Source organism: Phoxinus phoxinus (assembly GCF_949152265.1).
Source record: "Phoxinus phoxinus genome assembly, chromosome: 4".
Classification (NCBI taxonomy): Eukaryota; Metazoa; Chordata; class Actinopteri; order Cypriniformes; family Leuciscidae; genus Phoxinus; species Phoxinus phoxinus.
In genome coordinates this window covers 25,073,092-25,217,270 of record NC_136879.1, presented here as the reverse complement: position 1 = coordinate 25,217,270, position 144,179 = coordinate 25,073,092, and the positions used below count along the sequence as shown (strand labels likewise).

At 37.7% G+C, this 144,179-nt stretch overlaps 4 protein-coding genes across 6 annotated transcripts; 3 read left to right on the top strand and 1 right to left on the bottom strand.

The window, feature by feature from the left end:
- Positions 1-33,515: 33,515 nt before the first annotated feature.
- Positions 33,516-34,429, bottom strand: LOC306996930 (uncharacterized protein; the record flags this gene model as incomplete). Its single annotated transcript, XM_079609883.1, has 1 exon — positions 33,516-34,429. Exon 1 carries the CDS (start codon positions 34,296-34,298, stop codon positions 33,516-33,518), a length of 783 nt encoding a protein of 260 aa, XP_079466009.1. The 5' UTR covers positions 34,299-34,429.
- Positions 34,430-48,118: 13,689 nt separating this feature from the next.
- nufip2 (nuclear FMR1 interacting protein 2) lies at positions 48,119-57,380 on the top strand. The gene is made up of 4 exons (XM_079610608.1): positions 48,119-48,500; positions 51,564-53,252; positions 55,430-55,462; positions 55,600-57,380. The coding sequence occupies exons 1-4, from the start codon at positions 48,356-48,358 to the stop codon at positions 55,650-55,652; spliced, it is 1,920 nt and encodes a 639-aa protein (XP_079466734.1). The 5' UTR covers positions 48,119-48,355; the 3' UTR covers positions 55,653-57,380.
- Positions 57,381-67,284: 9,904 nt separating this feature from the next.
- Positions 67,285-139,938, top strand: nlk2 (nemo-like kinase, type 2). Its single transcript, XM_079610865.1, has 11 exons — positions 67,285-69,013; positions 98,045-98,174; positions 98,407-98,462; positions 116,172-116,278; positions 116,801-116,886; positions 118,917-119,126; positions 121,431-121,532; positions 133,108-133,194; positions 133,776-133,974; positions 135,675-135,768; positions 137,010-139,938. Exons 1-11 carry the CDS (start codon positions 68,547-68,549, stop codon positions 137,062-137,064), a joined length of 1,593 nt encoding a protein of 530 aa, XP_079466991.1. The 5' UTR covers positions 67,285-68,546; the 3' UTR covers positions 137,065-139,938.
- Positions 139,939-142,871: 2,933 nt separating this feature from the next.
- Positions 142,872-143,932, top strand: lyrm9 (LYR motif containing 9). Of its 3 annotated transcripts, none has more exons than XM_079610864.1 (4): positions 142,872-142,920; positions 143,028-143,157; positions 143,302-143,394; positions 143,478-143,932. In XM_079610864.1, exons 2-4 carry the CDS (start codon positions 143,047-143,049, stop codon positions 143,493-143,495), a joined length of 222 nt encoding a protein of 73 aa, XP_079466990.1. In that variant the 5' UTR covers positions 142,872-142,920; positions 143,028-143,046; the 3' UTR covers positions 143,496-143,932. The 3 variants fall into 3 exon arrangements, with proteins under 3 accessions (XP_079466990.1, XP_079466989.1, XP_079466988.1); XM_079610863.1 differs by having other exon boundaries at positions 142,881-142,914; XM_079610862.1 differs by lacking the exon at positions 142,872-142,920 and having other exon boundaries at positions 142,921-143,157.
- The last annotated feature ends 247 nt before the right edge of the window (positions 143,933-144,179 follow it).

The following is a 144,179-nucleotide window of genomic DNA, read 5'->3' as shown; positions in this document are numbered from 1 at the left end:
AGGTGGTTGCGGTCCCAAAAATGTAACCCAACGGCTGGGTTTGTCCATATTTTACCCAAATTTAACAACCTAGCATTTGTTAGAGTGCAAGAATGCCTGTTTTCCCATTCATTTTTTTTGTAAAAATGGTATAAGGTCACTAACGACCCGAGATAGTGACACAGTCAGAGTGTAAGTATATTTTTTCTGCACAACAATAATACAATTTTTGATGACTTTGTTACTCTAATATCAGGAGAGTTGTATGTCATTGCGACAGGTAGAGATCCATCCGTGTTAGATCGTATTTATGATTGCATTAAATTCAAAACACTCAAAACAAATTGGTCATGAGACGCACGTAAGAAAAAATGTGTTTCCTTAAATGTACACTATGTAACCTTTGACCATCTAGCTGTTAAAAAACTGCATTCATTCATCGGAAGAACATTGTTTTGGTTGCGCTTCGGCTCTGCGTGACACTCATTATGAAGTCATTTTGTGGTATAAGCTCCATATGCCTCCATAGCTCTAGGATGTGATGTGTCTAGCAATACAATATTGAAGATGATAACACAGCAGACAGAAGAAAGAAAAGAGAAAATTCAATGGTGATATTGTAGACTACATTACAGAAAGTAATAACTGTTTCTCTGGGCTTAACACCCTAGCAAACATTCCTCAGACTGTAAATTGGATCAAGGAATGAAATCTTTCACAGTTCCTGGGTAGCTTTGGTTTTAAAGAAATCATTTGCTGCTGTTTTCCTGTTTCTCATTTGTATGTCACAAAAGATTGACATCATTTTTAAGAATCTGACTCTGTATTTTGTTTTAACTGCCAGGCAAAACATTACTGCAAAAATAAAAAGCTTTTCTTAGTAATTTGTGGATTTTAAGGATCACCATTCTCAGTTTAATGAGGCAAGAGAAAGGAGCGCGTGCAGACAGAGGCAGACTCCAATTATAAGTGAAGGACTAGGACAGAAGAGGTTTATCTCCACGTTAAGGTAGGTAGAAAACAAATGGACTATAACAAATGTCCATTGATTATGACAATTTAGTGAGAGCAAATTAATTCAGTGTGAGAATCGCCTGGCTTTCAGGTGTTGCATTGAAAAGAGCAAGGTGTTCTCATGCTGTAAGAAATATTTCACACTGAATTTATGATGTTGGGAACAAAATCAAAAGGCCACACAAAGCCATTATTCAGGAAAACAAAAATTGCCTGACACATTGGGAAATTGTGCTGCATATTAAACTCTCTTGCAGCAATGTCTGCAAGAATGAACATGAATGAATTCTGTCATTTTTGTAATACACCTCCAATATTTACAAAATGTAATTTCCATTACATCTCAAATTATGTATTGTGTTTAATAGCTTTCTGAGGTGGAAATGTGATGGATATGACATTTTAAACATCTTGATATCAATGTTGAAATATATATATATATAGGATCTGGCTATACAGCAGTGCATATTTTTATTAAATATTAATAAAAATATGCACTGCTGTATAGCCAGATCCTATATATATATATCAACATTGATAATAAGAATAGATGTTTCTTGAGCATCAAATCAGCATATTATGATAAAAGATCATGTGACACCCGGTGCACAACGTTTTTTGCTAGTTTCAGCCTGACGCAATTATCATTTTAATGATGCATTTGCACCCAGTTGTGCGCCCATGAGCATGTTGGTCTGAAAACGCATTGTTAGCGCATTGCTATTTTGAGGCAACTGAAATAGACTGCACCATTGCCCAACTGAAACCTGGTCTAAAGTCAATGGGGCAATATTTTTTCTTGTTATTTAAAGAGCGCGTTAGTAATGTGCGCCAATAGGTGGGTCCACAACGCGCGGACACTTTGTCCCGTAGATGGTCTGCTTGCATACTTTAGAGTGCTTTCACACCTGCCTCATTTAGTTCGGTTGAATCGCACTAGAGTTCGTTGTCCCCCTTGGTGCGGTTTGTTTGGGCAGTTGTGAATGTAGCAATCGCACTCAGTGCGCACCAAAAGCAGACAGCTGTAAAAGTAGTCAGCTGCGCTGTGCATTATGAGAAGAAAACTAATGTTTGTTGACAGTTTGCACTTGGGAGTTTGCGGACAAACTTGGAGTTGTGAGGAGGTGCGGAGCCTCATAGAAATTTGGTCTGATGACAAGCCGCATCCTCGCTTCATTCTCAAATGTTATTGTTTCCTAAAGTGGTGTAGACAAACTATATAATAAACTATGACCAGGGATACAATCAGCCCACGCAGTCGTCTCTCCATAGTAAAAAGCGGATGTTGTCTGCCGGATTTTCCTCTTTGTTTACTTCCGGGAGTTCTGTTGGAATTTTGCCGCACGTTAAATCTGACCAATCGAAGTGCAGTTATGAAAATACGTTCAAAACACATCTGGGCAAGGAGTGATATGGATGTTGTCACGTGACTGCATTTTGGTGCGTTTCATCAACTGATTCTGACCAGAGCAATCAGCGTCGTGTGAAAAGGAAACCAAACCGCCTGAAAAATGCTACAAAGTATCATTTCTCACCCTTGGTCCGGACCAAATGAACCGAACTACCGATGTGAAAGCACCCTTAATCTCGCGCACGAGCAAATCCGTTTCCTCGCTAGAGAAGCGTTCAGTTTTTCCACTTGCAAATTCCGCCATGTAAATAGCAAATCCGCCACGGCGCCAGCGCAACTGGCTTTTAAAGGGGGGAGATGAGACTCTGATTGGTTTATTGCACGTTATGCCCAAAACACACCCATTACTCATTAAGAGAATAGGTACAACACTTTTAGACCATGTGCCGGGCATGCCGACCATTTTTGGATTCGGATAATAAGCCCTAAGTGCACTTGCGTCGTGCGCTTTATATGCTTAGATTGTTAAAATAGGGTCCTGAGGACTAAATGGCTGCTGAAAATTCATCTTTGCCATCACAGGAATTAATTACGTGTTAAAATGTATTTATTCCTAAATTACAACAATATTTGATGTTGTTTTTCATGATTAAATAAATGCAGCATTGGTGAGCATAGAAGACTTCTTTCGAAAACATAAAAAATATATTTTTGACCCCAAACTTGTGAACAGTTGTGTCAATAAAGTGGATTTTCATATCTTTCAAAAAATATTCAATTCCCCAGGAATCTGCAGAGGATTGTGACAGTAAAGATGACGCTGTGGTTGTGGGAGGATCGTGGTGAATATGACGACAGAGGAGCAGTCCCCTCACCCCTCACATCTTTAGCAACAGCTGCTTTCAACCGGAAAGATGAGAGCTTGAAGCCTGACTGAAGTGACAGCACGTCTGGGAAAAAAAAAAAACACTTTTCTGTGTCCTTGAGCAGCCGGGAGAGAAAAGTCCCTTGATGTCTGAGTAGGCAAAACTCACACTCGTGCACACTACAATGCTGCGAGGGGTCTCTAAGTGTTGCTCTGATCGCCTTGAGTCCGGTTACTGTGTGACAACTGACAATATTGTCAAGAATATCATCAAAAAAACGTATAATAAAGTATTTATCCGCCAAAAACAACACAACAACAGTGGCTCATTTGTACTGAAGAATGTGTGTTTCAAGGCTGCTTCTGTATTCCTGTGAACATCTCTGAAATCGCTTCACATCTTGCCACGATCCTGAAAATACAGTGCAGAGATCTGAGAGAGTTATTAGACTGATCTTTGCAGCTGTTTTTAGAACGAGCGAGTGGGGCCTGCTGTTATAACTAACCCCTTCATAATTACACAAATAGCTCCATAAACAATCAGTGATCAGTAAACTCAAGCTGGACTCAACACAGCGCCTGTTACAAAAACTAAATAAACTTGCTGCATGTCTGGCATACAAAATTAATATGCACGTAATGCACAAAACAATAATGTTTCCATAATCTGGAATGGAAGATGAACCATTAATTTATCACACCTGATTATAATTGTTCTGGTGTATGTTCACCTGTGGTGGCTGACAAAACAATAAGCAACAAGATGCTTCATTAATTATAATGATTATATATTGATATAATTTATTAAGCTCTTTTTTAAATGAGCATTTGTATTCTTCACGGATAAAAGGCCTACATTTAAATGTATTTGAATTCTATTTGGATTACACATTTGAACATAAACAAATGAATTAACTTAAAGTGAGTTGTCATAAATGAAACAGGTAACAAAGATTTATGTAATAGTAAATTGAATGTGTTTTAAATACACAAAAAGAGGATATTTATCATCAATATATCCAACAACAAAAAAAATCAATCTTACACATTTAACTTATTGAACATTTCTTGTTCCATAGTTAGCCATATTTAAACCACTTTTTAACTGAATAAATTTAAATGTTCACACTGAAAAGATTCAGCTGATTCTAAGCTATTTGAAAAATATGATTATTTACAGTAAATAAAATCAAATAGATCCAAATAGTTAATAATAAATATGCCATGAAATCTTTTTTTTATGCAGAAATCTGTTTAATTTATGTATGACTGACTTAGTTTCAACATAAAAAACCCAAAAAATAAATAAACTTAATGTGATGTGAATATGTCTAATCCAAATGGGAATTTAATATGCAATTCAAATGCCTTAAATTTATGCAAAAAAAAAAAAATTTGAACGTTGAAATTAACTAGGAAATACTTTCATCATAATCGTGATATTTCATGTGAGTAACTGTATAACAGTTGTATATGCCATTGCCATCCATAAGTGCACGTTCACAGCACAAGCATTCTGTCGTGTTTCCTCCCCAGCTTTAGTTATTTGCTGTGAGTGGAGATGTGCCATGAGAGATACTGTGCAGTACAGGAAGGCAGCGCAGATGTAATCATCAAACAAATCTCCTGCCTTCTGTTATTTCCTGCCTTCCTTTGATCATTTTCCCTATAAATATGAATGGATGTTTCCACACAAGATTATGGCGAACGGTATTGACAAGCTATCTAACACACTAACATAGCACTGCCGCAGAAACGGTCAAAGCAAATGTTTGAAAACACTAGGGGTGAATTTGCAACAAAAAAAAAGGAATAAATGCTAAACTCTTCTGCATGCAGTATTTTTTGATGTAAAAATGTGCTTTTTATTGAATAATCGCATGCAATACCGTACAACCATGTGCTATGTGGTCTATAAACAATGACTCCAGTGCAAACACACTTATATGTAAATTAGGCTAGCTTGCATCCTATTCACAAGCACTATGTGGCTTGATGTTAGCGCCAGCAGAAAGCATGGACTGTTTGTACATTTCAGTGAACATGGCAGCAACAATTCATCAAATAATGATCAAAAGATGGAGAACAGCATTATAAGTAAACAACCGGGTACAACGCAAATAATGCGAGAACATAGCGATGCTCTTAGCAGACGTATTTTCCCTACGTCCGCTAAGAGTATTAGGTTTAGTCAGGTTTAGTCAAGGACGTATTAGGTTTAGTCATGTTTATTATGACTAAACCTAACTGTGTCTTTATACTTCTATATTTTTTATTGTTACATTTTATTAGCCTACTATATTTATTGTTGTATTTGTAGGCTATATATTAACGGGAAGATGCCTTGTGTGTGCAAGCAAGCACACTTGGCAATAAAGCTCTTTCTGATTCTGAGAAAGGGTACACTCCTAAAAGTAAGGTGGTGCTGCTCAGAGGTGGCATAAATCCATTTACACGGCAATTATATAACTGTATACTTTGATACTAGGGGCTGAAGTGGGTCAGAGCAGGCGGTTATGTCAGTCTTTTATGCAGCAATCGAAGAACGAAAAAGAACTTCGCCGTGAGTACATTGGGGCCTTAACAAGACCGTAGCCTCTAGCGTCAGTCGCTAGAATGCTTCCTGAGGCCAGGGGAGTGAGATTAACATGCACAGTTCTTACTGGCCTAAGTCCGTTATACCAGCCCGATCTCATGAAAGTGCATATCTATACGACGAATGTTATTTCTCGTGCCATTTATACGCAAAAAGTACTTTTTGCGTGCATATGATACGCAGTTTCCACATGCATATGATACGCACTTTATGCCGTGTAATATGCACGTACTCCCCACCCCTAATCCTACCCAAGGGTTTTCAGTGCATAGCATATGCACGCAAAAAACATTTTAGGCGTATAAATGGTACGAGAAATAACATTCGTGGTATAGATACGCACGTGTTGGTTATACTCACCCCCCTAAACCTCAATCCCAATCGAATGGTTGCATCAAATGTAACCAGTCCTACTCAAACTGCTCCAAACGGATTCGAACTGGCGTCTCTGGAATGGGAGGAGGACATGCTAACAATTATACAACAAGCGCTAGTAGCATGAGCGCACCTCTTGAGGCCAGGGGAGTGAGGCCTCTTACTGGCTTATGTCCGTTACATAAATATAGACTACCTTTAAAAGAACGTTTTAATGTTTTTCTTCGTTTGAAGAACATTTTAATCTAAAGAACGTATTTTGACTATTCTTAAAAAATAATTTAATGTTCTAAAAAGTTTTTTGAAGCAATGCCATAGAAGCATTTTTGGTTCCTCAAAGAACCTTTCAGTGAACAGTTCTTAGTTTTTCTTAGTGTGAAGAACCTTTTTCCACCATAAAGAACCATAAATGCAAAAAAAGTATGTTTATCTTCAAGGCTATGCTCAAACTGCAAGCAAATAGTATCACATTTTTTTTGCATATTTTATCCAGACGGGTATTTGAAAATATGGACAGCAAAAAACTAAAGAAAACATAACATGAAATATAGATTTTTTATTTTATTTTTAATCAGATTCAAATCACACTCGACGATTTGGAGAGTGAGATGATGCACCTCCTTTTTTACCGCATCCGTTTTGAAAGCCTCGTCACATGGTACGTCTACGTCGTTCCCAGTGCAACCCATGCAGATAGGTTATGTCTGGACACACATCTTTTTTGTTAATTTGCAATTAATAGTGCAGACAGTCTGCATGACAAAATCTGATTTGCCTGTAGTCTGAACCTTTTATGCAATGAAAAGTTTCCATAGATGATAAAGGTTCTTCATGGAATCATCAATGCCAATTAAAGAACCTTTATTTGTAATAGTGTAGAAAGAACATCTAGAAAGTGCAATGCATTTCATAAAACAGTTCCACATAATTCTTCTATTTCTCTTGCATACATTCATATGATTAATGGGTATTAAGTTGTAAACTTGTAGTTATGTAACATGCCAAAATTTAATCGCATTATCTTCTTTTGTAGCAGGAAATGATCTCAAGCAGTGCACACATTATGAATCAGTTCATTTCCCATAATCCCCAGGTGTCCAAGAACAGTAGGAGCTTGATGTGGCTCCAGAAACTACCACAGAGTGTTGCCAGTGGCTCATGGTGCAGCGCAAGCGTGACGTGACAAGAGCAATTTATCAAACTATTACTCACATAATGTGCTCTTAACTGGAAGCGGCATGTGCATACATATCGTCATAAATGTCTGGAGAGCGAGGACACCGCGTCTGCCATCATCACTGGAGGAGCAAGAATAACTACCCTCATCACTGACGAATACAAGACATTTAGATTTATGAGTCTGACTGAAGCTCTCTCAGGAATAGTGATGTCTTTGTGGAAACGAGTGGACTTCTGCACGTGTGAACGTATTCATGCGTTGCCATGTCTCGCTGATGCCATCCTTGTTTGCATGCAAAAATGAGAAGCAAGAAAATGCAAGCCTGAGGACAAGATGCTGTTGCCCCGATCATCTTGACATCCTGCTGTATCTGTAATGGTGTGATAAAGTAAGCGTTATATGCCCACACTGATCTGATTATTAGGCTTTTTACAACAACAACACGGCCCCTGCTGTGAATCTGCTTTATTGTAATGATGCGAGTGAGAAGTTTTGCTGATTTATATCATCTGAGAAGAGCTGAGGTGATGTTTTCTCTATGATGGCTTATATCACTAATGTTATTTCCCCCCAGCTGTCCTTTTGTTTCCGAACAGGGAAGCTTGAAACGGCTCCGCTCTCACTGTGGTGCATGAAGAACATCTGCCAGGACGTTCCCTGCCTCATAAAAAAATTAAATGCTTCCTAGATGTTTTTCTTTCAGGGCTATCACCAGAAATTAGCATTGATAGACATGTTGGCAAATACTCAAACTGTAGAGTAATATTATAACTACAGTTTCAATGCATGCTGTTCAACTTTTAAAAGTCAAGTCCACGTCTACATCTGCCGTTCTGCTTGATGCCACCTGTCAAAAGTTTTATACACACACACACACACACACACACACACACACACACACACACACACACACACACACACACACACACACACACACACGCACGCACGCACGCACGCACGCACGCACGCACGCATATGTGTATATACACTGTAAAAAAAATGTAACCTCTCCAAGTCAAAATATTCTAGTGACTGGTCACGTCTAAATTTTTAAATTGGCCCAAGTGAAATTCTGTAAAATAAATTTAATTAATTGTTGCAATAGTCTGTTAACATTGGCTCAATGAGAAATAATATGTCAGACTAATTGAAAAATTTAGATGTTATCAGTCACTAGAAAATTTTGACTTGGGGATGATTTTTTTTTTACAGTGTATAAAAACAGCTTAAAGAAAAATATTTTTCAGCTTGAAAATGTTATAAACCTTAAAATGACTAAAAGGAGCAAGAAAAAGATAATACATTTCTAATCTCTGGATATTGGATAAATGCAAAACATTTTTAAAAATATATATTTCAATTGAAAACATAAATACGTTTTAGTATAAGTAAAGGGTAAATTGTAAAATTACAATTTTAGTACTTACATTTTCTAATATGTTTTGCCCATTTTCTATGTTGCTTTAATTATTTTCCATATGGGATGAAATAACTGAGAATTCTTCTTGATAATTTGAGGTTAAATGTATTAATCAAAAGTTATTATTAAAAGTATTATAATTGAGGAGAAAGGGAGTGCCAATTTTCGTTCTTTTTATTTTTGTCACCACAAAAAGAAAGATGGATCCTAATTTAAGGTGTAAACAGAGCCAAATTGTCAGCGGATACATTCCGTTATGTATAGCCAACTATGACAGATAAAAAAATATAAAACTTTGTCAACTTTATTCTTCTCTGTGCTCATTATTTTTTCACGCCGTGGAAAAGGCAGTGATGGTCTGGATGAAAAGCAAGCTAAAAGATTTGGTGTCAGCCATTCCACTGTGTTTGTCCACTTGTCATTGTGAGTTAAATCTCTCTGCTGGCTATCAGGAGAGGGGCCAGGCTGTTTGTCATCACCTTTTTTGGCAAAATATCAGCCAATTTGCCAGTTCCACACTGTCTCGGACAATCGGGTCATGTTGTCCCTTGGACCTCTGGGGAGGGCATTAATGAAAACTCAGGGGAGTGCCAGATTAAAGTGCAGCCATTCTCCATCGCCTCCACCGAAATGATTTATCGGCGACAACACTAACCCCACAAACTCCTACTGAACTAATAGCCTTTGCAGAATAAACCATGTCTCAAAGTAGATAAAATGCTTGTGGTGTCAGATAGCACTTTCCTATCTGCCAGATTCTGTGCATGACAAATATATCACTGCCGCAACAAATAACAGCCTGATGCTAGCAATTGGTTCTTTGAAACGTTACACTCTTCCTCTTGTAACATCCTCTTTTAACTAAATGACATGTCCGATCAGCTGTTCAGTCTGGAAAGAAAAACTACAATTGAACCCATTCACACCAAGTATGATAGCTATATCGAAAAATATATTGTTATAAAAATGTTCTAAATGTAAAAGAATTACCACATTACAACTAACGGTAATGGCACAGAGAAATAATTTATGAATCACTTTCAGAACGATTTTTTTTTTCACCTGACGAATGATAAAAAATATTGACAGCCTATCAGAATCCATCCTGCTTTAAAGAGCTTGAGCATTTAAAGCATCAGACGGCAAAACTGCAGCGTGTGATAAACATATACAGACAGTATAATAAACAGAACGATATTGTCCACTGGTATGGATGCTAAAATGATAATTTTTATAGTTATAGTGTGAACATTTCTTCCAAAAATGGGAATTCTGTCATCATTTAGTCACCCTCAAGTTGTTCTAAACCTGTATGAGTTTCTTTCTTCTGCTAAACACAAAAGATTATATTTTGAAAAATGTTGGTAACCAAACAGTTCCTGGACCCCATTGACTTCTATAGTATTTTTTTCCATACTGAAAGTCAATGAGATCTATTAACTGTTTGGTTATCCATATTTTTCTAAATATCTTCTTTTGTGTTCAGCAGAAAGAAACTCATACAGTGGTAATGTTAACAGACAAGCTTTAGGTCTTGTCTAATTTAAGTCTATAGAATATCTGTGTGCATGGTTACTTTAAATGTAATTTTACAGAAATATTCCAAAATTACAGTAAAACATCACTGCTGGGGAAAGCAACTTCAGTAAGGACCAATTATATTTGAGCTAAGATAAATTCATGTTGAAGACATAATTATAATTGATTTATGTGACCTGCAACATCCTTTTGTATCAGTTTAACCCAGAAACACATTTTGAGACTTATGCACAAAAGTAAAAAAGAAAGTCTTCTAATATTTCTACTCCAACCCGTTGCTGACATACAATCATTGGCTACAATTTTTCTTTTTACTTCAGTGTATAAAACACAAAACGTGTGTCTGGGTCAAAGTGACTCATTGATTCAGGTCATAGAGGAGGTGGCAGTAACTACAGAGTTCACAGTGAATTGGTTGTAGAAACATTAGGAAGCAATTTCTTCACTTATACCTTATCACTTGTAATCACTTTTAAATGAGGGTTTTCTCTTTTCAGCTGACTGTGGGAAAGCGATTGCCTCGATTTGCCTCTCCACTTTTAATCACATTGTAATGTCACACTTTAATTCAAGCCCATGAGAGGATCATGTTAATTTAATTTTATCACTTTACAAACACATCTTACTGAATATCACGCTGTTCGTGAAAATCTCGATGCCTTCTGTACTGTAATGCTTGTCTAACCGAGCGACAGTACGAGGGTGGAGCCACGCAAAGGGACGATTATGAAAATGACAACTTGGCATTGTGCTGCATGCATTTATGAGAATCTGTACATTGTACCAATTCTTGAACAGCGATAGAATATGTATTGAATTGCTCACTTTAGAGTCCAAATACGTATCTTTGATGTTTGTGATAGAAAGCCTGGATAAACCTGAAAAAAAGAATATCTTGTTTATATCTCTACCATTATTTGGCCAAATTGAGCTATTTCACCCAGAAAGGTGTGATTGAGTTTAATGGGATATTACTGAAATGCTTTTGGGCAATTTTCTCTCTCCCTCGCTCTAAATCCTGGTGCACTTTTTTTATTTTATCCCATGTCTGGCTGTTGATGCGGTAAAGAAGTTGAATATATAGATTTTGATGAAGACAAAAAAGACCAATGGCGTGGTGTGCATAGAGAAATGAATTGTGTCGCTCAGCCAATGTCTGTCACTATGGTCCATTGAGCTGTTAGCAGCTAGCCAATGATGTCATCCATTCATTGACAGGCGCTGTTAAAAGCCCTGGATTTGATGGAAATGCGGCGTAATTAATAACAAAATCCTTTGAAAAGACAAAATGCTGGCACAGGTTCTTAATCTTTTTATGAAATAACAATTATGTGTGCCTTTTTGTGCACTCTGACTCATTTAGTTTCATCAAAAAGTTCTTGTTATTGCTGCTTATGAATTGAAATCAAGAGTGTGTGTGTGTGTGTGTGTGTGTGTGTGTGTGTGTGTGTGTGTGTGTGTGTGTGTGTGTGTGTGTGTGTGTGTGTATGTGTGTGTTTTTACCTCTCGGTTACATTTAAACCACTTAGTTTACCAATACTTGTGAAGTGTTACACTTCAAAATTGAACAAAAAAAAAGTGAAATCATTATGTGGACTGAACTGGCCCCGGTTATGACCAGCGCTAAAGACATTATTTCTATACGCTTAGCCTCGCGACTGCCGTAAACCCCTGATGATGCATTCAGGAAATCACAAAGACGATAAAAAACATGCCACAAAAGCAGTTGAATTGTGGCTGACGAGATCTTGATGACCCCTTGCACAATAGCTTTAGATTTCACATCGTAAAGAGTTTTACAAATTACACACTCCCTCTGATTGGTGTAAATGTTCTTAAAAAGGAGGCGTTAGCTTGCTGGAAAGTAAATGGGTGTAATCAAGTCTCAGCCAATCCATCTGTGCTGCTTGATGTGTTCGATGAGTACACACACCCACCTCTAAATATATGAATCAGTCTAAATGAAAGCATTGCTCTCACTCTCTAGTCTCTTGATTTTGCAGATATTTCATCAGCAGCTATAGCCTCAGGTTTGTTTTAAAGATTTCCTCATAACTTACTCTGATTGCAGCATGCACCATGGTTATGGATATTAAATGACACTTTTTTAGGTTATTCACATATCCACGTGTTGCTATAATTTTGCCTGTAAGCTGCCTTTTTTAAATTCAGCAGGTGAAACACACACAGTTAGACTATTCATCTGTGAAGAGGTATGATGGTCTTTTAAAATTTGTGTGAGGTATTATATTCCCTTTTTTTCTGACAGGGGCAATTTACATCTTGTTTGGAAAGACTGTTATTTGTCTATTTTTATATCCATAGTCATTTATCCATTAAACACAATACCAGTCAAAATGTAGTAAAAATGCATTTAGCCTGTGGCCGACTGCGACGCGGCAAGTTTGAATAATATCTAAATAATAATCTAAATAATAGTATAAATATAATATAGCTACTAAATGTTTTGTAACATATACAGTCGTTATCGCAAAATAAAACCACTGAATAAATAAACTAAAACTATATATATTATTGGAGTTGAAATTAACAAACAAATGAAGACTGCAACAATATTGCACTATTAGTCTAATACTGAAGTCTTCTGTGGTCATTTATATGACAATCAATAACTGATGCGTTTGATTAAATCAAGAGAGAGTGAGTCCACAATCTGATACAAGTAACACGCAGGTTTCACAAATTTCCAGGGAATATCACAAAATATTTGACCTCCGAGTCCTGTGACTCACCAATCAGAATTCAGTATTCCAGAGAGTCGTGTAATCATAATTTATACCATGGTCTGGGTGAATACTCGATTCTGATTGGCTGCAGGGTGTCCGTTAAAAAGTGATAGAGGACACCTAAATAAACTGTCAGGCGTAACCAAGGAAACCAAGTTATTGTTTGTAACTTGTAACTTTAGATTTCGATTGTAAAACTAATTAAAATATAAACTAATGTTTTTAAAATGTGTTATTTGGCAAGTGACCATGGTATGAGCGGGTTAATGCCCTTCGATGTGTCCATTGTCAGGTTTTAATGGACCTCGCCGTCGTCCATTAAAACCTGACAATGGACACCTCGTCGGGCATTAACCCTTACATAATAAAACAGATTGTGGTTTAAGCCACTTCCGCACTGTGCATCAGAATCTTACGAACTGATTGTGGTGAGAATGGCACTACTAATACTATTACGTCTTCTTTATGAAACGGCCCTGTTCCTGACACATTTTAATCGACAAACAAATAAACAAGACCATCATATTAGATTACATCTTTTGCCAGTTACCAAGTCATGTTCCCAAGTCCATGTTCATGTTTGCTGCTATTTAGAATCAGTATTTGCTCTTGTGCCTGAAACCAAAATCTTGTACTCTTATTCCAAGACTGAATTTTGACTTTGATATACATCTATGTTTTTCTCTGTTTGTTTGTTTTTTTTATCATCACTTGCACATCATAAACTCTGCAAAAATGTAGAGAACTGCACAAATGAAAAGCAGTTTGATACTTTAAGGGCCCTTGGGATAAATACAACACGAGAAAGGATCTATCCGTCTAAAACCACTCTCCTGCAAGATGCAGCTATTGAACAGGAAATCTTACTATATCAAAACCATCACATTTAGCTGCTGTTTATTGCAGTAAACAGGCCAGAAGCGCCTGCAACCACACAAGAGCTGCACACTCCCAAAATGAATGACTCTGTTTACAGAATAATTAAAATTTAACTGCCTGATCGATGGCTCTGATTGTGTGTTTGATAGGGATGGCCCTGAGGGGGGTTGCTGGAGCCTGGAGCCGCATGCAGAAACCCATGCGCCTCAGATATTAATTAATGCATGGATTTTCTGTCAGCCACACCAACGGAGCCCAATAATGCTTTTAAATACAGTATTTTACATCTCCATTGATCTCTGGGCTTGACTTGATCAGCAGAACAACAAACTTAAGAGTTGGGAAAGTTTTCACATTAGATGAGATTATTTAGCAGGGGGGCAGAGATTGTCTCTGCATTGCAGTATCTTCTGAGGAAGAGAGAAAGCATTGATTCTGCACCATTTAAACATCTGTGCCTGTCCAGAGAATGGATTATGGCAAAGAACTAGTATTATAATGACAGCATCACCGTGCCAGACAGTGATGATGGTATAAAACATCTGCTCAAACTGAACCCTTCCAAGCTCCAAAAGGTAACAAAATATGCTTTATTTTATTCTTCTATAATTGTTACTGTAATATCAGGAGAGTTTTATATTATTGCAAAAGTTAGCGATCCATCCGTGTTAGATGTCGCTAAAGACCCAAGTATGTAATAATGATTGGCTTAAACATTCATGCATTTATAGGTTAAATAATAACAGTTTATTTTTTTTATTTTTTTGTGAACTATCCATTTAACTTATGTTATCCACATAACCAGTGGGTTTCAATATGAGTCCAAAGAAAATCTGGGATTCAAAATATAGTTTTAACAGAATTTGTTTTTTAACGTGAACAGACATTCTACACTAAATTAATAATAATATGACTGGGGACAGGCCAAAAAGACACCCTTCATGATTAATGAATAAACTGAATCTAAAATATAACATAAAAATAAGATCAAATAAAATACAAAAAAACTTTAGAAATATTGAACATTCTACATAGGACCAAAATGGGTCCAAAAGTACTTAAAAATTCATATCTCATAATGCAAGGGGTAGAAGCAAGGTCCCGTATCAGCGGAGAAGGCCAGCAGGGAAATAACACTGGCCCAGCCTGTGTGGGCAATATCTCCTCACTGCCATCCAAAGAACAGTCACATTTCCCAGTCCCCATCTGTTACATTGAAAAAGCCATTGGATGCAGGATACTGGCTGCAGTGGCTGACAGTGCGGTCCCATTTCTTTCGATCAGCACATTACTCAGATAGCTCATCAGGGTGACAACTAACCTGCTCGCAGCCGCCAGGCACAACAAGCTGAGACAGTGATAAAGATGCACTTTCAAATCCCTGCAGTGGTGGTCTGCGAGTAGAGGTCTTCGTTGTCATTTCACTGATGTTGATATACGGACTGCTTGTGTGTCATGTCTATTTTTAACACTAGGGAAATTTTTGAAAGTTAGGTCACGGACGCAGAAGGAAGGGTTGATGAATATGTTCCGCTGTTTATCTTCTCTGTGCGCCGCTGTGTTTCATCACAAGCATTGCATCTGGATGGGAAAGCCTGAAAAGTCAAAGGAGCTTTTGGGTCGTTCTATAACACAGTGCCTTTCCGGTTTGATGAGGTGATTTTTAAAGTAAATGTTTGTAAGATTTTAAAAATTCTATAAGATATAAAAAAGAAATTGTTTAAGTGTTATTAAATTGGTATGTGCCAACTCAAGCTATATGTATCAATTGTCTATAAATAATATCTGCTGCTGGCACATAATTATGGTTGACAATTTTCCAAATAATACATTTAATAAATAACTATAAATTGCACACATTTGTGATGGTTGTGGAACTAAAAGTTGCTTCTTAGAATGAATGAGTGAGTGAGTGAGTGAGTGAGTGAGTGAGTGAGTGAGTGAGTGAGTGAGTGAGTGAGTGAGTGAGTGAGTGAGTGAGTGAGTGAGTGAGTGAGTGTGTGTATGGCAAGCCGTTTTAGCTTTTATTCATTTCCAGGATATGAATTCTTGATATCAACAATGAGTGAGTGAGTGAGTGAGTGAGTGAGTGAGTGAGTGAGTGAGTGAGTGAGTGAGTGAGTGAGTGAGTGAGTGAGTGAGTGAGTGAGTGAGTGAGTGAGTGAGTGAGTGAGTGACTATACTACATCCAAAGCACTTTACAATCATATCAGGGAATCTCTCCTCAACCATGTCTAAAATAATTGTTGCTGCATTTAGAAATATGTCTAACACTGTAAAAGTCATTTTTATACATGGATTTATGGGAAACAAGAGGCACATGCTTTGAAGAATGACCCTTATAGCGTAGAAAGCAGATTTTTCCAAAGCTTACTAGATTGTTTTGTGTAGAAGAGCTACACAGCTTCTGCGCCACATATACTGTATAGATCTATAAGAAGGACGAACACCATGACCTCCATCTGATTACGTCCATCCAGGCATTTCATAAGCTGCCTCTGCTATTTGAGCTGAAATTTCATGGCTGTCACTTTAAAATGACTTTTTTTTTTACAGCATAAGAGGTCATCAACCTTTATAAGCCTGACTATTTTCCCAATGCCAATTCGCAAAGCCTGCATCAACGAGCAATGCTAAGAAAACAGCTGCGGCGCACATTTCATTACAGCTGTTTGCGGAAAAAAATGTCACGCAGGACATATGATGGTGGCGGGTGCTATCTGAGAGCTGAAATATTCCTCTATCTTGGTCCTGATGGATAAGTAGATTGGAAGGCAAGAATGTGTGCGGTGCATGTCGCAAAAGACATTAATGTAATGGAAGAAGTTGAGGGCCCTCTGTCAAACTCAGTGCTCTTCGCCTCTTCCTTTCCTGCTGCTTGTCTGTTGATTCATGCCAGATGAATTGCCTCTCTGCCAGCCTGCCCTCTCTAACTCGATGTAAAAGCCTTGAGCTCAGTGCATAATTCATTAGCAATGTGATTAGCTTCAAGTGCTACACTGATCGGTTGAACTGAGCTGGAGCTAGAAAAGAGCAAGGCAAGGAGACTTTCAAATAGCTCCAAGCTTACACATTAAACATGTTCTTCTAGATCCTAACCACATAATTAACTAATGCAAGTATTTCAATATTTTGTTTTTTGATGTACATAATACCAACATTATGGGATGGATGTTATTACACTGGTGCTGTTCTGTTTTGAGAGAGGCCATAAACTATAATCGCTCTTGAGTACCAGCCTTATTAACCTTTTCTTAGATGGATTGGTACACAAGTCATCAATTTGCTCCAAGAAAACTTGCTTTAAGTTTGCCATCCGTCTTTGTCAGGAGCAATCGCCCACTTCATCACTCAAGCCAGGGAGCCAAGCAAGCAGGATTGGCACAGCGGTTCTTGTGCCTTTCTTACTCTTTGCTGCCAGATTTGGTCCTCTCCCCATCCTCTGTCGGAGGGGTTCCTCCAGAAGGTTGTCAAGGGAAAGGACAGTAGCCATGCCCCAGTGATAACGTATCTTTGCCAACCCGATTAAACACGCTATCTGCAAGCAGTCAGGCCTCAGCGGGGTGTCCTATCCAGGACCTCTCTAATCTGAATGTGTGTGGTCAGAGAGAGGTCAAGCTTCAATGCCAAGCAGAAAAAAGAGGGTACTTCAGAAGAGACGAGCATAATCATACCAGGGTGGTGGACAATTCAATTTTTTTTTATACATTTTGAATTGAATTTGAATTAAGGTAGCAAACAGGACACATAATTTAAATGTAAGGAAGTAGAAATAAAATATCAAAGAAATTCAATTAACTCTAATCTTTAATTAAACCACTGAAGGACGGACGGACGGATGGATGGACTGATTGAATGAAAGGATGCCAATTCTTTAATTCTGAATTTAGTGCAACCCTGGAAGAAGGAAGACACAAACAAGAAGGAAGACAAATGCCCCAGTCATCTTTTTTCGCGCTCTCAGCCTATTGTTATTACAATCTCTGATTGAATGCTTCAGTTCACACCTTATTGAGTTTTGTGCAGTCTTTGCAATTTCCTGCAAAGTTGCCTCTTCCTCCATTTCACCCTGTACGAGCATGAGTCTGTCTGGAGCTGTCCGTGGTCCTGAAACCTGAGCTTTGCCAAGCTAAACTCGAAGCTTTCCACCCTGTTCAACTGCTTTTGTTTCCCCCGCTAAACTCTTGGCGTGACTGCTTCTATTTTGTCACCAAGTCTTCGGGGATGACATGCAATACTCCTAACCTCGCCTTTAATCCACAGTGCAACAGTAAAGAAATACAACTCAGAGCTGCACTAAGGGCCAATTTACACTGAGTCTGACTCTTGAGGTTTTTAAGCTCGGGGAGCAAATGAGCCAAATCGATCAGGAATGCCGTCTTCTTTAGTAATGAGAAGACACAGGCCTCCCTGTGGGGAGAAGAACCTGGACTGCACGCAGGCTGGAAGGCAGCCTATTCACAATGAGATCCCCAGAGAAAAGACAGTGGTCCAAACAGCCACAAAGGGCTCTACTGGAGACCAATTAGGGACATCGCAATGTCAGGTAGAAAGTAGGTGAGCTGAAAAGGTTGCATCTTTAAAATCGACAATAACAAGGCGTAGTGCATTTTTGGGTTTATTATCTTATGACCAATGTCTATCGTTTTTACCGTGGATTTCGATCACTTAATAGATCAGAATTAAGACAACTAGTGGAGTCTCGCTTGGGTTTTGTTTTCAGTTACCTCGCCGAGTCTATTGTCACAGAGACTGAAGCTTGAGAGGGTTACACTCGCTCTCCTCCACACCCCCTGCCATCGCACCGGCGGAGAAATCAGCAGGCGATGACGGCTTTCATTTTCACACCCTCGCTATCTGACAGGCCTGAGGGCACTATGTTTTAATAACAAATCAATAGCTGAGAGAAACTCCATCCTAACGGCAGCCAGAGCTGACAAAGTACCAACAAAACCCAGTTTTCCTTTCAAACGTTAATCTATCCTAACATGTAGCACAGGAGGAGGCAGCTGAGAATACAATCTATGAGAGAATGGGTGCAGCGAAACAAGGTTATTCCATCAAATGTGAATGGGAGATGTAATGATGAAGATAGCAGGAAATTATTTCTATGCATGGGAAGCTTTTCACTCGCAGATATAATATGAGTGTTTAATTGAAACACGCAGCGCTCCCCGCGAGTTCTGCTTTCTAATCGATAGTTTTGCTTCAGGCTGACTTCACAGTTGCTGGAGAATAGGGAGGTGGGATGGGGCAAAAGGGAAAGGAAATGTGCACGCAATTAATTATAAATGGAGCTCTGCAGATTGAGCAAACTGCACGGGTCACAGACTTTGCAAGAACGCAGTTCAGCTGTCGTTTCCCCCTGCAGATTGAAGCCCTCCATCTTGGCCATGGGCTAATGAACGGTCTGATTGCTTTCCCTAATGAGAACCACACTCTGGGAAATAGGTTCCTGCATCAGAATGGAACAGTGGGTCAAGAATTAAGAAAAAAAAACTAATTTGTCATTGATACAAAATTGCATTTCTTCCTAGTCTCCCTGCTTTGGATTTTACAGGCTAATCTAGAAAATCCAGGGATGCACCATATATCTACCACATCTGACTGTTACTGATTTACACTAAATGAACATATCGGCTGATATTGGATATTTTATTGTGCATGAACATCACCATATTACAATGATTTTCGAAGAATAATTTGACACTGGAGACTGGAGTAATGGCTTCTGAAAAATCAGCTTTGCCATCACAAGAATAAATGACATTTTCAAATATATTAAAATAGAAAAGTTATTTTAAATTGTAAAAACATTTCACAAAATGTTTCTGTTTTTGACCAAATAAATGGTGAGCAAAAAAATATTTCCTTAGAGCCCAAGCGTTTTAACAGTAGCTTACATTGCCATGCGTGTTTAATGTTAATCATTAAAAAATATATACTTTATATAATATATAATAATATATACTATTGTATATAAATATATACAATAGAACGAAATCTCAATATCCAAATCTCAAAAAAAAAAAAAAATGTATACTGTACATTATAATGTTTTGCCTATATTCACATTAGAATTTAAAGCTGATTTTAGTGTTTAGTGATTAGTAGAATATCATTTTAAAATACCATAAAATTACAGATCGCCACATGAACATAATTATCAGCTTATCTGTATGGACCAGAACTGTAATTTCAGTGCATCCCTACACGCAATCAATACTGGTAATGGTTGACAAATGGGGACCCTACATTGGAATTGGGTCTATATTGAGCCTTAGGCCCAAATAATATAACACAGATCTTATTGTCTTGAAAGTGAATATTAGGATTTCATCTCTGGAGAGTCAGTTGTTTGTTCTAGCAGAACAATTTACCAGGCTGGAGTCTCATGAATCCGGTTGTGCATTAATTGACCTGAGAACACAAAAATAACCACACCACGTCTGCACTGGTTATTGTCAATTAGACGATTCTACATGACTGCATCTCACTGTTCAACCTTGCTTACAATTACAGATTATGTCAAGCAGATGACCACAACCCTTCCACTTGCCCTGTGGGTGTTAACAAGCTGATTTTACTCTCTGGTTTTAATTAACAAAGACATACCATGCTGCAGACAGTAACTCTGGGGAACAGCGGCATTTCATGGATAGATGAGGCACGAGCTGCTTTTCCCTGAGCGCTGCGTGTGCTTTACTCTATATAAGGATGCAGTAAAAGTCAAGTGGATATATGTAGCAAATGCTCTAACATATCGGGCACAGCACATGCAAATGAGAGACTGCAGGGAAATTGGATTGCAGAGCTTTGAAGGTTATCACTGCATGTCTGGCCACTGGCAGCTCTGTAGTAAATAAGCATTGAGAAAAGACTGAGAGTCTATCTTAGCAAGCAGGAAGGTGAGTCACTTGAATCTAATAAAGAGATACTGTCAAAAACTCTCTTTTCTTGAAATGCATTGCATCATCTGCGGCAGCTGGACTTGCTCAGGGATTTATTTCTTAGATATCTCGAGGGGGAAAATCTATGGACAGGATTTATATTTCTTTTGTTTCTTTTGGCTTTTTTATCCATTTTATCCATTATATAGATATAGTATATGGAGAGTATGGGGCCCAAATGTGACACTCCATTATCATTTGAGAAACTGATGAATCAATTAATAGCCCAATGGTGCACAACACAACAAAAAGTAAAAAGTAAACAAGCACAAGGCACAACACGGCACAGCACAAGGAACTGAGACACAACAAATACTGTAAATAAATCCATCAAGAAATCAAGTGAGTAAACAACACTACATTCACTGAAAAATCAATTAAGCACTCAACACGTGGATCAATAGAGGAAAGAATATGCAACTGGATCATCAACAATAATTAATTAAAACGTAGAAATTATATGTTGTATTTTCAATCTGCTTATTTTTCTGTTTTTAATCAATTGATCATTTTTGATTATCAAATTGCAGATCCTTAAATATATTGATCCACAGCTGATATCTTGATTTGATTTCTCAATTTTCAGCTCACATTCTTTAAAATATGCAACTACATAATGACCTCAACTCGTAGTCAAACATGTAAACGCACACAGTGTTGGACGTTAAAGAAGCAATGACATTGAAAGTTTAGTGATATTACTTAGTATTTCAACTGCAGGCTGTTAATAAATGCTACCCCGGTTGGCATATCACAGTTACAAATAACACCAAGCAGCTGGGTTCATCCCCTGGTGTTGCCTGCCAGGCAGATAGGCAAAGCTCGATGTCCCCAGGGAGGAAAAAGAGATAAGAATCTGCGCTTGCAGGGAGGCAGCAGAAGGCAGCACACGGCGCCCGGGAGCACTGGGCTCAAAACCTTTACACCTGCTTCCTCCGAGCAGCCCATGTCACCAGGCAGCCTGAGTGGCAGCTGATATAGTGGCCCAAAAAACTCATTAGTAACTAATAAAAATGTCTGAATGTCATATGGCTCAGAATTGCCTTGACTTTCCTGAGCCATTGTTGCAATTAAACCATGGTTGTCTATTACATTTCTATTACAAATAAATGCTGTTCTTTTGAACTTTCTGTGCATCAAAGAATCCTGAAAAAACATCAGCTTTCCACAAAAATATTGAGCAGTACCACTATTTTCAACATTGATAATAATAAGAAATGTTTCCTTGAGTACTAAATCAGCATATTACAATGATTTCTGAATGCTGAAAATTCAGGTATGCCATCAGGAATACTTAATTATCAATTGTAAAGGGTTTCATTTCACGATAAAAAAATAAATAAACTGACGTGATGATTTCCAACATATTGGATGAAGACGGCATGCGAAGTTGGAAAGGTGCATGGCATCAGAGCTCAGTCAGGTATAAGAAAATATAAAGTTAATCTAAAGGCAAAGTCTTTCATTTCTGTTAATATTTCGGAAAGTCTGTTCTGGGATGCTTTTAATATATTGCACAGAAAAAACATATTTTTGGCTACTTGTTCAAATTGCTTCATTCAAATGAGCTAAAGCAACACAATTGCTGTACATTTTGTCCAAACTTAATTTGATTGTGTTCAATCTGCTTAAATATATGCACAATTTAAGTTTAGTTAATCCATTTATGTTGGATTACATGAATGATTTGTGTTGCATTAACTGAAACTGGGCGGTGCTTGTTAGTTCCCAGCATGCTTTGCATATAGCTGAATTAAGATAGAATAAATGTTGAAATTAAGTGTTATTTTATGTGTTTTTGAGAAAATGAGAAAAGAGGAAGACTTGATGTGTAATTGTGTTTAATATCAAGCATAGCGTTCTGGCAGGTCATGTTAGTCAAGCTCGCATCAGCTGACTCTCAGCTGATCCTGATATAGGAATACGACGCCTATCACTGTATACATATATAAGCTCCTTCAGTATTATCAGCAGCTATCACGTTTCTCAGGAGCAAATTACCCTCCTCCATCCCCAGCTCCTCCTCTCCAGTCAGGATTTGTCAGGATTCCCCTTGAATCAGAATAAATTCTCGAATTATGTTGTACTTTAAAATCTTGAATTAAATATATTTACATACATTCATGTTGGTTCTGTTCTGTTTACCCCCAAGGGGGGTTATTGCTGCTCTCCCTGCTCTTATAGGCTGCATGGATGCGCAGGGAGTTCTCGCCCAGAACAGAACCATACCGCCAATCCAAATTGTTTGCTAATTGTCAATCATATTTGACGATAGTGGTCAGATATACAATTACATTGGGATTAAGCATATCTGAAGGAGCAAATCAATATTAGCATTTAAAAATGTTAATAAGTGCTTTATAGCTAGATATAGTCTAGAAGTTCAATTGAGAAATCATGTAAATCCAACTCACTTTATTTTTTTCAGTGCAGTTGTAAATAAACTAGAGCATGTTCACTAAACTTAACCAGTTTAAGTTACCGGGAATCCATTGATTTGGTTGGACATTACCATTTCACATAGATTATTTATCATTCAGTTGTGTAGTCACAACACAAGGAGCTTACATAGATTCAAAAAATTCCATTAATGTTAATATAAAATAATTTACTTGTGTGGAACCACTGTCCATAATTGAATTAAGTTATTTTAAAGAGTAATTTTTGAGTGTATTACCAACAACTCTAATTCATATGTATTAAGGTTTGCAGGACTATAGTCAGATATTCAAAATCTTAAAACCTTTTTATAAGATATTATTTCAAAACGTATGCTTTTTTTAAAATGACACTTGGTTTTATATTGTATCTGCAGTGTCATTCAAACATGAAGTGTCAATATCCAAATATTTTGATGCCACTGAATACTCATGCTATCTGAGTAACTGTAAAACACAGAACTAAACAAGAACGAGCAATTTTGAGACATGGGAGAAAGGAAACATTAGATTCAAGGACGGTGCATTTATAGTTTGGACGGATGGCAAAACCTCTTAAATGCCCCTGAAAGATAAAAGGTAATGGAGAAAAAAAAGCGTAATGATATCAGTCAGGAGCTCTGGCAGGTTGATATAAGATCAGGTGTCGGCTTTCTCTGGAGCCACGGCAGCATCAGAGGAACATATCTTCCCCCTGCCGCGCTGCTCTGAACAGACCGTGACTGAGGGACGGATGACTCCGGCTGTCTCTGTGATTGAATCGACTAATGCTACCTGGAGCACAACGCAAGATCCCATAAAATGACTCGATGAGCACAATTTTCTTTCCTGAATCCTGTGCGGACGTATTTACTGTTGAAATGGGAAGATGGGACTTAAAGTTTAACCATGAAATCAAAATGGCTATTTTTTATGGAATATTCCAGTTTATTATAAATTATTTACCCACGCACATCATTATTTTTTCTAATTCATGTGCTCTCATAATCTTTAATTAAAATAACTTCCCCTCCCTCTTGCAACAACATCTCGGCTGTGTCTGAAATCACATACTCTCTTGAGTAGGTATAGGCTACTTATTTTAAATAAGTACGACCGCTAAAAAATTATGTTGTATATTAATGCGTGTAAGTAATCCGGACGTACTAGATTCGCCATGTTGTCATTATCATGTGACTGTCAGTTATGCCGCCTCACTGCCATTCACAAATCCTCTCCCGTGGCCTTCATATGCACACTTCAGAATCTCCCCAAGGTCATCCGGATACTTACTCTTTTATGAGTACTGTGAATTCGGACATACTTCTTTTGTCACATACTGTTTTTTTGCCTACTATATAGGGAAGTATGCAATTTGAGATCCAGGCCTCATCTCTTCTCTGATGGATGTGTTTACTGGTGCGAGGGCGGGACAACCTGTCACTCACATGACATCACAGCAATAGACAACAATCCAAACAATTCCTGATGGACAAAATCAAGTCCCACCCTACATTTCTTTCTAGTTTAAGAAGCTTCTTCACTCCAATATTCTTCACAATAGAGAAAGAAACGTCTATCACAACTTCGGTTACATGCCGACTTTAAATTAAAAGTGCATGCAATCAATTTTTATGCAATTTTTTGTATGTAAAGGCTGATTTTATATTACATTTTATACATTTATCAGTCTCTCAAAATGCTTCACTGCCAGGGAATATAAATTGAAGTGAACCTAACAATTTGCCAGACATTTTTTTAAAATGCAAATGTGACATGCTTTTGCGTTATTAATGACAAAATGAATTATAACTGATTCCATTGATGCATAAACACATTTCCTCTGCCTCCTACTATATGCCTGCCACATCACACTGGCATTGGAATCACAAACCCAGTCCAAATTTCAGAGAATGAGATGTCATGTTGAAATAACATGCTGTCCATTTCCCAGTACAGAGCATAACCGATTCATACTGTCTGTCAGTCCAGATCTGACACGTCTCTGTGGATTGGCCATGTGTTTATGCCACTACTATTTAATGATTAACAGACCCTGTCTTTATTGTGATAGGCCACAAACTGGGCTTTTGTTGTGCTGACAGGCTCACTTATCTCTCAGTGAGTTATCAGAGGCAAGTGTAACGGGTGGTGAGTTTCAATCTGGGATGTGCGACTATCAATACAATTTGCTCTTTAAGTTGGACTGAGGCCTGTTGCAGAACGCATGCGAAAGCAACACGTAATTACCCCCATTAAGCCCGTTCACACCAAGAAAGATAATGAGAACTATATTAGAGTCCACACCAATGGATAACAACATTCTGTTTATTATAAGCGCACAGCAGTTGTCAACTGCCGCTTTAAATGCTCAAGCTCAAGCTTAAAGTCAGGTGGATTCTGATTCAGAAGGATTATTAAAACGTTATAGTTCTATATCATTCTTGGTGTGAACAGGCCTTTACACAGCCACTCAGAAAATAAATAAACACACACACACAAAAAAAAAAAAATCATAAAAATAAGGCCTAATGTATTATGGATTACGGAGCCCCTAAAGGGACATGGTGATGGAAAAAAATGAGATGGGAGGGAAAAGATAAATTTAAATGCTTTTGGGTTCTTTCGCAAAAGTTTTGCGTTCCCCCGAGAAACTTTTTGTGCAGGCAAAGTTTCTCAGGGGAATGCAAAACAATTGCCTTTTTTTTTCCACCTCATATTTTTATCCATCACAGGGGCTCCGTAGTGGATGTACTGTACTGGAGGATTAGGGTTAAAAGAAATGTCTGTACACTTAACGGAAAATGTCCTAGCAGAAAATTACCAGTACCGTTTTTCTACAGATTGTTTTTCTTACTGTATATATGCTGCTGACATGAACTTTAGACTTGAGTTGATATTATTTTATAATATTTCCTGTATATTATCTTAATGCAGGGGAAAAAAGAGTCTAATACAACTTCAAAACAAATCAGCCAAGTAACAAAATGTACACTGCAATAGTATTACAGTAATAATAATAGAGAGGTTATTTTCACTATAATCATAAAATCAGTAAACGTCAGAACACTGAATGCCATGATTTATCAATCAAAATATAATTATTTTATTAATAAAAAAATATTTTATTCAAGTATCAAATGTAGTGTAATAATATGTAATAAGAAGAATATAATAAAATAGATTGTTTACCCTTTCACCTGATTGCATTTCTTTCTTCTGTGAAATGCAAAAGAAGATATTTTGAAGAAAGTTTGTTACCACTCCTTTGTATGGCCAAACACACACACACACACACACACACACACACACACACACACACACACACACACACACACACACACACACACACACACACACACACACACACACACACACCTCAATATAAAGTCATACTGTTTTGAAATTACAAAGTTGAGTGATATATAATAATAATATATAATCTAATGTAATCGTTTAGATGATAGCAAGCATTGCAAATCATTTTCAAAGCGATCACCTGGAAATGATAAAGGTTAGTGTGGTCAGCAAAGTGTGAGATCTGGGTAGGCAGGACAGGTTGATGGGCATGTCACCTCCTTCTCCTTCTGCCATCCATCTAGCACTGAAAAGTTCTCTCTGCATATTTTGTGTGTGTGTGTGTGTGTGTGTGTGTGTGTGTGTGTGTGTGTGTGTGTGTGTGTGTGTATCTTAACCTCAAGGCAATAAATCAAAGAATTAACTTTGTGCAAGTATAACTATGTGCGGTGTGGGAATAACTGCTGATCTGTCACAGGAGCTCAATGACAAGAGTGACTTTGTGGGAGGTAAAGGAAGGACACACACAAAATATTGCAGCAGAACAGTCTGGGATTTTGTGTCAGGCTCTCACACAAATCTCCTGAATGGCCTCCACAAATGCGTAGAAGGGGAGCTGGAGGGGGGTTGTGAAAGAAAAAAACCCCCGCTGAAAATACCTAATATCTCTCCATGGACACGCCACAGCCTTTTTCGGTTATCTCTCTCTATTCATCCATGCATTATTTTTGGAGAAAATTGCTAATTAAGTTAGACCTTGTGCCAGAACTGCAGTCAACAGCACTGAAAATACCTTTTGATTTTTAGGTGACCTCATCTCCTAATTGATTTTCCTTAATGCTTGTAATGCATCGGTATCGTTAGCTTTAAAAAAAAAAAGGTCCCCATGGTTACACTTTATTTCAATTGTCCACTTTAGACATTCGACGAACTATAAATAACTTAGCAACTTACATTCTGTGTTATTCAATTCAGTGGTTGCTCAGTAATTTTATTTATGAATTATTTTGTGGGGGGTGGTACACTTTGGGTTTAAAGGGATGGTTCGGAGTAATTTCAACCTAGGGTCCTTTGCACCATGACCTCGAGCCAGACGTGTCGAGCTGGGTGTCGTTACAGTACATCCTTATGCATCGCTTTCTGCCAGGACTTTTATGGGCTTTTCCCAAATCACAGAAGTGACCATAACGTCCATGTTAGCGTTAGCATAAGCCATCAGGCAAGTAATTTAAAAAACTCCGGATTTACTTAAAAACTTTCCAATGCCTCGTTTTATGAGTACAGAACCTATTTGTACTACTGTAGAAGTTTGGTACCATTCCGGGCATTATTAGTGGGGTAATTTACGAGATACAACCTTCTGATCCATTAGCGCCTGCACTAGCCATTCGGCTGATATCTCTAAATAAGCTCTATCTTTAATAATGTTCGACCAAGGGGGAAAAAGCTTCTGGAGGGGGTGTTTGGCTCGAGGTCATGGTGCAAAGGACCCTTGGTTGAAATGACTCCGAACCAATCCCTTTAAGGGGTTAATGCATTCTTGCGAAAGTATTCAAATCTTACTGACCCCAAACTTTTGAGCAGCAATGTGTGTATATAGAACAGTGAAATTGCATCTTGCTTACACACTCAGCTTGTATCTCACAGGAGATGAATCAAATGAGCTCCACTGACTTCACCACAGCAAATTGCTGCTCATTTGCATAAAGTTAAATTTTTCTGAACTTTGTTGTGTCGTTGAACATGATCACAGGCGCTGTCGCTCATGTGCTTAGAAAAAAAAAAATCTCGTTAAAAAAAAGAGCTGCAAAATAAACATACCTGCAAATCCCTCTCTTTTAAGTCACTAATCAACATCATTCTTTCCAATCAAGCAGTTTCTTAGCAGTGTCACATGGGTCATTTTCCTACTTTTAGGCTCATTAGACCAGACTGGACGAAACAGCCTCCTCTGTACAAGACAGTGATCATCTCTACTGTCACTGTGCTATCTGTCATTTAGCTGGCTCGCGGTTAGTCTTCGCCCAATCCATCAGGGAATGTGTGCACTCCAATGTCAGCCGGACTCTGAAAAACGAGACTCGCTGCTCACAGGGTTGTTTATGCGGCGCTGGAATCATCGGTCTTGTGTGCCGTAGCTGGCTTTTGTTAGCCTTAAACTGTTTATGCTCACATTGACATGCTGTATTAGTCATTTGAAATGTCTGAAAGAAGGTGCTGAGAGAACAGAGACCTAAAAAGAATTCATGGTAGAGACATGAACATATTCCATACTCGCATTTGATGGAATGATAATAAGCCTGGGCAAAAAATAAATGTGAACTTATTGTGCTGATGGATTTTATGGGATTCAAGTGTGAAGGCTTAATACAAGTCAGTGGTATAACTGAAGCAATGGTAATGGATTTTTGGGAAGGGGAAAGATAAAGGTCAGAGGAATCGGTTGTGCTCACCTCGTAGGCAGCGCTCACATCTCATTGCTGTTTGTGAGTACATTCAAATAAGATGTAACAAGACACGCTTTCACATCAGGTTTCATATTAATCACAGCAAACAACCACCTTTGACACAGGAAATAACTTCTTTTTTGTTCCAGATCAGAAGAAAAGTCATAAAAATGACATGATGCTGAGTAAATTCTAACATTTTTTCTGATCCATCAATAGGTTGAGAGTTCAGCAAGAATAACCCAAAATCTAGTTAACTAGGTTTGTATTCTGCTAAAAAAAATAAAAATAAAAAATAAAAAAACACACCCTGTACCTCTTTTTAAATCAGAAAACATCTGATAAATTCAGTTTTGACATTGCAACTGGTCTTGTATGTAATTGCTGCCCTCAAGTGGCCCTTTTGTGTAATGATGACTTTTTAAAAAAACGGTAACCTTTAGCCTGCAAGTCAAAAAAGGACAGATTTCATACTTTCCCACAATCCTTCCTTGCAATTCGAACCTGTTATTAGTTCAATCTGACTGAACTTGAGCTCTTCTGAATCAAATGGCAAGGCTTTTGAAATTGGTGTACAAAATAAGCAGTTGTTACTAGTTTGGCTGCTAGTTCTGTCAATAACGAGAGACATGTCTCACATCATGTGATGGGGCGGAGAGGAACAGAATCTGACAAAGTTCCCCAGACAGGACGAGATCAAGAGACACAGCTGAGTCATATCTGCCTTGAGGGAGCGCTGAGCTCCTTCCTGTTCCTTGTTCCCCCATCTTACTGGAATCAACTCCCTCTATCAGTCCTGAGGGGGGAGAACCTCCAGAGACAGACTAGCACTTCCACCTTTCTGTTGGAATATGTTCTCTATTAATACATTGCTTTTTTTTTTTTTTTTGCTTTAAGACACTATTGCTAATTTGCAAATCTCAAATTGTTAAAAAAGGACTTTTAATAGCACTTAAGGAGTTAATAGCCCTGCCATGGCCTAAGGAAACTGGGATAGGCTCCACCCCTGTGACCCTAGAAGGTCGTATAAGGAATAGAGAGAATAAGGAGATCTGTTTTGCTGTTGATCTGCATAAATTGTCTTTAAAGGGGTCATGACATGGGTTTTTTTATTTTATTATTATGTTCCCTTAGGTGCAATTATAGTATTACTATAGTTTTTTTTACAAAAAACTTTTAAAATGTAGTGATTTATGACCTTTTCCCCCCTGTTTCTCATCCTCTGATTCAAACAGTCTGTTTTGAGGGTGTTTCCCCTTTAAGAGTTCAGTGTTAACGCCCACTGTTATGATTGGCTAACGTCAGTGCCTATGCATCAATTATTAACGCCCCCAGCCAGAACATTTGCGGATTCGGCGTATTTAAAAAGTAGTTTAAAGTTTTAAATACATTACTTACAGTTTGCGTCGTCGTTGTTGAGCCCAGAATAGTCGGCACGGACTTATCTTTGAGCAACAGTTTTCTGGCAAAGCCAGCATCATTTTGGGATTTGTTCTCAAAACAGTCATCCTTATAATGTATAGAACAAACGCTTAAACTAACACTGCTGTGACTGAGACGTCCGCAAAAAATAAAGTGCATCCATTTTTCCCTGACGACTGGATCTTTCGCAGCGTATTCAAAGATGTTGTTTGTCCACCGCCAGGAACAGCACATCTGCGGCATCGTAATTTCCCTGTACACAGACCCACTCGCTGTCCGTCGACTGAACACTTGTGAGGCGCGCAGGCGCGGGCGCGACAACGATACGAAATGAGCGTAGTTGTCTTCCGCTTAAAGCGTAGTTGTCTTGTGCTGGAGGCGGTCTATATGCAAACGCTGGTACGTCACTTCGTACCGTGACGTCACTTCTTACCATGGATCCAGAACGAGCTGTATTTAGAGCTTGATTAAATAAATGATTCGTTTATAATGGGGAAGATGTCTTAAGCTATGAAACTTGCAGGACGTTTTAATGGTACAAAGACCTCTTATATACCAAAAGATCAAGGCAAATTTGGTTTCTCATGTCATGACCCCTTTAAAGTCCGATTTCCATTTGCTTATAATAAGTATTCTTTGCAAATACACAACAAATCCTATTAGAATAATTACAGAACATTTTATAATAGAAACCTGATTGTGACATCACGTAGTAATCATTCAGTCGTCCGTAATAAAGCTTTACACTCAATGGGCCTCATTCATGAAACATTCGTAAATATACGAGTAAATATGTGAGTGATCTGCGCGTAAAGAGACCTTCCCGAAAATTCTTCTCCTGATTCACAAATACTTCGTAAACGTCAGATGTGATAGTGAAACGTGTGTGTGTGTGTTATGAATTCCAATCTGTCGTAAATGGGACGCGCGTTCACGCTCATTCTCAATTACCATAAATCCCGCCCATTAAATCCGACTGACAACTATATATGGGCATCATACTATGACACCAAACGAAGGATTTCAACATGTCTTCTTAAAAGCGAATGAAAAATAAAAAATTCTCATTATCAGATAATATTTTATTATCAGAAGTTCATTCAAAACGCCACATAACAGGGCCGGATTAACCATTGGGCAATTGCCCAGGGGCCCAGGACATCTAAGGGGCCCTGGGCACCGTCAAATATTATGTCAAATATTATGATTAAAATGTCTCCACGATCTGCTTTTGAATAAATATCGTAGGATCGTGCATTCTATCAGTTTGCAGTTCTGGCGCCTCCGTCTCAACATAGCCTACTGTACAGCGCGACGTATATTCACATGAAATGCAGAGGAACGGGACACTGTAGTTTATAAAAATTAATTATTTGCATGTGCTTTAAAGCCTTGCCGGTTAAACATGTCATTCGCTGCTGATGCGCTGTTCTAACGGGCTCTTTTCTGAGCGCAATAACGTTACACCCGCCGACGCGCACATGCACTAAAAGCCTACAGCGCCTGTTATTTCAAGCGTACATAGTGGCGTATCAGGTCCTAAAAAAAGCAAGCTTGGCAGATATTACAGATGCAGTTACTGGAGTTTCATCTGTTAATCGAACAGTCCCAGAAGTGAAGAGAAAATGGTTCGACATGAAGCTCGACTGCAAAAAACGAGTTCACTTCGAAAAAATATAGCCGAGCCGTATTGAGCAATTAATTATGTGATTAAAGTGTTCCGTTTGCAGATGCTATTACTGGCTCTTATAATAAAAGTAAAAAGAAAAAACTTATGTAATTAATATAATAGCTATTTTTTCAAAATGCTGTGTAAATATGTCCCCGATTAAGGTGAATTAAAATGCAGCCTTATTAATGAGCAAAACGTTCGGATGTTAAACGCACTATTTACACGTGGTTGGGAGCAGGTGTAGATTTCTTTCGTACCAACTAACATTTGGAAAATACGAACATTTTAATGAATCCGAAAATTTACGCCAGAACCACTTTACACACGATTTACACAAGAATTCGTTCTGCTCGTGTTTCATGAATGAGGCCCAATTATTTTAGGCTATACACATTTATACCATTTTGTATCTGTACTTTTATTAGATATAAGACTTGCTGTCATTTTCTATATTCTGATTGCCTGCAGCCACTTTGTTCAACAGTAAATTTAGAAAGGTTTGCAATAATTCACAGAAATCCTGCTTGACTTAAGCCATAATTAATGTTGACAGCAATTATGCATGTGTCCGATGTTTTAACACACTTCACAAGCAATTTTGCAGATTAACCAGTTTTGCTCTACCACCCACAATAATTTCAAGCAATTACATATGTCAATGCATGACACATGCATGATATGGAATCTATCACCATACTCAATAAACAAATAAATAAAACAGGTAATAACTTTAAAGAAATAGTCACATAACATAGGCACAATTGCGAGAAATAAAGTTGCAATTTAAAGATAAAAAAATTGCAATGGCAAGATGTAAAATCAGTCATATTACAAAATACACAGTCACATTAAGATATTTAAAGTTATATTGTCAGAAATAAAATCACAATGAAGATAAATAAAGTTCAATTGTGACATATAAAGTTACAATTACTCTCAGATCATGATTAGCTATCACTGTAGAAATAATGTGAATCTTATTGAATGTTCGCATGGTTTAATCAAAATGAATTGGACTGCACTTAAAATCGTATTGGTAGTACATCAAATGCATTACATTTACATTTAAATTATTTTAAGGACAGTAGTTTGAAAGGAGCCAGTGTCAGTTTAACAATAAGCTGCTTTATTTGAGGGTTTGAGCATATGACAAAAAAAGCCTTTAAGCAACAACAAAATAATTCAATTTTATTATTTACAATGTACAATCAACTAACACTTATAAAAGAGGATTTTTAGACCAGGCATTTGCTGTAATATACAGCATAATTTTTAACCTGAGAAATGTATCCAAAAATACTCTTAATGTACACTATTATATTAAGAGATTTCTAATGCTTTTCAACATAACTAGCATGAGAAAAGTTAGTGCATACTCAGAAACTGCTGGTATCCATGACATTGAAGGTAACTCAGAGCCAGAGACGGGTTAGTAGAGTCTGCATAAGTTTCCATGTGGTTCTGATGACAGGTGACCCTTGTCCCATGTTGATATCCAGGTCCACCACTGTAGCAATCACTGCTTTGGTCCTCCCAGTGGTGACCAAAGTGTCCCTGACTGTTGGTTGCGCAGTGGTTGTAGTGTTGAGATGGTGTCGAGCTTGATGAGTCCTGATACATCTCTGTAGAGACCGTGAGCTCCGGCTGATGGGGAGTGTAGTTATCTATTGGTTCCTGGAAACTTCCGGTCTTCCTACACAGGGAACTGTTCTCTTCCGGCTGCCGGTAGCACTCCATATGCGTACACAGAGGTGCGTGTGGTTCTGTGGCCGAGTGTGTCCTCAGATACAAAGACAAAGTTGAAATGTGATGGATGGCACGGCGGAGCGTGGAGATCTTGGACAGGCGCTTTCCGCTAAGATCATGTTTGAGGACAGTGCGCAACGCGTTGAAGGCCTGGTTGTAGTCCAGGATGCGCTTCCGTTCTCGGACGTTTGCAGCGACTCTCCGTGCTTTGGACCTCTTGGGCCGAGTACGGCTCTTAACTGCTTTGACGTCCTCCGTGTCACTTGGGCCGGATGACATTGAGGGCTCTGAACGAAGCTTTCCGGGGCTTTCGTCGTCACAGTCGTCATCCTGACCTAAAGGACAATCTTCCATCTCATCCTCTGAAACTTCAGACTCTGTACTGGTGCTGCCCAAACTCATTGTTGTTGACTTGTGTCTACTTCAAAACACAAACCTTGGCTTTGGTATGAGAGATGAGAACTCTTACGGTCCGTGTGAACTACAAACAGTTATTTTTTGCAAAACATCCACATGTTGAAATCTTCTCCTCACCTACCAGTTCAGATCTGTCAGTCTCAGAGAGGGTGAGAGGGGTTTTTAAACGCAATCTGTAGATGTGTCACGTGAGCAAAGGTGTATTCTGTGTTTTTACAAGTGCCCTCCAGGCAAGCGTAGACATCAGTCAACAGGCTTTGACACACCTCCTCAACACACAGGATCTGATCTTTCCAACTGTACCATGCCGAAAACGAGGAATGACAATTGCAGAGTTGACAGATGCACGTAACTGCGGTGTGTGAAAACGAGGCGTTTTATGTTTGGTTTTGACAGTTAAGTATTGATATTGCAGACATGATTCTTCCTTGTAAATATTGTGGAATCACAGTTCATTCATTATTGTAAAATGCAAAAACAACTCTCAGAGGGATACGCTCTTAAAAAATAAAGGTTCTTTATTGGCATATAGTTCCCTGATGAAACGTTAACATCCATAAGCTTTCAATTGCACAAAAGGTTCTTTATATTAAAAAAAAGGTTCTTCGGATTATTAAAATGTTCTTCACACTAAGACAAAATATGTTTCTTTTTAAAAGGTTCTTTGGAGAACCCAAAATGGTTCTTCTATATGGCATCCCTGTGAAAACCTCCTTTTGGAACCTTACTTTTTATTATCCATTAATACAAATGAATGAATGACACTGGGATGTGCAAAATATTTGTGAGAACTACATCTTTAGGAAAAAGGGTTCTAAAAAGAACAAGATGCCGGTTTTTCAGTTTGCAAACAGTTACCATTTAAAGTTAAAATCTAGAGAGTATGTTGACAGTTTGTGTAGTTGTATGGTTGAGCTCGAGAAATCCAGTCAAAAGCTATTTAGGAAAAAATAGGACTGGACAGTTTTACAGATTTAAAAAAAAAAAAAAGGCGGGAATAAAGAACCCTAATCCCCAACACAAAGAACAATTTCTGCATAAAAGGGTTCTTCAACAGAAAATGTTTCTAAATAACTACAACAAGGAAAGAACCTCTACAGAAGACTGTAACTATGAAAGTGCTGAGAAGCCTGTAGTATAGAATTCCCAATTCTGAATCATTCAAACATTGATCATTCATAATGCATGAATGACAACAGAGTAAAAGAATTTCATTGCTAGTTTTCCTTCACCTTTATCCAGATAGATTGTCTAAGCCGTGTCCTGGGTGTTGAGAGAAAAATGGGAACATTTATGACAAATTACAGGTTTATCAGATAAGCCTCTTTTACCAATTTGCCTTTACACCTCTTCTCTGCCAGAGGGATGGAAAAACACTTATCATGTGTCACATAAACTCGGTATCTCTGTATGGTCACAATTAGCTGTTGTGTATTAAGCGATTACTGGCCTTCCTGGGCTGCAACGAGGGACAGTGTAATTTGGTTGTCTGCAAAGTCGTAAATCTAATGTGCGCTTCCTACGGGCAAGAACAGACAGTAGCCACCTCACTTCAAAGCTGGGGAAAAGGAACACAGATATTTTACAATTATTACCTGTGATGACTGTGAGTTAAGGGCTTTGGTGCTGTTGCCTTTTTATTCTCACTCACAAACGGCTTGTGTATCCCCTACTTGAACTCTCAGGTTTGTTCTGTTTGCACTGAAAGTGGATAATACTGTGACATTTTAACTAACTGACCACCTTCTATCATTCAGTATTTTGAGCCATCCGTTTTAAAACCATCCAACTTTGTGATCCCTACCAAATTGTTTCTATTTTTTCCTTTTAGATGCATTTACATTTTAATTTACAGTCCCACTCAGTGAGGAATATTGCACAAATCAATCTACAGGTTCGATGATAATGAACTAGTAGCCTACAAAGTCCCAAACTGAGGAAGCCACTAGACAGACCGGTCATAATGGCAAAAGCGTTCCATCTTCTCTTGGGCTGTGCCTATTTAACAGGTAACAAGCCTCCAGTCAAACCAATGGCTCAAGAATGCCTTCTAACAGCTAAGATCATATCAGCAGTGGGTGGTGGTGCAATAACCTTTAAACAAGAAATAAGGCACCATTTCGGACATTGCTTCCTTCCTGTCCAGCTTTTACTGCCTAGTTATGACTTCAGCCATCTATGTTCAGGGGTTGAACTGTCATTTTACAAACAAATAGATTAGCTCATATTAGACCAAAACTATACTGTGACAAAGTCATTTTCCAACCAAGTTGTTAATGTAGCACAATTTTAGCTGAACAATTACCTGTACAAGTCTATTCAAACCTTCATAAAGACCAATCTTATTGCACCTTAATCGGCATTGTTAAATTGTAAGAAAAAAAGAAAAAGAAAAAAAGCACTTGAAGTTATACAAACCCTTAGTTGCTGAGAGAGGTTAGTCAAGCCATTTAATTGTATAACTGTAAAACGACTGTTTTTGGCCGATAGATGTGTTGACTTGATGATGCCCCTCATGGGCGTGGGGTGTTTTCCAGATTTGCAGTGAAAGGCAAATCAGTTTTTGTTAGTGGAAAATATAGTTGCTTAAGTAGGAATTACAACATCCTCTTCCTTTTCTTGTTGTGCAATTATAATCCAAAATGCAGGTTTGTTTAAACACAGGGCTCTGTATTGTGTCATACTGCATTTGCTCTATAATTTGAAATTAGTTGTAAAATGCCACAACCTTTGCATGCTAATTATAGGCTGCTTTGGGATTTTACACTCGAACAGGAATAAAATCAATGAGAATTTGGGTGTTGGGCAACTCTGTTGACCTGGTAAACATAACACTTCTGGGTAGAAAACACCAAGGTTAGAAAAGACGAAAACAGGACTACCACAGCCAGACAGAGGGAGCGTGGGAATGTCAGTGTAATTGTTTTTGCCGCTTTTTCTCAATGGTTATGAGAGAAAAAATGAGGGGTCATGAACACAGAAAGGAGAGACCGATGTGCATGGTAATTAAGGGGTTTGTTTGCAAGGTTTGGGAACTAAAACACTTAAAATAACCAGATTTTTTTCTTTTGCAGGTAATACACGAAATAACAAAATCACAGGCATTTTACCTAGATCTAAAATGCTTATTGAATTAAAAAAGTTACATTTCATCAATGTCCACTTTTTCTCCCGATATCTAAACTGTCAGCCAAAAAAGTCATTTATGTAACTGCTTTGAACTGTTGATGGTCGAGTCAAAGGTTAAAGAGCACCCTTGAGCTGGACACTTAACCTGAACTGCCCCTCAAAACAATAAGAATGGATTCCCAGCTCATCAAATCCATTATTAGCAAAGCAGGTTGGGCAATATTCAGAACTGAATTGAGAATTTAAACCGCATTGAATTGAGGTCCTTTTAAACCGCAATTTAAATTGATTTTGAATTAAGTTAGCAGAATATAATTTAAACATAAGGAAATACAATAACTGTATAACTGTAATAACTATAAAAGCAAAGTCTGAATGCTGGCATGATAGAAAAAAACCGCCCCGATATTTAAAGGTTTAAAGACTTTGTCCAGAAAGACATAGATAGATAGATATACTTTTTAGCCATCGTCAACAAATTTACGGAATTTCCTTTCATCCTAAAACACAACGCAATGCGAAATTCAAAATACGGGTGAAAAACCTGTGAAAAATCAATACATTCATATTAATGGCCCTTTTTTTAAGAGTGGGGTGTTCGATTCAACTCAAGCAATAAATAAATAACAATACACTCAAATTAAAAAAGGAGACCATTTTTCAGTTCTGAATTTTTCACAACCCTGTAGTGAAGCAGTATTCGCACCAGTTCACAAAATAAATGTGCGTTTCATTTTCTCTACGACCTTGAATTTATATTTAGTCAGTTGTTCCACTCCATGACTCTTATTCTCTGCACTCCACAACCAGCAGTGTGTGATTCATTTGTAATGGAAACATTTGCACACTTAAATCACCTACTGCCCCAGACTAACTCATGTAGTCCAACACACAAAGACTGGTGATTTACAAGAATTGTTGGCAGATTAATTGTCTTGTCCTGAGAACTTCAAGCATGCTCTTAAAACCCATCCCCATAGTCTTTTTTTTTTTTGACGAATGGTTAGACACTAGTAATTATCAGTCGCCATGTATAAATCAATGTCATTTTAGATAGCCGTGCACTTGCTGGGCTGAGAACTAGAGATAGCTCGGCCATAACTGTGAATTGTCTAAAGATTTGTAAATCTTAAGCCTGAAGTTAGATAATGAGAAGCTGCTTTCTGGCAGTTATTAGAAGTCAGTGACACAATTATTTGGATACATGGTTTTAAAGGGGTGGTGAGGCTTGAGAAGTATGCAGGGAAATTAGAGGTCCACGTGGAAAACATGAATTTGTTACAACATTCTTTGGAACAATTTTTTTGCTGTATGTCACTGTAGGCTACCGGCCACTAATGCTTTAATGAAAGCGCTAGTATTTGTGTTATCCTATTTTTTAATTTGTTCAAGCCTTTCACAACCAGTGTTGATAATATACACTGTTATACACATGAAAACATTTTGTTAACTGACATAAAAATAAAAACTATAACTGGGAAAAACTGAGGCTAAGCTTTAACCCTCAGGTGCTCTTCGGTCACTTTTAACCAGAAAATGTTGTTTTGAATTAAAAAAAAAAAAATCACAGCTTCATCCAAATGGTACGAAACTTGGTGACTTATGGTATTTGGAATGTAAACACACAAAAAAAATGATTCGAGCAGGCTAAGTGGTCAAAAAAATAATAGTCACACTTGTGCTCTTCGGTCAAAAATGACCAACCATATATAGGAAATGAATGGGAAATTGTCAAAAACAGAAACATTCTGATAATTTTTGGGTGTACGATCTACAAATTGGCCACAATGCAGGAAAAAAAGTGTTTAGCAATGAAAGGGTGAAAACATCAAGAGTCCAAAACAGACCCACACACACACACCAATAAATTGTGATCGAAAATGTTCTGTTTTGAATGTTTAAAAATCACAGCTTCTTGGAATGTTACGAAACTTGATGATTTTATAGCATTTGGAATGTGAAAAAAATAAATAAATTGAGGGCATCATTCGAGCAGGCTAAGTGGTCATAAAAGTGCTCTTCAGTCAAAAATGACCGACCATAGGAAATTAATAGGAAATTGACAAAAAAAAAATATGAAATCTGAGAGCTGTCTCACTCCTATAGTCTGCTGTAATTTCATCTGCCGACTGCCGGTGTTCTGACGATTTGTGCTGCCTTGTTTACAAACATTCTGAAATGCCGTATTAATTTTCTTCCGTGTGGGCCTCTGATGCGAGTTCACGACAGCGCCATGACGCATGTGCGAGAACTGAGAAGAAGACGCTCATGATCATTTGATGGGAAAATGTGAAAGGTAAACATTGGTAAGGCACTTTTACGTTTTCTCGTAGATTTCTCACGATTCGGACATCCAGGAAATGCACAATTTAGAACCATTTTAAACACTACATCGAGACCCATCTTCTCAGTTCTCGCGCATGTAGTAGCGCTCTCTAACCCTGACCTAACAGTCTACTAATACTCTAATTAGTTATTTGACATGTAGTTGCAAAAGTAAAACCAAATACCGGTACTACAACTAAGATAACTAAAAATAAGATAAGAATCAAAATCTGCTAGGAGTAATATGAAACAACAGTTTTGTTTTGTTTCACTATTATTTACAACAGAATCTGCATTTTTGGTGGGTTTTAATAAAATATTTTTGTTATAAGAGAGATGTGCATCAAACCCACTCATTTCATGTTAAAATTTAACTTGATTCTCAAAAGTCAACGAATTTTCTCTGATTAACATGTCATTTATTTAAGCCACGAAATAAACTATACGCAAAAACATTTTGAACGTCTCTCCATGTTTTATCATTGTTTCACCCCTCACGCACGTTATCACGTCTGTCAAAAAAGCCTGGCAGTCGTTTGGACTATTAGAACTAAAAACATTAACATAAACACACTCATGGGCATCAATCACTTCACTGATACTTGCTGGCTAAGAAATAAATTATTATTATCTTAAAGGGGTGGTAAAGTATGATTTCACTTTTCTCACTTTAGTTAGTGTGTAATGTTGCTGTTTGAGCATAAACAACATCTGCAAAGTTACAACGCTCAAAGTTCAAAGCAAAGGAAGATATTTGCTTTTAAAGAAAGGACTACAAAAACGGCTGGTAGGGACTACACGACATTCCTCCCGGGTTAGTAACATCAGCAAGTCTAAAATGTACATAAACCGGCCCCGGGAACACGCAGTCCATGTTGAGAAGAGGAAAAGTTGTTGTATAAGAGTACATACATTTGTGAGTCAGCTCAAATTTTAGCATCCATCTTTTCACATGCAATAGAAGTCACTCTGTGTGCATCTCACAACAGTTCCTATACGAGCGATTTATAGATTAACATGACAGAATATGCTAATTGAAGATACTTAACTCCACATCAGCAACATAAATTCATCAACTAACCATTCAGAGATGTCCTGTTGCACTCTACATGTTGTCACTTCTTCTTGAGTCTCTCCATCTTTGTCTGACTCCGTTATTATTAAAGACAGAACAGTTTCTGTCATTTTAGTGTGTCTGCCTGAGGTAATCACAGCTGCTAACACACAGAGCCATTAACGGCTCTGCTAAGACACATGGGCCGTTTCTCAATATGCGTTCTTGTCTGTACTTGTGTTCTTGTGGACTTGTGAAACGTCATCAGTCGCTGCCCAAGTACTGTCCCAATTCAAAAGTTCACATCTAGCCAAGTCCAGTTCAAATCCCCGGATGTGTTCTTGATCCGCCCTTTTACCGAGGATGCATGTAGAGGTGACTTGTGCAGACTTGAGACAGACAGGTATCCCAAAATGCATCTCGTCCCACCAGCAAGCGTCAATGGCAGAGGAGTAATATCAAACTACTACTGTTATCGTGTCACGAAATGAAATGTAATTCTAAGAGTGTTTCAGTCGAGAATGTAGTTGTTTAAAGCTCAAATCTGTGGTTTATTTATAAAGATAGCGCCTATTTAAAAAATGTATCTGACGTTTTCGGAGTTGTGAGATCCAGGCGATCACCGGGCGCTCAGCGCTCATTAACCCCGACTGGACCAGCTTTTCCTCGGCTAGTGCTTCTGATGTCTGCCGCTGGCTCTGGCTCTGGTGTCTCTAGTCTAGAGGTTAAACATGAGATATAATTCGTCTTCTCTTGTGTATATCTAACGGGCGATCTTTGGTCTCATTAATCTATAATTTGTTCCATGGCAAATCGTTTTGGCTGAGGGCAAAGTGAAGTTTCATAATTTTATATATTTAGGCTATTTTAAGCTGACTTATGTTTCACTGAATTGTTTGCTTTATTTATTTTTATTTACTTATACTTTTATACTGGATATCAGATCATTAAAACGGACATTTAACAAAAAGAGTCAGGGTTGTGTAATTTTATTTTAGGCTATATATTTTAAAATATATATAATATTTTTTATATTTATTTTATTATAGCATTCTCTTCACTGTACATGTATAATAAAATAAAATGACACAACCCCGTCTGTTTTTTAAATGTCAGTTTTAATGTTCAATAATGTTTAATATTTTTAAAATGAAAGCAAAAAGAAGCAGGGTTGCGTTTTATTTCGTGTTGTTATGCAGTGAAGATAATCAATGAACACGTTGCCTGAACCATATTTGTGTGGCCATTTAATGTGTTTAAGATTTTTTTTTTTTATGAAAAGATGCAGAGTGTTGTTTTATACCATATTTCGTTTTATTGTTGCCTAAAATATACATAAAGAGATAACCGGAGTAGCCAGAGCGTGTTGAGTGACGCGATCAAGAACGCCGCTGTCCCATTTGCAGAATAACCGGACTTGCGTCCTCTCGTCCTCGGGAGTTCGTTCTCCTAAGTCGAACTTGGCAAGTCTGAACTACCAAGGACGCAAGTCCGAAGTTTGCGTACTTGGTATTGAGAAACGGCCATGAGCTCTTGAAACCCCGCCCTCTGCAGCAGCTCATTTGCATTTAAAGGACCAGGCACAAAACGGTGCGTTTTTGGAAACCCTCAAAAAGTGACAACTTTAACATGCTATATAAAAATATCTGTGGGGTATTTTGTGCTAAAACTTCACTCACACATACTCTGGGGACATCAGAGATTAATTTTACATCTTGTGAAAATTGCATTTTACCACCCCTTTAAGATCCATCTGTTTTTAAATCCACATCTATTGAATAACACAACATTGATGTCTGTCAAAAAATAACGTGCACAGTACACTGTAGTATTTACGAGAGGTAGAGGTTCAGGGAGTGCACACATTTCCTGGAAAACCCACAATACTGGATGTTTTGAATGAGTTTTTGCTTTCCGAAAAGAGGGTGAAAATTGTGGCCTGAGCGACTTCACTGTGACGTCTGTCAGAGACAATAACGTGCATAATACATAACACACACGAGTATTCATCTGTTCTTCACTTGCTGAAATTGAATCGGACTGATCAGGGAACTGAGTGAAATACTTCACACTGCATGCTGAAGAGAATAAACGCCAATCCAATTGAAAAACTTTGCTGGGTTAGCGAACATCATTCAACGCGTTGGTTTTGACGGACATTTTTATGCACGAACAACGCATTCTGATTCTGACGTTCCTGATTTTAATATTTTCAGTCTTATTCTTGACTGATGGTTTTTTTTCTTCATAATTTTGGCAGTAGATGAACTGTTAAATGGTTGATCTTGAGACGAGTCCCATCAATTTTACACATATGATGTTATATATTGTAAACTTGACAAGTTATTTTTATAAAATGTAGTTTGAGCACTATCTTCTCAGTTGTTTAAAAGACTAAGGCAATTATCAAAGTTTGATCAAATGTAGTTTTACACGAGTTGCTACATTTAATTAGCCCTCAGAAGATTTTGACTCATAAATAAAAATAAAATAAACTGACATCTAAACTAGAAAGCTCAGAAAAAAAGCTAAAACTAAACTGAAAAAACAACAAAACAATCTAAACTATAATAACCCTGCCCACAACTAACTGCAAGTCTATCTATAGGACCAAGGATTGAAACAGATGCAATTTACAAAATTTCATCCGCTCATATGCATTCCTGAAGCTTTAAGAAATATCACAATCGTTCCTTTACATTACAGTGCATTAATTTCAACAAAACAAAAGCCTTAGCAAGGCATCCAACCTTTCTCAGTTTGTTTTGATATGCTGTTCATTCAGGGGGTTCCCAAACTATATGCTACAATCGCTGCAGGCGCATGTAACGGTGTAATGGAAATGTCTGGGACCTTCTTGGCCCTTCATTGAAGCCCTTGTAAAAGAGTACAACAGTACATTGTTGACACATGCCTCTTGATCGGCACTCACCCTTGTAAGTTGGCATGGTTGCCTGAGGTTTGATGAGGTTGTGTTAAAGATGGGTGTTGTGTCTTGTCAGGGGAGGATGGGCTGATCTCTCTTCGTTCCCTGACTCACCATCCACAGCGCTGGCTGCTTGTGCTCCATCTACAGATCAGATGTAAAATGAAGAGAAAAAATGAATCACTCCCAGACGGAGTTAGAAAAAGGAACCAATCCGAACTAAATAAACAAGCTTTCATTCAGTCTTCTACCAAGACAGAGCTGTATGAATATATTTAAAAAGGCATTAAGGCACAATTCGTCAAAGACCCAACAATATTTGTAATATGTAATGCCAGGTTTATTAGACAACTTTGAAGCAAGAGAAGAGTTAAAACAATAGTGTGTGTGTGTGTGTGTGTGTGTGTGTGTGTGTGTGTGTGTGTGTGTGTGTGTGTGTGTGTGTGTGTGCGTGTGTGTGTGTGTGTGTTGTAGCCTATCGCTTTCTAACAAGCCTTGTTTTTTTTAACGTTCTGCTGTAAAACGAAATCTTGCTCATCAAAATAAATGCGCATGAAGACAATACTACCTGGATTAAGATGAAAGTTGTCTCAGTCAGAACTGCTATATTTGTGATGGGCTTGTCTCCATGGTGACAGTCAGCGGGTGCAAGAGTCAAACTGACTTTTTACAGCCTGCACCTCATTTTTTCCACATTTAACATCAAGTAAACAACCCTAATGATTTCCCTTTCAGGTTTACCAAAGCCAGCGCAGACTACAAAAGTCTGCCACAGACATTATAATTATAGAATCATGTTTGCATTGATTCATACTGCAGCAAATGCTTAATATTCACATTTGTTTTTGAGAAGGTACCAGAACATTCCAGAAGAGTGAAATATGAGCTGTTAATGATACTAACTGGAGTTCAGATGAAAGCGTGTTGACAAGACACAGGGGATATGAAATCACTCGTGGCCTTTCAGGGGTAAGATGCCATGCTCAAGGCTAGTCGCCCTGATACCTGTATAACAGCATTACAGAGACAGAGGACTAGCATTATTTGAGCCAGCTCTCTGCAATTAAAAGAGCCAGTCTTTCACTCAAGGTTTGCTAGATTAATAGAGCCGAGTCATGTGATTTATGCTCTGGCTGGAGTCTGTTTTGACAGAACTTAAAATGCGATGACATGGCCTGTAGGTAATATTTGTTATGGTCTAGGAATGTAAGCCGTAACCTTTTTCTCATAGTTCCGACTGCCCTGAAGATATGTGCATTATAGTTAGGTTTAAAACAATTGTACCTACCTAAAACATTTCATCTTTAAGCATAATCAAATTTTTCAAGTATAAAGTTTACTGCGCATCTAGATGAAAAGTTGTGCATTATTTGTTTTCTTTGAAACTTATACAACACATAACCTATTATTTTCAGCTGGGATAGTCCAAGAGACATTCCGACATGCTCAGCCATAAAAGAGTCTTTTGAATAGACTATTAAAACTGCTTTTAAAGTCACATCAGTGTCTGACAAACATGGAGTTGATTACACAAGCATTACACAAGCAGTGCAGGAGGGCACGAGAGCATTTTTAACCTATATGTAAAAGAAGTGAAAATACAGTTTACAGAGATTACGAAAGGGACATTTTGGTTTCACCTTATGAGGAACTTACAAAGTCACTTTTTTTAGTGCTTTCGACAAGTACTAAAAGTGTGCAGGAGTTCAAACGTTCCCAGATGAGTTCACAGAGGCTGTTGTCCATGTCACTCTATCCTGATAAATCTGACCCCATCAAAGGATTTGGACATTCTAAACATAGTTAAGGAATTTCCCCTGCTTTATTATAATGAATGGGATAACACTCAAACATTTTAAAACCATGTCGGTTTTATGATTCCATGTTCTTAAAACTTATTGTATATAATATATGTATGACTACACTAAAGATACCGATTGTAACAGTGTTTGTCTGCCCCCCTCTGGTTAATTTCAGAGAATGCATGGAATGCAGGCTTGTACTAGTACACTATGATGGAAAAACATATACACTACAATTTATTATAAAGTAAATTGTGAGACTATCTGAATTCAAGAGGTTATTTTGATAAAAGTTTGGGGTTAGTAAGATTTTTTTTATGTATCTTATTCTGCACCTAGGCTGCATTTACTTGTTCAAAAAAAAACAGTAAAACATATGTAATTTTTTTATAGGCTATTTTAACATTTCTTATTATCATAGTTGTGCTGCTTAATATTTTTGTGGAAACTGATACTTTTTTTCTGGATTCTTTGAATAGAACGTTTTTTAAACAATGTAAAAGTCTTTAGAATCACTTTTGATCAGTTTAATACATCCTCACTAAATAAAAGTATTGATTTCTTTAAATAAAAAATCCTAACCCCAAACATTTGAGTAAGTGTAACATTTGGTTTAGAGTGTAATAGACAGTAATAAACAAAAACAGATTCACTCAACACAATTTTCACATCTAAGCAAGAACTATCAGCAGAGACTCTCTTTAAATCTCAAAGGTGATCACGTCCTCATTCCAATTAACTGTCAGCATATCCTCAAGAACGAAAGGAACTTGCCCCAGATCTGCAATCTACCCCCACTCTGCTAAACGAGAGCTAGTCCAAAGTGCAACATTCTAGAAGGATACCCATGACTATCTGTGGTTTATTCTATTCCCTTGACCTCTTCAAGTTTAAATAGACATGCAATTGCTTTTGATAAGCACTCTGAGGTCAGAAGTTGAATGTTCAGTATAAGATATGTGCAAGTGTCGGCCAAACTACCAAATGTACCAAAACTGTACACCTTACAACAGTGTTGGTGTTTCATTTGTGAACAAATTTGTACTTTAAAATGAATATTTTAAGTTCCACGCATTTACCCCTTCACTGAACGAGTCATTGCTTATGTCGCCCACACACTACATGATTTAAGCCATGATTTTACAGTCGCCGACAGTAATTGGAGACCGCAGACGAAAGCCCGAAATTGGGTGCAAATCAGTGCTTGTTCACACAGGTGATGATCAACAAAAGACAGTTGTGTGGTGTGAAAAGAACAGCAATCCGACAATTTTGAAAGTCATGTAGTGTATTGGCGGTCCTAAAGGAAAATGAAAGAAAATGGAAGAAAATGAAAATTCTGTCCTTGATTATTACCCTCATGTCGTTCAAAACCCATAAGGCTTTCATTCATCTCTGGAACACAAATGAAGATCTTTTTAATGAAATCTGAGCAATTTCTGTCCCTCCATTTACAGATCCGCAACTACCACTTCGCCTTCAAAAAGTAAAATTAAAAAATAAAAGTCTAAATTAAATCTGTTCATTATATAAAGTGAATAACAGAAAATGTGGACTAAACCGCATGGATAGATTTAAGGTCTCTTTATGACCTTTTTGAAGTGGTAGTTGTGTAGCTTTTAATAGAGTACAGTAAGCTGTCCGATTTAATTAAAAAGATCTTCATTTGTGTTCCGAAGATAAATGAAAAATTATTACGGGTTTGGAATGACATGAGGGTGAGTAATTAATCACAGAATTTTTCTTTTTGGGTGAACTATCCCTTAAAGGGGCTATGTGAAGTTTTCAGCGGCATCTAGCGGTGATGTTTCAGATTGCAAACCAATATGTTTACAAGCGAGTTATTATGTGGAGTTTGTGTTGGAGTCTGTGTTGTGCTGGTCGTTTCTTAGTATTAGACTCCATGTCATAAAGTTGCAGTGTCGTAGCTCGCTGTTGAGTGCAAAGTCAGTCGACGAGGCAAGAGGCTCGGGAGAACGCATGCAGGTCTCAGTCACGTCACTGGATTTCACGGCAAATCCGTAGTACCCCAGAGTGTCTGGATAATGGGGCGGGGCGACACGTTGGGGCAGGGTGACAAGTGTTGCTCCGCCCACCCCCAATTTAATTGGCTTATTATACAGCAATCTTATTGGCCAAGACGATTCAAGCCTGAGCATGCGCATTCTTTATGTACTATTTTTGTGAATGATTTGTCCGTATAAAAAAAAATATTAAATGCTAACTCTAATCGTATTCTAATCGTATATTATTATCGGTTTACCATGGTAATTTTAGTTGAAAAAACAACCTAAATGAAATGAGACATCTCGTTCATGCACAAACTGAATGGACACATCTCACATGAACCGTTCAATTCATCTTATGAGTTGGTCTAGTTCAGAACTAAGGGAGAAAGGTGGCAGAGGAATTACGAATGTTAAAAACTATATTTATTACCCCCCGACGGTGACGGGAGCATTCAATGAACAATTCAATGGCTCGCTCATTAAGTCGCCACGCACTGGCAGAAAGGGGCACTAAACAAATAGATTCGAGACATTATCAAACTCCCTACACAGTCTACACTACAACAGACATGACTAACTGACACAGCACTGACTAGGGTGATTGCACGAGTTTGCGTGACAGCTTCCTGTGGCCTTGACTGGGAAGCATCCACGCCTTGTATCGCGACACACGAAACACCGCCCGCCTCTCACTGGCACCCCCAAACGCAGGCTGTGATTGGGCAGTGCAAATGTCTCAACTCCCCTCGTCCACCGAGCACCGGTTGAGCACATTCTGTCACTTGCGCTAGCGTTAAATGGAGGAACGTCCCTGCGAAGGGGCAATCGGAGTATATATCAGTCATGGAGCAGAGAACGACTCTGATCGATCGAACATATCGGTAAACAATGATCAGAACCACAGTCAGTTCCAGAACGAGAAAACGCAGACGAAGAAAACAGGTTGGTGACCAGCAACGCTCATTGTTTTTCCTCTGACAAGCTTCAAATACATGTCGTGGTATGTTTGTTTACAGTAATATAGCTTGAGTTAAGTCAAACGCGGAGCATGTTTTGCTGACGGAACTGTTTTAAATAGTTACATCCAGGGTTAGCCGCAAAGCTAACTAGCGTGAAGGGACATTGACCTTGTGCACCGGTCTTTCAGCACGCATTACACATTTCCCTGACTTATAATTCATTCGCAAACATACCTCTTAGTTTGGGCCGTTTTAAGGGGAATGTGTCCATCAGAGACCCGGAATAGCCTGTTAGCTCTACCCTGGTGCTGCCACAGCAACATGAACCGGCTCCTGTGGAATGTTCCTGCTCGTAGCTTAAGCTTGTTCTGTTATTTCCTGTCCGCCATGATGGACGGCCAATTCTCACAAACTTCACCGCTGCCCGTTTTTCGTACAAAACCGAATATTTTGGTGATACAAATCCGGAAACGTAGTCAGCTCTGTTAGCTTTTGTAGCCCGAGTCAGTATTAATGGTGTCGGGGGTGTATGTTTGGCCAGTTTAGCTCGAAACGCGGCCTATTGCTCTTTGACAGTCATGTGAGTGGGCCTGGCAGTGACTGCCTGGGCTCGCGCTCACCGCCGATTCGAACTCGACACCGAGTGGCCTGAATAGAACGCGTCCGAGAATTCTATAACTGTACGAATACTAACGTTCTAAAAGTGTAAACAGATGCAGCCGGGAAATCCTGTACATTAAACGCATATAGCCTACTTGTATATTTACAGCATATATTGGTAAAATGATAACATGTCTGTTATTTTTTTTAATTAAAGTGGATTTTCTGACCCTGTTTAACCTGTCCTGTGGATGACTGCATGCAACGTCCCGAAAAGATCATGGCGCCTTGCGACGAAGGCTGCCAACTCTAGAACCCTCACATTTTCGATTTCAAACAAAGTGACAAACAGCTTTATTGTGTACATAGTGACCAACTGTGAGCATATGTGCTCAAACGCACCGCAAGCGTAGCTGGGTTAACTTTTGATATTAAGCCATTTGGTAGGTTCTGCTGGCTATTGTGACATGTTAAAGGTCTCACAGGAATACAGCGCTTCACATCGCCAAACCTGTTTATATTTGATGCATAAAAATGCCTTGTGTATTTTATAGCCCCTCTTCAAATACGTCGTTGCAGCTGTCACTTCACAAAATCGTTATAACGTATAAACAATCACAGCAACCTGCGGCTAATCATTCAGGCTGCCCACTTAGCATGCTAAGCTAGCTGATGACTTGGCCGGTTTGTTGACTGAATACGCACAGATAGTCTAGTCGTTCAATCTAAACAGAGTAAAATTAGTCTTTAAAACAAAACGTTAACATAGCTAAACAATTTTGTAAATTATTTCATGGAGTATAAACGTTCCTGACTGCCATGTTGCGATTAAACAACCTAGCTCTACTACTGTGACAAATGAGAGCTCACGTCATGCATGAAATGTGTTAAAGGGATTTAAGGTGTATTCAGCTCAGTGTTTTTCATTAATTTCGGCATTTTAAGACGTGTACACCAATGCTGGGAAACTACCCTAATATGACTGAGTACTCCATTTTGACACGTCATACCTCCGGTTAAAAATAGGGCGATGTCAGACTTGAGCCGGCCGATGAAAGCACACTTGCATGGACTAACTATCCTCACGCCTCATATTTTCAGCCTCAAAGGACACGGAGGTCGTGCAGACCCGTTTTAGATCTCAAACCTCTTTTTTAACGCATTAATATATTTCACCTCTATTTGGGTGTTGCATTGTCCTGCTAACTTGTTGGTCCAACTTGTTTACATAAACTGTATGAAGACAATTTTTCTCGTGTGAATTAATTTGAATCTGTATACCAGGTTGCCAGCCCAGAATGGTATTGTTACTGTCTTAAGTTCCTCTGAGGGCATTCCTTGAGCTGCCATAAATACTTTCCACGGAAATCATGAACTCAAGCAGACCTTGCCATACACTTGCCTGACAAAGAACATCTATTTTTTTTTATTCCAATATGATGATCCTGTTGCTAGGGACCCCCATGTATACATACCTGTTTATTCTGTTTGAAAATAGCAAGCGAGTGAAAACCTATATTGTACATTTTTGTTGTGTATAATTTTTTTCTAAAGAAACATTCACTCCAAATGTTTAGAATGATTTCTGAAGGATCATGTGACACTGAAAACTGGAGTAAAGATGCTGAAAATTCAGCTTTGCCAATACAGGATTAAATTACATCTTATAAAACAGTTATTTTAAATTATAAAAATGTTTCAAATAATACTGTTTTTGCTGTATATTTGATCCGAGAAATGCAGCCTTGATGAAAGTAAGATAAATATTATCAACCCCGCGTGTCTGTGTGTGCATGTGTTTTACAAATTTGTATAACTTAAACATGGTTTATGAAGACACTTCCTGTGTCCTTGTTTAAAAAATGCCAAATGTTTTCTGTGATGGGTAGGTTTAGTGTATGGGGATAGAATATACAGTACAGTATAAAAACAATTATGCCTATGGAGAGTCCCCATAAACTACATATTCAAGTGTGCGCGTGTGTGTGTGTACATTTTGAAGAAGAAAAAATCTGATTAATTTTATGCAGACCCAGTTTAAAAACCACTTATCTCTGTTTTCAGTTTATTGGCAGCAGTTTAATTTTATAAACTAGCTCTGGTCAGAAGATGTGGGATATATGGCAATCAAATCACAGATATTCAGTAGTTGAGTCATTTTAAACTGGCTTTAATTGAAAGTACACTGAATACCCTGCAAGGTTGCAAGGTTCTAGGCGTGAGCTTGTCATCTGCCTGACCCTGGCTTGGTTCAACTGAACATACCTAGTCTAAATATTCCTTGGTCTTATGCAAACATTGATTAGACTTGACCTGTTCTCTTACTGGAACTTGAGATCTGATCTGGATATTTGGCAAAAAAAAAAATGGTTCTGTAGATCAATTGATGCAGATGTACTGTTTGCATTCCACTTGTTAATTGCTTTTTTTTGTCTTCGCTGTGCAGAAAATGGCAAAATAAATGGAACTCTGAAGGAGGGAGAGGTGACTCCCATTTCCTTTAACTCTGACAGCTCCCTGCACCCTGCAAACGGCAATGGTGACAGACACCTGCTAGACATCAACTTGAAACAGAAGCCCACTCGACGGGCCTTCACCACTGACTCAACTGGGCACAGAAAAAGTAGAAACACTAGCAGAAACAGAATGGACTTCAAAAATGACAAGTCCTCAGAGTTGAACACACTTGAGGGCAAAAAAGAGGCTTTGGCTTCTCTGAACGGTGTGGTGTCGCTCAACTCTGTATCACTTTCCAATGGTTACCCTTACAAACCCGGGGCTGACAATGACGGCAGTGGCTCCGAGAGTGGATACACTACTCCCAAGAAGCGCCGGGCCCAGAGGAATGGCAAATCCGGGGACAATGTGACTGCTTCTGCACAGGGAAAAGCCATGCAGCAGGGCGGCAAACAAGACCATGGAGCTGTGGCACCGGAGTCTGGCTCTCAGGTGGAGAGTGGCAGAGCCGGCTCAAAAGCCGAGCCGCACCCAAAAGCCAAGGATCCTCCTGCCTCCGCCACCCTACCTCCTTTGCCGGTGGCTGAACTTCAGCGCAAGAACTTAGACAGCAAAGCGGCTGGCAAACGGTTTGAGGATCGCTCTAGCAAGGTTAAGGTGGCTACCTCCACCAAAGAGGACTCATGGACCTTGTTCAAGCCTCCACCTGTCTTTCCTGTGGACAATAGTAGCGCTAAGATTGTGCCTAAGATCAGTTATGCAAGCAAAGTGAAGGAGAACCTCAATAAGACTGCCCAAGCTGGCGGGGAGGGTCTTACTCCTGCTCCCCAGGTGCCTGGGAGACCACCACAGGTTCCTATGTCTGCGGTGAAAACCATCACCTCTGCTAGCTTTACCAACGGTCCCCTGCTGGGGGAAGGGAATGGCTGCCCCCTGCCTGGCCCCCATTTCAGCTCTGGTCCTCTGCTAGCGACCCCAGCTGTTGCCGCTGAGAATGTAGCATATCCCCCTGGTAGCGGCACTACGGCCATCGGAAGTTCCATCACCTCTGTGGCTGAGCCCAGGAAGCCCAGCCTGTTCGTTTACCCCGTCACCCCCTCCAATATGCAACTCTCACTCCCTAGTGGCCGCCAAGCTGATCCCCCTGCTGCTGTGACAAATCAGAAGTCTCTGGGGGACATTTTTCAGAATCAGTGGGGCTTGTCCTTTATCAACGAGCCTAGCGCTGGACCAGAGGGCGTGGTGTGCTGCTCGAACGGAAAGGACGTGCCAGTAGAGGTGAGCTTTCAGGGAGGCTGTCCTGCTACAGTGGCCACTCAGACCTCCAGTACCTCTCAGAGACCGGATCAACCACCCTTCCCCAAGGCTCACGAGCCAGATAAACGGACTAACGCTCAGAATCTTAGTCGAGGTTTGAGCGGCGGTGCCACGGCAGCAAGCAGGGCCGTACCCGAGATGCCTGTCTTTTGCTTGGATGCTCAGAGAGATGACACAGGGGTTCATGGTGCAATAGTGTTTTGTTCTTCCTCTAAGGACATTTGTGCTGAGCTGCCTACCACCTCCCCAGCTGCACCCAAGGTGGCTTTGGCCAAGGAGCAGGGCCATACTAAGGGCTTTGACAGGAGGTCTAGTTGGGGATCATTTGATCTAAAAGCTGCTGTATATTATCACACTAATGGTAAGTCACTATTTTATCCTCTTGCTAAGTAATTTCACTTGTATTACAAGTATATCCTTTATTATGAACATAATGGTTGAAGTAATTAATGTAAGTTAATTTATTTTTCCTTAAAAAAAGTCAAGTAACTCTTTAAAGGTTAGTTCACCCAAAAATAGCCGTCATGGAGGTATATGACCTTCTTTTAGCCAAACACAATTGGAGCCATATCAAAAAAATATCCTTGCTTTTCCAGGCTTTATAATGGGAGTTAATAGTAACTTAGATCAAAGCCCAAAAAAGCACATCCATCCATCATAAAAGTATTTCACAGTGCTCCAGGTGTTTAATGAAGCGAAGTGATGTTTTTGTTAGAAAAAATATCCATATTTATAACTTTATATAATGTAATTACTAGCTGCTGGTAACGTCCGCCCACACGTTCACAAGATAGTAGAGTTCTGGCATACAACGTAGTTGTAGCGTGAGGTTTAGGTGAGAGTAGACGCCTCTCGTGGTTCAAACAAATGGGGTTGGGCAACAAACTCAAGCTCCTCTGACATTTCTCTTTAAAAATTCTCATTTTAGACTTCTAATTCATGACCAGTGTTTTGCTCTGTCCTCTGCGCTTCCACGTTCGTCAATACGTCATACGTCGGTCAGAGTTCACTCTTCGCCTGAAACTCGACTTGCGTACGGAACGGAAGCCAGTGATTCTAGTTCATAAAGTTTTTAAATATGGATATTGTTCTTACAATAATGCATCGCTTCGCTTCAAAATAACTTTATTAACCCCCGGAAGCCGTTTGGATTACTTTTATGGTGGATGGGTGTGCTGTTGTGGACTCCAAAATCGCAGTTACTATTCACTCCCATTATAAAGTTTGGAAGAGCCAGGATATCTTTTAATATATGGCTGAAAGAAGAAAGTCATAGATGCATAGAATGGCTTGGGGGTGGGTAAATTACAGGATAATTTTTGGGTGAACTAACCCTTCAATTACAGTTTCTTTTGATATAACTGCATTAAGTACTGCATAGACTAGAACAATTATATAAACAATAGGGGATTTAACATCAAAATTGAACATCTAATGATAAAATGTATGTTTTTAATGTAACTTTCTCCCTTTAAATACTTTGGTAAGTTCAAGAATAATTTATGCAATTTTATATTTATTTGAGAGAATTAAGAGTAGTTTTGTATTGTTCAACTGGTCAAGGTTAATAAAGGTTTAAAAAAGTAATGTAATACTTTTTTTGAAGATGTAAATAAAAGCTAGTAATTCATTACTTTTTTAAAGCAACTTACCCAACAGTAATTATGAATGTGTACTAGAGATGGATGTCTGATAACCAATAGGCAGAACATATTTTTAATTGTTTTATTTCTGATCATTAGAGTACAATGATAAAACATTCATTTATTATATTTCACTAGTACTTCTAATTGTTTATTTATGCTATTATAATATTGCAAAACTTTTTTTGTTTGTCTGATTGTTAAAGTCAGCATGAAATGAAAATTAATCCTATCTATTATGTATAATGTATGTCATAGTTCTTACTGTGAATGATTTATCAATGCATATTTTTCTTAGTTTTTAAAAATTTGATCCCATACATTTTTATCAAAATGTCATAAATCAATCTTCCTGTGAAGTGACTTCTCTGGTGTCGTTTTGTCGGGCTTCTCTAATCATTTGGTCTCCTTTTACCTTTTTTACAATCGACTGCAAGCTTGCATTCAGATCCGCCTCCCATATCTCAAAATTCAATCAACAACAGATCGATGGATCCCGCCCTACTTTTTATTTATTTATTTTTTTCACTCGGATGTTCATCACAATTAAAAAGAAAAGGTCTGTCGTTTCATCGCGACTTTAAATTGGGGAAAAAAAGCGTGTTATTATCAGTTAGTGTGCTGCAGATAAATTGGTTTAGACTAGATCTTAAGAGTGTTACTTAGCCTTCTCAAATTAGAATGTTACTTGTTACTCATGCACACCAAATGATACCGTGGGACTGAATATATATACATATTATTTCTCTCTGTTTATATAAAGCAACAAAATAGCAGTATTTTGAATCGTTCCTGTTAGTGTGATTTGAAACGGCTCAGTTATTTAGTTCTTTCAAGTCAAGTAAAAATGATAGATCTATTTTTACACTGAACTTTATCTTTCTCTTCTTTTCAGAAATGGAATATATTTTGAATTTGCAAAAACAAGGTAAGCTTCCATTTACCTCTTGTTTGTTGACATGGTTATAGACAATTCTTGCCTCGGCATGTAATTAAATCCTTTCCATATAATTGTGTTTGTGGTTTTTAAAGTTCCAAACTCTCACCTTTCTCACTTTCCCATAGATCCAAATCGAGTAGTCCTCTACAGTGAGTCATGGGACGGACCTGCTCAGTGAAGCTGTGTCTGGACACTATATCTCAGATGAACACTGCTGCAAAAAGATGTGCTTGAGGAACCATGGTTGCTGCCTCTGAACATCCTGAATCAGAACTAATCCAATCTTAAGATGGTTTAGAAAGGACCTTGTTACCCGTTAACAGTCAAGGCAGAGGAGCAGACGGGTTAGCTGGTTTTAGAATATTAGAACGGAGCAACGGGAGCTGTGAAACTCAACTCTAATGCGGATATGTTGCTGAAGACAATTTAAATGACTTTGGGGACATACAACTCACACGTCAAACACTCATGATAACCCTGTCATGACATTTGGTTGGGCGGAAGCTTCTCATTCGAGTACTCACGGACCTAAAGAGAGCGTCCTGGAGAAAAGCATGTCACCAATGTGTCCCCTCTTGAATTCAAATAATCATGTAGACTCAAAGTGGTCACATTGAATTCATTTGGGCACAAAACCCAAGAGTGTCGCTCTCCAGTGAATTAACATACTGTGGCCAGAGGAACTACATGTTTTTTTGTTTTGTTTTTAGATTCAGGGGAATCAAGCTCCATATATGTGTGGGGGGCAGTTAGTTCAAGCCTTTGGGATTAATTAATTGTCTTAATTTAATTGCTGGACAAGATTGGGTCAGTCCTGTTCGTGACGCGTCTCCATTTCTTTCGTTTTTTTGTTTTTTGTTTTTTCTTCTTCTTATACTTTTCATTGAAATACTTAAAAACTCCAAGGGCAGGTTATGAGGTACACTCGGATTGGGAAACCGTACGCCCTGTAGTGTGCATGTGCAGTATGCTGCTCTGTGTGTCCTCTTTTGGAAGAGTTCAAAGTGCTATCGTTTAATAGTCTTATTGTCGTCTCTTCACGCTTCTGTCACCTGACAGCCGTTCGAGTCTCTTGCTGGTTGTGTGAGAGTGTGTCAACGGAGGGCAGAGATCATGCTATACTCTTTTCTCTTTGAGTGTTTTATGTTTTTAATTTTTTAAGTAGCAGGTAGAACCCACAACTAATCGATAAGATGTGCCACACCACACAGTTGCTTTAACTTTAATGCTAATAAGGTACATTACGGATAATTTCGTTTTGGTTTAGTTCTGTAGAGCTGCTCTTCGGAATAGAGAGCAATCGATCTGGACGACTTCTTTTTTTTTTTTTTTTTTTTTTTTTTGCTTGAGAGACTAGAAGCCCCTAGCTTTTTTATTGAGCAACACAATCACACTTTTATGCTTTTAATTTCTGTTGTTTGAATTTGTTCCTGTTTTTCCATGCTTGTTGGTTAAGTTTGCTACAGCACATATGAGCCTCATCAATAGAACCGCTGTTGACAGGAATTCTGCTGTTGTGTAAATGTTTGTTTCTAATGTCAGAAAATGCATTCTAAACTTTAAGTCTATCCTCTGCTTTATCATTTCACAGAATTAATTGATTTATACGTAAGAATCAGTAGCACTTTATGTATTATGTTCTTGAATTGTATTTCCTTAAACATTGACATATCAGTACATATTTGAAATTCTAGTTATTAATCATAGGCTACTAACTTTAACCTCTACCTAAGGACTGTCGGTCCACAATCTCAAAAGAAATGTATACGAAACAAAATTTTAAAAGAAAAAAAGAAAAAAAAAAGTGAAAAAGGAAATAAAATAAAAAGACACTCAGGTAGAATTAGGGCAGTGTTCTATCTAACAAAAAAAAATAATAAAAAAATGCACCAACAGTGTTATTGCCAAAAACGAAAAGAACGTCCCATGTTTGTACCAGCTGGGTTTTTTTTTTTTTTCTTAAACTCTAACCTTTTGATGGGTTTAAATTTTGACTGAAAGCCAATGTTTGCATCTTTACAGGTATCATTTGGCATCCATGTTTTCTGTACATGACCATGAAACACTGCCAGGTGAAAAGATTTAAGTACACGTGGAAAAAGTTAACCACACTACGCATCTGTATGTCCTTTGCAAGAGTTTTCAGGTTTCAAATACAGCATGTAAGGGTTTCCAATGTGGTCCGTCTTCTTCACGAAACGTGGGATGTTTTGCAATAGTTCTTAATCTGTTTCTGTTCTTGAGGTGTCTGAAAGCCTGTTCAGTGTCTTAGTTCAAAAGATACTGGGAAAAAGAACTCGAAACAGATGTAAGGTTGTTAAATTCTGCTTCATCTTCTCTAATTCTGTTTGGATTCCACTTAAAAGCTTTGTGCAATGTTGAGAAATCATGCGATTGATGATTAGCTTGTTTTTTGGCTTTTTAGAGGCACATCTCTTCATTGCTTCACTTGAGTTTTATTGTAGTTAGCTTAAATTTTTTGTCTTTAAACAGCTCACATAGAGCATTTTTCTTTTTCTTAGTTTTTTTTTTTTTTGTATCCAATGGATTTGCTTAAGGAGTTACTGATGTAAGCATAATTTATAACCATCTGTTATTAGATTAAGTTAATTATGAAATACCTCTGTGAACACATTGTCCCAGTATCCCCGTTTTCCCATTAAAGGGATTGTTCACATAAAAATGAAGATTCTATCGTCATTTGGGCAACTTTATGTTGTTCCAAACCTGCAAGACTGAGGCCTCATTGAGTGAAAGTCAATGGGGCAAAGTGCTGTTTTGGACCCCACTGACTTTCATTATATAGACAAAACCAGTTTAAATGGGTTTGGAACACCCTGAGGGTGAGTAAATAATGGCATGATTCTCATTTTTGGGTGAACTGTTCCCTTAACTCAGTTACAACTTTGTAAACGCTCTCAGCAGAATGATTTTAACCTGGTCTTTGTTTTCAAAACTCAACTCCAGGGGTCAAATGCACATATAGAGGTTCTATGCACAGAATGCAAACAGAACAAAGTTTATATTTTGGGGGGTTGCACATTAGCTTAATTTCCTCAATTTAAAATAAGCACTTACTACTCCACAAATGATATAATTGCAATATAAATTATTTACATACATCTTAAATGGCGCCCCTTAGTGTTTAAAGCAATGACAGAACGTACGGATGGGAGAGAGGTACAGTGATCTTTAAATTGTGTGTTTGATTGCGAAATCTGTACCAAGAAAATGCATCGGTGTTGGCATATTCAAATTTCATGTTTTCTTGATGTATGAATGATTCTTGTCCTGTCCTGACAACTCAACTCATGCGTGTGGATGCATATGTGTGTTTGTGTGCAAGCATGTGTATTTGTCTTCATTCATGCGCTCAATTATATGCAAAGTTAATATTGTGAACTTTTCAAGTTCAGGGTGCCTGTGTTAAGCGATATATTAAACGGAATCACATCAGAACATGAAAAACTCTTGCTTTTATTTTGCCCCCGTCCCCACAACCCCATTACCCCCAACAATCTTCAGTTGTGCCATGTTTTGACTGTTAAAAGTTTGAATTAATATGTCATTTTTATGTTGCTCTCTCTGAATTTCCTAGTGGTCATGAAGAGGGGGTTACATTTTGTCTCAAGAATCTTTGTCACTGCTAATAAACTTGTTGAAAAAGTTATTGTTATCTTAGTCTTCTTTTGAATTGGTCTACAATGTAATTTGACTTAAATGTTTTTCCTGCGAAAAGAAAGGAATGTTAAGGTACAAGCTAAGCTTAAACATCAGAATCTGTGGCCAATAATGTTGATTACCCAAAAAATACATACAGATTACAGTGAGCTTTTACAGTGGACGTGAATGGGGCTAATCGGTAAATGTTTATCCTATAGCCTACGTAAACCTAAGTAAAAATGATTTTAATTTTAATAAAATTGCTTATTAACAATTTCTACGTTTATATATAGCCTACATACATCTGGCTCCATTTGTAAATGCCTCACCATAACCTTGAAACGTAGCCTACGAAATTATTTTCGTGGTAGGCCTAATCGTTATGCCGCCGCCAATGCTGTTGAACTCGGAATATTCATTTAATACTTAAGCCATGACCTTGGATTTACAGTAGCTCAGCCCACTTTCTACTTCCGTCTTCATTTTTATAGCCCTGACTTACTGTTATTATAGCATTATAAACAGGACCGCCGGAACCTGTGTTTTCCCAGGGAAGTCCCCGCACCCCTCTGAAAGCCCCTCTGCGTCTCTGAAATGGCACTGGTGTAAAGGTGAGTCAAGGGAAGAGAATGCTGGAGGAGGTTGAGCTGTTTATGAGGGCATCGGGATGAGTAAATAAAACATTGGTGCTGGTTTATTTGAATTGGCTATTTCTTATTTGTCTACACATTTAGTTATGGTTTGATGAACTAACTCTAAATTGAGAAAACATACATTTTTTCCTAGGCTACTGTCTCGAGTTCAATGTTCTTGGTGTGTGTGCATTTGTTATAATCCTCCACCTCCGAAGCGATTTACAACTGCACCGCTAGATGTCGCTGTTGCCCATCATAAAGTGCGAGATAAGTACATAAGCCACCATCAAGAGTGGAAAGTGAACTACAAGGACAAATAGGCTTACGTTCAGAAATTCCTCTCAGGCAGCGTATGTAAAAACATTCCGCTATATAAATTTAAATATAAATAATTATTTTTCAATATTGGATGACCTTTGGTAAAAATAAATATATAAACATTATTAAACAAAAATTAAAAGATGACAGGATGAAATGAGGTGAGTGTTGCTTTAAAATTAAATCACATTTGAAGGGAGTTTTTGTATTTTGACATTACTACAGATAATCAGGTTTAAAAATTATTGGGTAGATTCAAACCAACTTTATTTAAAAAATCATTAAAAAATTATCAACATTAAATACATTAGAATAAATTGTGTTTTTTGCACTCACGTATACATAAGCATCAAATATGCAGAACAAAAATGTCTGTATAGGGAAAAAAGGCCAGCATGATCTTGATTCTAATGCCCATAGGGAAAATCCACAATGAAATACATTAATGATGAAGGTACGAAGCCCCCAGGGGGTCTGACGTGTCCCAGCATCTCCTGTGAAGATCTGCAGATGATAAAAGTGGAACATAACGCTTCAGTTTTTCTTAGTTTCTAATAATACCATTAAACATCACACAAACCTATTGCGTCGAAACAGCACTGCATATTTGGACCGTGATTGACACGTCTAATAAAAGCAAAGCGTGCTTCCTCCAAAGTGATAGAATTGTCACAAACGGCAGTGATTTCAGTCTCCTCCCCCCGTCCCCCATCAGAAATATGCCCAAGACAGGAGCGTAAAAATAGACAGCAGAAAGATTCCTAGTGCTTTAAATAGACCTGACTCTCTGAGTATGAGGTCAGTGTCACTGAATTTCTTTGTAGGCTCTATTCTGTGCTTCTGTGACTAAAGCCAAGCTCTCTTTCTCTCTGACGCATGCTGATCAACAATGCTTCAGTCTCTCACCAGTGTAACACTCACAGCCCATGCACAGTGTGAACGCAGCGTTTCCTTCTGAAAGAAGGCCTGAAGGCTTCTGTGACTGGAGCTGCATGAACGGTGACATTTTTTCATTATACAACCTGATTTTGCAATTAAAACTTGTACCTAGAGTATTGGATTCATTAAATCCAATCATGAATAATTTACATGCATATAATTTTTAAAAAATCAATTACCATGACATTCCTCATGTGGTCTTTTCTTCATTTCTTAAAGCCATGTATGAATTATGTTCTTTTGTTCCGCTCTGTAATCTTCATGTTTGAACGGCTTACATGTACAATAGTTGGTCAAAAGAACATGTACAAGCCATAAAACGAGAAACTGGGTCCCCGACGTCAGTGCCTGACCTCAATGGGATAGGATCAAATCCCAGCTGCCGCTCCAACTTCTAGTGAAAATCTGTCCCATGAGAATGTTGGCGGTTAGAGCAGCAAACGGATGACCAACTTCTTATTAACGCCACTGGCTTTTAAAATAAATGTTCAACAAGCTCACTGAGGAGCTGTGTTTGGGTGTCCTCTTACTTTTGTTAATGTTTTGTAGCCCAGGACAGATTACAGCAAATACTGTATAATGGACACACTGGCTAGCCACCCGTTTATTAACATTTCTTCCTAAAATCTTAATAACTGAGGTTTATCAGTTGAACTGTGGTGCTGATGGAACACATTGGGAAACAAGAACTGATCTGGTTCTCATTCAGAATCAGAACTGGTTTCAGTTTTAAAAACAATACCCAAACCAAACAATGTTCGGTTCTCTTAACAGTTACTGGCGCTGCAGTGAAACTACAGCACAATCAGTGCAGTTTGATGACAGAATGAATTACTCTTTTGAGGCAATTCTTTTTAGTGAATAAAAAACAAACAGCGTGATCAGTGTATTCCGACTCCAGAACAATTGCCAGTTCTTTTTAGTGAATAAAAACATACAACGCAACCAGTGTAGTACCATGACTCTTAAGAGTCGGTTCTTTTTAGTCAGTCACACACACACACACACACACACACACACACACACACACGGACTTTCCATAATGATTTTTATACTGTACAAGCTGTATATTCTCATATTCTCTCAGACACGCAAAACACTATTTAAATAAAAAAAATGTTTTGGACAATTTATAAGCCATTTTAACTGGTGAGGACCAGTAAAATGTCCTCACTAGTCAGTTTTCAGTATATAGTGGGGACATTTGGCCCTCACAAGTATAGTCAAACACACACACACACACACACACACACACACACGTTTAGCCATCTAAATAGAGACATTCCATAGACTCTTATTCTTTTTATAGCTACTATAACTATAAATACTGCTACAACAACTGCAGTATTTATAACTATAAATACATTCATATCATATCTTTAAATACTATAACCAAATCCTAACTTTAACCCACACCCTAACACTAACAGAACATTTTCAGCATTTTAACAAATAATAATAACAATGCTTATTTAAAAAAAAGTACTTTATTTGTATACTATTTTTACAAATGAGAATGTCTCCAAATAGACGTTCAGGAGATTTGTCTGATTTGACTCACTTTTGGGTAAAGTTTGACCCCAAAAATATGGTGGAGTAGGTACACACACACACACACACACACACACACACACACACACACACACACACACACACACACACACACACACACACACACACACACACACACACACCTGTCAACTAACTGCAAGACATAATTAGTATGGTTGTTATTTATGACAACATGTAGTTAAAGATGCACATTATAAGATTTGACATTAATGAAATATGTTACTAGGTACTATGTTTGTTTTGTTGAGTGGTGCAATTTCCATTATTGGACTGCATTCATGCTAGCTGACAGGATGTGGTTCCAATGCTGTATTCAGGGTTTGAAAGTTATGATTAGAGTTTGGGGTTAAATAAAGACTGATTAGGTATTATTTCCCTGACAAGATGTGCTGCCTTTGTTTTTTCACACTGTGATAGTTTCAACTGCACATCCTGAGAAGCTAGCACACATTTTCTATAAAAAACATGAAGCACACAAAAGACTATAAAATGCCTGTGTAAACACATTTAGCAAGAATTAAATGTATTTGTTATTGAAAATATGAAAAATATAATTCTTTACAAGTACTAAAAGGATGATAAATGGAACCGTTATTGAACTAGAACTGTGAACCAAAATCATTATATTTTTTTGCGATTTTCATCCCTATTCATGATGCACCAACTCTTGGGACGATTATATCTACTGGGCTTCTCTGTGTTTTGATGTGTTTTCTTTTGCATGCTCAGGACCATCTGTTTTCTGCTCCACTTACATACTATGGTCTGCCTGGAGATATTCAGCACTACATTCCTGCAGCTTCCCCTCCGCAGTGCCCCAAGCAGTGCTCACTGTCAATGCCAGGGCCTAATTAGGACACCGATTCTCTGTGCAGATCCACTCGTCTGGGTTATCCTCAACCACTCACTAAATCATTATAGTAAGAGAATAAGGCTAAATCAGAGTCCGCATTAGATTTATGTGGGTAAGCTTATAGGTCAAAAGTGCAATGGTGTTTTTCAATTGTATCAGTCATTTGAATCTCTATGTGTCTGAGTAGCTGATCAAACTGAATGGACAATGAAAAATGCATGTTATTGAATTATTGATCATGCGTGGTGTAGCAAATTATGGGCCATATTGATGACATCCTCAGCCACTGTTTTGCACTCTTATCTCAGTCAATATGTCAAACCTTGCACTCAGTAACAAAAAGTTGTAGCCCAAAAAAAGGTGATGTATTATGCAGAATAAAGGACACCCAAAAATATGCCTATTAACAGAGTATTTCTACAATGGCATCAGACAACTTTGCATCCGTGCCAGTACTGTAGGTGTCCATATAATATCTAAGATCTCAGTTAAACATAAGCTGAATTCAGATAAGCATACTACTCTTTAATTATTTGTATGAATAGTATATAATTAAAAAATGCATGCACCATGAAACAAATATTATTATTTTTTGGACAGAATGGACAATTTAGTCAGAATACAATTAAAAAAACTCTATATGAGTGAAGCTGTTTGTTGCATTGTGCTTGCAAACGCACACGAAGACATTTTCTTGGCATGTGCAAACATCACACAGATATCTTATGCATGCAGAATGTCCAAAATGGGCTGTGAAGCTCTTATCAAAACCCATGAACACAAGAGCTTGTCTTTTTGCATACCACTTAAAGGCAGTTTAATGCATTTAAACATGGTGCGTACATAATGTGGTTTATTTAAACCACAATAAATACCAAATTAAAAAGCATACAACCAAGCACACACACAAGATGTCTGTTAGCGCATCATTAAAAAGCAAATTCACATGTCTTAAAGGCATCCACTGAATGTCCTTACACTTTACAGTCATAAAACATCTTTTAAATGAAAATACATTTCCGACAGCATATTAGTGCTATCAGGAAATAAATGCCCTGTTAAACTATTGTCTCAGTACATATATTTCGTATTCCATTACAATAAAAGCAAATATTACACTTTAAATCACTCCCTGAAAAATATCTCACATATTGCGATTTGGAATTTATATTTGGTTGGGACCCCAACAGCGAGTCAAATTTAAGCTACTTTTGAATTTTACAGCATCCTACAGTATATGGATGCTGGGTAATATCACTCCTGCTGGTGTGACAAAACGCTTCTTATCTCCCTCCTTCATTACTTCATTAATAACCTGCCAGCCTAAACGTTATTTCAGGCTGAGATGCGTTCACTTAGGAACAACCATGCGTTCGTCGATCTCTGCGTTTATAGTCGTGAAGTTTATTACAAAAGAAATCTATCAGGAAAAGATTTTTTGCTGTGAAAGCTTAATAAGGGGAGGCTGGACGCGTCTCATTCATCAATGTAGCCGATAACTGAGTTGACAATGTTAATAGCAGCATGCAGCCTAAGAAATTGATGTATCTTCATCTGTATAGTAATAATAAGTGGTTCCACTATATGTCCTTCAATTCAGTTTATCAGTGCTTTGATACTGCACTCTCAACCATAAATATTCACCACAATCCAATGGTTATGGAAAACCATAGTTTCAGCCAGCTGCTGATAACACCCTTTCTTTTGATAGCAGCATATAATATCATTAAAAGTACTTGATTTTTAGTGTCTTGTTCAGCTCTATTTGTTTGCATTGACAATAAAGTCTGATTTTGAAGAGATAAAAGGATACAAATAAAATGATATGAAAATTAGCTGAATTTGTTTCTGTCTCACAGTTTTAACTTAGCACAAATATATTGTACTGTGAAGCTTTCGGGGTCATGGATGAATTGTTGAACAGACAGAGATTCAATTAATTCATGCACTTTGTGGCCGAGAATAAAGTTTTCATGTGCCATACGCTGCCTGATGAAAAGATGAAGAGCTGAGAAAGATGACTAAGACAAGATGCCGAATATGGGCATCATCATAATAGATTATAATTAAAATCTTGCATTAAATATATCCAAAGCTCAATTTAATTTGAACAACTCATGTTGTTGTTTTCATGAAAAGCTACGTTTTCAGGACTTAAAACCAGACCAATACCAACTGGGTGATTTATTTATGTAGATTACATGTGTGCAAGTGCAAATTCAGCACGGTATTTTAAATGAAAAGATGTAAGGCATCGTGGATGATTCCTTGCCGTTATTGATTAAGACATTGCAGCTGTTGTTTGATTTTCAGAGGAGAAAATGTCCAAATCAATGAGGCCTGATTCAGTTCTGGGAATGTAAGTATCCTCGCGGACTCAATGTAGAGCACGTCCCACTCATCCATAAGAACTAGGCCTGCACTTAAAGGAGGACACCAGTTTATTTTGGACCTGAGCAAGAGATTAATTATTCTGTTTAAAATATTTCCAGTGGATAATTAGACACGTATAGGCCTACTGCATTCACTCTGTCTGCAAGATTCTACAGCTAATCAATTTGGTTTAGTTTCAGACTTTAATGTCCTGGTGGTTAAATTCCAGGAAATTGCAACAATTACATATAGATGCATCACAGTGCAGCGCTAACATTTTAAAAGGCCTTAAAAGCAGATTAAACAAGGTCTATAAGGTCCACTACCATGTTATAATTGTTGAGAATTAATCAAAGATTCTGCATTTCAGTGGAGCCATGGTTGATGTAATGCTTAAACACAGAATCACAAATAAACACCTGCATGCTTCAGTACTGCCAGTGCTGTGAGTGTGAGATTCTGCTGAGATGAAGCATTTATCCTTATGCAAACACATAAGAGTTGAGGTCAAAGGTGTGGAATGTACAGCTGTAGACTCTAAACTGCTCAAGTGAACTTGATTGAGGTTTTCCAGTCTCACAAACAAACCTACTCTAAAAGAAGAAAAGGAAAAATGCATGTAAAATGCACATGAATAATTTAGAGCATATTCAATTATGTTACATGTTTTAATAATAAAGGAGGCCAGGGCTAAATGTCACACTTTTTTTATCATGAATATTTATCAGAATGTTAATGTTTATGCACATACCTTAACATCTGCTAAATAATCTGTTGACTATAGGAGAGAAAAACATAGATACACTTGACCAAATAGTTGACCATGTTCTGCCACAAGATGGAAAAGGTAGGCTATACAAAAATATATATAGTTTTTGGCCAACAGAAACTGAAATTAATAAATTATAACATTTTAAACATATGAAATCCTTACCTGTCCTGACATTTAGGCAGAATGCCCTTGTTCTTTAAAAAATAAAAAATAAAAAAATGTCACTTTAACATTCATACAGATTTGCAAGGTGTTGAACGTGAGAAACTGACTTTTTTTATGAAAAAAAAAAAAGTAAAGCATTCTGACTGAATCATTATGAAAAAAAATATTTATAAACTATTCTCATGATATCCTATGGACTGCAAACTTAAACTTTACACTTTATCCTTTTTACAAGTAAAACTTATTTCAATGCACTGTAACAACAAACTATAAACTTTATAAACTGTTTAATATAGCCTATTTCTATAATATACTGTGTACATTGTATAATGTTTGACAGTCCTTGTTACTGTGCATTTTTCTTCGATTTGAAAAACGATTGGACAGCGAATCATGGCTCTCCTTTCAGGCAAGGGACTCACTTCAATGGCAGGTGCTAATTGGATGGCATGTCTCGCGTAATAGCTCTGGGTAAGTGGGGCCCCTCGCTCTCCATTCCGGCTCAAGATCTCCGTAGACTGTCACTGTCTTTTACAGTATCGTGTAGCCGTAATGGCGCCAGCTTCCACATGCAACAAGGGCCTGTTTATTATGGCTGGACCTCCGTCTCTTCCTCTCGTTCGCTGATTGGCTGTGCTGCTTCAGAAGCGCGACGTGATTGGTTCACAGACCTGTCATCGGACGCGGACTAGACGGGTACCCAAGACGGCAGGGTTGCGCGTGTGCCTTCCCAGGTCCTGGCAGCACCATCCGGCGAGGGGGTGAGGACGCTGGCCGCCTGTTTTATGACTGCAAGAAACACTGGATGTTCTTATTTTGATTTCTTCTTCACTGGATATACATGCCCACGATACTGAGAGCAAGCACGCGGCACGCCGGTGAACGAGCACATCGTTATCGATGGGGAAAATAAGTTGAAAGCTTCGGAAGAATGTTTCCAGGAAAACGGATTGCTCCGTTGATCAGCGTGATGGGTGTTTCGAGGGGATTTTGACATTTGGAGAGGATCTGGAGGTATCCATCTACAGCGTAGAGCTCGAGCGCAACAGAGCGCCATACTGCAAAACAAGCTTTCCGGATCGATACAGTGTAGCAGCAGCCTTTTCATGCGGGGGAATTGTGCGTTTTAATGGAAATGTAAACAAGTAAGCTGGCGAGCAAGTACCAAGTCAGCAACGGTGGCCTGATTGAGATCCACGTAACTTCTGCAAACTGCATGCAGCCCTGGCGGTGGAAACAGGGCTGGATGAGCCCAAAATGGCAAATATGAGGAAATCTAAAAGATGAATGTTGCATTCCCCACGTAACTTGTACTATTCGCCTAATTTCCCTTTCCATACAAGCCCGAGTTTAGAGCAAAGCAAGGTGCTCCTCATGCCTCCAACATGAGGGAGATTTAAGGCCGTGCGGAATTGATTTATTATGGGGGGAGCGCATTATTTTGATTTAATCCCTCTCTCCTCTTTTACTTTTCTTTTGTTTATCATTCGCGAGATTTTTCTTGGATGTCCGCGATTGTCATTTTGCTAGTCTGGAACGTACAACGCAAAAGATCCTCCGAAGTAGGTCAGATCAAAGCTGGAGAGTTGTTAGTATGACACCTTTTCACACTCATCTTGATGTAGGCTATGCCGGACATTTATGCTTTGATTTTGTTTTACCCGTCGTTTGGCTCTATGACAGCCAAATGAGAGTTTGACATCTTGGCAGCCTCCCTCTCCATCTCGTTCGCCTCTTTGTTTTGTTTTTCCACCTCTCATTTTCTGGCTGTTGAGTGAGTGAATGGCTCTGTGCGGAACGACGGCTTCCAATGCCGCGAAAATGATGGCTGCGTACAACGGCGGAACCGCGGCAGTGGCAGCGCATCACCCGCACCATCACCACCAGCTGCCCCATCTCCCGCCACCCACCCACCTCCACCACCATCACCACCCGGGCCAGCATCACCTCCAGCACCCCGGCTCGGCCGCCGCCGTGCACCCCGTACAGCAGCACGCTTCCACGGCCGCAGCTGCTGCTGCTGCTGCCGCGGCGGCGGTGATGCTGAACCCGAGCCAGCAGCAGCCGTACTTCCCCTCGCCCGCTCCTGGTCAAGCTCCGGGGCCGGCGGCCGCTGCAGCCCCGGCGCAAGTTCAAGCCGCCGCCGTGAAGGCGCATCATCATCACCACCACCACTCGCATCACTTACAGCAACAGCTGGATATAGAGCCGGACAGACCGATCGGATACGGAGCTTTCGGTGTTGTTTGGTAAGTGATTAAAATCACATTGTAACAACTTCTGTAAATTAAAGTTAATTGTTTGTTGCTGCTGAGGACTTTAATTTTGACTTCGAAAGTGTGCTTTAAAAGTATGTGCAAATAATAAAGTTACAAATAAAGAATGCATCTTTGAGAAGTATAATTAAAATGATGTACACTCTCATGAGATGAAGACTCGAGATACATCAGACTAATAGAAAAAACCCCCCCCTGTTATTCCACAGAGCTGGTCTCCCTCTCATGGGTGCCGCCATGTTGATGTCACATGACCAGGTGTGGCGTGCAATTGACCAATTTACTTACAGTAATATTGCCTTCACCCATCTGAATAATCATAAATATTAGTTTTCTAGTTAAAAAATTGGACTTGAGTGCTCTCTCAAGTCATTTTGAATGTGACAAGCTCGTAATCACAACTTCAGAAGTTAGGCAGCATAATACACACTAATACTGACAATATTAATATGGTTAGTTAATCCACTGAGAAAACGTAACTATTTTATGGAATGGCGATTTTGTATGAATTTGTACGGAAATGTTAGATTTTTAGACAAAAAGTTAAGCATGAAGGCCCACCCCTAACCCTAACTGATTGTACGGAAGAAAAAAATATATTATGAAATATTCACCAATTTGCAGAAATGTAATAGTTATGAATTGCCATGAGAGTCTGTTGGTTTACTTTATAAAATGCGTTATAAAAAATAAACATAAAAGTGCAATATAATTAAGCTAATTCATGGATCAGCATGTTTACAATTTATCAAATAGAATGAGTGGACAAAATAGCATAACAATGATCATTTTGCCCATTATAACAATAACGGACTAAACCTAAACCAAAACTTATAGAGTGCACCTTTAAAGTGTTTTACCTGTCAGGTTTGTTAGGATGGAGAGGGACCATATTTTTAGATTCCCGTGTGAGAGTTCAAGGGGAATAAGGGACTGCTTTTGGCAAAGAATCTAAGATGTACACTAAGGGAACATCGCTCTACTTATGGGATAAGCTGACTTAAATGCTCAAGATTTAATTCACGTCAGTTTGACTGTCTTGAGAATAGTTCCCAACACAGGTGTTTGCTTCACTCCATGTATAAACCTATAGGCTCTGAACCTATACATTTATTATAGTAAAGTAAAGGGATCCTTCACCCAAAAATGAAAATTGTCATCATTTACTCACCCTCAAGTTTTCAAAACCTTTATGAGTTTCCTTTTTCTGTTGAACGCAAAAGAAGATATTTTGAAGAATGTGGGTAACCAAACAGTTTCTGGTCCCCATAGACTTCCTTTTTTTTTCATACTATGGAAGTCAATGGGCACCAGCAACTGTTAACCATATTCTTCAAAATATCTTCAAAAAACTATATATGTATATATTATTATTTTTTGGTGAACTAGGCTATACCTTTATGTAAGTGCCTACTAGTAAATAACTTGTGAATTTCTTCCTGCCAGAACCAAACCAGTTCACAGGGAAATGCAGACCAAAGATGAAAAGTTTAGTAATATGTGTCATTCTTTAAGGAAGGAGATTGCTGGTTCTCAGAATGAGTTTGTAACTACAAGGAAATGCAATATCCTTTTTAAGCACACACCCTCCTGTCCTTGTAGAAGACTCAGCCACAACTTCTGTTCAGAGGTTAATCTGAGAGTTAATTCTTGGGACAAACAATATATTAAGCACAATAGACAAAATGAAAATAATGGGCCATTTTCATTATTTGGCTTTTTGTAGCACACATCTTGGCTCTCTGTGTGTTTATCCAGAGGAATCGCCTGTAACTGGTGCCTGCAGAGGGGCCACAAAACTAGGGGAGCTGTCATCAACAGCCACCCTGCCTACCTCCGCCCATGCAATCTTAGCTGACCTTTCCTCAAAATCGCTTCCTGTTGCTCATTGTCTGCTTTTAATCTGCACTGTTGCCTGCTGGTATATTTATAGCTGCCCTCCAGAGTCACGACCATAGAGGAAAATCATTTAGGTTTTGCACCCTCTTAAAGGGGGTGTGCAGACTGCAGAACCATGGGTAATTAAATGGATAATTTACCCCAAAAGTTACAAATTGACAATTCTGTCATCATTTAATACCTCTCATGTTGTTCCAAACCTGTATGACTTACGTCTTTGGAATACAGAACAAGATTTTTTTAAAGTAAATGTGCTATCTTTTTCTTTTAATTACAATCAATTAAAACTGGAGCTTTCATGATTTCATGCAAAAGCATGAATTTCAGTGCATAATAACTTCAATTTCAGATTGTTTGTCACGGAAAGCTATTGTTTAGCTTCTCAAGGCATAAGATAAAGTCATATGCTCATATTTTTTAATACTTGTCTTTATGGTGCTTTTGCACCCTTTTTGAACTCGTAATGCGTAAACATAAACATCATGGGAAATGTATACCAACACAATGTTCTCTCACTCAATTCAATTAATCTTAATACCAGGTGTAAACAGGGCCAAAGACATAGTAGGGATCCTGTCAATTGGAACGCAGATCCTGTGTTGGGATAAAGGAGGAGTTGAAAAAAAAGGAGAAGTGTGAGCTTGGGCCTTGTGTTTGCTATATAGAAGGCTGTTTTTGGATGGTGTTTTACATTCTAGTTAGTGCCCTTTCATTCGTGCAGCTGCAAAAGTTTAGATGAATTGGTTTTGGCTCGGCCACAAAGTGTGTGTCACATACTGGTTCTGATGCAGATGGAGTTGAATTGAATTATCTATTCTAACTACCGGTCTACATAATCTATATTATCTTTTTGCATCTGCTTAATTGCAGGAAATAATGCTTTTATTAAAGTAAGCATGTTTTGCAGTGATTTTGCAAACAGGTTTATATTACATCCTGTCTTCAGAATGAAAATGAAAGCAAAATGAAATGGAATATAATTGATGGTTTATGCTTAAGAGACCCTGCGTGTGCTAAGCGTTACTCGATCACATTCTAGTCTGCAGGAAATGAAGTGCAAACTGCTGGGTCTGATGCTTTCTGGAAAAAAACAAAACATATCTGTCATTAATAATACCCTCAAAATTGTCACTTTAGTATGATTTTAATGGAGTGCTTATGTGGAAGATATAATGGCATAACTCTCTCTTGATGCTCAGTCAAAAAGTTTATTTTGAAACCCCCTGGCCTGCATGTACGCTTGTAGTTTGAGATTGACTCATAATGTATGTAAACAAATTTACGGGAAACAGGAGTGCTAAATGCTAAACCGCTGTAATTTAAGAAGGCTTCAGTTGATGGTGATGCCTCATTTGTGGGTTCTGGGAATTTCATGTGTGTCCTGTATTATGTTTTGTGTGCCTTAATGTGGCATGCTGTAAGTCAGGTTTAGGATGCAGCTTTGGTCATTTCTTGCTTCTGATAACTTAACATTACATTACTTTACATTTACATACATTTTACATGAAAGAATTTGGCAGACAATTTTATCCAAAGTGATTTGCATTGCTTTCAAGGTAAACATTTTATTAGTTTCCCTGGGAATCATATCCATGACCATGGTGTTTTTACGCTCTACTGTTTGAGCTACAAGAAGTCTTTAATTTTATATTATAGTGCATACATAATGTATTTTGTGCATGTAATTATTTGTTTGCTATTCTCAACCTGTTCCCTAACTCAGAAGCAAGTACACTACCCAGGCAGTTTCTAATATCTCATTTCTAATACATTTCTAATGCTCTCACTGTCAAAATTGTTCCAGTGAACTTAATTTTGCACCCTAGGAATTCCCAGAATGCACTGTAAAAGCTAATGATCATTGGTTTCTCACTGTATTTGTCTACTAAAAATGTTGTAAAGTTATCAGAGGATAAACACAAGTGTAAATCTCTCTCTCTCTATATATATATATATATGATATATATATAGATTTACACTTGTGTTTATCCGGGATTTTTTTTTCATTTGATTTATTATTACGTTAAAATTAGTTTAGTTGTTTTGTAGATATCATACAGGATATCATACAGTTGTTAGATTTAAAGAACCACTTAGTTCACTTTTTTAAAGTTATTTGTTCACTGTTCAATTGATACATTTTTTGTGCTGTCAATCGATTAAAACAAATTAACTAATTAATTGCACATTTTTCATTAATTCCAAATGAATGTAGAAACAACATAAAGACAGTCTGTTTTAAATATTTGTTTAATGGCATCTCTTTTTTATGAATGAAGGCACTGATACTAATACTGATATACTGAATACTTTTCTCAATTTTAGCGATTAATTATAGCCATTTATACAGTATATAATTGAAAGCTATTGATTTTAACATTTATTAGGCTTTAAAAAAATATAACAACTTTTAATCTAAGTGAATTGAAAACAATCGTCACATAAACCCATAATAAATGTCACATTTACCTGTGCCCTTTAATATATCAGTGCTCAAAGCTAATAAAAAAAGTTAGACCGGTTAAGATTTTTACATTCCCTGCCAAAATGCACAAAAAAGTTATTGTTTTTCCATTTTCTTTTGTTCTTTGTTTAACATTAATGACAGACAGCAGCAGCTTTCTGTGGCTGCTGTCACTTTAAGACTCGGATCTGACATCCCAACTCTCGTTCATTTAAGACTTCATTTAACTTATTTAAGACTGTGCTTTCGAGGATACTCAACAAAACGGGCATGTTGGCATAAACTTGCTTACGCGCACTGTCTGAAGCGGCTTTCTGCACGCACAATTCGTCTGTGTGTGTCACGCAGACAGGAGATTCACAGACGGTACAGTACAGCACTACGTTCTCTTTTGTGTCTTATCACACTTGAATGGTGTAAAAGCATTTGCATGAATAAGAGCATGATCATATAATGTAACGCTAACCAAAGGAAGACGAAAAAACAGATGCTGCATTAATTATGATAAACATTTTTAATGTGGTATGATGAAGTAAAAAAGTGTAAAATGAATGTTAATTTTCACAGCCCTAGTCATTTTTAATTGTTCATTACTCGTTTATTATAATATGCAATTTTTATTCAATTTATTTTATTATTATTATTATTTATTTTCCCTTTTATTTGATTAAGTATTATATTTTACTTTATTTATTTCTTCAATACCTGTTTTGCTTAGTAAAATGCAGTGCAAGTATTTTTTTCACATTGACACTGTACAATAAGAATCATTGCCATTTATACAGCAATGGCTTGGATATACTAGTTATATTTAATGTATGATCTTGCAGTTGTGTTGCAGGTAATTGTGTCATCAGTGTCTTAATGTTTTGTGAATCAAGGCCCTCGCTAGTGCCCGAAAGATAAACTGATTCACGACAAGGAGAACTTAGGAGGTGCGCAGAATGACACACTCCGTTGCCAACAGTTTTCTCGTATTTATATTAACAAACAATACATATCATGAAAACAGATTTGGCCTGTTCAACCTACGTCCCACAGGCCTCCTGCTGCTCAAACCAGATCCAAAAACAGAGACCTACCAGATAACAATATCTCTGTCTCCATCTTAATCACAGCCCTCATGACTTACTTGTATTTTTACACGTGCGGCTTCCATCCGTGAGCTGTTAGAGCCAGTGCTGATAAAGACAAAATGCCAGACACGTCATGGGTCCCGTATAATAGGCTATTGTTTATTTGCCATTGGGTTTAGTGGATTTTCAAAAAAAATTGGGTTGAACTGTGGTTCTCCACTATGCCCCCATAGGCCCCTGTCTCTCAGGGAAGAGGCATGGCTCTGCACAGGAATGTATCTGAGTCTTCGCTGTCCATTAAAGTGTCAGCCGGTCTCTGTTGCGCTCACGGTTTGATCTGTGCGGGGAATGCTAGCATGGTCACGGACAGCTTGAATTAGCCCTGATGTTCTTAAGATCTCGTCTGGCAGATTGATGCACCAAAAATATGCAAAGTCTCTTTCTTGAATTGGCTTGGTGAAACTTCTGGATCCTGCTTTGTTGATTGGCATCATTAAACGTGTGTGTGTGTGTGTGTGTGTGTGTGTGTGTGTGTGTGTGTGTGTGTGTGTGTGTGTGTGTGTGTGTGTGTGTCCACAAAACTGAATAGTGTGTGTGGAATAAGGGTTGTTAGTAAAAGATTACGCAATAATAATATTAAGGCTTGAGTTTTAAAGATGTATGACTACTTCAGAGTCCAAATCTCTGAGGATCACTGAGTTTTCTTTTCTAGAAGAACATGAAGTTGAGTTTTGGGAGAACCACAGGAAAATGAGCACTAGCTGTAGCTGCTATTGATTTAATGATTAATTTATTCCCTTCTCCATTGTAAATGTAAAGTTTAAATGAAATGTGAATGATTCAAGTTTGATGTTTTTTGGAGAGGATGTTTTCATATTCTCCTCCTCGAATGTCTCCCTGAAATGAACCAAGCTTATAGATGCTGATCAAACAATATAGATGCAGTGTGTGTTTTTTCCCCCAGTGTGATGAACAGCACGATTGCGAGTTTTCCTCTCGACATCTATTATCTAAAATCTAATAATGTCTTAATTAGTCTGATGTGATCATTTATCACTATGACCCCCATAATTGAAAGAGTCATTACATGATTGTTGAGTAGATTTTTAACTTTCTCTTTTCAACCCGTGGTTTTTCTGCAGCTTTGTGTGTGTGTGTGTTTGGGTGAATTATAATGGCAGGCGGCCTGGTGCTTTTATACTCTGAACTTGAAAGGCTCACAGACGGGACAAGTTTTTTTTTTTTTACAACCACAACAGTCAGAAGCAGCTCTTAAGAGGCTCTGGGCTTGGCAGATGCACAGACCGAGCAGAGAAACAGCTTACCTTTGAAGTGTTGGGGGTGAAAGAGTGCAGGAGTGTGTACGTTAACCCTTCACTCCCCTGCCTCTGTCAGCCTATTCTGGGCTTTACTCATGTTGATCTTGACTGCACTGCTGAGAATAAGTCTGTTTTCTTTTCCTTGTTGTTTGGATGAATGCCACAATGGAATGTGCGGGTCATTTCCCCCCAAAATCAAATCAAAAGAAAAAAAGTATGAAATTGCATTTTAATTCATTTGTTCGTTCGTTCATTTATTCATTCTGTCATCATGATTCATGTTGGCATGCAATTATAGGCAAATGTACTTTCCAGTTTAACCTGCTAGAAGATCAAAGCATATGTCTGTCTAACTTACCAAAGTGTGCTCCAAATTTGAAGTTGATATCACAGAGCTCACCAAAATTATTAAAATTATGATTTCCATCACAATGATGATGATTTTTAAGTGGGTTTTTTTTAAGCTTTCGAATGATACCCAATTTATGACTACAAAAATATTTAATAGGAAACACCAATAAAAAAAACATGCCAAGGTTTCTACCGGGACACTGACAGTTATCAGGCTATATAATATATCTTTTTTTGAGAAATAAATTTGTTTTGTTTTTTTGTTTTCCACATTACAATAGGCTAGCCTTTGGATCTGTTATACTGATTAATATGTCTATGGATTCAGCTATTCAGTCTCAATAATTTGCAGTTCCTCTTAATTTTGTTTTTGTACTTTTAGTAACACTTTAGTTGCATAATGCTCAGATGTAAATTAACTTATTACAAATACCTATGTTGCAGTACATTTTTAATTGTTTTCTACTTTCTTGAGTTGCATTGTGGTACTTTTACTTGAGTTGAATAAAGATAAAGTATTCAACTTCTTTATTTATTTTTCACCAAGTGCCGACGGAGCAACAGGGCAAGCTGGCATTTGACAGGCACTTTTCAAACTACTGTATTGGAACCCTGCGCTTCAGCCAATAAACAGACAGATCTGACTCGGGTGCAAAACCAATCAAAACTTCCAGTTCATCTGGGGGCGGGGCCGAAGCATTAAACCGCGCTTTGACAATCCATTTATGTCGCTCGCATTTTGAATCAGTGTCACTAAGGTTTCCATATTTTAGTGAATGTAAGTGAGATATGCATTGTAATTTTGGCAGCTCCTGAAATGTGTTGTACCGTTGATTTTACCAGAGCACTGAGCAGTTGAAGTAAATTGAAAACTCGGCGGCTCATACAAGTAGAGGTCGACCGATTCATCGGTTTTGCCGATTAATCGGCACCGATAGTTGACTGGTGGAACTATCGTTATCGGCAAAAATATATACCGATAGTTTTTCCTGGTTGCAGCCATTGCTGGAGCAGCTGAGAAGCGCGCGCTGTCATTGATTACACAGTGTAAGAGCTGAGAAGGGTCTGCTGGCATGATGCAGTACAAGAGCGGCCTCTAGAGGTGTAATAAAAACAATCGCCTCGTGTTGTTTATTTCGACACGTGATTCTGCGTGCTGCACTGAGAGCACATGCTGCGTGGGGAGCGCTGATATCAGATGCGCGTTTTAAAGCACCGACAGCTAAAAGGTATATATACAGTACATTTTGTCATATCATTATAAAGTGATTAATTTGTTGACTCAATGCTGCATTAGTAGAGAAAGAACAGCACAACTTGGTTTGCCTTCGAGGCTGAGAGGACACTAACATTAGTAGTACCTCAAGCGGTTAAAACACTGACAAACATAAACGTAAGTCCGACCCGAATGTTTAATGTCACAATTGTTAACTCTATTTGCATTAGTTCATATCCAGCTGGTCACGTTTATGCATTAAATATGCAGAGAAGTTGCATATTTAAAGCTAGAGACGTAAGCAAACTGATATGTTCATACAGCCGACAGAAACATAAACGAATCAGAAAAGCATTCGATTTCGGTTTTTTTTTTTTCATCTTCACTTTAATACATATTTTGTTATTTTGATTAGATAATCATCAAGTGTTTATAAAATAGAAGCAAAAGTGTGAAAGTGCAAAAGTGTGAGACTGACTATACATGTAATATTTATGTCATTTCAATGCTCTGGCATTGTAGATATTTAAATTTGGCCATCTTTAAGTATGACTGTTTGGCAGTTAAATAGTTACATTTTGAATGTAACTGGTTTTATTTGTTATTTAGAGTATTACTTTTTGTTTCAGTTTGAATGAATGTCTTTTATTGACTTAAATATTTATTCACATTTATATATTTATTTCATTTAGCATGTTTTCATGGTTCAATACAGTTTTTTTTTATTTTTATAATAAAGTTCAGCACTGTTTTACTTGGAGTGTTATGTTTGTTTTTATCCAGTATCAATTTTAAAAACTATCGGTTCATTAATCGGTTATTATCGGCAATATGGCCCAACCTAGCTATCGTTATCGGTAAAATCCACTATCGGTCGACCTCTACATACAAGGACAGTTATTGCATGGACAAGTGTCTAAAATGCATGCACACGGTTCAGTTTAACGCGCTCTGGCTTCTAGTATGAATGAAACAAATTACATGAAAAGTGTTTTTAACGCTCCATATTACTAACATCGCCTCATTTTAGGTAAAAATAGAAAAAAATACTAAAATACTTTGTAATGTAACTTGTAGTTTTTCAGCAAACTACTTATGTGCTCTTATTGAGTTATATTATTTTTCAGTACTTCTACTTGTACTCAAGTAAATTATTTCTCAAGTAGCAATACTTTTACTTAGGTACACCTTTTTAATACTCTTTCCACCGCTACAACAAATTACGTGTTTGCGGCTTTCCTCTAACCACACTCTCATGAATGTTTTTGCAATATTTCATACTTTTTATTGATTTTCCAAAATAATGACACTGTAAAAAGTGCAAATAACTTTAATTTAGCTAAACATCCCAACTGGGTGTACAAAATCTCACATTATTTCAGGTCTGTTGTAAATTTATGGTACTTTAAGTGTATAACATCATGAAAATATTATCAGTAAATAAATAATACAGTTAAAAATGGTGCAAAACGTACTTAATGGTCTAAATATAGGCTTCATTTACTTCATGCATATTGCATACTGTATATATAATTTATTTTGATCTTGTGGTGAATATGACATTTCTCAATAGTTTTGTGAGATTCAGCCGTTTCCGTTTCGTCCTCTATTCGTCCTCTTTGGCTCTTTTTCGGTTCCTACCTCTATGCTTATTAAAGTGTAAGTGTTTGTTGTGTTATTTCAATAATGATGAAGATGTCACCAGTGTTCCTCAGTCAAAACAGGGGAAACGAGACTTTCAGGGAGGATGTGGCTGTGTATTGTGTCTGCTGTGGAGCAGAGGTCCAACTGCTTTAGCTTTAATACTGCGAAGACCACCTCTTCCTCAGAGAGCACAACTGTTAATTAAAAAGCCCTCTGCTCAGACTGAACCGTTCCATTTAGAGCGCTGACACCCCTGACACTTTTTGTGCTTATATTTATAGCTGTCCTATTAGCTGCCCGCTCTCAATTCTGCCTAAAAGCTACCTGGATTTCTTCTGAAGCATTCTATGAGCAAGTGTCATAGATGCGGTTTGGATCTCCCTCTGTTAGATTTGAATATAGAAACAATATCCACAGACAGCAGGATGTCTTTAAAACAGAAATTTGAATATATTTCTGGCCATCTGTCTGGTTTGTTTGCCACCCATTCAAAACAGACTTGTGAAACACACCCTAAGCAAAACCAGCCCTGTTTATGTACCCTTCAAAATTCAGACAAACGCCTTGAATGTGATTTTTATTTCATTCTTTTTGGTTTGAAAGGAATTTTTTTAATGCAAGGGAGTGAGGCTGCACACAATTGAAAAACACTGGCATTACAATATCTTGTTTTTCTGCTAAACTTATTGCGATATAAAAAAATACAGGATTTTTCACCAAATTACTTGGAGCTATATTTGGAATTCATCAGTTCATCTGCATAAAAAAAAAAAGAAGAAACCATCTTTTTAGGGTTGAAAGATTTGGAGGGAAAATGTCGGTGTTCATTACAAGAACCAACAAGTAACTAGTTTAAAAAATATAACTTACACTTGATTTTTCATAGGCCACATTATCACTGTCTATTTAATATTACTTTAAAATAATATGATTTTTATTGTAAAAAAAAAAATCAAATAAACAAAATAAGAAATATATTGCAATAATACTATTACTGAGTAAAAAAGTTGAGGATTTAATAAGAATAATTAAAATAATTGTATTCTATAATACAACTGTAAAATCTTAATTTATGCATACAACCATAGCTTTTATTTCGGCCGTTTGTAAGTTAATGCAACTTTAATGTCTTATCCTCGACAAAGAAGTTTTTAGGTTTTTCATCCTTTTTATCTCAAATAAACTCTAACTGGTGATTTTCAATTGTCTCATTACTCTCTACATTTCACAAATATTTAGAATGTGAACGAATCACAATATGATATAATTTGCGATATATATGCGAAATCATGCATTCAAAAATTCGTTCTTTTAGGAATGACATCAAAATTCAAATGGAAACGGGTTTGAGACAGCAAATTTTGCACCAAATTTTTTTTACGCATATTCAATTTGTTAAACAGGGCAGAAACTGGATTGAAACTTGGCTAATAAATACTGCTGCATGCGTGTAAATGAACATAGTGCCGCGCTTCGCTCAGGAACCCGAAACCAGCAGCAGCACATATTTATTTAAATCGCAGTCTTCGCGATCGCATTAAGGATATTGATTTTATTTCGATATTTCATTGAGCCCTGCTATGGATTTTGGAAGCAACAGTGGCTGATTTACATGAGTGTCATCCCAGTGAGTTTTTTTGGTTACACGCTCACACCTGTAAGCTAGCGTTAGCTTGCTACTCTGAGCTGCACTGATGACATGGAGCGCAGGCTTCATACAAACGGTTGCTTGACTCAGGCTTGAGTCAGTCAGTGTTTGCCTTAACACTCTTTCTGAGTGTGGTGGCGAGAGGCCAGGGATGCCCCCGCGCTGTGTGCAGTGGGCCGCTCAAGCATGACTGTCCTCAGGGCATCACCAATGTTTTTTTGTTGTGATCCTCAGGCTTGTTCTAGAGTCCTAATAGCAGAGATGCTCCGGTGGAGAGAAAAAAAAAAAACGAATATCCGGGAGTGTGATTGCTGATGGGGAGTGATGAGGGACTGTAGGAAGTCGGGGAATGTATGGGTGGGAGTGTCTCTTTTGTCGTAATTATCTCTTCAGCCATTTCCTCAGCACAACAAACACCACCCTGATTTTGGCCCTGTCAGTATACAGTTTGATTAAGAGCCCCGGCTTTTCTCAAGCTGCTTCTAACTGGACTGAGCGTGATTGGGTCTTGGCGAAAGCGGGAGGAAGTGGCCACGGCATCTGCCATTACTGGAACCATCCTCAATAGGACAACTCCCTGGATAATAGCATCCATTTGTCTAGAACATGTTTTGGCCTTCCTAAGTGGCTTCAAAGGGTGATTGAGGGTATTGTTGTTATCGGGAATGGTTTGTTTTTTCTTCATTCCCTAAAATTAAATTAAGCACAAACCTTTGACTACATTTAGAAGAACTGGTATGTAACATTATATACAGGTAGAGATTTGAAAAAAGAAAAACAGTTTCCGTTGTTAGTGGTTGCCAAGGTTGTGTGTATGTGTTTTTTAAATCAGAATTTGAGATTGTATTTTTTTTTTATGTTATTTTTGCTGTTTAGAGTGTTTTGGTTGTGTTTTGGTTGTTGAGGGTTAAAACTTAAAATTAATACCCATTTTAACGCCTAAATTCACTTAGCATTTAAAACAGTTGATTTGAATTTATTTAGACAAAATAAAGTTTAATTTTAATATCTGCGTTTTATTGTTTATCAGGCATAATATGAAATAATTATCGGTTTGTCGTATCAGTGAAAAATTGAATATGGGTGCATCCCTAGTTTTTCCTGCTGTCATGTACTCTACTGTTCAAAAGTTGGGGATCGTCAGTACATATTTTTGAATAATGTTTTTGAACGAAGTCTGCATTTAGTTGATTAAAAATGCAGTAAAAACAGTAATATTGAGAAATATGTTGTGTTTTAATGTATTTTAAAATATGATTTATGCCTGTGATGGTAAAGCTGAATTTTGATCATCATTACCCATTCTTCAGTGTCACAAGATCCTTCATAAATCACGCTAATATGATAATTTGGTGCTCAAGGAACACTTCTTATTATTATATCAATGTTGAAAACAGTTCATAGAGTTGTGTGTAACTCTAAAATACTAAACAGTTAGTGTCCATTTTTCTGTGTAGTCAGAATTCATAGTTTCTTTGGGCCTCTTTTCCAAAAGTTAGCCTTCACAGCTAAATGGTTTGGATATAAGAACAGATATATGCTCATGTTTTAGCCATATCCTGTTGTGAATCATCGTTTCTATTCTGCTTTCAAGGTTGTGAACTGATCTAACCCAGTTAAATACAGTTTTATCAGTTTATGGCTTGTACTATGTCCTGTTAGCAAAGGCTCACAAATGGGATCTGGGATTCTCTCAGCGAGTGGCCCTCGATGTTGTGATCGTGAAAGAGTGTGAGCGGGCTCAAGTGTCCGGACTCTCCACCTTAGGGCGTGACCCTGTGCGAGCACTGCCACTGTTATCAGTGTTCAACACATTCTCCTTCTTCGTCATTCACACGCAAACACACACCCACTCCAGAGCGTGGATAGATCTAGAAGCAGAGCCCAAGTCTTCGCTGGCACTGGGTCTAACGAGTGCTTGGGGCCTCTGTGAGGAAATTAACCATGCAGCTTCACAGCCAAACAAGCCACAATCAGCCTCCGATGAGAACTCATCTTTGCTTTCCCATGATGCACTAAAATGTTCCAGCAGTGCAGACTGTGCCTGGTCCCTTTATGCTTTCCCTTTTCTCTCCCAAGCTCTATTGGCAATCTGGCACAGCATGGTATGCTTTCTGCGTCGTTGGATCGATTCGTTGCACACCAGACCGGTCACCGATTTATATGATGATTATTATTATTAATATTCATAATGTAAATCATAAACTATTAGCCTACTAATAATGAAAATGTGTTTTTTAATATACTTAATTTATTATAATGATTTATTAATAACAATAATATTAATAATATATTGTTTTGTTGTTAAATAAAAACATAAAAGTATATTATTACTATTAATTAACTTTATTTTGTTTTATTTATATACTTTATTATTATTATTAATCAACAGTGACAGTATAACAATACAATACAATTTAGTTGTTGCTAAATAATAGTAATAATAATGTGCTTTTATTATTTTCATTTAATTATATATTTAATTAATATGAAAACAGTAGTAGTAGTAATATTATTATTATTATTGTACTGTTTTTGATGATGATCGTAATAATAATAATGAACTTTTTAATGAACTTATATTTTAATTATATTATATAAATAATATTATAATTTATATTATATTATATTATATTTAATTTATTATTATTAGTAGTAGTACTAGTAATAGTATTAAAGGGACTCAAAAAAGAAATACCGGTAGCCTATTTTAAATATATTTTATATATATATAAAAATAAAAATAAATGTTTTATTTGTTTACAAAGCCTAGTAAACATTTTGATTTCAGTTCCGTATAAATAAAATGCATCTGTTTAGGATTAATATTTGTTAAAATAACACTAGAAGTGACATGAACAAAACAGGCCTCTTGTATTCCACCATGTACTTTTCTCTGTAGTCTGTGGCTCGCTTCGCCTCCCCCCACCACCTTCTTTCAACCTGAAAATCCTCTCCAAATTACTGCTGTTGTTAGGCTACCATATGTTCGTCTCTCTGATCCTATTTGAATGGGTTTACCTGAGGGGTTGAGTGGGGTTGGGGGCAGGGCGGTGTGGAATGTGAGTGGCTGGAGGGGCACATGCAGGACTTGCCCTCGGCCTGGCACGCTGGTGTCCCTCCCATCGTAGGCATGTGAGTCCCGCAGCACAAACACATCACAGCAGAGCCGCCGGTTACTGCAGCTTGACCGTGGCCCCTTGGATGATCCTCTGCGTGCACACACACACACACACACACACACACACACTCACACTCACACACACTCAATGTATATGTAGTATAGCCAGAGGGGCCTGTAATTCAGAATCTGTCTAGTTCCACTAATGGCCTCGTGAAGGTTTCAAGCTTCCGGCTGACTGGAGGAAATGTCTAGGTTGCTGGAGAACAGTTCTGATGACAAAAATAGAATAATAAGCCCATTATTATGGCAAACCATTTATGAGTCAGTTAAAGTGATAATTCACCTAAAAATGAAAAATTGCCATATACTCACCCACTTATCGTTCCAAACCCTTCAGACTTTCTTATGTAGGACACAAAAGGAGATGTTAGTCATGATGTTCATGCTACTGTTTTTCTTACATTGAAATGGAATGGGGATGAACGCTGTCCAAATGACAACTTCAAGCCTTCTAAAGCCGTACGACAGCATTGAGTGAGGAGGAGAAGATCAGTTGTACTTTTATAGTGCGTTTTAGTCATTTGACCTTGAAAACATTCATCCCCATTCATTTTCACTGTATTGCAAAAGTGTCATTAAAAGATGTACGCCTATTTTTAAATGTTTTGTCAATGTACGCAACAGTACAACATATCAAACAGGATGTACTTTTCACATATAGCCTCGATTCTGACTAAGGTTAATGAGCAAACTAAGGGCCAGATTTACTAAACAGGGCAAATTAGCGCAAACCTTTGTAAAATCACCTTGCATGATTAATTTAAACACTCCTCTAACTCATACAAATCTATATGCAATAAGGTCAGCTGCAAAATAACCCTATCCAACGCTAATTTTTCACTGCGTGTCTTTAGTAAATCCTGACAGAAGTTTTTTTTTAACGCCAAAAGAAGGTTTACGCTGGAGCAATCTGTTAGTAAATCTGGCCCTAAGATTGCATGATGGGAAAATTTCATTTCCTAGTCATGTTTTGCTAGTTTGTTGTGCTGTAGCGCACAGCACATGCTATAAGCTCAGCCATTGCGCATTAGGAGCTTTGAGAGATGAAGGAAAGGTGGTTAAGTCGTTCTATGTAAAACGGCACCAGTCACACTACAGGGAGCAGCGAAAGAGCCTCGCATGTAAGACTTTGTATTTATCGTCTTCAGAGAGCCACTGTGCATATGCTCACTCACTCTGCCTCCCTCCACATGAGCTTTGTTTTCTCATCCTCTGGGGTGCTTTGAAGAGAGATGAAATAAAATATTTGATTCTGGTTGGAAGGAACAAAACAAATAAGTACAAGTATGGATTAGAGAAGCACTTTCATGTCTCCCTTACTGTTAATGGCTCCCCTTAAATTAATACTTCCCCAATTTTTTTCAATGGCAGCAAGCCCTCCCATTGTCTTGCTGTGTATTTCAGCTGCCAAGCCAGAGGGAACACAAAAGAGTTGCACTATAATCCATTATCTGCCATCTTCCCCTTGGGCCTCCACCGTCTCCCTCTGATCGATTCTGACAGTGCCACTGTCGTGTGGATGTGTGTGTGTGCGTGCGTGGGTGCGTACGTGCGTTCGTGCGTGTGTGTGTGTTTGTGTGTGTGTGACTGTGTGTGTTTGTTAGTCTGGGTGTGTTTTGTGTGTTCTGTCACTGACTCGCTATGCTTTAGTTTACTGTTCGTCCAGCACGTTTGTAGTTTAAAATTGCGAATTTGAATAACCAGATGAGGAAATAATACTGATTTTACAGTTTTATCATAAATTATTAGTGATACACCAATTATGGATGCATGATATATCGGTATTATATTCATTACCGGCTGATATTTGAGTTTATATATAAATATATAGATACCACCAGCTGCAAACTTGAGAGCAAGTTTCTAGACAACCCCAAATGTAACAAGTTGCAATAACCCAATATGGATTAAATAAAAGCATGAATGACAGTTTCCACACCCCTTAAAGAAAAAGACAGAATTCTCTTCGATTTAGCGACGCTCCGCAATTGATATAAGCTAGTTTTAACCACACCATTGACTTGTTTGTCAAGGTTACTCCAAGGTTCCTCACTTGAGTGTTGAAATTAGTGGCTAAGGGGTACCAAAAATGACATGTGGCTAACTTTGGGGGACCAAAAATGACCACTTCAGATTTTGATTCATTGAGCTGCAAAATACTTGCAGCCAACCGTGCCCTTATTTCATCCAAACAAAGTTGTGATGTTGGAGTCGTCTTTACATCTCAGGGGCAAATATAGCTGGATATCGTCAGTATAACAATGGTAAGCCACATTATATTTTTGACAGATTAATCCCAGAGGGGGCATATATAGAGAAAACAGAACTGGACCAAGACATGAACCTTGAGGAACCCCTGAGGAAATAGGGTGGGAAGATGAAATAGAGCTTCCTAGTTCCACCGCAAAAGGTCTACCATATAAATAGGAGGAGAACAAGTATAAGGCAAGCCCCCTAATCCCACCTTACTCCTTCAAACGGTCAAGAAGAACCCCATTATCCATAGTGTCAAAAGCTGCGCTAAGATCAAGAAGCACTAAAACCTACAGACAGCAACAAATCATTTGTCACTTTGAGAAGAGCAATTTCAGTGCTGTGTTGAGACCTAAATCCGTACTGAAATATATTTTAAATCTTGTTGTTAAAAAATGCTGAAAGTTTATTAAGAAACAACTTCTCCAATAACTTAGCCAAAAAAGGCAGTTTAGAAATCGGTCTGTAATTATTTAACACTGAAAGGTCTAGACTTGTGCAGAACTAGAAGACAGCCTGGATTTAAAACAGAAATCAAGTGTAGCGTCAGTTCTGGCAGGTCACATTAGTCAAGCTCGCATCAGCTGACTCTCTACCTATAAGAATACGACGCCTATCACTTTATACATATATAAACTCCTTCAGTATTATCAGCAGCTATTGCGTTTCTCAGGAGCGGATTACCCTCCTCCATCCCCAGCTCCACCTCTCGTCAGTCAGTATGGCATTCTGATTCCCCTTGAATCAGAATAAATTCTCAAATTATGTTGTACTTTAAAATCTTGAATTAAAAATCTGCAATACATTCATGTTGGTTCTGTTCTGTTTACCCTAAGGGGGGTTATTGCTGCTCTCCCTGCTCTTATCCATGCTAGGCCGCATGTATGAGCAGGGAGTTCTCGCCCAGAACGGAACCATACCGCCAATCCAAACTGTATGCTAATTGTCAATCGTATTTGATGATAGTGTTCCTGACAGAATTAGAGATATTTGCTCTAGTGGCAGTGATCCAATCCACACAAAAAAATTGTGAAAAGCTTCTACTGTTGTGGTTTCAATCTTTTTATGAAATCACTTCTCAGAGATCTTTGATGCCAGAAATATTGTAGACTTTATTTAACAAAAATAAAGCCGAGCAACCTCCCGCAGGGAGGTCCTGCAGGAGATGACTCCCCGCAAGAGATGACTCCCGAACATCGGTTAGCTTTTCACATATATGCATACATCGCCTCCAAAAATGGTCATACATCCTAGATAGGGTCTTGCACCATGTGACACACTTAAATAGAATTATCTGCTGCATCAGCATTCTGACCTTTCTGTAAGCCCCCCAAAAGTCAAACCAAAGACACACACAGAGGAAATAATGGTGTACAAATATATAGCTGAATTACTTATTTCCTAAATAATAAAATCTTCAACACTACAAGCTCTCTCAGAGTTATCAACAACAGCTGGACCTAGTGTTTAGGATTGTTGATCATTTAAAAACTGTATTTTTTTTTAAAACTTTGCATTCTTCATTTATTATATGTTTGGTATTTTAATATCGGCAGTTAATGGGGATTTGCATCAACCACTTTTTAAAGGTTTTTTATTTATTTAATGTTTCTATGTTTTGCACGTATAAATATTAAAGTCCATTGTTTTGTCAGTTAACATTTTCAAGGTCATAGTAGACAAACGAAATTGACAACTCAAAGTTTCTTCAAGTTTCAACATGCTGTATAATTCTTTCAAGACTGTCAATTGTTTTAAGAGGCGTATTAGCAAACATTTATTTTCTCTGCCAGTGTGTAAAATGACACTTTTAACATCTTTTTCAGAAAGGGCAATTTTATTCCTCAAGTTTTGTACTTCTACCATCTCAGATGCACTCATGTGTATGTAAAAATACAAACCTCAAAACACTATGTTGATTAACCTAAATAGTCATTTATCAGGCATATTGCTGGTTGAAGCCTTATATAATTTCAAGACATTTTTCCTTGCAATTTCCAATTAATTTAAAACATACTGAAGAGAACAAAAACGATTAATGAGACAAGAAAGGCAGTCATTGGTATAATTTAGCTGATTGCAGACTACACACTAACAAAACAACAGAACAAAGATGCAAATCAACAGTGCTTGAAGGTTTTGAAGGTCTGACAACAGTATAATGCAAACTTTCAGGAAGTGTTTTCCAAAAAACAAAACGATAAAACTACCTAAATAATTGCCACAGTCTCCACTGCATGATTATTTCATAATGTTTTGCTGATTTGATGCTCAGTTTGATTGTGAAGCAGGTCTATAATTAAAATGACCAATTTCCTGTTGCTTTTTTTCTTTAAGCCTAACTTTGTTATTAAACCTACAGCAGTAAAGCAGTGAGTGGTTTTCTGATTTTCTTGTCAGTATTGTTTTTTTTAGTAAACATAACAATAAATATATATAGTGTCAGGTTTATTAGGCTGCATTTACACCGAATGTACAGATCCAATCATTTACCATCCATTTTTGTCCCATCACTTAACACTGACATTCACAGGGGTTTTCCTGGGTCAAAAATGGTCTTCTGTGGTAGCAGACAAACACGGCCATTCACACACACTGTAAGTACCCTACCCATGTGAACTGCGAGCCCTGTACTGACAATAAAATCCAAAATAAATGCAAAGAAACAGTTTGTAATATTGACTTATCCTATTTATTCATAAATCAGAACAGAAAATAAAAAATATCACTCTCAGAACAGACCATAAAGAGCTATTTTATATTTAAAAATCTGTAAATATATATGTAAAAAGTCACTGACTGATTTGAAAAGTTAGTAATAAAATTAACTACACTATAAAAAAAATCTGTTAAATTTACCGTATAAAATATGGAAGCAACATTTTAGGTTTCACAGACTTTAACGTAAAATTTCCAGTAATAAACCGTATTTCATTATCAGATATAATGTTAATTTATCGACCTATTGAAGTATTAATATCTGTTTTGTACAATTGAAATACACTGACAACCAACAATCACAGCAGTGATGAGTCACATGATCAATCAAAGCCCATCCCAAGCAGCTCTTCCACAAGAAAGTTAATACTAATATATAGAAGCTGCACAGTGTCATTCACACAAACATTAAACACCATCATGGTAACACACATGAAATTTAAAAAATGCAATAAACATTAATTTAACAACATTAAATGTAACATAAAACCCTAATGTACATAACTGATTAGAAAAAAATAAGAAAACTGAAGAAACAGTTAAACAAAAATACATTAAATGTGAAGTGTCACGCAGGGAATTGTGGGAATGTCAATTTACTTTTTTTCACTGTAAATTATACAATAAGTTGTTGTTCTTTATCACTTTCAAAAACTGAACATTTAACGCTATTTTACAGTAAAATCACATTAAATGTACCATTAGATCTATCAGTTATTTACCGTATATAGGTTACAATACTGTATAACAGTTTTTCACTGTAGCATTTTTACAGTCTTTTACCGTTAAAAGCATGATAATGTTTAACATTGTACAAAGTAACACTACACATTACATAGAAAAAACTTCAGGACTTAATGCACAGATCATTTGACAGTATCAGATTGTTTTGTTCAGCGCACCGTTAATCAAATACATCCTTCATTCAGCCCACTTGACATTTTGTCGCTCTGTGAAATTGAGACTGAAATGGGTAAATGTACTGAGAATAGCTTAGCTTGTGAGTCAGTGTGTTTTTGTTGTGGGTTGTGAGTCAGTCATGGCCTGGCGGTTAGTTAACACGCTGCAGGCATGTTGAGCAGAAGTGCTCATGTAGGAAACACAGGCTTGAATCCAGCCTGCAACATTTCTTCTTTCTCAGCTGTAAAGTGACATAAACAAACATAAATGAAGCGAATTAAGAAGTAATATTGGAAAGCTGTTACCTGCAAATAATGTATGCTTATTTTTAGAGCATTTGATTTGAGTTTGCTTCTGAAGCCTGTGAGAGAGAATAAATGATGCGACTCTTCAATAATCCCGTCTTCTCATTTCTGCTTTGATTTCACTCGCTTCTTTTTTAATATTATTTTATCTGTCAACCTAAATTACCTCTTTAATCTGATTTATGCCCAGATTAGAAAAAGTGAGTCTGCTCTGTTCTATTGGGCATGCTCGCGTCGTTATGTCTCGAACACTTTTAATTTCCCAAATAACTGGGTCATCGACCTAAATCTACTGCCAGCCAGCGAGCGATTTGTCAAAGCCACTATCTGCATTCTAAAACCCCTATTTAAATAGCGGAGGTCGAGGATTGTGGGACAGATGCACTGATGTGTGTGCGATCTGGTTATCACACATCTCTGTGTGTGGGTCCTCGGCTCATTCAATTCCTCAGCAAATCTGTTTCTCTTAGAGTCAAACTGACATTTGAAAAGCTGGCATTATATAAAGATGTTGGGTTATTCAGATTGTGTGAAATTGGGTAGTAAGTGGCATGCTATACTTCTTCTAAAAACTATTTTAAACTGTTTTTCAGTTCTTTTTATAATTATTGGTTAAGTCAAATGTGTCCAAACTTTTGGACGAATTCGAAAGTTCGTTCTCATTCTGTATTCATTTCAATATACAAGTATAAATTTTAGCTCTGTAACATTGTGTCTTGTAACAGATTGCAATTCTCCCCATGGGAGTTTGACACAGTACAGGTCTTTATTTACTCACATTTAGAGCTAAAAGAAAGTTTTACCTCTTTTTTCCAGTAAAACCAAAAGTTGTTTTGTTTGCAGTGTGAGGAAGGTGAAGTTTCACACTGGCTCCTTGTTCTGAGTGCTGGTGGAAGTGTCACATGAATCGTGCAGGGGACTTCAGATCGTCTGACACGATGTGCTGCCTTTTTTGATTCATTATGCAGGCATATGCTAATCATTGCTAGGCTAATTCAAACACAAAGTTCAGACCCCCCCACCCCGGCACCTCCAGGGGACCAGCGTGTTAAAACAGTCAGCGTGCGTAACGACTCTGACGCAAACCCTGACTGACGTTCTGGTTTGAGCTCCCCTCGACACCCCTCTCTGACAGGAAGTGTACATCAGTGGATCAGATGCTGTGTTGTTTGAGGTTGAGGGGGAAGAATCTGTGCAGAAGGCTGGAAAAGAGGCCGGGCTCTGTAGATTAATTAGGAAAATCAAAGTGGCTTGGGACGGAGAGCTGTGTGGCACTGCCAAAAACCCTACAATCACTCTATCCTCCCAGGGCTCAGAATGGAAAAGCCAGATTCTCTTAGCGCTTTTCCTCTGTGACTGCAAAAAAAGGCAATGTATCATAAATCAACAATGTCTAGCTCCTCATCAAAATGTTGCCCATGAAGTATTCAGTTTGTGATTTCCTGAGTGTGTGCACAGCGTCTGTCATCTCTCAACATGTAAGAAGCAATTAAGTATTAATGCAGTTAAGTAGTTTATTGTCAAGTGACTCTGCATGTATTTTATCCCTGCCTGCTTTTAGACCTAAGGGTTCAACATCTTGGTCCTATGTTCCAGGATGTTGACGTACTGGCCCAGTCCTATGCCTTATGACCGACAGGATTTCAGACCAACAGATTGAACGATCACTGTCCATTCAGTGCTACACTGTCATCTTTTCTTGCATTTGTTGTGCCATGTTTTAACTCATCTTAAACATTGGTTTTCATTTGGATTTCTGAAATTCAGTGCAGTTAGAGCTGCACTGAAATGTGAAAGTTTGTGCAGTGATCCATTACATTTTTTTGTAATGCTTTCATTTTGGTGGTCAACAAGTATGAGATATTGATTTTTAATTTTTACAATATACTTTACCGTTCAGAGTTTTGGGGTTAGTGAGATTAAAAATAAAATAAAAAATACAAATCCTGTGATCAAAGCTGAAAATTCAGCATCATTACTTCAGTCTTCAGTGTCACATGATCCTTTAGAAATCCTTCTGATATGATGATTTGATGCTCAAGAAATATTTATCAATGATGAAATCAGTTGTGCTGGTTAGATTTTTTCAGAATTATTTTTATTTATAGAAAGTACAAAGTTTTTTGTCTATTTACAGCCACATTTATCCCTAATTTCACAGTCACCAGTTTTGTTGCCCAAGGTTTTGATTAAGTATATATTTTATACCGAAATGCCAGATGCTGGTATCATACCAAAACCCAAATTTTGGTATCAACAATCAATTTAACGACACTACAATCATCCCTTCTTAATCCCGAGGGACAATTTAAGATCAACGACTGACTTCAACCATGTCGATTTCTGCCATACTCAGAACGACAACTTCAGTTCTGCATTGTTTGTGGCTTGATATGACTTCTTTACAGTTGATGACTTCTGTAAAGTATGTTATTACTAAGTCTTGGATACACAGAACATACAGCTTTATTTTTCTGTTCACATAGTTGTTTTTTGAGCAATTTCTAGGACTGTTCGCAGTTTGGAGTTTAAGCTTTTATTTTTACAAAGCACTGTGCAATTCACCAAACACTTAAGGACAGTTCCTTTAGTGACAGTATAAACAAACACAAAGCTTATCTCCTCTAAAACGGTCTTGTTGTCTGTTAAATAAGCCTTTTGGAAAAATATGTCCTCTCGCCAGCGGCCTGAAACCTTGTTGGGTTTCTGAAAATACAGTTGTTGTTTTTTTTAAACATGCTATTGTCCCTCAGTACCAATATGAATATGGTCGATGTTGAATTATTAACAACTGAGGTAAAATGGCTGGTCTCGGATTACAGAGTGATCGCTATAGGTTTCTCACAGTTCAGAAAGCCCAACCCAAAGAATAACACTCCACGAGAGAGGCTTTTAATCACAAAGATATCCTTCAGCATGAATTACCCACTTATTACGTGACTCCCGTTCCCCTGGTTAGGGGCAGATTTTCATCAGCACATTGTTGTATCCACTAACTGGTATTCTATTGATACAAAACACAGCAATCTGTCTGCGATCCGAATCCGCATGTGTTAGCCAAGCAGAATCAATAGCCTTTGAGACTAGAACAAACCTTCAAGGAGTGAGACTCGGCTATGGCTACGCAAAGTGGATTCGGCTCTTGTACTATTCATGAGATGATCTGCTTTTTTTGGTCTCATGGATTTTTCGCTGGCTTTGAGGAAAAGCAGAATTCACCTTGAGTTTGGCTTTGCACCAAAAATGTTCTTCTAGATTTCCTAGACCAGCTTTGCAAGGCTTACTTATCGCCATGTAAACAACATAATTGCAGAATTACACAGTACAATGAGATGGCATGTTGTTATGTTTGTTAATGAATGTGTTGAAATATGCCTTCTACCTGTATTCTGGTAAGTAGACAAGTTTATATTCAGTCAGATTTGTTCAGAAGTACATTATACAGTGAATGGCCCTAGGATAAGGGTACAGGGTACATTTTGAATGTTTTTGAAAGTAGTCTCTTATGCTCACCAAGGCTGCGTTTATTTAATAAAAAAAATACAGTAACAACAGTATATATATGTATATATATATTGCTTTCATAACCATGACATTTAAATGTTTTCTTTAATTAAATAATGCTCTTTAAATGTTATATAATGGCTTTTATCTGTGATTGTTATTATAAAGGGATGATGATATTTCTTATGTGAGGAGCTCTTCACATTTTTTACTGGTGATATCTGTATTCCATAATTTATGTTAAAGTGAAGGCTTTGCTCAAGAAAATAATTATATTACATAAGGTTTGCCCATGGGCTTAACTTACGGAAAGACATGTTACAGTATGTGTACACTAAAGGCGCTTTTCCACTACACAGTACCAGCTCGCCTCGACTCGACTCGTCTTTGTTTGGTTTTCCACTGTGTAAAAGTTGTACCGGTACCTGCTTCCAGGTACTTTTTTTCGTATCATCTCCGGCGAGGTTCTAAGCGAGCTGAGGCGATTCCAAAATATGACGTGAAACACGGCAGACTGCTGATTGGTCAGAGAGAATCGTCACTATTCACTGCGTCATCATTGCACGCGCCAGACGGAGTATCCTGAATAACCCCGGCATTTTTAAATAGTTTTGCCAGAGATTGCGTGATATACCCATTACTAATATTATTAGGCTAATTTTTGCATTCGAAAACATAGACAGCGTGCAATGAAATGGAACAAAACACAACAATCCCGAAAGATGATTAAAACGATGATAGTTCACCTAAAAATGGAAATTCTGTCATCATTTACTCACCCTCAAGTTGTTCCGAACCTGTATTAATTTCTTCTTTCTGCTGAACACAAAAGAAAATATTTTGAAGAATATGGTCAACCAATTACTTGCTGGCCCCCACTGACTTCCATAGTAGGAAAACAAATACTATGGAAGTCAATGGGGTCCATCAACTGTTTGGTTACCAACATTATTCAAAATACCTTCTTTTGTGTTCTGCAGAAGGAAGAAATTCATACCGGTTTGGAACAACCTCTAGCTTACTTTTTAGAACGTCAAACAAAATCTTAAAAGGAGCCATTTTTGTTTCTGAGGACATGTTCATGTGCCCTTAGAGAGAGAAAAGCCATGTTTGAAGTACATGGATAATATTTTTCCCTTTCAGAAAGGCTTTTCATCTTTGAATAGCCACTGATTAAAAGTGGATGGGGAGAGAGAGTGAGAAAGAGATGGAGCGATAGACAGAGAGTGAGAGTGCGGCATATCTTTCTATTTTAGACGTTTTGCTCCGTTATCTCCAAGAAGTAGGTCCTGTGTGTGAGTCCTGAAGAGCGTTCCGGGATCTCGAGTCCAGGCGTCAGTCGGGCTCACGTGGCCTCGTGTTGTCGTTTTCTTTGGCACCTGGAGACGGTGCAGGGAGGGATTTTGCGGCAAGGCTGCTGACACAACTTTAATGAGTTAAATTAGACGACTCCCCCTCATGCACGTCTGTGACATTAAGCCTAGAAAGACACACAATATAACAGAACTAATAACAGGGTTTTAGCCCAATAAGGCAACTTATTTACATCACAAAAATGATTCATATTTATTTTAAAATATGATATAATAAAATATAATTTTTTTATATGCAAATCTTTGAATCCAAAGTGTTTCCACTAGCATCACCAAACTGAATTGGAAAAATTATTGTTTTCAAACAACCCCATGTTTTTAAACCCCATTGATAAGACATACAGATAGTCCCGCCCCTAAACCCACACTATTGGTCGAGTCAGTGTGTTGCTGTGACAGGCTGGTCAGAATGTGCAAACAAACTCTATCCTTGTTAGCCCTGGTAACTTCCTGTGCAAATCTGTTGCATTGTCAGTCACATACTGTTCAGTGTGTATATCTATATTAAGTCTGTCTTTATTGCTATATTTTACAAGAAACTTGTCTTCATCGCCTGCCTCCTGCTTTAGCGTTTGTTTTGATACTGAGGAGAGATGGCAGTGCTGTAGCGATTGCCTTTTTTATCAAAGAAACATCTCTCTCTCTCTCTCTCTCTCTCTCTCTCTCTCTCTCTCTCTCTCTCTCTCTCTCTCTCTCTCTCTCTCTCTCTCTTTCTCTTTCTCTTTCTCTCTCTCTCTCTCTCTTTCTCCTCCCCCTCTCCCTCGTGCTGTTGTCTAATCCAGCTTGTGAATCACATGCCGTGACCAGGCGTGTGTGTGCGAGTGTTTGTGCGTGTCATTGTGCCGACCCTAGAGACTCCGTTAATCATTCATTTTACCGATCAATGTTTCTTCATACCCTGAATAAACACCTCATTTGTTTTTGTTCCCTAATATATCTGTCATAAATCTGTTCCACTTTGTCTTACTTTTCCCCCACATACATTGTTTCAATAATTGTATCAAGCACATTGTGTGATATTGTTTTAACATATTGGGATTATATATGCTATGCATTAATAAATCATATCTAATATTTTTTGTGAGGATATTATATTTGATTAAAAGTGACATTGAAGACATTTCTATTTCAGATAAATGCCGTTTTTTTTTTACTTTATATTCATCAAAGAATCAAAAAAAAAAAAAATCACAGTTTAACTTTCCACAAAAAAAGAAGCAGCACACCCGAGCAGTAACATTAACTGTGCCCAGAAAAAAAATGCTATACACTTATTAATCATTAAAGAATGGTGGAAAATGTGTCAGGTTTTCCACAAAAATATTAAGCAGCACAACTCTTTTCATCACATCAGAATTATTTCTGAAGGATCATGTGACACTGAAGACTGGAGTAATGATACTGAAAATTCAGCTTTGCCATCACAGGAATACATTACATTTGAAATTATATTAAAATAGAAAACAGTTATTTTGAAATGTAATTATATTTCACATGTTTTTTTACTGTGTTTTTGATCAAATAAGCACAGCCTTGGCTATAAGAGACTTCAAAATCATTAAAAACATCAAACTTTTGAACTATTTATATTATTGGTACTTTACTAAGCATGTTTTTCACCGTAAAACCTTTAAGACCTGTCGTCATTTTCTCCCCCTTCATTGTGATCCAAAAAACGTCCCCTCTTATGGAACACAAAAAAAAGATATTTTGAAGAATGTTTTCCATACAATTAAAGTTAATGACTTTGGGTTTTCTATGGACAAAATGTAAATACCGGTATTTGTTTTTAAATATCTTCTTTTAAATCTGTTATTATCGGGATTAAATGAAACTGTGGAATGTTTCCATGAACATGAATTGTTTTTCAGTCAGAAATGTTCCATTCGGTTTCAGGTGAGGTGTACAGGGACACACTTACTCGTACAGTGATCACACCTCTGAGGTTTATGAGCCACATTTGAGACAATTATTATAAGACAAAAACAGCTATTAATATATAACGCCCCTAAGCATTTTGTGTTGTGAAAAGCTTATACTGTACATACATTTTATGACACGTCTATGTATTGGTTTGATACTTAATGTGCACTTTGTAGTTTGCATAAATATACACAAGATGCATTTCAGAATCATTGACATAATATTTCCCTCTTGAATTGATATAATGCATAAAAATGAACAGGCATAGCTGCACAGTGGCAAGTTGAAATGACTCTGTATGCCGAGGAAAGGATAGTTGCATTTGTGTAATGTGTTTAACATTGCTGTGGAAAATGTGTTACTGTTCAGGGAAGAAGGAGAGGCACTTATAGCAATTGGCATCTCTCAGTAAGGTCACATCAAGCTGCTCATAGCAGAGTGACGACAAAAGATGTTCACAAACATTCAAGGCCATTACTGAGGGCCCTTCAGCGCTTGCCTTTTATCAACAAATCATCTCTCGCTTGCTCTCGTCTACTTTTTGTGTCAAAATTCAACAAAATATATGATTAACTGCAGAATAGTTGTGGGCGATAGATTTTGCTGACAAAAAGAAATAAATAATTTTTATAATTTTTTTTCTACATGTAGTTTTCACATCATGTGACTAATTTCGCAGTCCCTCCTTGTATCGTGACTTCCAAGTATTAGCATTATATTTCATAGATTCAATTCACTTTTATGAATCACTTCAAACAGTGAACTGATTCAAAACAGCCATTCAATGATTAATTCGTGTCACCAACAATGTAAAAAAATGTAGATAAATTGTTTTGTATTGCTATGTATTGTGTTATTGGTGAAACTGGTCACATTTTCTTGCTTTCGATCCTTTTCAGTATAAAAATCAGTGTGGAAAATGACCCTTTATGATTTTTTAGATAGTGTTTTACTTTATTTTACTTCTTGTATTAAACATTTTGAATGATGGTTACAACCTTTATATATACATATACACAATAGCATTCAAAAGTTTAGGGTCATAAATATTTTACGAAATTAATACTATATGCAACAATGCATTAAATTGATAATAAGTGACAGTAAATACATTTTATATTTAAAAAAGCTATATATTTCAAAGAAATGCTGTTCTTTTGAACTTTCTATATACATGTTGGTTATATCGCCCAGCCTAATCACTTATTTCTCATCTTTTCTCCTCAGGTCGGTGACAGACCCCAGAGATGGCAAACGTGTGGCCCTTAAAAAGATGCCCAATGTCTTCCAAAACCTCGTCTCCTGCAAGAGGGTTTTCCGCGAACTGAAGATGCTTTGTTTCTTCAAGCACGACAATGTAAGCTCCCCACCATCCTCTGTTTTTTTTTTTTTTTATCAGTTAGTGTTACCTAACTCTCGCTATCTACGTGCCGTCCCCATGGTGCCATTAGCGGGAGCTTGGCTAGCTCTCGCTGTCCCTGGGCTGCTGGTGCCTGGGAAACCAATGTCATGTGAAGGCTGGTGTCAGTGCCCACGTTCTCTGGCGTCAAAGCTGACCTCTGGCGCGCTCTGTCTTTGTTTCTCCACAGGTGCTGTCAGCTCTGGATATTCTACAGCCTCCACACATCGACTACTTTGAGGAAATGTATCCTAAACAGAAAGCTACTTTACCAGCTGCTGTCTAAAGAAGTGATTATGATCCAACCAGTTTTTATTAAAAGTAAAAAGTTCGGCTGAGTCAATAATTATTTTGGATCGAATCTGGTTTCCCCCTAAATATAACTATTGTAAAAAATATATAATATTACAATAATAATAATTATGGTATTTTGCAGTACAACTGTAAAATTCCAATACTAATATTTATGGCCATATTTTTTTCTTTTTCAAACATTAAACCATCAAGCTTTTATTTTAAAAACTTAAAGAGATAGTTCACCCAGAAATGAAAATTCTGCCGTCATTTACTCACCCTCAAGTTTCAAACCATAGAATTGTTTTTTCATATTATGGAAGTCAATGGGGTCCATCAACTGCTTGGTTACCCGTATTCTTCAAAATCGTATCTTTTGTGTTCAGCAGAAAAAAAGAAATTCAAGGTTTGGAACAACTTGAGTGTGAGTAAATGATGACAGAATTTTCATTTTTGGGTGAACTATCCCTTTAAGCTTCTCTTTTGTTGACGACAGTATTATAATCGCCTCTCATGCAGAGATGAGTTCATGTGGAGCTGCATTTACTGAGAACCAAGCCGCTCTTAGACACTAAAAACACTGGATCATGAGCTGCTTGTGTGTAAAAGAGCACAGTGCTGCGATTCACTCAGAATCACAAAGTTGCTTTGATTTATTGAATTAAATCGCAGCATTTGCGATTTAGTAATCACACTAAGCCATATCACAATTTTGGTTTTATTTAAATGAATCACGCAGGCTTATTTCTTTGTTTTACTTTTTTTTCCCCAGAATCCTCAAGCTTTCTGTTTATTTACAGATTTAAATGGCATTTTAAATCACAGATTTTCTTTGTGGTTTTTAGATCTTGAAAGCTTAGAGCTTGAAAACAATTGAAAAATTGTAAGTAGCTGAATGAAACAATAGCCTGTAGATTTACAGAGCTCTGGTGTGGAAAGGGCAGCTGAGGTCTTGTTTTAAAGCCTTAAATCGTGCATATGCTTTTTTTGTGCCTTTTGTGGTTGCTAAAGTGGGATCAAGCTGAACATTATGTTTAGAGAGGTGATGGCTTGCCTCACGCTGTGCTTGAGTGTTTTTGATGGCAAGAGATCCAGTGTACTTATGAGAATTAGTGTGCCATTTACAGGTCTGATTATTCTCCTCATTCTTTCCTTTGCCTAATGGGTTTGTTCTTGTGGAATATGGATGAAGTTTCATATGGATTTCAGAAAAAGCTGACATGTTATTTTTAAGGCCTTTTTTTGTTCTTCTCAACCCGCACTCTGATATTTTCTAGATGTGATCTGCAGGACGCTAAAGGCAACCCCGGCTTCTTAATTTGGTATATAATTTAATAAGTGGAATTACACGCTTTCCCGTTTACCGCCTTGCCCAGTCACCCGATACGCACTCTGTAAGCCACTTTTCTGAGAGTATTTTTTTTCTTCTTTCAAATACCAAGAGGCTTTCTATGATTTGAGCTGGAGCGTCTTCCTCTTAAATTAGCTGGATTTTTTGCTCTTCAAAATCAGGAACAAAAAAGGCTTTTGTGTTAATTTGCTTGGAGATTTATCCTGCGCTTTTGTATTTTTAGATGTTTCTCATGCAGCGTGACCGCTGGCTGTGGTCTGGATTGGGCTTTGTTTCTCAGTGTTTGGAATCATCTAAAAGACATATAACATTAGTAAATAATGCTGTGTGTGAGTAAATCCACTAAAGAATGGGTGAACATGCCAAGCAACATACATTTTAAGCTCTCTACAATGATTGATTTTTTTTGGCTTTGAGATGTAATGCACATTCAATCTTATTGCAAGCTTGCATTTCTCCTTTTTGGCTCCAGGATTAAGGGGGACATATCGTGGGAAACAGGATTTTCCTTGCTTTTTTTTTTTTAAATAAAAGAGTTTAATGTTATGCAAAAATAACATGAAATGAATATATTAACATATGGTTGGCAAAATGAGTGTAAATGTAAACTACACCAGTACACAGAATATTTTACACAGAGTGTACTGGTGTACCAATCATAATAAGTGGTCATTTACATACTGAAATGCAAATGGTGTTTAATTTTAAGTTTCAGGTAGAGGAGGGGAAAATATCACATATAATTTAAGACCCAGTGTTTTTTATATACAGTGTTGTGATATGGCTATAGTTATTTTACTTAATTGAAATAAAGCTGAAACAATATAAAGTATATATTACGTTATAAATATGAATATTCAAAATATTAATTATTATATAATTAGAGATGCACCGATTGCAATTAATTGAAATAAACACAGCTTTAAGTTTTTCAGGTCGGTATACAGTATATTCAGGTAAGAAATTCTACAGAAATTAAAGTAATCAAATGTAAAATAACACTGGATAGTTTTTATTGTAAAAATTAAATACAGATCAGTGCTTACAATTAGTTACACAAGTTATTCAGTCAAGAGCAGAGACCGAATGTGATTTTCTTTGTCTTTTGTTCTTTTATTAACATGACAGACAGCAGCAGGTTTATTAGGCTGCTGTCACTTTAAGAGCGTATGCACGGATCCAATATACTGTTACATAACATGCATTATCTCTCCACTATTCACAAAACTGACTGTTTAACTGAATACTCGCCAAGACGGGCATTCTGACATAATTTTGTGTGTATTTAAGCGCATTTAAGGCTTATGTAGGCTCCACTTACCCCTTATTTACACGCGTAAAATCAGCTGATTCCGGTCCCTGGCCAGTCGACCGGTGCATCTCTAAGTATAATAGCATATGAATAATACTAATATAAAACCTGACCTGGGGGCTGTTCCATAAAACAAGATTAGAATACAAGCCAGGCTTATTTTGGTTAGTCAGACTTATTGTCGGTTGATTCTGTTTCATAAAGCAAACTTAAAATAGTTCAAACTCAGTTACCCTGGCAACTTATGCAGGGAAACTAGCCTGGTCCAGGGCAGGCTAACTGTCAGGCTAAGCCTCAGTTGTTGCACAGATCCTCTAACACTGACCAATAGGAACACAAATACTGACAATCACTCATACCATTATTTGACTTTATTAACCACTATAAGTCCAAAAATAAATATACAGTGAAGAAAATCAACTTCAATAAGGCTACAATTATAAATTAGACAATATAGACCTACAAACATATATATGTCGGGGTTTATATACATATATAAATATATATATATACATATATATCCTACAGGTTTTCTTTTCTTACTGGCTGAATGTTTTGTGATTTAATTAGATAGTTTTAAAAAGTTATGAAACAGAACATTTAAAATAAATAATTCCAAAGCACAGTATACATTTAAACTGGTAAGATGAATCTGAGCTCAGTAATTGCTATATTAACCTACACTTGATTTACCCCATTACAATAGTCCCTTTACATTTATTTATATCATAAAAATACACTAAATTGTAGGTTTAAAATTATAAATAAGGCACATCTAATGTCCAACAACCAATATTTTAGCATTTATATTTTATGTACTTTATTATGTCTTTCAATTCAAATACATTTCACAAATGGACAGTTTCTTTAAAGACATAATATTTTCCCCCCAATAAATCTTATTTTTCCTTCTACTTTTTTCTTTTGTGATAATACCCACCAACACATAAAAACAATTAGAACAATAACCATTAAGTACAAAGTTAGACACTTTTACATGGAACATTTTTTGAAACAAATCAAACATTCACATATTTATATCAAACTCTTATAATGACACATAATTCATAATAAGTTATTAAAGTAATATTATTTAAATATCAAATATTAAATAAGTAAATAAATAAAATAACAAATAAATAGAATTAAGGGAGGGAAGGTTATTTAGTTATAGGCTATTGTATTCCTTTATTTTATGGAAAATTCTTTGATTTTAGAGTTGCACATATCTTTTCAAAATGTATACTTTTGCTCTTAATTTCATGTTATCCTCTCCATAATAAACTGTATAAACTAAATCTAACCAAACCTTCTTGCTTTCTCCAAAAAAAAAGGATTGCTTTAAAAGCTGTAATTCTCAGCATTCTAATTAAATAAGTATAAGTCATCTTTTTTAAGTAGCTTAGGTCCTAAACCCAAAACTATATTTTGTATCTTTATTATATTTGGTTTCTTTAAAAAAAAAATATTCCCTGAATTAGGCCTACTTCTGTTCAATTGTTTTATTATAAGTATAAAATGAGTGTAATGAGATATAAGTTCACTGCAACTGATCCAACATCCTAAAGATAAATTATTATAATCAGAAGATATTTCTGGTGTTATAAAATATCGCATAGCCTATTAATTTTCCAAGCAAAATGTATATTAGTCAGAATTATTGCGCTCCTATTTGCCGCGCATGCGCGCAGCAGCGCTCGTTCAATGTGAAGTTTACAGCAAAATTGAACTATTTGCACGACTTTCTAAGATTTTCAGATGGAGAATATTCCTGTGAAATGTAAGTTTTGCAAACACCATGTCTCAAACGCATAAAAAAGCACAAAATATATGCAGTTTGATGGTGAATCGATTTGATATATGATCGACCTCCAGGGCTGCTTAAGAAACGCGTGCGCACGCAGTTATCTAGACTAGATAAACCTGGATCAAATTAGTGGGATTGCGTGAACTTGAATTACCTTTTATGAAACCGCTTTAGCCCCAACTTATTTGTTAGGTTTATTCAAGTCGGGTTTTGGAGTTTAATCCCCGCTTTTCTTAGCATCTTTTATGGAACAGCCCCCAGGCCCACAAGGAGTCTGTGCACACAAAGTTTGAATGCTCGTCGTAAACTCAGATCTACACGTTTCTTGCCTTTTTGCACATTCCATAAATTTTACCCCAAAATCAGTGCAGAAAATTTGGCAGTTGTGCAAGAAATAAAATGATTAAAAAAGTGCAATATGTCCCCTTTTAAGCAATAAAAAGGGAGAAGCTGTGTCTCTGAAAATGTTTCGGTTTATATCATATTATCTTCATCCTTTACAGTGTGGTGAAGGCTATTGTGTTTTCCATTATGGTCTTCTAGAGAAGCAGCATAATAAGAGATTGTGAACACTTATAAACACACACACACACACACACACACACACACACACACAGGTGCAGAGGAACATTCATATTCTGTGTGATAGGCTATATTCCCCCTCAGTGCCACTATCTTTGTTCTGCTTAACGTATTTATTTACTCAACGAGTAAAAACAAAGACTCATATCCTTCTGCTTTCGCACAGCGTAGTAGAACCTTTGTGCGCTCATTTAGCGTCTTGAGTCGTATATTCTGAAACCGCTCGGTTAGACATGCAAAAATGTGTGAGCCTTAACATGTACACATACCATTCACACGCAAAGTTAATAAAAGAACCATGTTTCAGAGCCTGGGGTTCTCGCTGGCTCTCAGCAGACCTGTTTGGAAAGGTTATTTCATACAACACTGCCACTGTGTAATCCAGGCTAATTATATCTTCTGCTGAATGGTGTCTTTCTGAGTGAGTGATGTGTGAATTGTGCTCGATGCTCCTTGTCATAATGGCTGTTATTTCTTCATCTGACTGCTCGACTGCAGTTTCATATACGCTGCATTTTACCAGACGCCCGCGGTTGAAAGCATTTCGGTTAATCAGTCGCTGTTTGTGTTATAAACGTTCCCTTTCTCTGCAGGAATGTGCTTTTTATCTGTTGCTCTTTTCCAAAACCGTGTGTGCTGCCTGCATAGGGAGCATTTTAAGTCATATAGCTGCACTCATAACAATGTGAAGGCTAAGATAGGCAATTATATGCAAATTATATTGCCTAGGATGCATCATTTTGCACAAATTATGAAGTCTGGTATGCACTACACTTTTTTATCCATGATTTGCTGTCAATGCTAGTTGCCGAAAGTCAGAGCCAGTCTGCAGATTCAGTCCAAGTTGACAGATTTGACAGAAAATCGCATAGTGACTCCGATTTGTTTTTAGCTTCAAACCAATTTTAGAACACTTTTTTCCCCCATTTGTTTTCACATGTTTCTGCTTTAATTTGTTATGTTCGGAACGACTTGAAAGTCTGGTGGTGTGTGATCCTCAGTCGTTTAGTCCATGATGCCCAGTTTTTTTCTCTAACCAAAAGTGAATGATGCCTTGTGTTTTAAAACCTGTTCAGGTTTTAAAAGTCTCGCAGTGTTTTCCAGCCTCAAGGAAACAATATATTTATTCTTTGTAAAGAAGAACATCCATTTATGTCATTGAATACTTAAAATATCCAAAAATAGCCTAGTGTAAATGAGCTATTTCACTCAATATTTATAAGCGCTCTATTGAAATCAATAGGAAGTAGCATAGAACTGTATTTGTGCAGAGTTGCTAAAATGGTCACTTATGCGGTTACATGGCCTTTAGGATCCCTATATAGGCAGTTCACTAGATTTCGCGACAGAGCCGACTCTTGTTTATGTGCTTTTATGGTGCTTTGAGTAGGTTGTTTTTTGTTTTTTTGTTTACTTCTACTGTTAAACTTAGCTTAGCTTCGAAGCTCTGTCAGTGGTTTAGCTATGAACTGGGTTTCACACACATATGCTTCAACTACAGTATATGAGAGCATTCTTCCCTATATTTTATTCTATACAGTATGCTGTACAAGTAGGAGATTTTTTTGCCACAGTACATGTGTGGGTACACGTGCTCTCGTGTTCTTGTGTCATAGCAGAATCCCCAGGGATGGGATGTGCTGGCTCTCCTCCATTGGAGCCTGCGCTCGCTTTTCTGGAACACGGTCCTGCAGGACGCGGTTAAACACACACAAATGCATCAGGGATGCGCATTTTGGTACTCGGGGTGGGACAGGGGGGCGATGGAGAGAGTTCCATCTGTGCTTATTTTAATTGTACATGTGTTGGACAAACGTCTTTTGTTGGTGCATTGTGACTTTTTTCCGGAATCTCACACCATGATAAATGCTATTTAGAGTCTATTATTGTGTTTTCATGTTCAGTAAAGCTGCGCATTCCTAAAATACCAGAGTTCAACTGTATCATTTTTTATTTACATTAAATTCCCTTCCCTGCCAACATTTTCTTTGGCCACACCTTAAAAATTGTGCTTTTAATTTTGCAGCATACATGATATTTAAAAAATGTGTCTGAAAATACATTTACTTTATTACTTTTAATCATTGTTTCCTTTCAGAATAAAATGACAACACATTTATTTGTATTTATTTGCTTCTGCATTAATATTATAGGTGTGTCATTTTTAAAACCTAATACATTGTTTGTATTCAATTGTTTTTAAACATTTAAACATCTTAACATTTAAATACATAAAATGTGTTGCTAAACAAAAAATGTGTCAACGTTTGTGGTGCAGGCAGTGGTAGTGTTGGCTGGGCAGGTAGTTTGATCAGTTTGATGCCATGATCAGTCAAATATCCATACTTCAAGCAGTGTTCAGCACAACCTCTTTCACACTGAGGGCGAGTGGACCCCGCTGCTGTCTTAGCAGGCTATTTATAGCGAGAACAGTTCTGTCAGTACCTGCCAAGCTACTCGCTGCCCTATCATGCATGTATTATTGAATAAACTGAGAATGTCAAGAGAAGCAACCTTTCGAGTTGTGTGCTGAACACAAGTCAAGCTTGTTTTTAATGCATCTGCAACTTTCTTGTTTCATCTTCCACGTCTTTGATACAGTTGTCACGAGGTTGCTAGTCTAGGAGGATGTGGATTTCTCTGTGGCGTGTCTAAAAGAGTGCTTTTTAACCAGTGCCAACGCCACACAAGGCTGTTTAAAAAATGTTGCAACAGCAGTTAGATGAGGTGATTCTGAGTTTGGTAGTTTTGGTACAGGTGAGACGGGTATGTTTTTAAATGAGTATTTTATTTAATTGCATTATTTTATTTCGCATGTGAAGCACATTATAAGCCAGTGAGCATTTGTGTGATCTGAAATGTTTTGGCTGGGCATCATGCGGCGGGTGTTTTTTTTTCTCTGGGTTTCTGGGAAGGTGTGAGAAGTCTCAAAAAATACAGATTGCTTTCATGATTACAGAATGAGTCATGTGTGCTTTAAGGACAAAGACATCGATGATTTATTTTTATTGCCAGTGACTGAACTCGCATGGCTGCTTGTGATACGCCTTTTAAAGTGCACTTGGCATGTGTCTGCTTTGTTACCTACCATACAAGTATTCCTCGTAATTTTTGACATCTCTATAGTCATCTGGGTTTTGTTCTACTGTTCTGCAATGATTCCTTAGAAGCTTAAAATGTGACTTCGCCTGCAGAACCAGTCCCGTGTCTCTGTGGCTGTTGCTGAGGCAGGAAGTTCAGGATGTGGAAGATAAAAGGCTACAATGGCCAATGGGCTGACAGAAGCAAGGTGCGTTGGGTTTAATTACTGAAAAGACTGTAGCAGCAGAATTAGCAGATCCCCCCCCCCCCCTCCAGGTCTCCGAGCAGGTCAATTAACACCCAGCAAAGCTGTGAAATACGCCTCCCTCCATCTGCATCTGGCAACGATTACACCTTGCTATTATGTGAGGGGACTTTGTGAAAGCCGTGTTCAGTCTCACACATGGCCAAGCCCCCCTTTCTGTGTGTGTTTGGTGCGTGTTTATACGAATTCACAAAGCTATGTGTGTGTAGGCTAAGTGTGAGCTGCATTTGTGTGTGTGCATGTGCAGCATGTTTGTGTGTGTGTGTGTGTGTGTGTGTGCGTGCGTGCGTGCGTGCGTGCGTGCGGCAGAGAGAATAGTAATATACCATGTCTTAAAACATTACTACTGTACCTTTCGAAAACATCTTAGTGTAAATGGTTTTATGATAGGCTAATGCCGTTGCATGTGAAGATACCTGCCATATTGAATGTGTTAAAAAAATGTTTTTATTAAATCATGCCAATACAGTGAGCAAAATATTTCACTATACTATACACTAGACAAATAGCCTACCAAATATAGTCAAAATACACCAGCTATAGTATATTTACATATAGTATTAAAGGTGCTCTAAGCGATGTCACGCATTTTTTAGGCCAAAATTTGTTTTGTCACATACAGCAAATATCTCCTCACTATCCGCTAGCTGTCTGTCTCCTGAACACACTCTAAAAAAACGCGGTCTCTGTAGACACCCCAGGCTCCACAAACAGCAACAAAAACAAACTGGACTAACCCGCACCACAACATAACAAACAGTGTTCTAGCCAATAACTGACAAGAAGGATTTGGGGGTGGGGTTTGGGTTGTTAGTGTGCGGATGAGGAGGAGGGAGGGTCTAGCTAGCCTCCGTTTTGTTTGGCAATAGTTCGAACGTCAACAAGAAGTGACGTCACCCAGGATCGCTTAGCGAACCTTTAAGATGCTCATGTTTATTTACCAAGATATTGGTAAGCATCTGAAAGCACACAATGTAGCATTGTGAATATAAAAGTCATTTTTTTATGCATTAATTCTGATTTCATTCTTGAGATCGCAAGGTGTGTATATGTTACACTATACATGCAGGTGTCTTTTTGTTTTCTGCTATTCGTTTAGTAGAATCACTCCACTTCCTTCTGTAACCCTCAACTGTCAGTTAGTCATTCTGGAGGGGAGCTCCAGACCACAGGTGCCTCTCCACTTCTACCCACAGTCAAGCTGCGCTAGCTGGCAAAGTGATCCGGCAACACTGGTTAAATGCTAATTTAGTGGGGGGGAGACAGAGAGAGTCACAGGAGAGAAAGAAAAAGTCACGGGCCACAGAGAACCGGCGGAGTGCCACAGACTTCACTCCTGTAGTCCCCATTCAGCTCTTCAGTATGTGTGTGTCTGTGTGTGTCTGCGGAGAACCGAGCTCGGAGGATGTGTAATTTGCATTTCAGTGAAGCAATCAAGCATAGCCTTCATTTGCATGAGGCTAATTAGGCACGTGACAAAAGCCCTCTGTTCTCGAGCGATTATCGAAATATCGTGTGGAGGTCTGCCTGGAGCTCTCCACAGATCTGCTTTTGGAACACCCTACCTGGTTAAAAAGTCTCACGGGTGTGATTTTTAAAGGTATTGTTCACTCAAGCATGAAAATTTGAGCGTTCATTTACTCATACTTATGTCATTCTAAACCTGCATGACTTATGCTGGGTTCAGACTACATGATATAAGCCTTATTTTGGCACGATCTGTTTGACATGGGGTGTCTTGGTGATTCGTAAGGCTCGACACACACTTGCAGATTTTTTGCTCGATCGGGGTGAGGGGTAGCCTGAATATGTGGCTTGTCGGAACCGAATTCCTCAAATGTGTGGTGTCATTACGATTATTTTACTGCTCCCAATCGAGTCGGTGCCTTCCCAATCCCAAATCGTAAATATCAAACGTGTTTGAAATTTACGCCTCCGATGGGATACCCGCAATAGCCAATTAGAGCGAGCAAGCTTCACCAACCAGATGATGTGTGCTTTTATAGCTGAAACATGGCAGCAAAGGTGTCATGCCCATTCAAACCAAGGGGGCACGTGCACCCTCAAATTTTTTTACAAGATAGATTTTTAATGCAGCATCCAAATGACAAAAATCAATATTTTCACATTTGACACGACCACACAGGTGTGATTAGAACGTTCAGTGCATCACGTCATCAACTGCTAAATTTAAATCTGTGTTCGCACTTTTGTTGTCATGTATCACAACCACAGATCACACCTGTTCAGTGTTTTCAACTCTATCATGTTTATTTTATGTTTCTGATATTTAAATACACATAGTAGGCAACTAGAAAAAATACAAGGCTACTTGTAAAATAAAAATGACACGCTGATTTCTATATGGAAACGGAAATAATAATCTTTTAGTTTCGAATACAATTTGACAACGTGTTTTATTGATATCTGATGTAATTCGAAAGTTTACTCTATTCTTTTCCCCACCGGCCACTTACTGTGAAGCGGCTGGCTACATGTTGTAAATCGCACAACTCTGTTTCTGAATCGCCTGTTATAGATCACCTACATACAGTTGTAATCTAAATCATTAAACCCCCCCACTGCAAATCAGGTGTATTGGAAAAATTTACAACAAATGACCAAATCAAACAAAAGTAATTGAAATAGCTCAACACAACAACTGTTTCAAGTGGATTCCCCAAATTGAACTGAAAAAGCAACGTTTGACTTCTGCAGTCTCAAAATTATTCAACCCCTTCATGACAAGCATCTTTAGTACTTAGTAGAACACCCTTTTGCTGTTATTATGATGATTTCTTCTCTTAACTTTTTGGACCATTCTCTTGGCCATATTTCTAACATACAGTCAAACGTGACACTCAACAAACCTTCCCAGTGCGGGTATCTCATGTGTTCTAGCTCAAGCACACCTGGTGCAACTAGTGAAGCCCTTGATTAGTTGCATCAGGTGTGCTTGAATATATGAATATGAATAGCGTTTAATTAATTGAATTGTAATAAGATGAAGTAATGGATTTATTATAATGTTTTAGTGGTTCGTGTTGTCTATTGTATTGACTAGGATATGAGAAACAGCCTGAACTTGTTCACTGAAACCTAATTTACCTACGGGTATGAAATAAAGGAACCTGAACCTATTTTACAGATTTGTGCTGTTGTGAGGGATTCTATTCAGGGGGTTGAATAATTTTGGGACTGCAGAAATCACAAAAAAAATTAAATGTTTACATTTTTTAGTTGAATTTTCCAAAACCACTTGAAACATTTGAGCTATATAAGAACGGCTGGCGATGATTGGTCGGGTAGCAAGTCACGTGTAGTCTGGCGTGTTTCATGTCCACGACATGGCAATAATTTAGGAGTCAAAATTGCATAATCTGACACTCTGACTATCGTAACAGACACAAATATTGTGTAGTCTGAATAGTTTTGTGCGTGTTCCTCATGTAAAACTATAAGGCTTTGTATGAAGCACTTTTGAGCCACATTTTTTGTCCTTTTTTAATCTTAAAAAGCCCTAGTTCTCATTCACTATTGTCATAATATTGAAAAGAGCTGCGAGGATATTCTTTAAAAAAAAACGCCTTTTGTGAAACCACCACAAAAGAAAGTCAGTCATAAAGCTTTGAAACAACATGAGGTTGAGTAAATGTCAGAGATTTCATTTTCAGGGGAATTGTCCCTTCAACATTGAATACTATCTTACCCTGCCATCCTGCAGTGAAAAAGTAACTTATTTTTAGCATGCTATTACTGACTTGTTAATTAGTAAATGGTGTGGTTGATAAGTTACACCAGGTCTAGCGAGTTACTAAATAAGTTACTAAATACTCCAGAAATCCATTTTGTGTAGCACTGACAGCAAAGCTCTATTGCCCTTTTGCAGTGTAGTAATGTTTTATTACCCCACAAAGAGCTGTGAAACAAATATTGCTTTTGTTTAATAGTGGATGTGAAAATCTCAGATAGGATAAGGGGAGAGAATTGGCTGTTTATATTCCATAAGCTGTCGAATTGTAAGGACATTACTAGATTTTCTGAAGAGATGGTGCGGCCACAATGCTAGAGTTTTCTAGGTGGTTTTCAGGGACTTGCTATATGTTTACTTAAGTATCCTGTGGAGTCTAAATTGTTCAGTGTGATCACATTAGTGAAATGTTGTCAAAATTTGCTTAGAGCAAAAAAGTGACTGTCTAATGTTAAAAGTATAGTGATGAATGAAGCACAGCTCGCAGAGAATGGTCAATGTGGCAAATTTGTGTGACCAACTTGAATCCGTGGCAAAATTTCGCCCTCAAGCTGAATCCCCGATTGCGTGGATTCCTTTTGAAATGAGTGTGACCACACCTTTATTGTATTTTTTTTTATTTTTTTATTTAAGAATTAAATTAATCTTTTCAATTTATTAGAGTTTGTTAGTTTTAACTCTTAAATTGTTAGTTTTGATTAGTTATGTGCAATCTGGTATTTAAAAAGTCTCATATTGTTACATTTAAAGGTGCTGTATGGAGTTTTCAGCGGCATCTAGCGATGAGGTTTCAGATTGCAACCAATACGTTTACAAGCGAGTGCTCATGCGCGTGCTTTCTTTTGTTTTTTATTATTATGTGGAGTTTGTGTTGGAGTCTGTGTTGTGCTAGTCGTTTCCTAGTATTAGCAGACTCCATGTCATAAAGTTGCAGTGTCGTCGCTGTTGATTGCAAAGTCAGTAGACGAGGCGAGAGGCGAGACGCTCGGGAGCGCGCATGCAGGTTTCAGTCACGTCACTGGATTTCGCAGCAAATCCGACCCGGAGCATCACATAGAAATAGGAATACTTGCTTTCAGAGGAAATAGCAAAACCCGACAAGTGGATAATTTTATTGTGAGATTACAACCCCATCACACAGGTAATAAAAAATGGATTCATTTTAGTAGAAAAAATCCATACAGCACCTTTAAACAAAATTATTATTAAAAACTAATTTGTGGCCATTTTCAATTTATTTTAGTTAATTTTGGAGTTATAAACATTTTTTAATTTATTTATGTTTTTTTTATGTTATGTTAAAAATGTGAATAATTGCAAGATTAGTTACTGGTAATTGTAAGTTTATTATTTTAAAACACTAAGGCCTGGTTTCACAGACTGGGCTTATACTAAGCCAGGACTTGGCCTTAGTTAAATAAGGACGTTTAAGTAGTACATTTTTTAAACTAACAAACAAACACAACCAAACAAACAAACAAAAGACATTACTGGTGCGCATCTTGAGACACGTCAATGACACTGAAGCATTTTAAAGTATATTAGTGCAAATTGCTTTCAGTTCAGAAAGCTAAAACATGCATTTTAGTCTGGGACTGTAAAGCCTTGTCTGTGAAACTGGGCATAAATATGTAGAGAGCACTTAAAAAAAACTGCCTAAGAGACACAAAAAAAGGAAGAGAGATGCATCCAAGGCTGCGAAAAGAAGCCGTGTCAATTTGCAGTGACACTGTGAAAGATGGCATGAAAATACTTGTGACACTCTTGTAGCTGAGAAACTTAAGGGAAAACCGAGGGGTGGGTAGAAGATGAGCTTGTCCCAGCAGACAGTCAATCAAGCAGTCCTGCATGCTCAGCTGTAGTTATCACACACACACACACACACACACACACAGGAGGGTTGCCTCTGCTGACTCGGCCACAGTGTAGATGACTGGATGAGCTTTTTTTGAACCACAGATCTGCATCTGTCAAACCTTGTGTAGCTTCGTGTGCATGACTCCCTACCAGCGAGTGCGAACGCTCGACTGGACCGAGCGGCAGGGAGCGGCTCATCTTTAAGTGTTTATAAAAGGAAGATCACAGGCGGTTTGTCTTTGCTGGAAGTCCTCCTACGCTTTCTCCATCACTCGTATTTACTGACAGCAGACGTGTTGAGTCTGCGCTCATGTGTTGATTGCTGAAGTTGGTGTTTGTTTTGAGAGACTAGTAGCGCTGAAGCAGATAATTGCTCCTTGTTCATTCTTTAGCACATGAATGAGTCATAGGGCCCTATCTTGCACCCAGCGCAAATGACTTTGTACGCCGACGCATGTATCATTCCTAATTTGCACCCGCGCACAGCGGACTTTTCCCTCCACAGACGCACGTCGGTAAATTAGGGAATGAACTTGCGCTCCTGGGGGCGGTGCAACGAAAAAAGGAGGCGTGTTCCGGCGCAAACGTTCCCTGGTGCTATTTTGCAGTTTCAGAAAACAATTCCGCCACAGTCCAGGAAAAAAGTGGCGCGTTGCGTGTTATTCATATGCTAATTTAAGCACGCATGCTTGGCCATAATGTAGCGTGTGCACAACGCGCATACACTTTGATTCTCTAATCTACACAGACGCAGCAGTTTTCATTTTTGCAAATCATACAGTATTACAAGGAAAAATATTAACACACGAGGGAATTCATTGTTGTGTCCATGAAGATGTGAAAAAAATAGGCATACATCTAGCTTACACATTTACCCAAATTATTATACGCCTGTTTAACCGAAAGCTAATTTGGGTGGGTTTCTCCCTTCCCCATACATTGTCACTTTTCTGTGTTTTACGGCCCTGACGAGAACGTCGGTCTCTTCGGCTGTGAATCGCTCCTGGCGTGCGCTGGCAAATCCGCCGTTATAATAGCAATCCGCCGTGGAACAAGCGCGCCGGCTCTTAAAGGGAATGTGAGATGACGCTCTGATTGGTTTATTTCACGTTACGCCCAAACCACACCTATGAGTAATGAAGCTACTTCAGACCAACCCCTTTTAGATTTGCGTCAGGCGCAAGAGTCATTTATCCCACCGGTATAAAAGCAACAGCGCCCGGGATCCGCCCACAAAGTTACTTGCGTTTCGTGTTTGATACTTGCGTTTCAGATCATTAGGGCCCCTAATGTGTGTCTCCAGGTGAAGATTATTCAACATAATATTCTTCCCACATAAAGGTCAGACCTAGATACTCGCAAGTGTCAATTGTCCAGTTTGTGTTTATTAGCTGGACCACAAAACCAGTCATAATTCACACGGGTATATTTGTGGCAATAGCCAACAAAACATTGTATTGGTCAAAATTATCGATTTTTATTTTATGCCTAAAATCATTAGGATATTATCATCCTAAGATCATGATCCATGAAGATATTTTGTACATTTCCTAGTACCTTAAATATATAAAAATATATATTTTTGTGAGTGGGTGCAGCACAATCGCGAACATAAATGGACACCTTTAAAGGCGATTTTCTCAATATTTAGATTTGTTTGCACCCTCAGATTCCAGATTTTCAAATAGTTGTATCTCAGCAAAATATTGTCCTATCCTAAAAAAAACATGCATCAATGGGAAGTTTATTTATTCAGCTTTCAGATTATGTACCCAGCATATTTTTTTAAATCTCAGTTTTTTTTTAAAATTGCTCACAAGATTGGTTTTGTGGTCCAGAGTCACATATGGCAAAGAGCAGCTCATCTTTGTGTGCTTTATATTCTAGGAATTGTAATAGAGGCCTAATATGTTCTTATGCCCTTAGACGTGGAAATGTCATGTTTTTTTGGTCACAACGTAATGAAGTGAATTATAGTAAATAGTAGTTGTGTTGATTGGATTACGTTCCCTCTGGATTCAGCTCACTCATTGACTGTTGTAACACTTTCCATGTGTGTTTTCAACATCTACATCCATCACTGTGTAATTGCCACATCATCACACCCTGATGTTTCTGCGAAGCCTCTCAGTGCCATGTGTTTGGCAGAACAGGTGTTAGGACCTGCTGTCCGTCTTAAGAAGAATGTAATGCCACTTTTGTTTTTCTGCAGGTGTACAATAGCAATAATGATACTTGCATTGCTTGTTGTAAATTCAAAGTATCTAAACACTGTTGGAGATTTTGTTGTCAAGAATAACTATTTCATTTTCACTTATGTTACTATAATAAGATGATTCTAAAAATAATAAAAAAATGTAAATCATAAACAAATATATATTTTAATTTTTTTTTTAAATCACGGTCACGGTTCGATACAAGTTTGGTACAACAGGAAAAAGCAACAAGTTCCCAAATGCTAGGCTTCTTTTTCGTTTATTTTGAACAGACAGTAGTACAAATTTTGTACACTTTATACATTTTGAACAATTTGTTCCACCTAGCAGCATTTAGTCCCCCTGAGGTAGTCGGTACAGTACAGCCTCACAAACAGAATGCACTCTTGATAGGTTTTTTTTTTTTTTGTAGGGTTGAAGAAAAAACAAAAGATATTTGGTCACAATCAGCTCCAAAACTGAAAAGCATCCCATGTGTTATAAAAGTACAAAATAAATAGAATAATGAAAAATAAAACTTATGCAGAGATTAGTTACTAGATTAGTAACATGCGGTGGCAATGGCGGATGCACAAAGTTCAATATTACGCTTATTCGAGAAATTACAGAAAGATGAGCTAGAGAAAGTGCCATCTACATCTGAGCCCACTTCACCTTTCCACAACACAAATCGGCAAAATGCCAAATGATTTTGTCTCATTATAACTGCGGAAACAACTTAAAGTGATGATGATTTGATTTCAAATGATTTCACTTTTCTAACTTTTGACGTCCGTACCATGTCCGTTCGGGATGAATACATATACCGTTACACCCCTAGTCTGAAAAGTTTTCTAAACATTAAAAGTTCATTTATATATATATATTGACACATATGTAGTTTTATTTATTAATTTTTAGAAAGAAAAATAATTGATGGCTCACAGACCATCCAAAAAATGATTCACTAAAATGAAAACAATGAAATGAATGACAGAAAAGGTCATTCTAGAACAGAGGTCTGAAATTTTGCCATTTTTTTACCCATTGATGCAAGTTTCACAAAGAAAACAAAGAAAAAGCTTGTTACAGTTTTGAAAGCAGCAATTTTTTATTGCTGGTTACTCCACAAAGCTTTAACTAAACGGCTCTAAAAAACGCTGTTGGAGTATTATGTATGCCTCATCATCATGTTTTGCATGTGTAAAATCTGTGATTAAAAGAAGTAGCAATGTGTGACTAATACTCTTGACTTTGTGCTCCAGTTTAGGAGAGGCGCTTTAGACAAATGCTAGTCCTCTTCACATTCACCCTCTCCACTTCCCCATGACCTCCCTATCCATTGGCTCTGTTTTTAGATGAGTGCTAAAACTGCCTATCACTCGAAGCGCTGCTGTACTGTATGTGTGAACTTCCTGCTGTTATTTTTGGCATGGTTGTTTCCCTTGACATAACCGCAGTTATGTGGTGACGGAGTTGATGCAGAGTGACCTCCATAAGATCATCGTGTCTCCACAGCCCCTGAGCTCTGACCACGTCAAAGTCTTTCTCTATCAGATCCTCAGAGGTGAGATACACACACACACACACACACACACACACACACACACACTATGCCCTTTATTTCAAATCTTCAAACTTCACCTTCAGAGGTCAGACACGCACATTCTCCACCCAAGTCTTTTTTTCACCAAGATCTCATGGGTAAAGAAACGTGCAGACAATCACACACACGTCTCTACTTCATGTTCCTCGTCATATTCTCACCAGAGACATTGAGGAGGAAGAGTGTAAGAATGGGAATGGGAGAACCAATCAATATCCTCTCTGATATTTTGTTTACTGTTGGACAACTGACATTTTACTGTAAAGGGACCAGTTGAAAAGCGTATAACAGTGTTTTGAAGTGACACAAAGCTCTATTACATCCTAGTGTGAAGATACCATCATAGGGCACAAGTCTGTGTTTATATGTCAACTGGATTAGATTTCAAACCAAACAAGAAACCTGCACAGCATATGCTTCATATCAATACAGTTTGTGTCCACAAAATGTCTTTGATGACTGATGTATATGTTGTGTCCACAGGATTGAAGTATCTACACTCAGCTGGCATTTTGCATAGAGACATTAAACCTGGTAACCTACTGGTCAACAGCAATTGTGTGCTTAAGGTTAGTGAAATACTAGCCAAAATGTACATTTAGTCTTTTCTGATAGTTCAGCTTGGATGTTAGAATTGATGTATTATTTCGGAAATTTTACGCACATTGACCCTGAAAAGTAGTTAGACCCCTGAAAAGACTCTTAAGTTAATTGTTTATATTAGTGATATCATTTGATTTAAAAATATCTTCCTAAAATCTCTCAATGAATTTAGAAGCAACATAAAGATATTATAAATGAAAACCAGTATCTACCAATTCTGCAACTAATGTCTCTATTAAATTTATTATTTTTTCAATTTTTGAGGATGAAATGAGTAATTAAAGCCTTGAAACATCATTAACTTCACAATCTTTACAAAAAGCACTATAATAAATGTCACATTTAGCTGTGATTTTAATGTATTTTTTGTTGGATAAATATGAGATTTTGACTAAGCTCTATTGCACAGGCTTCTTTTGTCTCTGTGCTCTCCTGCTATTTTAGCATTATACACTCTAGCCTATGGGCCTTGAATTCTGTCTTTATAATTCCTTTCTTCCGAGGACGCTTCATATCTATCTGGCCAGGCCAGGTCTAACAGCGCACACACACACACACACTCACACACAATCTCTGGCTCCAGGGGGTCAGGGTCCCCTTGGGATTGATTCATCTGCTCAGTTCCTGACATAAATCTTCATTTTGGATCCCATAGCAAGAGCTCAGCTGCAAAAGAGAAAGCAACGGTGATATGGGAGATATAGGAAGAGAGAGAGAGATAAAGAAAGAGATTCATTCTCGATGTATGTGCGTGCTGACTTCACCCAACGCTTGAGGGGAGAGCGGGAATAGATTATGCTATTGGACCACAGAAAGGGAATCATTTAGCATGCGCTGCTTCATTTAGTCCTTAATCCCCATTTCCGAAAAGAAAGAATGTTTCTCTCATTTAGCTCTGGCATGCCAAACCTTTTCTTTTGGAAAAAAAGAAGCTGAAAATAATACATATCAATATTGGATGAAAAACTTGGCAACGAACTGAAATAAATATAAGCTGAAGTACCAAAATGACTAAAGCTAAGACCGATATAAATCTAAATTAAAGCTAAATGGAAATTTAAAAAAAGCACAAAAAAGCACATAATGTACTAAAACTTATCAAAAGTAAAACGAAAACTGAAAATATAATTCAAAATATTAACTTTTGAGTGCACATCTAGGAATTTATTTTATAAATGTGTTTCCATCATAATTGATGTGTTTTGACATTTCCATCTAGCATTCTTTATGCGATTTCACTTAAATACGTGGATGGAGACCTGACTATAAAAATGGCCTGACTTTTGACTATCAACACATAGCACCGCCTTGGCAGCTTGTCACTCATTCCGCGGATGGAACAAGAAAAAACAAGAAATCATTTCAATAAAGTGCATGTTTTAGTGTTACTTGCAGGATTTGGATTTGTCTAATGGGAAGGCCTAAAATTAGGCCGCTGGGATATACTGGGTGGAGCTGCTTGGGTAAATTGTTAGTAATGCATGTTAGGCTCTTATGTGCCTTCTTTCTGAGAGAGGGTGGAGAGAAAAGGCAGAGATATTTTTCTCATTTATTTATTCCCCATGAGCACTCAAGCAGCTCAAGATGATGGAAAATTGGGTCTTGTGTTTATAGTGCTTTTAGTGTTTATCTCTTCGGTTAAAACGTGAATGAGCCTCTCCACCTAATTTTCTCAATCTCAATTTATTTGTAAAGCTCAATTAAAAAACAACCACAGTTGACTGTGCTGTACAATGTTCTAAAAATAATTATAAATACACCTAAACCAATAAATAAATAAAAATTTATAAAAACAATACAAAAACAGACAACAAAGGACATCATGTTGTAGGCTAGCGTGAAGAGATACTAGAGTAAGAGATTTTGTTTTTATTGCTCGATTTATTGAAGAAAAAAAATGAATTTATCAACATCTTCTCCATCCCTGTCAATGCATGCACACTGCAGACTCCACTTCAACCTAATAAGCGTGCAAATAATGGTAATATGCACACAGATTTGTGACTTTGGCCTGGCGAGAGTGGAGGAGCTGGACGAGTCGCGTCACATGACCCAGGAGGTGGTGACGCAGTACTACAGAGCGCCAGAGATCCTGATGGGGAGCAGGCACTATTCCAACGCCATCGACATCTGGTCTGTGGGCTGCATCTTTGCCGAGCTGCTTGGCCGACGCATCCTCTTCCAGGCCCAGAGTCCCATCCAACAGGTATTCACCTACGCTCATGCTCGGCACACGATCTGCAGGCAAGAACTGGCCCTTTCACACAGCTCAATGTGATTTATACAAGTAGAACATGTTCCTGTCAACATTAGTTATTGTTCTTGGAACAACATTCTTATCAGCCAAATAGAGCCCTCTGATTTCAGAACAGCTCAGGACATTAATCTAGGAACATATTCTACTCACACTGTGTCTTTTGACTTCTTCCTCAACTTACAGTCTGCAGTATTACATGTTGCAAAAGGAAACTGCTCTCATTGCAGTATGATTGTGGATCATTTGGCCTCTCAGATGTGTGAAGTTGAGACGAGTTCAGCTGCACTTGCCAAAATTGTCAAAAATGACTGTGGGGAGTAAACAAAACATTTGGCAACAGGATTGGCTAGGAACAGTAACGTATTTTATGGATTGAATTGCAAGAACTGAAGTCTGACCCTTGTGTGATTCAAAACAAATTCATAAGAAAATCTCTACGAAAAGATCAGTGATTGTAATAACGCGTGTACATTCTGACAGCTTTTACCTTGATGGAAAAGTTACTATTTAAAATGTACTTTATAGGATATTTTATTTTACAGAAGTCAATGTGATTTCAGTTACACTTTACAATAAAGTTAAAAAAAAATAACATTAGTTAACTACATTAGTCAACATGAACTAACATTGAAAAATACTTCTTAAGCAGTTATCATTCATTTTCATTTGAACATTTACTAATACATTATAAAAAAATCAAAAGTTGGAACTGTTAATATTATTTATAGTTCTATTTTTATTAACTAATGTGGATCATTTATGTAATCAAATAGATCAATATTTAAAAATTCAAGAAAAGTTACATTAGTAGTAGTGTTATTATAGATTCCCAACTTTGTAACATTATTAGTGAAAACAGAAAATCCTGGACACTGATGTTAACACTGTGTGACCTTAACGTAGAGGTTTTTTTGGCAAATGTAGTACAGCCATGCTAATGAGAGAGGAGGCAGCTCAAGGCTCTGTCGTCCTGAAGCCTCAGTGTGGCCACGACCCAGAAGCCCTCTGTCCTTGAAGGCTGTGTGCAGGCAGAAGCAACACCATCACGGCTTAGACAGCATATCTCTAGCATGTACTGTACAGGCCTCTATTTGTGTAGAATCTCATAAATCACATGACATATGATGGAGTAACATTAAACAATGTCTTGAGAAGTTTGACTATTGATACACTTTTTAGTTAAAATTCACACAGAAGATTATAAGCCATGCGTTCTAATAATACTGGCCCTGCAGTGTGTCAGAGGCTCTGGGACTGGCTGTTCCTCTGGCTGTGTGTGTGCGTGCGTGTGTGTGTGTGTGTGTGCGCGTGTGTGTGTGTGTGTGTGTGTGTGTGTGTGTGTGTGTGTGTGTGTGTGTGTGTGTGTGTGTGTGTGTGTGTGTGTGTGTGTGTGTGTGTGTGTGTGTGTGTGTGTGTGTGTGTGTGTGTGTGTGTGTGTGTGTGTGTGTGTGTGTGTGTGTGTGTGTGTGTGTGTGTGTGTGTGCGCGCAGCTCCCGTCCCCACAGCCCTGAATGTGCACCGACAGCACATCGACATTCCCTTTAAGGCTCATTAAATTCTCTCCAGTAAAGAATTTGATTTACTTGAACATGGTTCTGCGCTAGTTTGTTTGTGTACAGATCATGAACATGAATCTAGTCTCATATTTTTCCCTTTGTCCTTCTCCTCCTCTTTTATTAAATTCAGTTATTTTATGTTTTAAATCAGGACTTTCTGTTTTTTATTTATTTACATACAGTATGTGTATGCTTTATCCTTCTGAGACCCGTACTAAAACATAGTTGTGTTTTTATCTCTTTCCCAAGCCACCCCCCCCCCTCTCTCTCTATCTCTATCTCTATCTCTCTCTCTCTCTCTTTCTTTTTCTCTCTTTATGTCTTTTATTTTGCTTGAAATACAGAGTTTGTACAAATAAGAACAGAGGCCATTGGCCTGATGAGTGATCACTTACCTGACATGTTATGTGATTGGTGGATGCCATACCATCTGACTTTCTTATTGGTTATTTAAAAATTAGAATTTTGTCTTTTCTAAATGAGTCTTTGTGCTCCTGCAATCTTTTAGTAAATCATATACTTTTAGATAAATTAGTACTTCAACCATAACAAAAATACTACAGTAACTAAAAACAAATTCCTGGATCTCGAGTGTGTACAAAGAGCTTGCATTATGTTTGCAACTTTTACAGATGCTGTTCTATATTCATTGTATATACAACACTTATCTTCTCTTCTTTTCCTTGTCATATTCTAGCTGGACTTGATCACAGATCTACTGGGGACTCCGTCTCTGGAGGCCATGAGGACGGCGTGTGAGGGGGCCAGAGCTCACATCCTGCGAGGACCACATAAACAGGTGAGTCTGACTTTGAACAATGTTCCAGAAACCAGGCACAGGTGTTCAAAGCAGCATCATGAAAGACAATGACTCGTTAGTGGATTATATGCTGTGCGATGCTCCCTCGCACTGATATTTTCGGTCCCAGGAAGCCTGATTATAAACAGGCCCTGTGGCGCTGCCATGGTGACTCGCTGTTCCCGCTGAGTGACGGAACCTGTTGACCGATCCTGCACCTTGTTTATGGAACCGAGTCGCTCCTGCTGCCCCCCGGAGCGCAGAAATTTCCCATCAGCCTTTGCTCCAGGATTCCCGGCACTCCACTCGCTCCGGCTCCGGCTCCCTCCCGCAGCCTCTCCATTTCCTGCCCTGCATCATATCCACTGACAGACTGATTGATCAGTTGATGAAAGCGAGGAGAGAGAGAGAGGGAGAGAGGGAGGGAGGGAGAGAGAGCCATGACAGCTATCATTGACATATTAGTGCACAGCAATTTAGCGGTTAGACTAAATATTAAAACAGAAATACTTGCGATGAATGATATAAATTCCGTATTGGTTATCAGCTGACATTAGATGTTATTTCTTATTGATCAGGATTGCACATTTCATTGTACGTGCTCATTACCACTACTTATTTATTTATTTTACATTTGCCATTAATCTGTAAAAACACAAATAATGTAACACTGTTAAATGTAATTTTTAGCAAACCTCAAAATGAACATACATTATAATGTTATATAATAGAATGTAAATTCGCATGTAGCATTTACAACAATTAATTTTAGTGTTTTATTTCTAATTCATTTCTAATTATTTTTAAATATTATGTCATTATGTCATCAGCCATGTGTTGGTTATTGGCCATAACATAATTATTGTCAAGTCTGTGGCTTTTTTAAGTGTTATAACACTTTCTCCTATCCCAGAGACTTTAGGGCGGGACTATCTGTTTGTAACTGGAAACCTGTTTATACTAAAGTCAATATTTGTGCAATTGTGGCTTAGAAGTCACACACTTCAGATTTTATCTTTTGCTGTATTCCTTCAATGTGTCTTTATGAATTTATGAAAGGTTAGAAATAGTGCCTTTTGGTAATTTGAAAAACTGAAAGGCTGATGGTTTTGAGCACACAGAGAGCTGTTCTCGGCGTGTGAGTGTGAATGTGTGTGTGTGTTTGTGAGGGTGTATGAGTGATTTGGCGCTGGGTGTTGGCTCTGTGGCTCTAGACAGCTACGCTGAGAAGGCGATACCCTGCAGAGAACAGGAACTGCAGCGCAAGGGCTGTGGACCTCTGCTTCCTGCTTTGCATCGACCTGATGCCTGGCTGCTCACCAAGAAGCCCGCCTTCTTTGCACACACACATACAGACTCGCACCTGCTAGACTAGAGAACGTCTTTACCGTTTAGCTCTCTATGTAAAGAGGCACTTGTTTCTCTGGTCAACATTCACCAGCCTTAATCCCAGCCAGTTACCCACACACACTCATACTGACATTTGGCTGACCTTGTCACTCGACGCTGCCTCCTGTGTGTGGTCGACAGGCCCTAGAGCAGGATGTTTTAATCATGTTAATCAGCTGAGCTTCCTGTTACATGTAACCGGCTTCGGAGACTGAAAGAACAGGGGTCTCTGATGGGTCTGTGGGGTATTGTGATGAAACCTCTCCATGTGTCTGATCATGTGTCTGGGTCAGTGTTTTCCAAAACAGTATTTTTTAGGTAGTTGGCACATAACATTGATAATAATTATTATTATTATTTTTGTTATTATGTTATATTAAAATATTATAGCAATAATTATATCAATGAATTGTACTACTTTATTAGTATTATTACACATATTATTAATAAAATAAAGAAATAAAAATATTTTACTATTTAAAAATATATAACTTTTTTATTATATTTCTTTAATTTGAACTCAATGTCAAGTAAACCTTCTGTCAGTATGTTAACTGCTATGACAGTTTCAGAGACTAATTTGTTAGACTGATTGCAACTGGTGTGAATGACGTGTGAATCTTTTTTGCTAATTCAAAGAAACTGCTTGCAAGAGTCATTTGTTTGTGAGCTGGACTCTGGTCATACTATTTATTTTTGAATAGATAAACATGTAACCTGTTAAACAGGGGTGCACATAACTTTTTTGGTCTGGTTCTCAAGAGGAGAACCTGGTGATGGCACATTTATCCTACAAGCTGATATTATTTTATTTCATTAACAGTAATTACAGGAATATTAGGTTGCTGTCACTTTAAGACCGAATGCACAGACCAAATATACTCTGACACACATCCGGTTACTTTCTCAACTGTTCACTTATGACATAACTAAGAGAATACGTACCGTGATGGGTATTTTGACATAATTTCCTCGGTATGTCCGTTCAAGCGCAAGTAAACGCGAAAAAGGAATCAATTTCATCTCTCTCTCTCTCTCTCTCTCTCTCTCTCTCTCTCTCTCTCTCTCTCTCTCTCTCTCTCTCTCTCTCTCTCTCTCTCTCTCTCTCTCTCTCTCTCTCTCTCTCAGATAACAGTACGTGAGACGGGCACCCCTATATACATATATATAGAAAGACCTGTTTTGTTCTCTATAGATAACTGCTTTTAGTCACCATTTAATGGTTGAAGGTTGGAGAAGTCAAGGCAATGAAGTACGTTTAGATGAGTCAGGTGGCTTTACGAGCAGCGTCAGTGTTGGAGTCTTAATGACTGGTTAACATGGCACACCAGACCTCCACCTCCACTTTTGTGAAGGTGAATAGCTTATCAAGATGGCTTTTGAGTGAAAAAGGTGGAAGCGAGAGGAGCCGGTCTCCAGAGTCTTGCAGAGGGATTTCAAGAGGCATTTCTGTGTAGTGCTCAACATCGGTGTTGGGAGATGCGGTATGCTTTAATGCCCATGCTCAAGATAGAGACAGTCGCTCAGGATTTGACTGAGTGGTGGAGGAAGAAAGAGTCGAGATCTGTCCAAGAGAAAGCAGGACTTGAGAGATTCTAAAAAGAGGTCTGACTCTCGAGATCAACTTGGCTGCCTCCACAGGGGACCTCATTACTTCTATTAATTTTGCAAGGCTCTTAGAGAGGAAGCTTTTAGCCTCCGCTGGAGTGGGAGGATATAGAGACCCTATACCTTAGCTGTCATTTAAAGATAGAGTGGAAAGGATGTGAGAGGTTTAGCCCTATTAAAAAGTTCGATGTATGTTGTGTTTTGGATGCTAGTGTGTTTATGTCCTTACCAGGCTTCTTAAAGCTTAACCAGCAAGAGTGCTTTAGTCAACCTATTTTAAAGGAAAGACCAAATTGGTTGACCAAGGAACTCTTGCTAAGGAGTGTTTTCCTACAATATCTCTTTAATACGTCATTTTTTTCTTCCTTAGCAACAATTAATTACATTTTGAGATTAAATGCAGACTTTTGTATTAAGTCAACGTGAAATTTACAGTTGACCTATTTAGTTCACCCAAAAATTAAAATTACTATAATAATAAACGTCATTTTCTATAGTGCCTTTAAAAGTAACATCACAAAGCACTTCACAAGAATAAGATAAAATAAAACATACAATTATACAAACAATCGTTTAATGAAAATACAGACAAAAATAACATACTATTATTGAATAATATGATAGTATTGAATAATCAAAGTATTATTATTATTATTATTATAGTGTATAATAATAATTGTATTATTAATCATATTGGACAGAATTGATACTTGCAGTTGATTATGCAAGTGCCACCTCTGCTCATTAAAACGTTCCTCTGCTTTGAGAGCTGTGTATGTAAAAGCCGGCAGGGAGCTCTTGGAAACAGATGTATGCTCGGGTCCATGCTGATTTTTCCGCCTTAGCAGAGAGGCAACATGATCAGATCAGATTTCCACCTACACGCTCTCTCTCACAGGACACGCACACACACTCGGGTCAGAAAGTGATGACCCCAGTGCTGGGTGGGCTTACAGTAAAGGCTTTTAAAAAGCAGGGAGAATGAGCAGAAGGGGTGTTGTTTAATGGCTTTAGGGGGTCTTGCATGCTGACCGTGTGCAGAGCCGGAGCAGATGTGGCCCCTCCCACGTCGGTCGCCAGGGGCCGTGTAGCCTGATGTCTGCCCCAAACTGAACTCCATGGCACCTGCTAACAGATGGCGTTCGTTTTATTTTCCCGTCTCTGTGCGACAGCACCGCGTAATAACCCGTGTTCGGTTATTGAGGCAGGCACTGGGGTTTTAGCAAATTCATGCTACTCAACTGATGAATCATTGGCTATTTCCTGTGCAATACATAAATACAATGGAGATGGAAAGTACACTGGGAAAAAAAAGATATGCATTATATTATATATATATTATTTTTTTTAAGTGTACTTTCCTTTGGACATTTTTTCCAACATTCTTTTAGTTAAATAAGTTATAACTTGGGAAAAAAAATTTGGAAAAAAATTCACAAAATATTATAATACATTTATTTTACAAAGCCTTTATATTGTATAAAGGTTTGCGTATTTGTTGAAATTGTCTTTTTTTCTCTCCAGTAAAATCTAATAATGCTTAAGAATATTAAGAATATTGGAGGCATGCATATGCATAATAATATGCACTTTTCTTTAAATTGCTTAAAAATAGCCTATGAGAAAAATAAATATTGATTTAAAATGTTTAAAGATGATTAATATTCGTAATAATAATATTTTATATATTTATATGTCTATGTTTATGTTTAAACAAATAAATACATTTGTTAATAGATACTTTTATTAAATTAATTTAAGTATTTATTTATTTTAAATGCAGTTGATGCACCTTTACAGCGTCTTGTTTTCAAGTAAAATGTCAAAAATAGTATTAGGATTATATTATATGAATATTCTAGTTCTTAATATAATAATATTCTTATTAACATTCATTTTCATGTAATAAAAATGTTAATTTAATGTTGCAAGGTGTCCTTGACCTCATTAGAGGCTGTAATGTTCCTCTTATCGAAGTTCTGCCCTCTTATAAGATACAGAGCTTGTTTTGACGTGGGGACACTTTCACAGCTCCCAATTTTCATTTTAAAGACCAGTCATTAGTGTGTTCATCTTGACGTTCGCATCAATGTGGGAGGCCTGAGACATTTGTCCCGTTCCTGTGCTATAAATAGAGAAGATCTGATTTGGGCTGTTTTGAAAGGAGATCCTTCAGGGGCTTTAGGGATCTTCATCCTCACCGTATCGGCTCTAACACTTAGCCAGATTAATTTGGGCATCTGAGTGCATCTGAGAGATACGGTCTTCAACAATGTCTCCACTCCCGCTCGCAAACCAGCGCTAAGTGCTACCATTCAAACTGAAACCGGAAACAAATATGCTTTCTCACAGCCTGACTGGGTGTTTTTAAGAGGTGGAAGAGTTACACGACTGCCCTGCATGAATGTTATTCTATCTCAGAGCGCCACTCTGCCTTAAAAAACGACACTTCTCTGCCTTGTTTTCTTTCTCTTACTCTCTCTCGCCTCTTTTTTCTCTTACTGTTTTCTTCCTCTTTTTTGTTTTTCTCACAATGGGTCTCATTCAATAACATCTTTGTACAAGTGTTTTTACTTATATGCACAGAAAAGTTTCTCACACAAAATTGCATGGTGTATTTATTATTTCTGTCTATCGATTAAACAATAACTAATTAATCACGCATTTTTCTGTAGTTAATCACAATTAATAGCACCTAATATTATTATATTGTAATCATTTTACATTTAATCTCCAAGTTAATGTAGAAACAACAGAAATACAGTATATTTTAAATATTTGTAACAACTTTTAATTTAAGTGAACGTTTACCTGTGCCCTTTAATGTATCAGGGCTCAACGCTAAGGAGTTTTTTTTTTCTATTGGCCCAGTCAGACTGGTTCAGATTTTTACATCCCTTGCAAAAATGCACAAAAAAGTTATTGTTTTCATTGTGTTTGACCCATGTAACCTTGTAAACAGTGCTTTTCAGATTTTCAGGTTGATCTAAGAGCTAGGAAATATACAGAGATTGACTAAAGTTATCAAACACGTCACAGTCTTCACTGAATAAATTATAAATTAAATATGGATTAATCCATATTAAAGCTACAAAAGTTATTCTGTCGAGAGCAGTGAGTGGCGTAATTTTATTATCATTGATGACAGACAGCAGCAGGTTTATTAGGCTACTGTCACTTTAAGACGTGCCGCGGATCTTACACGAATAAATTCTGACTAATTAAGGAACTATTGAATTAATTTAAGACTGTGCTTTCGAGGATTCTCGACAAAACGGGCATTTTGGCATACTTTTTGATGCACGCTGTCTGAAACGGCTTTCTGTGCGCACGATTGTGTGTGTATGTCACACAGATAGGAGATTCACAGATGCGCGCTATTACAGCACTACTTTCTCTTTTGTGTCTTATTGTGCTTGAATGGTTTGGATCTGGTGAAGAAGCTGTCAGCGATCAAAATATTAATTTTGAAGATGTTGAAAACAATAGTTTTGAGAATGTGTTTGAGAAAGACCCGAATATGTAATAATGGCGAAACGTTCATGTATTTAAGGGTTAAATGTGTGCAGGGCGACAAGCTTCAGTCTTGTGGTGTGTGCTTGGCATTAGTGAATGAGACCCAATATCTATTACACACACACATACACTGTTCAGATTCTGCCTGCCGAAGTATACAGAAGGCAGTCTGTTGACTGCTCTACTGCTCCGCGTTCTCTGGAATCACTGTTGTCTCTGTCAGCGTTCGCTCGTTTAATGGCCTGCTTCTATATCAGCTCCCCCTCTCGTGCCCGTAGGAAATGTGCCCTGCTTTTTTTTTTAGCATGTTAACTACAAAAATAAACAAACAGACGAGTCCTATCCACCTGTCTGTCCTCACTTGGTCTGCTCTCTCTGCACTTGTGGGCCTGAAGGGCTTTGTGTTGTTTTGCTGCCAGGATGATCAATGGTTTGTTTGTGAGGCTGGGGAGAGATGGCCCTGACCACACAGCCGCAGCGAGCGGGGGGAGATTATGGAGGAACGCTGGGCCGGTTGGGGAACGCTGTAGCCTGCACCTGTCGCTGAGTGTTGCTGGGGGTTTAGCTGGGCCAGAGGGGCGGTCGGACGTCACGTGGGCACCGCTTCACAGGAAGCCGAGGCTTGTTTCTCAACCTTCTCATGACACGCACCTCCTCCTCCTTCCACCCATAGTTGCGGCCTGGGCTTGTGTCACCAGCCAGGAAGAGGAGAAACTTAGCTGTTTTTGTGACAATCATTTAGAAGGAATTTACCACTTTTATTCAGCAAGAATGCGTTAAATTGATCAAAGGTGACGTTATAATATTTTTATAATTTTATAAATGATTCATAATAATACAATTAATTCTGTTCATCAAAATATATTGAAAAAAGTAACGTGGGTTTCAGATAACAATATTAAGCAGCACAACAGTCTTTCACATTGATAATAATAAGAAAAATTTTCTTAAGCAGTAAATCAGCATATTAGAATGATTTCTGGAGGATCATGTGACACTGAATACTGGAATAATGATGCTGAAAATTCAACTTTGCCGTCACAGGAATAAATTACATTTTAAAATACATTAGAATGCATGATTTAAATCATAATAATATTTCACAATAGTACTGTATTTTTGACAAATAAATGCATAAGAGACCTTTCAAAAACATTTTAAAAATCTTACTGGCCCCAAACTTTTGAATGGTTATGTAAAGTATTTTTTTCCCCATTTTTAAATAATGTAAATATGTATTGTAACGTGTTCATTTATTTTAATAAAGAACTAAATTTTCTTCGAATTTTATGAATTTTCATTAATTATTTTGAAAAATATGTTTTGTTTCTTTTAATAAACAACACATTATTTATACTTTTTAAAAAAAAATTATTAAATATTCTGTAACAGAAGTTTTAATTTAATAAACATTTTTCGGGGGCTCAGTAAATATTGTGTAATATCAGGGTTTGTTTCATTAGAGCAGCTTTGTGTACATCTCATTATGTCAAACATTGCTCACCCTGCTCTTTAGATATCATAACAGTACCAGGCAGCCATTGAACAACCCATATTTGTTGACCGCGGCGCTATTCCTTTAAATTATCTTCTAACTAATGTGACGTTAAGAAGTGATAAAACCTCTTCCGTGTAAACCTTTTTGATTTGGTTCTCTTATAAATGTTCCTCAAACCATCTTTACCGAGTGACTGACTATTGCGGCGTCCCAATTCGCCTACTTATAATACGCCCTAAAAGTATGTAGTCTTTTTGTGAAGAGTAAGCTTTGGGACACACTACTTCGTCATCTTTAACGGACAGATCTGTCGCGTGCATCCTGTGACTGTAAACTGCCCTGTCAATCACCTTGTCACAGTTAAAATGCTCCATTCAATCTAATTTCATTTCCTACCATTTCGGAGAGAAATGTAGTAGCACGTTCGTCTGCCAGTCGCGAGTCTGTGTTTGCAGTTTGAATGTAATGATGCATTTAAAAGTTAATGGCTAAACGTATCTTTACAAAAGTTCACAATGCTGCTGCAGATGCAATATAATGTAGACAACATTGAATAAAAAAAAAATCGTTAGGTTAGATACTGATAATTAATCACTCAAACCCCTTTATCTAAACCTCTAAATAAGCGCCGGACTCGCGCGTCCTCCATGTCTGTAGCTTTTTAACACTTTTCCCTCATGTTTGTAATTCTAACCGAATCCTCGTCCAACGCGCGATGGGTTGTGGGCAATATTAGCCGTTAGAGTGCGCATCGATCTGCACTTCGGATTCTGACCGGAAATAGTAGACCATCCGGGTGTCTTTGGAACATTCATTTCAACATACTACGATTTGGGAAGTACTAATTCTATTTTCGAATACTATTTATGGATAATATGCGAATTGGGACGCACCAGTTATCTTGGTCTCTCTCTGATGTAGCGCCTCCACCGATTAGCCCGTCCACAATATAATCTCATTGTTCCTGAATACTTCGCTTTAACTGTATATTAAACAAAATATATTGATTGGCTCCGATTGTGTTGCATCAATCAACATTTCTGCTTATGTGAACAGGCAAATTACTGGTCACCTGAAACTTGGTAAGGACACTGCATTTGAGAATAACACTACACAAATAAAACTCACATGTCACTTACTGTACATACTGAGGCTCAAACCACTGATACTGGCTCAAGTTCAGTCAAGTTCTTTGTGTAAGGTCTAAAAAGTGTGACCTGTCTGAAGGATTTAAAGTAGCAAATGTGCTCAGTCCATTGCTCCCACTGTCAGAAATGTGAGGGCAGAACATGCTTGGGATGACTGAAAGCCTAGGCTGATGATGTCATGTGTCAACCTTCCTGACTCATCATTTGTCTAATTGAGCTTTGAATCATGGGACAGGGAGAGGCCCTTTCCCTCCCTTAACTGTCTGATTCCACATTCCACTTTAATCCTTAACTAATACTGCCTAATTCTCCAGCACACGATCACACCACCCCAGAGGCCATGATTGTACACACACCATCGGATAAATAGCTCACACACTGTGCGCTACGGCCAACTACTCGCCAAAAACTTGCCCACTATGGTTCCTTACTCACATACGCTCACGCAACCCCTCCACGTTGGTACCTCACTGCACCCTGCATGCTTCTTGACTCATACTCGCACAGGCATAGTTTCGGCTCGGCCCACACAGAAGCTGACCCACTGGGTTCAAACGCCCATCATTTGATAATCTTTCAGATTTGTCAGAGGAGCCGGTTGGCACACGTGCTCCGACACAAATATGGAGCTGCTTCTTTTAGTGTTTCAGAAACATATGGCATTCCCGAATTAATTTCTTTTTTACTGAATCAAGTCTGTACTGCGCAGAAAATGTGGACCGATTCCCAAATAAATTAATCTTATGTGTTGCTTCTTTTAAGTGAGTAGAACAAACAATACCGTTCTGAAGTTTGGGGTCAGTACTTTTCACAATGTTACAGTTTTTACTGTCATTTTTTTGTCAAATACAGTAAATGCAGTATTGGTGAGCATAAGAGACTTCTGATCACAAACTTTGGATCATGGAACTTTTGAAAACTTCAAATTAACTGTGAAACTTAAACCAGTGTGAATCATGTGACAATATGTAGTTGGATGGAAACAATTCGTTTTGTCAGTAGTATTTTATAAAACATATTTAGTATATTTGTCTTTATTTTTATAAATTTTTCAGTGTTATTGGCATTTTATTAAATGTATTATATGTGACCATGGATCACAAAACCAGTCACAAGTCGCACGGGTATATTTATAGCCAACATTGTATAGTCAAAATGATAGATTTTTTCTTTTATGCCAAAAATCATTCGGACACTAAGTAAAGATCATGTTCCATAAAGATATTTTGTAAATTTCCTACCGTAAATATATAAAACGTTTACGTGCAACGTGCAGCACAATCGCGAACATAAATGGACAACTTTAAAGGCGATTTTCTCAATGTTTCGTGTTTTTTGCACCCTCAGATTCCAGAACAGTTGTATCTCGGCCAAATATTGTCCTATCCTAACAAACCATACATCAATGGAAAGCTTATTTATTCAGCTTTCATAGTATGTATACATCTCAATAAAAAAAAAAAAAAAAATTAACCATGTGACTGGTTTTGTGGTCCAGGGTCACATATTATTAGTAGTAGTATTTATTGAAATCATCATTTTGTTATGGAATGGGGAAAAGGGCTTTTTTTTTAATAGATATCATTTTCCATTCAGTTGCTAAGGTGTTCTGCATGTTGCTATGCCGTTGTTGTAATGTTCTGAGATGTTGCCAACCTTCAAGTTTTCATGGTATTCTAGTCCCTAGATATGACTCAGATTCTTCCTTCAATGAAGGTCTGATCACTTAAAGTAATAGCACACCTCGTTTCCGCTTGGCTGTAGTTATGGCTGAAAGAATTCATTCCTTTCACATTCTCGTCCGACACCTTCACCTCCATCAGCTGTACAGTCAGCCCTGACGACACGTCATCCCTTTTTAAAGGGTGAATCACCAGCCATAGTTCACATCTGTTCTCAGCTCAAAGAACCTAGCCAGGGAAAACAAGCAATTACCGGTGGGCTTTTTCAATCAACTCTTTGGCGAGTCAGCTGGGGGGCTTGGGATGGGGGGAAGGTGGGCGGAGGAGATAATTAGACATGGTTAAAAATATCCCAGCTCATTGTCTCCGCTGTCCCACATCCTCGGATAAGTATGTGGCTATTGGCGGAAGGATCATGTGCTACTGGGAGGAATGTTTTGAATGCTTGAGATTGTTACGTGCAGCTGAACGGCTGCTGAGACTCACATGACCGGCAAAAGAAGCTGTTTGCATGTTTTGACTGCTTCTCAGAACGAGATGATAATGCTAAGAGCTGGCCACGTTTCTAAATCATGTTCATTCTCACACTTTACACATGCATTTTCACATTTGTTTGATCACATTCATGTATTTTCACTGTATTTGTACACTGCAGTTGTTTATTTCTGCCTATATCTGAATTTGTATAAGGTTGATAAAAGAACAAATACTTATACAATTTCCTGTTTCTGCAGCCTTCACTTCCTGTCCTGTATACTCTGTCCAGTCAAGCAACCCATGAGGCCGTTCACCTCCTCTGCAGGATGTTGGTCTTTGACCCAGTAAGTGTTCTTGATACTATATTCTCTTAAACTGGAATATTACAAACTAAAGACCAAAAAAAATAATAATAATTTTTACACATTTATATACAACATATATATATTTTTTATAGAGACCTATAAAAAAAAATATATATATATATATATATTATATATATTAATAATTTAATATATTTAAGATTATTTGTATAAAGCTTTGTATTTTTATTTTTTTTGTATATAATATAGCTACTATATTTAATTAAATAATTTAAAATTATTACATTTATTATATATATATATATATATATATAATTTAATTTAAAATATAAATAATATAATAAATGATTATATTATAGATATTATTAAAATGAAATTTTATTTTATTATATAGACTATTTTTTTATATATACAAAATATTATATAAAATAATATGATTATTTATATATTATGAAACTTTTTTGTTATTAATAATTATAAATATATTTATATAATTTATATTTATTTGTAATATAAACATTTCATTTTCAATTTAAAACATATCAGTAAAATACATTTTGAAAAGGAAATTTCAATCAGAACAATTCTATTCCTCAATCCAGTCGAAGCGGATCTCTGCGAAGGACGCCCTGGCGCACCCGTATCTGGACGAGGGGCGTCTGCGGTACCACACCTGCATGTGCAAATGCTGCTACACCACATCCTCTGGCCGCGTCTACACCAGTGACTTTGAGCCTGTCACCAACCCCAAGTTTGACGACGGCTTTGAAAAGAACCTGACGTCAGTTCGGCAGGTCAAAGGTTAGCGCGGCGCTCTCCCCTGTTGATGATGATTCATTCAGCTCTATAACGCATTGTGCTGATCACAGTGCATATTATACAACACGTGAGCCAAACATTGTTGCTCTATTAATTTACACTTTTGTCCTGATCCACCTTCGGTTTGTAAACGACGTGTATAAGAGCTAAAGGTCTTAATTGTATTGGCCTTATTTGAGCTCTTGGGCCCATCATGCCAATGCATGTTTATCAAAAGTCTCGCTGGGCGTCTCCTGCTCCAGATCCCCTGCTGCTCCTGTTGTTTTTGTGCCTTGTTTTCACCCTTCATTCGGGGCCCCTGGATCTGTGCTTGCCTTCCGCTGTCAGTGGGTATTAGTGAGAGTCTGTCGCTAAAAGCAGGCTTACTGTGCTGTCGGCTCAAAATAACTCTGCCCTTCACCCTCCCTCCTCATCCTCCATCCTGTGTGCAACGTGTTTCCACTGGAGGATTAATCTGTGCGGATGGAGCCGACCGCCTAGAGACCTAAAGCACTTTAGGGTAGGCAGCCGTGTTTGCAATGCGAGGGGAACCCCTTTTTGGATCGGCACATGAGGAGTTTCCACGTTGCCTGAGCTAGTTTAAGCTTAACAGCTCGTCTACTAAATTAAAGAGTACGGCGTTTTAGGAGATATTAAAGGTTATTAGTCTGCCTGCGGAATATTCCTTCAAAATCAACTTTTTGACCAGAAATGTTACTGCTAGAATAGATCTTCACTTCATTCATAGTTTAGATTTGGAGTTCTAGTCTGTAAGGAGTGTCATCCAAGCCAGTTACATTGCTCCACCTTCTTTGTTACACGGAATGATGACAAACTTGTCATTTTTGTTTCAACTATGCCTTTAACTGGTAAAAAGGTTTAGCTTGCTGTATACTTGTTAAAGGGTTGGTTCAACCAAAAATTGTATTTCAATCATTAATTACTCACGCTCATGACATTCCAAACCCGTAAGACCTTCGTTCGTCTTCAGAACACAAATTAAGGTTTTTTTTTTATTAAATCTGAGAGCTTTCTGACACCCTCCCCCCACACACACACACACACACACACACACACTTTGTATTACCACTTTCAAGGCCCTGGAAGGTAGTGAAGACATGGTTAAAATAGTCCATGTGACTAGTGGTTTACTCACGTGAACAGCGTCGGAGATTTAAAAGGGAAGAGAAGAAATTGTTGAATAAAATCGTTCTTTTTGGGGGGGTTGCACATAAAAAGTATTCTGGTCGCTTCATAAAATTAATGTTGAACCACTGTAGTCACATGGACTATTTTAACAATATCTTTACTATCATCCTGGGCCTTGAAATTGGTAATTATGTTGCAGTCTAAGGAGGGGGTCAGAAAGATCTTGGATTTCATAAAAAAATATCTTAATTTGTGTTCCGAAGATGAACGAAGGTCTTACGGGTTCGGAACGACATGAGGGTGAGTAATTAATTACATAATTTTCATTTTTGTGTGAACTAACCCTTTAATGAGATTAACCTAAAAATGAAAATTCTGTCATCATTTACTCATACATTTGCAACCCATATTTGCACAAGAAGAAATGTTTAAAAAATATATGAACTGTTCTTTTAACCATGATTGCGTGTAACTTTAAAACTGTTATTATTTATAACTGTAATCCGTTATTATTGCTTATTTCTCATCATCACTCCTATTTTCCCCCCACATAGAGATCATTCATCAGTTCATCCTGGAGCAGCAGAAGGGGAATCGGGTACCGCTGTGTATCAACCCCCAATCAGCTGCCTTCAAAAGCTTTATCAGGTGAGTCCCCCCTTTTTTCATACATACTCTTTCATTTTATGGGTGAATCTCAAGATCAAATGTGACCCTGGACCACAAAACCAGTCACATGGGTCAATTTTTTTTTTAAAATTGAGACTTGTACATATTCTGAAAGCTGAATAAATAAACTTTCCATTGATGTATGGTTTGTTAGGATATGACAATATTTGGCCGAGATATTTGAAAATCTGGAATCTGAGGGTGCAAAAAAATCGAAACATTGAGAAAATCGCCTTTAAAGTTGTTCATTTATGTTCGCGATTGTGCTGCAATCACTCACAAAAATAAACGTTTTATATATTTACGGTAGAAAATGTACAAAATATCTTCATAGAACATGATCTTTACTTAATATCCTCATGATTTTTGGCATCAAAGAAAAATCAATCATTTTGACGCATACAATGTATTGTTGGCTATTGCCACAAATATACCCGTGCGACTTGTTTTTGTGATCCAGGGTCACATATGTTCAGGTCATATTTCCAAAAAAATGTAGGTCCATAAAGATTCTTGCTGAGAATTATAATTTTTTTAGATGTACTTTATGATTTAAATAATATATATTTATTATTAGTAATTATTTAAATAAGTATTTAAATAATTTATATTTTTTTATTCAGAAGTCAGAATGAGAAATTTCTAATTACAAGAGCTGCTGATAATTGTGAGGGGGATCAGTTTTATGAAAATAATATAACAGTGCAAATAATTTATTTTTATTATAAACATACTTTTTATTTTAAAAAAAATTATATTCACCTTTATGTCTATGTTCCTAATCTCAGGGTTAACAGACTTAACATAAAAGCCAGTCAGCGTGAATGTCACGACTTATTTAACCATGTTTTTGCTTTGGGTTGCCATTGCCAACATGCAATTATTTCATATTTAGGCAAACTTTTTACATAAAAGAGTGTTTAATGTATTTTCTAACTATTATTGGTAGTAACAATTACTGCAACTTTCTTAATTTTCCTTTGCAAATTTCCTGATGAATCTAGTGCTTTTCAGGCATATCTTGCAACATATTTTCCAGTGTCTCAACACTAGATGGAGACATCACCTTATCCTTAAAGCAAGACATAACAATCCCCTTTCTTTCTTTCTTTCTTTCTTTCTTTCTTTCTTTCTTTCTTTCTTTCTTTCTTTCTTTCTTTCTTTCTTTTTTTCTTTCTTTCTTTCTTTCTTTCTTTCTTTCTTTCTTTTCTTTCTTTCAGCTCGACAGTAGCTCAGCCCTCTGAAATGCCTCCATCTCCTCTAGTTTGGGAGTAGCTGAGGATGGCGGAGAAGATGACTGCGTTGATAACAGTGGCGGAGGACGTCCCTCCCGCGTCCACCCTCGCCCCCCACGGACTACTGACCCCCAGGCTTCCCCAAACCTGCGTAGCATTGCACTGGAGTCTAGGACTAGCCATGTCGCTGATGTGTGTGTGTGTGTGTGTGTACTGTAATACTTACTAAATGGGAGTTTATAGAAGCAACCACTGCTGATGAGTTCAAGTGGGACACGGGAAGGGTGGGCCTGGTCACGGGGGGTCCGTTCGTACATACCCACTGCTCTGTAGTAGTATACTGAAGGTTCGCGCTCGCGAACCCGTACTTTCGGCAGTCGAAGTCGACCCCTGTGGACTTGAATGTATTTTGAACAGCAGGGCAGCAGAATCTGCACAGTATCCCTGAAGGAAAACTCTTCACGACTATGTGTGCGAGTAATCATGCTTTATTTATTCATGGAAACAGAAAGTGCAGTGCTTCATGTAGTATGGAAAGGTTTTTTGTTTTTGCTCACGCTAGCACCTTACTAAAAACCAGGGCCATCGTCTAGGGTGGAAAAGCGCTGTCCCGGCCCTCAAAGGTCCTCTGTAGTATCCTATTTATTAGGCCTACCCATATAAATTTGTCCCGGGCCTTGTCAATTTTAGCGACGGCCCTCGTAAGACCTGTGACCACTCGTTCGGCTAGAGTGAGCTGCTCGTTGCGTTTATGTCCTGCAACAGCGGTGTGATTTATATGACTCTCTTCCATTTGTGCTGTCATCTGCGCTCTTCCTTTCTTTCTCTATCGATCTATCTTTGTTCGCATCTCGCTTTCCGTCTCATATTCAACTTTCGTCAGTAAAGCAAATCAGTATTCTTTAGCGCAGCACTTGGCAGAGATACTGATTCATAGATACTGTTTCATAGGTTTCTCTTAGTACTCCTAAATGTGGATGTGATGTCAGTATTTAGTACTTCAGGTGGGTGAGTGACTGAACGGCACAGCGGTTGAGGATCCAAAGCATGCGACTGGCTCGAAAACGAAATGCTCGTGCTTAAAGGGTTTATTTGAAGCAAAGGAGATTTTGTGATCTGTGTGTCCAGAAATCTTGTCTTACCAAGACTGAAAACCCAACTAGCATGTAGCGACATAATATAGGGAGGTTGTTCTCAGATGACCTTCGAACCCTGCTATCCCCGATTGAGTATCTAGAATAGCATGCAAACCAAATTAGAAGCCTAAAAACTAAAAAAAAAGCTAAGAAATTAGATAAATAATAGGTTGAAGTGTTGGTCAACCAAACCATTCCTTAATTGCAATGGTATATTACCAAAGCTTGTCCGTGAAGACAAGTGACGAACACCATTGTGAGTGCATGTATAGACCCGTGCATGTATATAACTGACTGTGGCATCACGCTAGTGATCCTGTGTATGTCAGTTCAGTGTCGTCTTCTTTGAACCCTATCTCCCCCCCCACCCCCCTCCCCGCCCCCCCCCACCCCAAAAGCTATTTTTCTGTTGAAAGACTTGTGGAGAGGATGGATCTGAAAAGGGTGCCTGGTAACGGCATATGTTGTGTGTCCGGAAAGCAATTGGAAGTCGTTTTCACTCACTGTACCATGCTTAAATTTCCCATAATGCTTTCTGCACTCTCTCAGACTAAAAGAAAATATTTAATATATTTTTAGATAATTATTTTTATTTCTTCCTCAATGTGCTATGGCATGCTTTCCCATGATCCACTGAGTATGGTATGTAAATAAGCGAGTAGCAGGTAGATTTCAATAGAAACACAAAATCTACAAAAAAACAAAAAAACAAACGACGTATAAAAAAAAAAATTCGCCAAACAAAAAAACAACAACTATGTAATACTGCTGTATAGAAGTTGAATTAGCCTGCACATTTTTTAGGGCTGTGAATTTTTATTTTATTTTTGAGACTTGCATATAATTGTACATACATTTTTTTTCTCTCTCTTTTCTTCTTTTTATTTTCCCCTGCACTAGAAAGTGTAGACAAAGAAATAATCCAAAACAGTATAAGTACAAAAACAAACAAAAAACACATAACCAATTATGTTAATTGTGTCTTGTGTGCTGCAGAGCTGTGGATATGAGTATTGAAGTAGAGCCCTTTTTTAAGTATGATTATTATTATTAATTTCCTTTAAAGAAACACTGAACTGTTTGTGTATATGTATATAATGGATTCACATTGTTGGTCTCTACCTCTCGAGCTCAATGACTTGGTTGTTTACCTCCACGCTTTTATTTTTATGTGGAGATTTAAAACTTGAATGTCCCTTCCGACTTTTATATTCCTATCAAACCCTGTATAAAGAAATCAAAGTCATTACAATTGCGATTGGTTGGAGTTGGTTCCCATCATCATATCCTTGTACAAAGCACCATATTCTCACCCCAGTGTTCTCTGACTGTTAGATCACACAGCATACTTGTCCTGCGAGACAGCCTAAGATAATTGACATGGCATCCTTCACCGAGAGACATCGGATGAGATAAACGTACAAAATATGTGGCAGTTTTAGAAGGCGTATCTGAGAGAACGTGCGGATTCAAACAGAGCCTGTGAGACGAGACTAACACGCAAGCTCCGGTGGGCCAAAAGGGGAAGGTACTGCACTTGCTGTCAAGTTTATAAGGAAGTTTGAAGTTTATACTCAGAGTTAATGGTATTTGAATACATTTTACGACATATATGACTATAATATAAAATTTGCGTTCGATGCCCTGAAAGCGGAGGAGGTGATTCTTAGGGACCGGAAGGACTCTGTGGATGTGTTCTGTGTTTTGAAAAATCACCGGTCTCTTTTCAGAGTGTAGATTTGAAGTACAGTGGTGAAGCTCATTAAATGTTGACATTTAAAAAAGCAAGCTGTTTCTGTCCTTATTTTACCTACAAATATGTGGATTTAGCAATAGATGTTCTTTACTGCATGCATGTTTCATGATCAAAAAATGATGACAAAGTTAAATTGAGCACCGAATTGCTAACTTCAAATGCCAGTATTTGGAAAGGTGTTTAATTTGTGTCTGTCCGTTTTAAAAATGAATTTGCTTATGTTGTTTTTTCCGTCAGAAAGGTGCTATGGTCACACTCAGGCACTTTATTGTTATTGTTGAACTTTTATAAATTATGATTATATGCTTATGTGCACAATGGCAATTACAGAGGATGTCCCAATAGGATGGAAATAAAAAGGGATTGGGTGTAAACTGAGATCAGATTATGATATTAACCATCTTTTGAAATTTTTATGATATCATACCAAAGAGAATGGAGTGTTTTAGAGTAAAACAAACCAACTAATATATACTTACTCGTGTTTGTGCTGCTGTTTTCCCACCAAAATGATGTCACTTCCTAGGATGATGTCATTACGCACTTGGTTTTTATTAGTGTGTGGGATTTTATGGAAGACAAACAGAATGGATCATGAAATTTAGTGCACAGAAGAAAAATAAATCTTATAAATCAGGGAGTCAAAAAAAGTATGAAATCCATTCAATTAAAACATTTCGTTTAAAACATGTTTTGTTTGATTGGATTTAAAAGAGAAACACTTCTAAATATTTCTTTAAAAATTGCCTTTTTTCAGGCATGTGCTCAAACCAAAGTGGTATTACGGTATTTAAAACTATGTTCATACCTGTGTTCATTTAATTGTAATAATAGAAAACTAGTGTAATTTCTTTAACATGCAAGACATAAATACACTGAATTAGGATTACTTTATTACACACAAACGAAACCGCAACTATGAATGTTTGTAAGTTCATGAAACATTCTTGTAACAGACAGGTTTCGTTGAGGTGTTAATGCAAGAAACATGTTCTGCTGAGATCTAATCAAGACGTCTAAATGTGACCAATGGAAAAGTACAAACAGTTTATGGGAATATGGCAAAACTGGGGGAATGTTCCAGAAAGTTCAAGTGTAACTTTGTAAGAAATGATCTTTCATTCACAACTATGATTTATGAATCTTATTTTTAATCTACACTTCTCAGCGAAGATTAACTCCCGGTTTCCCAGACGAGTCTAAAATGCATGTTTGAGCTGTTTTAACTGAAAGCAACTTGCACGGACATATCTTAAAATATTTCAGTCAGTGCCATTGTTTTATCTCAAGACGAACGTCAGAAATGTTTTTTAAAAACCTATTGAACTAAGGCCTTATCCTGGCTTAATCCCTGTGAAACTAGGCCTCAATGCTAGTAGTGTATTGACTTCTAAGCATCAAATATAACAGCTATGATATGAGAAGGTAAACTTGGACAGTATAAAGGCACAGTGTAAAGATGTGTGGATTCATAAAGCATGACTAATAATCACTTGTTGTTTATTACATTTTTTGGAAAGTTTGTTGGGTCATTTATCTACAAAAAAGCATTCATTCAGCTCACACAGCATCAAAAGCAGTCTTAACAGAACTGTCTTTTGTTATAAGGTCAGGATTATAGACTCTAATGTCTTATTATGAGATGTGTTTGACTTTTTGGTTTAATATCTTGAAACCTCACAAAATGTTATCGCTGATGCATGGGGAATTCTTTATATGCGCAAGCACACACACACACTATAAGAATGACTTTGATGCTGCTGGGGCTTTTCTTTCTTAAACAATAAGCGCTTTCACTGGCGTCTCCAGGTGAAATGAGGGGATTGTGGGCCGCCATCTGGACGCTGTATTGACTCGACATGCAGACAACAGGACAACAGGTTCTCAGCACCTTTCATTTCATTCAAAGTTCAAACACAGGATAAATACACTGTGGGTTTCTTTTTTCTCTCAGTAATAACTACATTGTTCTGTCTTATAACAAAAATATGTAAATATTAAAACATTTTGTTTGAAGGACATATTGTTGATTCTCTTTTTAAGTTAAGTGCATAGCCTGAAAATTTGTGCACGAAGATATGACATTGTTCAAAATGACAACATCTCGGAAATTCACTGTCAATTTTGTGAAATCCTGGAAATATGTTACAGTGGAGGCTACTACATTCACACTCATAATTCATAAAAATAGAGGTTGAGGTTCCTCTTTGAGACTCTTTCTGTCTTAATGTAATTCATGACTAAAGATCAACAAGCATACGTAGCATTCAAAATACATTTTGTACACGGCACCCCCTTATTATTTTATTATTTAAAAATATATATATATTGTAAGATCAATAGTTAGCCTACTTTTAGATTACTTTTAACCTAACTCATTTATCACATTGAAATTAATAGGATACCATATGTAGCCATATTGATATAAAAATACAAAGAGAAAGAAAATATATTCCATTCTGAATATATTTTTAAACAACATGAAATGCATTAAACATTGCATTACATCAGGGTTTCCCAAACTGGGGTGTGTGAAGAAACTGCAGGGGGTTTGTTAGTTTAATTTTAAAAAAGCTTGGCTAATTGTTAGACTAATTAAAAAAATCATAATTTTAAATTAAAATAATAAAAATGTGTTCGAAAGACAATTTCACAAAACTAGAAGATTTTCTGAATGCACATATATAAGAGATAGGCTATGCTTTTTTAGAAAGGAAATTTCAAAACATGAAAACAAATTCACCCTTTTCAGATCCATCAAAATTATGAATTATATTGTGTTAATAATTTGTAATCATTTAATCAATAAAAAAGTAACTGTAGTACTTCATTTTTGGAGTCTGATTATGTAATCCAGTTTACATTTTGAAATCAGTTGGGCTAATACTACCCAGAAATGTTTGAAAAATAATCAGCATTCTTCAACAGAAGAGCGATGACTTTTATTATGAAATAATTTCAGGTTAGAAGTCAATGAGGAAGTGGTTCCTCTGTTACAGCATGTGTATCCTTCACCTTTAAATTTCAAACTATGTGCATGTGACGAGTGTTTTACGTTTTATTATATAGTTACAACTTGAAATAGGACAGATATACTCAATGTTATTGTAGTGCTTAGACTTCCCTCCTCATGCCTGATCTGATCCGCACGCCGGTGCAGCTTTACCGCTTTCTTCTGCGCTGCTGCAAACTCTTGCCATCAGCAGCCATGCAAAAACACTACCAACACGCCATCAGACAGGTACTTTTATAAACCTCAAACCAATTTACCTATCAGACTGCTATTAGAATATAAGCAGAATTTAACCCAAGAAATGGAATGTGCAGGAGATTCACCTGTTCTGCTGTCAGTGTCAGGTGTCAATGTGACTTTCTTTTCTTTCAGAGCTACAACAGTCATGCGGATGAGGATGATCCAGAAAGGATTCAGATGATCATTCAAAGAGCTATATCCGATGCTGACTGGATATTAACTAAAGTACACGCTTCTTTGGCACCAGAGAAAATACGAATCGTCATGATTTGATTCACATTTGATTATGTTTTTATCTTCTTTCCTAGTACACTAAAAAGAAGTGATCAACATGGAAAGCATGAAGCTGACCACGGTCATTTAGCCTACAGACTTTGCTGCTAAAACATATAGGCTACCAAAATGAAACTGAAATACCCACAGATTGTAGATCACCAAATATTCTTGAACTTTTACAAGTATAACATTTGGCTGGTTTTTACTTGATACGTTTTTATAAGAGTCTGTTATGTTCTGAAAGCTTGATGTTTTATATAAAGACAATAAAACTAACTTTACCCCGCTGGCCCAGACCCTTAGATTGGCCTTTTATTCACTTTGGATCTGTAGCGTACATGCATTTAAGTCCTGACTGTAAATTTAGGTAGATTCTTGGTCTTTGGGTTGTGCTTTGCAAAGCCATTAAAATGATTGATGCGTATAATCATAATGCTCACAAGTTAAATATAGTTTTTTGTGTTAATAAATGTATTTAATGTCACAATTGTCTACTTCGATTTTTTTTTTCCACAAAAAAAATCGGTTTGAGATAACAGTTGGCAAACCCCTTTAAAGCAATTAAAGATACTAACTGATGAATTTATTAATGTGAAATAGAAAATAGGCAGTGGGATCAATTTGATCTTTGCAAAAAAGCAACAACAGGTAAGGTGTTTATGAACATGATCATCATTTGTAACACCTGGGGCCTGTACCATGAAGGTAGCTGAACAAACTCGGGGTTACAGGAT

Bases quoted from the DNA above. Each gene is read 5' to 3' on its own strand.
- nufip2 (XM_079610608.1), top strand. From the start codon at position 48,356: ATGGAGGAACGTCCCTGCGAAGGGGCAATCGGAGTATATATCAGTCAT. The intron at 48,501-51,563 runs GTTGGTGACCAG...TTCGCTGTGCAG, and splicing joins AACGCAGACGAAGAAAACAG to AAAATGGCAAAATAAATGGA. The intron at 53,253-55,429 runs GTAAGTCACTAT...TCTTCTTTTCAG, and splicing joins TGTATATTATCACACTAATG to AAATGGAATATATTTTGAAT.
- nlk2 (XM_079610865.1), top strand. From the start codon at position 68,547: ATGGCTCTGTGCGGAACGACGGCTTCCAATGCCGCGAAAATGATGGCT. The intron at 121,533-133,107 runs GTGAGTCTGACT...CTGTTTCTGCAG, and splicing joins TGCGAGGACCACATAAACAG to CCTTCACTTCCTGTCCTGTA. The intron at 135,769-137,009 runs GTGAGTCCCCCC...TCTTTCTTTCAG, and splicing joins GCCTTCAAAAGCTTTATCAG to CTCGACAGTAGCTCAGCCCT.
- lyrm9 (XM_079610864.1), top strand. From the start codon at position 143,047: ATGCCTGATCTGATCCGCACGCCGGTGCAGCTTTACCGCTTTCTTCTG. The intron at 143,158-143,301 runs GTACTTTTATAA...CTTTTCTTTCAG, and splicing joins ACCAACACGCCATCAGACAG to AGCTACAACAGTCATGCGGA.